The sequence below is a fragment of the Simochromis diagramma genome, unplaced genomic scaffold (assembly GCF_900408965.1).
Source record: "Simochromis diagramma unplaced genomic scaffold, fSimDia1.1 OVJJ01000208.1, whole genome shotgun sequence".
Lineage (NCBI taxonomy): Eukaryota > Metazoa > Chordata > Actinopteri > Cichliformes > Cichlidae > Simochromis > Simochromis diagramma.
In genome coordinates this window covers 1,743,179-1,884,508 of record NW_024386789.1, presented here as the reverse complement: position 1 = coordinate 1,884,508, position 141,330 = coordinate 1,743,179, and the positions used below count along the sequence as shown (strand labels likewise).

The 141,330-nt window shown below is 42.7% G+C and overlaps 8 protein-coding genes and 1 long non-coding RNA gene across 27 annotated transcripts in view; 4 read left to right on the top strand and 5 right to left on the bottom strand.

Moving 5' to 3' along the window:
• arsg (arylsulfatase G) overlaps positions 1-9,433 on the bottom strand; it is a 20,645-nt gene extending 11,212 nt beyond the window's left edge. For 2 of the 6 annotated variants that reach the window (XM_040023264.1, XM_040023269.1), the window contains exons 1-2: positions 5,389-5,555; positions 1,288-1,527 (exon numbers count right to left, since the gene is read on the bottom strand). In XM_040023264.1, the coding sequence (XP_039879198.1) occupies positions 1,288-1,514 (227 nt within the window). In that variant the 5' untranslated portion in view covers positions 1,515-1,527; positions 5,389-5,555. The other 4 variants (XM_040023266.1, XM_040023265.1, XM_040023268.1 and 1 more) reach the window with 4 other exon arrangements.
• LOC120728400 (monocarboxylate transporter 7) lies at positions 4,941-12,474 on the top strand. Of its 2 annotated transcripts, none has more exons than XM_040023262.1 (6): positions 4,941-5,440; positions 9,640-9,865; positions 9,970-10,113; positions 10,217-10,345; positions 10,569-11,570; positions 11,926-12,474. In XM_040023262.1, the coding sequence occupies exons 2-6, from the start codon at positions 9,643-9,645 to the stop codon at positions 12,114-12,116; spliced, it is 1,689 nt and encodes a 562-aa protein (XP_039879196.1). In that variant the 5' UTR covers positions 4,941-5,440; positions 9,640-9,642; the 3' UTR covers positions 12,117-12,474. The 2 variants fall into 2 exon arrangements, with proteins under 2 accessions (XP_039879196.1, XP_039879197.1); XM_040023263.1 differs by lacking the exon at positions 4,941-5,440 and adding an exon at positions 9,191-9,554.
• A 346-nt stretch (positions 12,475-12,820) lies between these two features.
• Positions 12,821-17,057, bottom strand: LOC120728404 (archaemetzincin-2). 2 transcript variants are annotated; one of them, XM_040023271.1, is made up of 7 exons: positions 16,943-17,057; positions 15,922-16,210; positions 15,451-15,624; positions 15,181-15,309; positions 14,814-14,977; positions 14,456-14,632; positions 12,821-13,737 (listed from the first exon to the last, which is right to left on the bottom strand). In XM_040023271.1, the coding sequence occupies exons 2-7, from the start codon at positions 16,208-16,210 to the stop codon at positions 13,582-13,584; spliced, it is 1,089 nt and encodes a 362-aa protein (XP_039879205.1). In that variant the 5' UTR covers positions 16,943-17,057; the 3' UTR covers positions 12,821-13,581. The 2 variants fall into 2 exon arrangements, with proteins under 2 accessions (XP_039879205.1, XP_039879206.1); XM_040023272.1 differs by having other exon boundaries at positions 16,132-16,210.
• Positions 17,058-17,507: 450 nt separating this feature from the next.
• Positions 17,508-19,836, top strand: si:dkey-21c1.1 (protein FAM104A-like). Of its 2 annotated transcripts, XM_040023274.1 has the most exons (3): positions 17,508-17,622; positions 18,003-18,108; positions 18,334-19,390. In XM_040023274.1, exons 1-3 carry the CDS (start codon positions 17,606-17,608, stop codon positions 18,589-18,591), a joined length of 381 nt encoding a protein of 126 aa, XP_039879208.1. In that variant the 5' UTR covers positions 17,508-17,605; the 3' UTR covers positions 18,592-19,390. The 2 variants fall into 2 exon arrangements, with proteins under 2 accessions (XP_039879208.1, XP_039879207.1); XM_040023273.1 differs by lacking the exon at positions 17,508-17,622 and having other exon boundaries at positions 17,629-18,108; positions 18,334-19,836.
• A 354-nt stretch (positions 19,837-20,190) lies between these two features.
• Positions 20,191-25,986, bottom strand: tepsin (TEPSIN adaptor related protein complex 4 accessory protein). 5 transcript variants are annotated; one of them, XM_040023258.1, is made up of 13 exons: positions 25,852-25,986; positions 25,483-25,561; positions 25,102-25,193; positions 24,900-24,993; positions 24,739-24,806; positions 24,550-24,631; positions 24,128-24,199; positions 23,860-24,048; positions 23,547-23,730; positions 22,981-23,094; positions 22,567-22,645; positions 22,350-22,484; positions 20,191-22,235 (listed from the first exon to the last, which is right to left on the bottom strand). In XM_040023258.1, exons 1-13 carry the CDS (start codon positions 25,888-25,890, stop codon positions 21,618-21,620), a joined length of 1,845 nt encoding a protein of 614 aa, XP_039879192.1. In that variant the 5' UTR covers positions 25,891-25,986; the 3' UTR covers positions 20,191-21,617. The 5 variants fall into 5 exon arrangements, with proteins under 5 accessions (XP_039879192.1, XP_039879193.1, XP_039879194.1 ...); XM_040023259.1 differs by having other exon boundaries at positions 23,860-24,051; positions 25,483-25,555; positions 25,852-25,985; XM_040023260.1 differs by having other exon boundaries at positions 23,860-24,051; positions 25,483-25,610; positions 25,852-25,980.
• A 115-nt stretch (positions 25,987-26,101) lies between these two features.
• Positions 26,102-27,261, top strand: ndufaf8 (NADH:ubiquinone oxidoreductase complex assembly factor 8). Its single transcript, XM_040023275.1, has 3 exons — positions 26,102-26,414; positions 26,947-27,057; positions 27,144-27,261. The coding sequence occupies exons 1-3, from the start codon at positions 26,334-26,336 to the stop codon at positions 27,162-27,164; spliced, it is 213 nt and encodes a 70-aa protein (XP_039879209.1). The 5' UTR covers positions 26,102-26,333; the 3' UTR covers positions 27,165-27,261.
• A 74-nt stretch (positions 27,262-27,335) lies between these two features.
• Positions 27,336-47,325, bottom strand: slc38a10 (solute carrier family 38 member 10). Of its 4 annotated transcripts, none has more exons than XM_040023253.1 (18): positions 47,097-47,325; positions 46,660-46,909; positions 45,391-45,508; positions 44,900-44,945; positions 44,617-44,710; positions 44,328-44,471; positions 42,118-42,242; positions 37,434-37,536; positions 36,284-36,466; positions 35,819-35,930; positions 34,576-34,682; positions 34,329-34,482; positions 32,421-32,594; positions 31,883-32,344; positions 31,705-31,791; positions 30,201-30,221; positions 29,650-29,790; positions 27,336-29,537 (listed from the first exon to the last, which is right to left on the bottom strand). In XM_040023253.1, exons 2-18 carry the CDS (start codon positions 46,747-46,749, stop codon positions 28,267-28,269), a joined length of 3,432 nt encoding a protein of 1,143 aa, XP_039879187.1. In that variant the 5' UTR covers positions 46,750-46,909; positions 47,097-47,325; the 3' UTR covers positions 27,336-28,266. The 4 variants fall into 4 exon arrangements, with proteins under 4 accessions (XP_039879187.1, XP_039879188.1, XP_039879189.1 ...); XM_040023254.1 differs by lacking the exon at positions 42,118-42,242 and adding an exon at positions 41,254-41,378; XM_040023255.1 differs by lacking the exon at positions 30,201-30,221 and having other exon boundaries at positions 47,097-47,324.
• Positions 47,326-73,330: 26,005 nt separating this feature from the next.
• On the top strand, positions 73,331-140,386 carry bahcc1b (BAH domain and coiled-coil containing 1b). Of its 4 annotated transcripts, XM_040023250.1 has the most exons (29): positions 73,331-74,686; positions 74,801-74,839; positions 85,922-86,255; positions 105,341-105,499; positions 109,578-109,688; positions 109,908-111,905; positions 112,589-112,700; positions 113,269-113,462; positions 113,588-113,728; positions 114,690-114,862; positions 115,469-115,853; positions 116,752-117,672; positions 120,505-120,686; positions 121,999-122,135; positions 122,397-122,501; positions 124,452-124,530; positions 124,689-124,863; positions 124,951-125,118; positions 126,331-126,495; positions 127,050-127,294; positions 128,919-129,081; positions 129,292-129,409; positions 129,868-129,943; positions 130,034-130,142; positions 130,232-130,348; positions 132,185-132,313; positions 132,845-134,286; positions 135,962-136,198; positions 138,305-140,386. In XM_040023250.1, exons 3-29 carry the CDS (start codon positions 86,084-86,086, stop codon positions 138,512-138,514), a joined length of 8,223 nt encoding a protein of 2,740 aa, XP_039879184.1. In that variant the 5' UTR covers positions 73,331-74,686; positions 74,801-74,839; positions 85,922-86,083; the 3' UTR covers positions 138,515-140,386. The 4 variants fall into 4 exon arrangements, with proteins under 4 accessions (XP_039879184.1, XP_039879185.1, XP_039879183.1 ...); XM_040023251.1 differs by lacking the exon at positions 74,801-74,839; XM_040023249.1 differs by lacking the exons at positions 73,331-74,686; positions 74,801-74,839 and adding an exon at positions 82,033-82,237.
• Positions 77,427-80,785, bottom strand: LOC120728397. Its single transcript, XR_005694713.1, has 2 exons — positions 80,472-80,785; positions 77,427-80,391 (listed from the first exon to the last, which is right to left on the bottom strand). It is a non-coding gene; the product is annotated as an uncharacterized LOC120728397 (long non-coding RNA).
• Positions 140,387-141,330: the final 944 nt, after the last annotated feature.

Below are 141,330 nucleotides of genomic sequence, written 5' to 3'. Positions count from 1 at the left end.
ACAAAATAACGCTGAAAACTGATAAAAACCCTGAAAACCATACATTTCACACCTGAGCCTCAACTCTCGCGGCCCGGTACCAAACGACTCACGGACCGGTACCGGTCCGAGGCCCGGGGGTTGGGGACCGCTGCTTTAGAGTGTAGGTCCTTGATTTTTAAACACAATATTGACTTTTGTCTAAAAAGAGAACATTGGGCCACTGAACAACAGTCCACTTACTTTTCCCCTGAGCTCAGATAAGATTAGACTTAATTAGAAATGCAAAGGTCACAGCTCTTTTTCAGAAGACATCAATGTGTGCTACCTCTTGATGCACTGACAAAATCCTCACTCCACTCCTTGTAATGCTCTGGAGGTTGGAACCATCCCTGTTGCTTGTACATATTTTCCTGTGACACTAATTATTAACTAATTGTGGTAGTGTGGTTAATAATAATTACTTATTGTGCAAATTCCCTGCTGACTCGGCCTCAGGATGTCTAGAGGCAAGAACCAAGCGCACCCAAATGAGCGCATCAGTGATCATGTGCGCATCACGCAGAGGGAGAGTGAGGGACGAAAAGCAGCAGCAGAGCATGGCAGTTGTATCTCAGTTTGTGTGATTCCGTGTGCGTTAATGAGACTACCACCATGCTTATAGTCACCGATACTGCACCTGCCACAATTATAAGTGCATATCTGGCTGTATCATAGTTGGATTTATCCTGGCAAGCCCTGCTGTAACCAGTTCTTCTGTGAAGCTTCATTAAAGACGGTGAACTAAACTCCTGGACTGCTGCAGTCTTTCTGACCGAAGACTTAGGCCAGACTTGTATACCCAGCACTTCCAGTATATATATATTCTACACTTATTATTAATCTCTAGCTCAGTTCCAGAGCATGCCTTCATCCTGTGTTGCTCACCTCAAACCAACCGGCCGTGACAGATGGCCGCCCCTCCATGAGCCTAGCTCTGCTAAAGGTTTCTTCCTGTTAAAAGAGAATTTTTCCGTCCCACTGTTGCCAAAGCGCTTACTTAATTGAATTGTCCCCTCCAGTCCATCTTCCATTAATATTCTTTGACACAGTACCCTGTGAACACCAAGCCTTTTTAGCCTTTATGACTGTCAAAGCAGCAGTATTCTCCATCACTGAGTTTACTAGTACTGAACTATATATGCTGGTGTACTGTGCCTCAGATAATAGTATTGAAATACTGACATCAAAAACACCCAAGGGTAGAAACATCCGTCTGATACATAATAAAATAAGAAAAGGTTCATAGATCTGAATCAAATTCTGTACCGTAGTCCTTGCAGGGCCATCAGGTTGAGGTAAGGTGTGTTGTTTGCCCTCTCTTCGAGCTGATTAGCATCCAGATCACCCCAGCCAATGTCATCTGCCAGTATGATGATGAAATTGGGTTTCTCTTTGGGTTTATCAGCTGTGGGTCCATGCTGGGACACTGTGTGGAGCAGCAGCCCGAATAGCAGCATTGCAGCAAGAGGAAGCTGGGGTGTGCCCTCCGCCATTTTGAATCAAAACCTGCAAAAGATTACTTGCAATTATAACCTTAATTCCCCAAAAAGGGATGCGTTGTAATAATAAAAACAGAAAGCAATGATCTACAAATCTAAAAGCCCATATTCTAATCACAATAGAACAAATAGAGCAAAGAAAACATATTTCACAAAGACTGTTTGTTCACTTTGAATTGTATGGCAGCAACACAGAGACTGAAAAGGAAGGAACAAGACTGAAAATCAATATGCTCGTGATAGCTCCTCCGTCATGGTCGTGGATCTTTTGACTCAGCATTTTGAGTTATGGACTAAGATTTATATTGTTTAGTGTTCTGAGTTATTAGTTCTAATTTTTTTATCCATGGATTGTAGATATCAATGGTGTGCTTCTTTGTTTTTATCCTTAGGCTGTAGTTTAGTTCTTGGTTTTAGTTTGTTTACGTTCTCTTCCTTTTTGTTACGTCTCCCTCTGCATTTCCTGTGACACCTAACACAGAGAAGTCTCCTTTTCTGCGTTCAGTGTTCTCCCATTTTAGTTACTTCCTGTTTTATTTTGGTAAACTTTATCCCAGGTGTTTAGCCTTCGGCTTTACTTTCCCAAGTCTTGTTTCCGTGATTGGTCCCAACTATGCTCCCACCTGTTTGGTGGCTCCCACCTCCTGTACAGGAGGAATGCTGACCCACATCCACCCATCCACATTAAGGGGACGGCTGTGGAGCGTGTGAGCAGCTTCAAGTTCCTGGGAGTCCACATCTCCGAGGATCTCATCTGGACGACCAACTGCTCCAAGCTGGTCAAGAAGGCTCACCAGCGCCTCTTCTTCTTGAGGACTCTGAGGAAGAACCACCTGTCCTCAGACATCCTGGTGAACTTCTATCGTTGCACCATCGAGAGCATCCTGACCAACTGTATAACAGTCTGGTACGGGAACTGCTCTGCCTCGGACCGGAAGGCGTTGCAGAGGGTCGTGAAAACTGCCCAGCGCATCGCCGGAGCACCACTTCCTGCCATAAAAGACATCTACAGGAAGCGGTGTCTGAAAAGGGCTGGGAAAATCATCAAAGACCCCAGTCACCCATCACATGGACTCCTCACCCTCCTGCCCTCTGGGAGGCGCTACAGGAGCCTCCGGACTAAGACCACCAGGTACCGGAACAGCTTCTTCCCCACAGCTGTCAGACTCCTGAACTCTGCCTCCTGACATCTGACCCACGTTAACACATGGACTGAACATACACACACCCACAATGGACAACTGTACCCTCAAACACACAATAATAACATGGACTGAACCACCACTCACAACCACTAGCACTTTATATAGCCTCTGTAGAAATTATCCACATATCTCACTTATCTTAACTGCACTACTGTATAGCTCTGTGTAAATAATCATTCTGTACATTCGATAATTTTTAATCCTACAACTGTTTACAACTTGCATAGTTCCCATTTCTGTATAGCTGTATATCTCAGATTCTGTAAAGTTATTTATTTCATATTCTGTATAGTTTTTCATATTTATATCCTGTTCATAGCCTGTACATAGCTTGTACTCACTACAGCCTGTACATACTTATAGTTATAGAATATTCACAACATACTTCATACCGTGTACATTATAACATTCCATAATAGACCCATTTCTGTAATATACTCACATATCTATATTATTGCTAATATATATTGTAATATATCTATATCACTAAAGCACTTCTGGATGGATGCAAACTGCATTTCGTTGCCCTGTACCTGTGCATGTGCAATGACAATAAAGTTGAATTCTATTCTATTCTATTCTATTCTATTCTATTCTATTCTATTCTTTCCCACTTGGTAGTGTGTTGTCCTTGTTCCACGTCCACTAGCGATTATCGGTTGTTGATTATTAGCTCAGCTTTTGATGTAAGAGTTCCATAATAAACCTGCCTCTGGAGCTTATTTTCTATCAAGAGTCCTACATTTTGGTCCACATACTTCCCACCACACTGCCAAATCGTGACAGCCTCAGGAGGAAGTGCATTAAAATCTGCATATGCAGGTTAAAGCTCTACTGTACAAAGCAGAACCAGTGTTTGCACATGATCCAGACACGCTGCTGTCTGCTCTGGGCAAAAGTGAAGTTAAAATGGACTCAGGCAAAGTGAAAAACTGTTCTTTGGTCAGACAAATCAAAATTTGAAATTATTTTTGGAAGACATGGACATCAAACAAAGGACTATCTGGCTTGTTATCAGTGCTTGGTTCAAAAACCTGCAACTCTAATGGTACGTGGATGCATCAGTTCTTATGGAATTGTCAGCTTGCACACCACAAAAAGCAGCATCACTGCTGAAGGGTATATACAAGTTTTAGAGCAACATCCAGATTACATTTTTTTCAGTGAAGTCTTTGTATATTTGAGCACGATGAAGATAAACCACGCACTGCAACGATTACAGCAGCATGACTTCATAGGAGAAGAGATCAGGTGCTGAAGTGAAGACCTTTCACCAGCTGAAAACATCTGGCACACCATGACAGGAAAAATATGACAAAAACGACCCAGTACAATGTGACCATATTTCTCTCTCAAATGTCCAGCAGCTGGTCTCCTCAGATTATGAGCTGTTGTTAAAAGAAGACTTGATGCTACAGAATGGTGAACATGCTAGACATCCCTGTGTATCAACACAGCACATCAATAATACAGCTTTATTAACTAGTATCAGGTATTGACCAGTGCTACTAGTTTTAAATCTGAGTGTTGTGACTGTTGTGCAGTCTAGGATCAGAGTATTATAAACTAGCATGGACCAAGATGCCGCTATGTTTAAGCTTCTATGGAAAATTACTAACTACATTTCAAGATTTTGCAGAGTAAGCTTACACAGAATAAAGAGATCAGTCGATCCAAATTACCTTAAATCATTTCAAAACCTGTTACATATCCTGTAATAAGAGACGCTATCTCTCTAATCATGCAGGTAGTGTTCCTGTTGCAACCCACTTTTCATCAAAGCAGCCTAGTTTGTTGAGGGCAAATCAGTTAGCCTCTGATCACGACCCGTGCTCGACTTTCTGCTTCATCACACCAGCACGTGTGATGTTTGTCTAGTTCCTAACAGTTTTAAGATGGTGTCAGCATTTGTGGTTAAGAATTAATCAACAAAAAAGCTGAAATTTTATAGGTGCATCGAAAGAGTCATCAGTAAGCCCACTGGGTCAGATGTCAGTGAGTAAAATCTTTTGGCATAGAGCAGCAGAGTTAGTGCCTTGGACAGTATGTGTTTAAGTGTTTTTTAAAGAATCCTTAAGAAAAAAACAAGTATTACATTATGTATGAATGGACAGTGTAACTGTAGAAGGATACCCTAAAAAGTGCAATCCTTAATTCGGGTAAATGGCAGTCATCACTTTTTAATCAAACAAAGTTTAGGGATTTAAAAAACAAACAAACAATAAATCTGTACTTTTCTGATTTGACAAAACGTTTTTCAAATATTCAAGCCTGAGGTTGGGCACAAACTCCCTGTCTGTCTCTCTCTCTCTCTCTGGCCAGCTATTAACTCAGAGCACCGCTCAAACAACTCAACACCCCAAGTTAAAGAACATTGTGTGTGTATGTGTGTTTAGTTTGCCGGGGTACTATGAAGAACTGGCTGCAACCAGATCTCTTTAACCCCTTCTTCCACCCCCCCACCCCGTTCTCGTTCATGAATGTCAGCTTTTATCTGATACAGCATGCTTGTACACGTGCTTACATATATGTAATATATGTGAGTGTGGGTGTCTGTGTACACGTGTGTGTCCTTGTGAAAAAAAAAAACGCCTGTGGAAATATGTGCACCATAAGTTAGCTTAAGTTTGGAAGTTCATTCACGTCGCTCGCGCGCCACTTACGGGATTAAAGCAACGAGCGAAGACAGGACCCTCTGAAAGTAGCTTCTTACAGGTGAGACAGCTCACTCCGACTTATACAGCCATGTCATACAAACGAATACGTTCGCTTTTAATTAGCTACTTCAAATAATTATCCGGCCAACACGCGACGCACAACGCGACGCACAAATACTTACAAACTATTTGTGAGCACTTATTTAGATGTTATTGCCCAAGGGTATCACGCGCCCCCGCAGACGGACCGGATTGCGTCAGTCGCACGAGAACGGACCGTTGGGGTGGGGCACCCAAAGGTTAACATTACCACTCGCATCTCTAGCTCTTAATTTAAAATTATTTCTTTACAGCTAAATATTTTTCAGTGGTCAATTTCCGGCTGTAATTAAACCGTTTATGTTATTTAATTTTATAGCACATATATATCACATTTCTCTATTAATTCGGATCCACACAAAGACGATAAAGGTTAAGTTATTTTGTTATTTACATACTAATGTAGATAACCTAATAATTATCCTTATTGCTGTTTTAGAGGAGCGGTGCTTCAAAGGATAGTTGCAGATTTTTGTCAGAATCTGCAGATTATACAGTACAAATAAAATGTTCACGTTTCTCCAACGTTGTCTTCTCAACAGTTTCACTAACATCTACACGGGATGGCCAGGAAGCGTTCGCGATGTCTTCTCGGGCGTCTGTCTTGTGTCAGTGACGTAAAAGACAGATTCAATGCGACCTGACCGTTCACACAGCAGTCGCTTTCTAAAACGTCAGACATGTATCTATGGAGTGCCAGGACTGCCATAATGCATTAATTAAATACACCATTAAATAATTAATTAAATGTGGCAATAATTAATTAAAATTGGGATTAATTAATTAAATAAATAGTTATGACACATGTAATTAATTAATTATTGACACATTTAATTAATTTTATTAGTCACATTTTAATTAATTATTGACACATTTAATTAACTATTGACACATTTAATTAATTATTTAATGATATATTTATTTATTTCATTTTGGCAGTCCTGGCGCCTATGGAGTGCCAGAACTGCCATAATGAATTAATTAAATACACCATTAAATAATTAATTAAATGTGGCAATAATTAATTAAATGTGTCAATAATTAATTAAAATGTGAAATACATAAATAATTAATTAAATGTGTCAATAATTAATTAATTAAATGTGTCAATAATTAATTAAAATGTGATTCATACCACATGTATAAAGTGTGTCATCAGATCGGATTTGAATATTAATATTCGGAGTTTGGCCTTTCAACCTGGATCATACCATGACCATCGCGATTTATCGGATTTGTGCCGTTCACACTCTCATACATGAGCGGATTGGGCGCACAGGTCCAAAACAATTGGATTTGATGCACTTTCGCCTGCAGTGTGAACGTAGCCTAAATGACGATTATATCCTTCGGGATTAGTTTCGTCATTTATCAGTACGCACCATTTGTACTGATTAAACATTAGTTAATTTGTTAGTAAATTAGTTAAATGTTGACCTTTAAAAAAACAGTTTATTAAAATCAGTTTTATTTATATATCACCAAATCACAAAAACAGCCCCCTTGAGGGGTTTTATATTGTAGTTTACCCAATATATATATAATATATATTATTACAACAATAATAGAGAGAAAATCCCAACGGTCAGACAGTGGGAAGGAAAAACTCCCTTTCAAGTCAAGTCAAGTCAAGTCAAGGAAGAAACCTCTGGCAGAACCAGGCTCAGGGAGGGCAATCCATCTGCCACAACTGGTTGAGGGTGACTCACCAGCTATTTTATTAGGTACACAAGACCAAAAACCGAAAACTATCTCCCACACCATTACACTACAACCACCACCAATCTTTTATGTTGTTTATGCAAATTCTAACTCTACCGTGTGAATCAAGACTTATCTGACCTGGCAACATTTTTCCAATCTTCTATTGTCCAGTTTGGACATGAGTGACACCCAGTGTGGTCTTCTGCTGCTTTAGCCCATCTGCTTCAAGGTTTGATGTGCTGTTCATCCATAGATGCTTATTTGCATACCTTGGCTCTAACAAGTGGTTACGTTATTGCTGCCTTCCTATCAGCTCAAAGCAGTCTGGCCAATCTAATATGACCTCTGTAAAGCCCAGAGATGATTGTGTGGGAAAATCCCTGCAGACCAGGCCATCTGGCACTAACAACCATGCCAGGTTCAAAGTCAGTTAACAAGCAGTTTATCTAATAAAGGGATGTGTAAGCATATGCATAAAATTAAAATGTTAAAGGAAGATTCACTGAACAGCTTAGTAAGTGTCACAAAATATATGTTAAAATGTTTTTTTTAATTTTATTAGTCCTTTATTTATCCAGGTAAAAAATCTCATTGAGATTAAAAATCTAATTTTTAAGAGAGACCTGGCATCATGGCAACAAAAGTCAAAATATGATCCACTTGTGTGTGTTTGCTTTTGCATGTAATAATAAATGCTTTACAGAAAAGAATACAGAGTAATTGTGTGGCTCAAGAGTTGGGAGTTCGCCTTGTAGTCGGTTCGAGCTCCGGCTTGGACAGTCTCGGTCATTGTGTCCTTGGGCAAGACACTTCACCCGTTGCCTACTGGTGGTGGTCAGAGGGCCCGGTGGCGCCAGTGTCCGGCAGCCTCGCCTCTGTCAGTGCGCCCCAGGGTGGCTGTGGCTACAATGTAGCTTGCCGTCACCAGTGTGTGAATGTGTGTGTGAATGGGTGGATGACTGGATGTGTAAAGCGCTTTGGGGTCCTTAGGGACTAGTAAAGCGCTATACAAATACAGGCCATTTAACATTTAACTGAAAATTTACAGCAGGTGTACAGAATGCCATAGTTGTTTGTTTGTTTGTTTTTCAACAATATATGACATGTAATATGAGAAGCCTGTATATCAAAAACAGGATTTACACTATGCTTAACATACCAGCACAGCTTATGAAGGCTAGGTTCAGAAATTTTACAAAATCTGGTAGGAGGGGGATACTTACACAACAGGTTTGCAGCTCTGGAGAGTTATGAGGTCAAACAAACCACGCTGGAGATTATAAATCCAAACACAGGTAGGTTGGGAGACCTGGGAATCCCATAAAAAATACTCAGATGCATGGAAAATGTATAATTCCTGCACATAATTTCACAAAGGAGCTGTATTTCTATATCACCTGGTGGTACATTTAAGGATTTAGGATTTAATCTGTCATTATTGCTTCATTTTTTCTCCCGTTCTTACAAAAATAAAAACATATTTGCTCAGCTTCATTAATAATTGATCAGGGAGAATGGAGAGACTGAACTTCAGCGGCTGTTGCCTTTCCCCCTCCTGACCATCTTTGGTTGCAGCACTGCCAGTGTTTGTAAATTAAACAGATGTCCGTAAGAATGTACAGAGAGACTTTATTTAAGAGGCAAGCAGCTAAAGAAAGACCGATATAAAAGAGGGTGTAACACTATATGAACTTCTACTGGAAAGACCAGCCAGTTATCAAGTCAGCTGATTTGAGTAATTTGACAAGGATCAGGCTTACCACCTCTTACTCAGACTGTCTGTGATCAGAAGAGGAACACTTCAAAAAGCTGTGACTCAGTCCTCACAGAGCTGAAGCTGGCTTTTGTGCGGCAAGGCAAGGCAAATTTATTTGTATAGCACAATTCAACAACAAGGTGATTCAAAGTGCTTTACAGAGACATTAGAAACCAAAACAAATAAAAAGCATGATTTAAAATTGATTAAAACAAGCAAACAAACTAACTAACTAAACACACACAGGTACCTACAGCACCACAGCAGCGCGTGCGCCCCCTGATGCTGGATCGTTTATTGCTAGAAGAAGAAAAAAGGCAACTCGCTTCTCCTTACATTTACCCCAGGCTGCCGAACCCGGAGAGCAATTTCCAGTTTAAGATGAATTTTCCCCGAATGCGTCATTAAAGTATTCCTGCCGGTTTGTGTGAGCGAAACGGAATTGTGGGTTTGATCTGTAATTACTTACAGCGAGTCCCGGCCAGTGTCCTGCGGCTATGGGCGCATTCTCGTTCCGCTCGCGTTGACGCGTCAGAGCGCCTCTACAGTAACAGTCCAGCATTTGTTGCTACCCTACTTTGTGTTTTTGTCTTAATTCGATCATCCATTCAAAGTACGCACATTTGATTTATTATTATTATTACTTTTTTTTAATTGATTACTTTGCAGTTATGCTAATCCGCTGTTTTTCTTTCCAGGGCATGGGATTGAGTGGTTTCTTGGGGCCCAATGTGTACTCGGAGGTCCCCGACGGTGGCTGGGGATGGGTGGTGGCTGTGGCATTTTTCTTGGTGGAGGTGTTCACCTATGGCACCATCAAAAGCTTTGGCATCTTCCTCCAGAACTTGATAGATGAGTTTGGAGAGACCAACAGTCGAGTCTCCTGGATTGTTTCCATTAGTGTGTTTGTCATGGCATTCAATGGTAAGCACATGTGTTGTTGCTATGTGGCTGCAGCTTTAAAAAAACTTAACATTACATGCGTACAAAAATAACATTGAAATAATGAGAATCGCTGTACCACTTAGCACCTTTTGCTTCCATGATGACCAACCGGTTTGGCTTTCAACTTGTTGTCATGACTGGAGGACTGCTTATTACTTCTGGCACCATCGCCACCATCTTTACCAGCTCCATAAACCAAATCTACATCACCTACGGATTAGTTGCAGGTATTCATTTAGTCACTTTTTCACTACTTTTCCACTTCAAAAAACTTTGCACACAATGCTGTTATTCTTTGAATTTCTTGTACATATTTATTCAACTGTGCAGGCATGGGTTACTGTCTGACCTTCCTCCCCACGGTGACCATCCTTTCTCAGTATTTCAACCATCGGCGATCTCTGGCCACTGCTGTCGCTTCTACTGGAGAGTCCCTGTCAATGTTTGCTTTGGCACCAGGTGGGATGTTTTTTATAAAGACGCTTTAAAGACAAGTGTGAGTGACAGGGGTTAGAAAAAACGTGATTAATATTCCCAAATAATATCAAGAAAAGATTACAGTTTGCAACAGTTTCAAGATCACATTTTCATTTCATAAAAGCCAGATCTTGAACATTACATACTTAATACTCGTGCAGATTTGTTTGTGGACACTCATGGAATGCCTCTTCTTCCCTCTTAGCCTTTGCAGCATTAAGGGACCATATTGGCTGGAGAAATACCATGGCAGTATTAGGAGCTTTGCAAAGCGTCATCATCATCTGTGGCGCATTGCTTCGGCCGATAATTATTAAACCCAATGAGACGCTGAAACCAGAGGCTGACACCTTAACCTTAAAAGATCTGAGCAAACATAATGACTGTACAGAGGGCACAACTTCAGGGGTCTCTGTGACAAACAAGGCATTCTCTGATCAAAATACCTTCTGCAGTTTGACTAACGAGCTAACTACAGGCTCTGTGAGCACTGCAGACTCTGGTGTTCAGTCTCTAAATGACACTGACAGTGGCAAGCAACAGGAGACATCTTTACCTCACAAAGAAGCAAAGGTGGAGATTGAACGGGAACAACTGGAAGAAAGCAAGGGAGAAATAAAAACATCTGAAAAAGAGGAAAAAACAAGCAGAGATGCAGAAAAACAAGCGATGAAAGAGGAACTAAACAATGCAGCTGACAAAAAGTTTTCTGAGAACAATTCCAAACTCTTGGACTTCTCCATCCTCAAAGAGTGCAGCTTCATTTTCTATTCTCTCTTTGGACTGTTTGCCACTCTGGGCTTTTTCGCTCCACAGCTCTACATCATCCAGCTGAGTGAGAGTCGAGGAGTTGAAAAGGACCACGCGACCTACATGCTCTCCACCATAGCCGTGGCTGAAATCTTAGGCCGATTCTCTATCGGATGGATCCTCACACGGAGGCAGTTTAGGAAGAAGAAGCTTTTGGTGCTTTTAGCATGTGTGATTACACTGACTGTGGTGCTGGTGGGATTTACTTTGGTCACAGAGTTTTACGGCCTAGCTGTGTGCTGTGCTCTCTACGGGTTCTTCCTGGGAACTGTGGTGTGCACCCACATTCCTCTGCTGGCTGAGGATGATGTGGTGGGCATAGAGAGGATGACTTCAGCTGCTGGCGTCTATGTTTTCATCCAGAGCTTTGCTGGGCTGGCAGGACCACCACTTGGAGGTACTGAGGAATGACATATTTACTGGACATAACCTCCAGGATCAACTTTACTACAGATGATACTATATCTTAAAACAATATATATTTTAGTAGTGAAAAACACACATGTTCATTTATGGGATTTATGGGAATCTTATACTTGTAGTTACAACTCATAATCTTGCAAAATACACACACACCAAAAGTATAAAGTTTGGCTGGATCATCTAGATCAGGATATTTGATTCAGTCCCTGCAGAGCATGACAAGACACAATGCAACTGCTTCCAGCCTTTGTTTAAGATGAGTACATAGACCTTTTGACAAGCTGGCTTTTTAGTTCTTACTTCTACCTCTATTCTCCTTTGCTCCTCAGGCATGCTGGTGGACATGACCCATAACTATGGATCAGCCTTCTACTCTTGTGCAGCTGGCATGGCTCTGAGTGCTTTGTTCCTGGGTTTGGTGAAGCCTGCTAAGAGAGGATTTTCCTGTATGAGGAGAAGACGCTCTGAAAGCAATGCAGCCCACAAGGAGGAGAGTGAAGAGCAAACTGAGGAGAACTAGAGATCCAAATGATTTCTCTGACTTTGACACTAAGTGATGTAGAGGGTGTTTTACCTTTTAAGCTGATGTAAAATGAGAGTAATAAAGGGTTCAAGCCATAGAACGGTAGTTAAAGGCTAATGCTGATAAACTGTAACAGCATGAATACACTGAAGAGAAAGACGCTTACTAAGTGCTTAAAATCTGCCTTTGTAGGTCTGGTTTCTGAGAGCAATCTCAAAATTTTTTAGACCACAGTATCTAAGTAATAATTGTGCCTTAATTACCTGATATACCAAACAGTGTTTTTAACAGTGTCAGTACCTTTAAATTATCTTTGAAGAAGCTTCATTTAGTCTTGCACTTAATGGATGGCAGTGACAAAGGGTACACTCAGAGTGATTAAGCGTTAAGGGAGGTGTCTTAGTTTGACAGGAGACTTTAACACTGACGCTCAATAATTACCTCAGTGATCAGTTCAATAACGATAGCCAGACAAAATGTGATGCTAATGTTGCAGCAAGAACAATCAGTTGCACAGATCTTTGTTACACTTGTTATGGGAAATACCTGAAGCTCAGGAGAATTTGATTATATGTGTCTTACTTGCAATCAAATCAAACTGTCACTAAGTTAACGGTGCACTGCTATTTAATACGGGATGTCAACCCGCAAACAATTTTTGTATCAAAAACGTGTTTGTTCGTAATAAAGCAACACTGTGAAACAGACAGGTGAACGTGGTTTATTCTCTAAAACCCAGCAGACAAACTGACAACATGTTCATTCACTGAACACATCATTTATTTGAAAACATGCAAATTAATCCCAGAATGCACAGATACACTGACAGAAAAGAAATTTGCTGGCTTAGTCTTCCAAAACCTGTAAACCTATAAATGCTAACATTATATGATAAATCTTATATACATACTACATGTTTAATTGAATTTACATTGTGCAAACACAGGTTTCCAAAGTGCTACCATCACGTCATTAAGTAAAATAGAGTTGTTTAGTGTTTTAGTCTATGATTTTAAGTGCTTTCTAAGCATCACATTGCACTGGGGGCAATATTTTTCAGATTGAAGGAGCTGACAAATAAACCACTGACCTTCTGATCAGTAGATGACCCACTCAACCACGCAAGATGCCCATTACATATGGTTTTGGGCTTTAATCAGCACAGTTCAGTAGACTTTTTACAGTGGCCAGCCAATACTTAGACTTTTGATACATAAAATCTACTTTGATAATCAAACAGCAACACAAATGTTAAGAACAGAAAAAAATTGGATGGAGGGTGTAAGAAAGCACTCTCAAGTACCTTCATCAAAACACCAAATGACGGAGGAGGTACGGCTTTCTATTACTCCAGTAGTATTAGACCTGAAGAATAAACATTTTTGGGATTGTAAAAAGTGCTTGTATGACTGAGTGGATGAATGCAATTTATAAAGTGCTCAAATAGAGTAAAAAAGAACTATTATTGATCCTTTTCCAGTATTTCCAAACACCTGCAGACCCAAAGTTTGGATGCATTAAAGGCTTCGGTGGGTTTTGTAAAGTGAGGTGTGGTATGACTGGCTGATGCCTTCACTGATGTTTCAGTCTGATCCTCATCCATCCAGTGAAGTAAGGCCTGATAAACAGTAAAAAAAAAAAAAAAAGGTTAACTGATGTTTATTATATTCTTTTACATTATTAAAATATAAATATTATAAAAATATTATAAATATTAAAAATAAATATTATTTTTTTTTTATGATTTTTATTTGATGTATTTCTGTGTATCTTTCCATTTTTTATTTTTATATGCATTTTCAATACTGTGTGGGAGATTCTTGCATTCTTGCTTTGACAGTGACTGTTACCAGCTGCTTCATAAACAACAAATAAGTGCAGTGTGATGACATTTCCACAAAATGTGGAAAACAAAATAAAGTACGAGAAAAAAATGCCAAGTTAAAAATCAAGCCGGCACTGTGAAGCAGCCTGTGTGAAATATGTTTTTTACTATCTACTTGCTCAGCACATTGGGGTCAAAATTCAGTCTGATTTAAAGGCATTTCTAGTATTTCTAGCAAAATCTATGCGCTGCACTGTGTCCTCAGCCTACAAATCTGAAATAATCAATATTTTTAACCCATGACCCCACATCAAATAAGTACTCAGATGAACTCTCACTATTCCAGCACAGAGTATACAAAGACTATATCTTTGTTAAAATAACAATGGTCTGATAAACTCCAATTAATGTCTTGCTGGTGCTGTATTTATTCAATAACCAAATAGTAAAGAGAGTAAAGGGATTAATATTGTAATTATCTCTTTGTCTTCAGCAATCAATGTGTCATTACCTTGTATCTTTCAGCTATATTGAAGCCGATTGCGAACTGCAGTTTGCGAAGGCAGATGGGACAAAAGTCCAAGGGCCTTCGATCAGACTCATCGAGGTGGTTGGAGCCTTGCATGACACAGCTCAACCACTGGCAATGTGAGATTCCAAACATGTGGCCGATCTCGTGAGTCATGGTCTGGAGCAGAAACACTAAAGTTACAATGAAGACTAAAAACAGACACAAGAGTGAAGGTTTACAAGGGTCTATGGAAATAAGTGCTTTGATAAGACGTGTTGATACAAGTGGGCAGATCATGACCACTGGCAAACCAACAATAACTAAATACATTAAGTAAACTGAGATGTTTCTTAGTAACCTTGCAGGATCGAAGCAGCAGAGAGCTAGTGATCGGTGGAGTGTAATAGCCGTCAAACACAGAATAATCCTCCTGCCTTGGCTGAAGATGCTTCTTCAGCCTTCCAGCATAACTTCTCTTATAGAAGTTGTCATCATATCTGGCAAAACTGAAAACGCCCATTCCTGTACACATTTAGGAAAAATTTGAGCACAGGAAGCTATCTCCCCTCTAATGTATTTCACTTTAGCACTATCTAGCGGCTACTCAGTCACATTGCATCACACAAAAAAAAACTAAGCATCTCCTCCCCAATGCTCATGGAACAAATTGCATCAAGACTGATTTGTGTTTGAATAACCTAGTGCTTTGCTTTTAGAAACCTCACCCTCTGTCAGAGAAGCTTGTCCAAAGACAAAGTTCCATGAATCTTTGGGGTAGAGGTCAATCATTGTGATTCCAACAATACAAAAAGCATCTTTTGGTTTCCTCTTCTTCAGAAATTGTAGCAGATCGCCTTTAGTTAAAGAGAAAAACAGTACTGACAAAGAAAATTGCACCAACCCAGATTGACACTGCAAGGAAAATGTCCAAAGTCACTAACTGATATGGAAAATTGTTAAATGTACGTTTTTTGTTTTTATTTTTAAGTCATTACCAGTAAGGATTTGAAGGTTGTAAGAGTTACTGTTGACCCTGAAAGAGCACTTTGTTTCAGACACTGCAACTGCTGGAAGCAACTTCACAGAAAGCCCGTAGAAGAAGGCTTGGCAGTAATCTCGCAGCCACTCCACATACTGGTCTGTCTGGGCAGCAACTTCTCCAAAAGAACCTACAACAAACAAAGTGCAGAATTAAGCCTAAGCAACCAAGTGGCATGCTGAATTTGGAGACCACACCCTTTTGTTGCACACACTAGACATACTTTACCCATTTGTAATGCCCAAAATTAACTGACTATAGTTTTTTCTTTCTCATTTTTTCTTCTCATGCTCTCTATGTCCACTGCTAAGGGCATCAACTGAAAGCTACTGAATCCTGTGAGAAACATTTCACAACTCCCCACACATACTCCGCTAGAACTGAGAGAAATAGAGATTCTAAGTACACGATATGCAGATATGCACACCTATGGTTTGAATATAAATAGTACTCTGGCTTTCATTTGGGGTCTTGCGATAAGGCTTTCTGTAGAAGGCCTCAAAGTCTTCGGGCTCCTCGGGGTGAGCGAGGATCCAGTCAGAGTCAGAGTGCACGGTGAGGAGTTGGAAAAGGGAACCCGGCTGCCCAGCGTGGAATCCTTCCTCCAGAAGGCGCTTTTCTTCTTTTGTGTACTTACTATAAACCTTAGTTAAATACTGAGAATTGGAGACCAAAGCTGTATGGAGTTTCTCTGGAGTGTACTGGATCACCTTCATCTGCAGGAGAAATGCATTGCATTAACTTGATTACCCTGCAGACAAGACAATGTTTTTTCCCATCTTTTATCCCCCCATCACATAAATTGATTCTTTTTACTCCTTTTACATGGATGTCTTGCTCTCTTTGGATGCATGTGGCAAGGAAAAGTTTGACATTTTGAGAAATGTATTTGTAAATGTTTTTGCTTTCTTGCCGAGAGTTAGATAGGAGGACTGATCCACTCTAGTGTTTTGTGATAAACATTAAGCCACCAAGAGATCAAAGTAAGCTAAACTAAAATTAAAAGGGAGTGACTGCACCTGGCCAAAACAATTACAATTACGGTCCGACTACTTTGGATTCTCTGAAGGGAGGTACTGTGTGTAAAATGGCTGTACTTCCTGAACAGTTATTCTAACTCTTTTGTCAAACCCCTTCAATATAAAAGCTAAATACTTATGCACTAATTGTAGGCTAATTATATCAGGTCAGTCCAGTTCTGTCAGCAGCTAAATAGCGGAGACTGGAAGAAGAGAAAACCATTATCACACATTAATAGCAGCTACATTACATTACAGTAAATATAAACTCACAAGCTAGCTTAATGCTATATGATATTTTCTAAAGAATAGTTAGCAAACGCGTTTTTGCACTTTTGTTCGACACACAATAAAAAAACACTTAAAACACTTAAAAGTACAAATAAGGCAAATGGGTCAATAGGGAAGGATACAATAATGAGAAGATACCTTAACCGACACTTCTATTTGTTCACACCGGAAGCTATATTTACGTCATGTAAACAGAGGGGCGGGGTTAAAGAAAAAAGAAAGCTCGCAGTCGCGATTGTCTTCCAAAAGACTTCGGAGTATCACGTATTGTAGTGCAGACATTAAAATCAGATTTATCGTAAACTTGCCGGTCTGGTTTCTCGTAGCGGACTGTTGCAAACTAAAGAGAACAATTCAACACGCTTATTGGCAAGTAGACGTCATACGAAAGCGGAAGAACTTTCGGTTAGTGCAGCTAAAGTTAGCTAGATAAGTGGCTACTCAAACGGTAGCAGGTAGCAGCTAGCGGGCTAGCTTGCTTCTTTGCTGTCATGACCGGGGCTCCTCGAGATTTCACAGCGTAAACGAGAATACCTAGCAACTTGCTTGTTAGCTTTTATTCGTTCGGCTAAATTTGTGGCCCCGCCGAGACGCTGGCAGAGCGGAGATTTTTTGCTTTCCTGTGGCTACCGGTGCTTCTTCAGCCGGCTGAAGATAGCTCGTTTTACACACCCTGGACTTCCCAGTGAGATGAGAGAGAGCAGCATTGCCAAAGCATTTAAATAAGACATCTTAACCCGGCTGACAAGGAGTGTCAACCTTTCTGTTTGCCAAAAATAAGCATCCGATAAGACTGGAGAAATGCTGACTGACAGCAGGTAAAGACGAGAACATACATTTTCACAATATTTCACAATTATTTATTATAGGATCATCACCATATGGAAAAATACACTGAGTTATTATGTCATTGTAATTCAATGTTATGACTAAGTCACATTTTTCAGGCATCCAAGTTCTAGTCATATAATATAGCTTCATACAGACCCCAGTAAAGCTGTGTAAGTCTGTATGGTCTCATAGTACCAGTGCCACATGCCTGTTCATATAACTGCTTCAGCCTGTGTTGCTATTTTTGGTTCCTGGTCATGTACGCTCTTTCTGATACTCTTGGCTTCCTCCGCCCAATCTGTCTCCCCCTCCCTGCATCATTTCTGTCACACAATCTCTCTGTTCCTTGCATCGCTGTTTTGTACAGGAAAAGGCACCATAGCTGCGACAGCGAGGAAGACCAACAGCTGAGGCCTCAGGCCAAGAGGTCAGGAGGGGGTCCCTCGTTGCTTGTATCAGATTTGGACTCAGAGGTGAGACACATACATAGATTGTGGATTTGCTCCTGATTGTCTATAAAAGTTGACGTCTTTTACCTTATAATGTAAATCTTGCTGCATTTTTGCAGATAGAGCACGTGTCTTGGGATCACATACAGTGCGCCGCTGTCAGAAAGAGCTTAGACCGTCTTTATTCACAGGCTGTGCATCCATCTGTGAAGCTGCTGTTCAGACTCTAACTCTGTTCTGTGTTTGCAGTCTTCCAGCAGTGACAGCAGCAATGGGATCAGCAGTCCAGAGAGAGCAATAGTGGCCACCACCAGACCATGCATACACAGCCAAAACAGCTGCAGGACCCAGGACCCCGTCAGCCCAAAGCCCGAAGTCTCTGCCAGCTCCTTGCAGCACGGTTTCCATGGTGACGGAAGAAGTGTCTCATATGACTACATCAACAGAGTCCTGAGGGAGGCGCACTTCAGCAGTCTGCAGACCAGAGGACGACCAGGGTCGACATGACCGTGACCTCCGGCCCTCGCCCGACCTTGCCTCCTGACCATTTTGTCCCTCACCCATCAGTGTCAACACTGCTGGCATGATGGTGCCTCCCAGAAAGCCTCAATAACACCATGGGGTCAGGTGTAAGGCGATGATGTGTAGGGAATAGGGTTGCAACAGTATGAGATTTTCACTCTCTGAAAATATCATGGTATTACAAAGTTCTTATCATTATTATTATTAATAACAACTTTTTTATTGATTGAAATGTACGTGGCATGATAACTTTCAGTTGTCGTACCATCGCACAGGACATATTATGAAAACAGCATACAGCTGCAACCCCACTGGGGAGGTTTATGGATCCTGGGCTCATCCCCACCTCGACATGTACCATTTGTCAAGATCATAAGCACATCCGCCTTTCCATGGCCCAGCCACTGTGGTTTTCTGTGCAGTATCGATGTGTACGTGTGGATTTGTGTGTATGTGTGTGTGTATGCATGCACCCCGTGCACTTTATGAAGAGGTCTCCTTCTCTTTACATGCGTGCGTCGATGCGTGGACATTTTCATTGGTGCTAATCACAAGAAAAGTGTGATGATGATGATGATGATCCAAAGTGCTTGCAGAACTAAATAAAGCTAAGCACTTTACTCTGTAAGTCTTTCTGTTTACTCTTGACTGGGACGGTCGGTCGCTTGTTTCCATCAGAGAAGTGGGAGTTATTGTGATCCCATATGGAGAAGGCCAATGGATTCACTCCTAAGGAGCACGATCAATACAATCCATTAAAGAATATTTTAGGCTTTATTTGTTTTCTCTAACCAAAGCTATAAAGTTAGAGCATGCTACTTTTTGCAGTCACTGGCTAAATGAATCTAAAATGTCTAGGTGTGGTTGGTCAGTGGGTTTAAGAGGATGGAACAGAGATCCTCATAGACCTTTTGGCTGAAATCCAACCTTAGATTAAACCCTGGCTAATTATAGGTCCATAAGAAGGCACTGTGGAAAGTGCAGGTCAGGCAGCACTCCGCTCGGCACAGCGCTTCTAACAAAAACAGACTCTTTAAAATAATTTAGAACCCAGTGTTTACTTGTTCCACATTTTCCACATTGTGTATCTGTGTGTCATAAGCCGGTCAGCCATACTTGTTTATGGGTGGTTTAATATGACCAGTACACTGTGTTTGGAATAAAATGAAATGTAAGTGATTCATATGTAATTTACCTGAATCATTTGAAATAAAGTGTTGCCAAAAGTGATGTGTGCAAACATGTCGGATAAAAAAAACAAAACAAATCACATCAAGACTGCGTAGTGGTTAGTGCTGTGACAAAAATACAGCATGCTTTATTGTCCTGCATGTTGAACAGCTTGGCTTGTGTTCACTGAACTGAAACACATCAGTGGCGTTCATTATAGTACAATTACGCTGAATTACGATTTAGGCGTGTAGTTTGAACTACATTCCACTGCAATAAATATGTAACTGAAACAATGAAGGCAAACCTTTGCTGAAATGAGAAATCCTTTATGACTGCTTACATATGATCAAACAGTCGAGACATTAGTTATGCACACACAATAACCCAAAAATATTAATTCCCCCAAGTTTGTTTTTTTTAAATCATGCACTCTACAAGTCTCATTTTAGTCAACAGAGCAGACATAATAAATAAATTTCTAAATTTACACTTGGAACATTTACAATGACTTAATAGCTTAGTACCAAAAATAATGGAAGACAACTCTCTTTTGATTTGAGTTCATAAGAAAAGCGACTGTAGTGCAAATTTCAAACAGAGGTTCTCCCCCTCAGAGGTTCAGGCCGTGCTGCAGAGGTGGAAGTTGTTACATAAAAGAAATCCTGAGAAAAAGCAACCACCAGTGTGCCCCGCAAAGCCAAAACACAGTAACTGCGTACTTTATTAGATTTAAATTTAGGCCTAAATCTGTCATTTTACTATTTAAACATTATGATTTCACAGAAGTGTCATTTTTAGGGAAAATGGAAAAGTAGCAGGGTGGAGCATTTTTGTTTGCAAATGATGCAGGAACTAAAGCTGGTGCTGCTGAAGACTAGCCTCGCTTAGACTTTGGTTTGGACTTTTATTTGATCAGCCTTCCAGATATTGAATAAGCCTTTTCATAAACCATGATTTTATTTTATTTTTTTAAAAGAAGTATTTATTCATTAGTTCTTTTTCCCCCTCATGCTTAACACATGTCAAGGCTGTGCTTTCCTTGCACTATGTAGAAAGGGGACCCATTATGTTTTTTATTTGCTTAAACAGATGGAAGTTTCAAATAATGAGGTCAGTGTTTGCTCAAGTAATTCTTGTAAACTAAAAGCTCAGGCTTCAGATTGATCGAAACATTTTTTTCCTACCCGTCTCTGTATGACATCAGTGAGAGAAGATACCTAATGAGACCACCTCAGGTACACAGATCTGGCCATGAGCACAGAAGAGTAAAAGACAGCTCGTTTCTGACGGTGAGGATGAACTGATGAGCTGCACTGAGGCCCAGTATGACATAAATAAATATGATATTGAACTGTAATGTCATGCAAAGCTGCACAAGAGTCTTGGATTAAAGATACGGAGGTGGAAAAACAGCTTAAGTTTTCTAAAGTAAATGTTACAAAAGATCTCTCATTTCATGTTTTCTGCAGTTATTGTCCTGTGACTTTGTAAGGCAGAGTAAAGACCTCTTATCCAAGACAACTTCAGTCATTAAATACTTTTAAAATACACTGCAGCAGACAAAGACCTGTCTTTAAGAAGACAAACCATCCATAGATGGACATGATCTGCAGGCTCTATTTATGAGTCCCAAATCTCACTCTTGGCCCAATTTGCTGTTTAAAAACAGTTTCTGAAGAGGCACACAGATAAGAAAAGAAACTGAATTAGAATCTGCTATCCACTTACAACTTAACTGGTTGGATCTTGGTTTGGAACATTAAACAGGTTTCCAAAAGGATCAACGCATGATGACATCATTGGTTTAAAGTAGAACAGCTCTAAACGGTTGCCTGCAATCAAAAGTTGAGAAAGGAGAAAGCTGATACTGACTGGCTGCAATTAGATGCAGAGGAACTGCAAACTGAGGGAACATCCTCACTGGTTTTACTGGTGATAGATGAGTTCACTGAACAATCGGACTTATGCACAGCGTCCATCTCCTTTATCCTGTCGCCTATTTTGTCCTCCACTTCTTCATGTGATGTTCCACTTTTACACAGCGGCTTTCCTTTGGTCACCAGCTCCATGCCACTGAACAGAGACAGTCTGCTCTGGGGGTGTGGCTTACTCTGAGGTTCACATGAAGCAAGGGTGCTTTTATCTTGAACAGACTCGGAATCTTCAGCATGCAGTCTCACCTCGCCTGTCCTTACTGGTTGGACCTGATCTTCTGCTAATTCGTGGCTCTGAGCCAGATCCTGAATAGGAGGGGGAGATGGGTGCTTTGGTGGTTGAGTGACACCTGCAGATGAAGTGTCCGGCTGTTGAAGTTTGAAACTGTCAAACAAGTGTGTTGGCAGTAAATTGCTGCTAGAGGTGTGAAGCTGATTCACTGTTGCCTGATGGCTGTTCACTGCATCCTGCCTGGTAGCATGCAGAGATCCGCCCATCAAAGCCTCAAACTGTCGCAAGATCTAGTCAGAGGAGATATGCAGATTTAAAAAAAAAAAAAAAAAAGCACAAATAAGTATTATTGGGTTTACTACTTGTCCTTAAGTAGTAAAGTAGTCTCCCTCTGCTTCGTTTACCTTGGTGGCTTTATTTGCCACCGGTCCTGGAGGGCCCTCGCTCAGCTGGCGAAGTCTGTGCTGTGTGGCTCCAAACATTTGTTCCAGAGAGAGGAGGTCAGAGGTCATCAGGGATGCGACAGCACACAGCGCCCGCTGCAAGAGTAGACAAACAACACTATAATCAGAGTAAAGTTGAAACAAAGAATTCTGATTTTCGATGTCTTCTCATTGTTACCATCTTAATGGTGTAGGAAGGATCTTGAAGCTTGCAAGACAGCAACTCCACCACAACCTCACAGTTAAGAATGGAGCACCTGACAGAGTTAAAAAAAAAGAAAAAGAAAAAAAAAAAAAAGAGACTGAAATCGTGCCACAAGTCCCAACAAATTACTGCATCACAGAAACCAAAACAACCAATAAAAAAAGCTTAAAATAGAATAGAGTAAAATAGTTGAATTAAATAAAAATAACACAAAAGCAGGAGGACAAAAATATATAATAAGATGAAAATAGCTCAATTATAATATTAAAAAAGGCAACTGAATATAATCAAGAGTTTACTAAAAAACTAATTAAAAATGAGAAACCAGCTTGTAGAAAAGAACCAGTCCAGGCTGTTGTGTTTTCAATGGGATTTTGGTGCACTGACTCTTTGATGAAGTGTTGGCTCTCCTCTCTGGAAAGGAAAACTTTGGAGCCTTCAGTCAGTTTATTGATGAGTGCCATCTCCTGACCACAATCCCCTAGCTGCAAGGCCTCCACCCTGGAAACCACACAAAGTATGAGAGGAAAGTAACAAACTTAAAGAAAACACAGGCTTATAATGCTCAGGAACATGCCTTACTGCATAGAAAAACTGACAATCCTGGCAAAAGGTTTATTCTTAGGGGACCAGTAAACAGTAAATTGTACAAACTGCACACAGAACATTTGGAGATTATGCTACAAGCTCCTAAATGTGACTGCACTGGAATAAAAACAGCTGGTTTAACAAACTAAAGCCCTCTTCAAACATGAACAATTTTCTGATGTTTCCTTTTCTCGTGTGTCACACAACAGGAGATTAAATGCACTGTCACTGTACAGGCATTGGGTAAAGTCCGTTTAAAATCCAGTACTTGCTCTCAGCTAATGCATTAAAAAGGAAAAAAAAAAAAAAAAAAAAAGGCTCGAGGGCATGATGTGTTAAAAAGGTTAAACTTTTTTGACACTGACCGATCTGATAGGTCCCCACTGCTCTCTCTGCTGGCCCCTGATTGGCTTCCTGTGCCAGCTGACTTGCTGCCCACCGACGCCCTGCTATTGGCAGCAATGTCCTGAGAGGAGTTGTGAGAGGAGCTGTTGCCACTGTCCGTCTCTTCCCAGCCACCTCCTACCTGCCCCGGACACCACTTAGTCACTGGTGAAGTGAAGACACATGAGGAAAACCTTAATTTATAAACATCTGTTCGCTACTAAGGCTTCAGTTGATACTTTTTCTCAATCTTGCCTCAATAAAATGCGTAATTGTGCCAGCTTCATTTCTGACCTTTCGGTCTACAAGCAGGCAGATTATAGGCACACGCTGGCACGGCCACCTCTATGGGTGCAGAAGGCGCCACCACGGCCCGGTAATGGTTGTCATGGAGACGGATCCCCTGATGCTCAGTAGGGGGAAGGACAGCGCTCGCCACCACCTCAGCTGCTTTCTGAATCTTATCCAGAAGTGAGTCGCTGCCTGCTGCAAGGCACAGGTCCAGAAATTTACACACGCAGTAAGTTTGATTTGTATTACTGTGCAGCTCGGCTTCCCTCACCTGTCCCCTGCTTTCTTGGACTGTATCCAAAACCCTGCATTCCTGATCTGTGGGAAGTGGCCGATCCCATACCTAAAGAGAATGAAACAAATTAACTATTGTACACACAATGCAATTTAATGACTACTTCTTTCATCCCATCTACAGATACCCATTCTCTTCTATTACTTGTTTATTACATGGTGCTAAAGTCAAACCTGGTAGCAAAGTGATGTACAATAGTTTGGCATACAGGACGTAGTACATATATTTGGGTCTTTAAGTCTTTAAAGCTTATATCTTTCATCAGGAAAATTATACTTTCTAATTCATTTTTGAGTTATCACTTTCACAAACTTTGGTGTCCACGTCACCCGCCCGCCTGCCCATCTTTGAAAGATGAGTGCCGTTTATGGTCATAATCAATGTGTGTTAGCACTTACCCATTGTAGGGGGGGCAAGGTTAGTTGAAGTGATACTGTTTTTGGAGGGAATGACATCTGTGAAAAGTAAGCGGGCCACTTCCTGTAAATGGATGAACGGCAAAGAAAAAAAGTTCTTATTCAAGCCACCTTCCCTTTCTGTGTAACTAACTATATTGAGATGAAAATACAAAACAACCCATGTCGTACCTGTGCTGTATTCCTCACTTTCTCATATAATGCTGTGCCATGGATGGGATCAGGAGGGCCGCTGTAAACTTATCAAATAAAAATTACCCAAAGTGAATATGTATGAACGATGGCAGCAGCAAAATAATGAAAGTTGAACGCACAAATGAGAAAAATCTAACCGGATGCTTGCTGGATGAAGGTGGAGTTCCTTCTGAGTTCTGTGAGGAAATGGTTGGACCCATGACCACAGAGGTGGACAAAGATCTTCAGCACCTGATACACCAGAAGCAAGAACAGAACCCACACTTACTCATAAACTGCAATCAGCAATGTACAGGTCCTTTAAAGAGACAGAAACAGTAGCAAAAGCAATTCTCTCACCTTCAGTTTGACATGACAGGACTCCACTTGTAGCCTCTCCAGGAGGTATTCCAACAAACACTGACCACAACCTGAAGACTCATGGGAGATTTCTACAGTGTGCTTAGAATTAAGGATATAACACTTCATCACACAGATATTACTACTCCCATGGTTTAGCTGGTATAAACATTTGACTGATAACCCACGTGAGACCTTTTCTTCACACACAAAAAAAATATCATTTTAACCTATCCTATCCTAGCCATGCTCAAGGTATGTACCCATCAGTGATTATGTAAAGTCATGGCCACAGCCTACTTATACAGCTCTAAGATGCAAAAGAGGCCAGCAGGAGTAGGAACTTTTTGCAGATCAACAGCAGAAGCAGCTAAAGGATACTTCCAATCTCCTGGAAAAGGTAGCCAGGACAGGGGTTTTCATCATCTGCTGTAGCCTTCATCAGGGTGGGCACCTTGGACAGTTAGACGAAATTGTGGTTTACCACTTCAGTTGACCGCAAACTGACCCTTAAACCAGTGTGCAGCATTAAGTTTTAACGAAACAACCTGACACGTCCAGTGAAAAACAGAAAGTAAAAAGCCAAAAGATGTTGGTTAAGGATGTTAGCTAGCAGGCTAAAAGAAAGCTATGGTTTCGCAAAAGCTAATAGATTTAAATAAGTACGTCAACGCTACGTGACATTTAACTTGTTCGTTTCGGCTTCTCTGTGTTCTTTTTTTTAAAATAACGACTGTCGATATTACTTACTTTCTGAAGAAAGGCTAATCGTTCCATAAATGTTGCCATGATTTAGCAGTCCCAGCTGCGGGTTACTCATCTTCCTTCGAGGTGTACGATGGAAAGGCGGGGCTTGAGGTGACCGCTAGCCAATAACAAAACACTAAGCAGCAATCCTCGACTCTATTGGCGTTCTGGTTAAACCAGGAGTTGAAACATGACGAATCAACCTTCAGAAATGTTTTTTTCTGACAAGGAAATGAACGAATCATAGTTCAGATTTTTTTATGGGCGTAAACAGTCGTCAACATGGCGCTGCCCAGGGTTTTCACCGGAGCTCCGTCTGTTAGTTGTATGTTAAAAATAATTTCGGTTCTTTTGAGTTGTCAGAGATTTTAAGAAACTATTTGACACGAAAATATTGCTGCTTCTTTTTTTTTTTTTTTTTTTAATCGTTGACTTAAACAATTTACCAGATATTAAAACAAATCTATTTACGCCTGAACAGCACCATGTCTGGGTCAAATGTCTGGAGTCGCACTAGGGAGAAAATGAGACTTTTCCCGGAACTTTTTGCACAGTGTGCGAACGAGGTAAGTACATGGTGGAAAAATACTGCTTGGTAGATTATCCTTTGAACGGGTTCAACTCTGGAACCTCTCTTCTTCTCATTAGATATGAATAAACTTAGCTGCCTCTTCCATCAAAGCCAGCTGCCATCTCTACAGCAGCTCCCAGTAGGGGACATCCAAAATATTTCCTCATTTAAGCTTTTAACAATATACACGTGCTGCCATATACTTTATTATCTCAAGATGTAGTTTACAAAAAGACCTACCAGTTAATTATTCTTTAAAGCACACATAAGCACTTGTTTGTATTGTATTATTATTTTTTATTACTAGATTTACCTAGTTAACATTTTAGAGCATGGTTTAGCTTCTGGTGAATTTTTGGCAATAAAGTTAATGTGCCAGTTCTTAATAAACAAAACAGTGGAAATTAAGTTAATAAAAATGGGTACATTTGTTAATAAAACATTGGTCCAAATAATTAAAGTAATGCAGTTATTTATTACATTGACAAATGTGCTTCATGTGACGTTTTAATTTGTGTGTTATTCAGGCAGCAGTGTATGGAAAGTGTGTAGCTGCTACCACAACAGGCACACAGGAGCTGAGGAAGGATCTGTGTGCCAAAGAGTTTGAAGCACTGAAGATCTGCTTTACCAATGCAGTAAGTGCCAGTGTCAGCAACTGTCACACTGAAAGTTCTGTTTAATGTTATCCATTTACCTATTTATATATTTGATTTTATTACAGGCCAAAAAAAGAGCCAGATGAATGGAAATCATCCAGGCTTATCTGGACCAATCTCAAGAAGACCAAGTTGACTGACTTTTGATGCTAAGAAGTTTTTCACGTTGGTGTGGTTGAGATAAGCCATTAAGAACTGCCGTAGTCTTTAATGTGAAAACCTGTGTGTGTCTGTGTGTAAATAAATAAAACCCTGACTTTGATGTTTCGATATATGAGCTTTATTAATTTTTATCAGCAAAATGTACAGAAATAACATGCATATAGAAAAATAGTCACAAAAATAGCCTCTTTTATAAAGCAAAGGTCCAATGTGTTGAAGTGCTAGCCAATGAAAGACAATACAGAAGTCCAAAATACCTTCCATTATTATATCTTCAAATAAGATCATTTAGTGGAAGAAAAAGACCAGATATTGAGGGGAAAAAACTGCACATTTTGTTTGAATAAAATATACGCTGTAGTATGTTAAGTGAAAGGCACTAATAAATCAACCTGGAAGAAATACTAGGAATAAAGATGGAATGATTAGAAACTACAGGTATTGATCCAGGTTGTCTGGTTCGAGCTGCTCTGTTGTCCACAGTTTATGGAAATAGTAAGGCTACTCTATATCTCAAAACTCCAGCGTGTAGTTAAATACCTCATTTTGAAAGCATGAAGCAAAAACACTATCAAGGGGCCTGAAGCCACAGTACATTAAATTTGGGGTAAACGGGTTCTATAAGAAAATACATGGATCACATTTAAAAGCATTTACAACATTTACAAAGACCAAGGAACAACTGAATAACAAAAGGAGTACATGTGACTCAAATACGAATATCGTCCTTTTCAAAAACACTCCACAGAAAGGTAATTGCATAGATGTATGTACACTTTAAACAATGACCTCTTCAAAATTTTCTCTGGAAACAAAAATAAGTTAATATTTACATTCACTTTTGCTCTTTGATAAAGACTTTGGCTTCCTGGCAGATTACACAGTATCAAGAAAAACAACACAGTCCACTTCTTAACAACTCCGAAGGCAAAAGAGAATGTAAGGCAGCAATATCACGGTCCACAGTATTAGAGGTTCTGCAGGTCTACAGTATGTGTTTGACCGCTAAATAAGAATGTGTGTGTGTTATTTAGCTTCTTCATCCTCTGAGGCCTGTTTAATCTGCCGTGTGTGTAGCCTTGCCCCAGCCAGTAGCTGCCCCTCCAGGGCTGCGTGCAGATCTTGCCCCCCCAGCTCCAGCAGGGGCTCCAACCCTGGAACCCCCCTGGACGCCTCAGTGTCCTCCAGGGGCCCTCTAGCCTCTCCGAGTGACCTACGCCTCCGCTTCAGATCTATCTCTCCCTGCTTCCTAACTTTCTCGTGGGAGCCCTGGGGGTGAACCTTGCCATCTTCCTCCCCTTCTCCGGGTTCTGGCTGAGCAGCAGCTTTCTCTTTGAGGTCTCGTCCTCCTTTCTTCAAAGCCTCACCATCATCTATCTTGCCCCCCTGTGCAGCTTTTCCAGCATTTTGAGCTTCTATGGCCTGCTGCAGCTGAAGCAGCCTCTCCTGAGCCTCCTGCAATGCCTCCTCTTTCTTTGCTTTATCAAGTATTTCATTGTCCGCTTTCTGCAGCTCCTGCTCATATCGCTCTTTTGCAGCTTTGTCGCGTGCAAGTTTCTCTTTTAATGCTTTTTCTTTCTCAAGCTCTTGCTCTCTGATCAGATTCTCTTTTATTTCCCTTTCCAGTCGTTCTTTTTCCAGCCTTTCTCGAACTTCTTTCTCTATCTTTTCCCTCTCCAACTCTTGTTTGGCCACCATTTCCTGTCTTTCCTTTTCTATCCTTTCTTCCTCTAGCCTTTCCTTTTCTTTTCTCTCCATTTCTAGCAGTTCTTTTTCTAATCGTGCCTGAACTTCTTTCTCTATCCTTTCCCTCTCTGATCTTTCCCTCTCTAACTCCTCTTCCCTGGCTAGCTTCTCCTTCATTTCCCTCTCCAGCCGTTCTTTTCCTTGTTTTGCCTGATCATCTTTGCCTACCATTTCTTTCTTAAGTTTTTCAATTGCCTTTTCTTCTGGTAACTGATCATTCTGAGCTACAGGTTCAAGTTTTTGCTTCCCCAATGGCACTCCCCTCGCCCCGACCTCACTTTCCTTATGTGATTCTCCTGCGAGTGCAACATTTGCATCCTCCTTGTAAGCTGCTGGTACGGCTACTTTTGCAGGGTTAGCTTCAGCACCTTTATCTTCAACCTGAGCTTGATTCTGGGCCAGAGCATGAGCCTCATTTCCTCCATCCTGTGGAGCTCCAGCTCCCTCCTTGGGCTGCTCCAGTCCAGACTCCTTAGGTTTTGCTGCTCCACCTTCCATCATCTCTGGTTGTCCTTGGATGCCTTTCTCACCATCGCCTTCAGCAGCACCCCCTTTAAATGCAAAAACATTACATTTAAGTTAAGGGCCACCACCTATAATGGCTGTGTTTTCTTTACAAGTTGTCATGACTACAAAAAGAAAAAAAAGAAGGTATATACACACCAGCAGGTTGTTTCTGGTGGATTTCCTTGTGTTGTTCTTCTATGACAGCCAATAGTTTTTCCTGTTGGTCCAGAAGCCTTTTCTGTTGTTCTTGTTGCTCCTTAATGACCTGCAGAAGCACCGCGTGGTCCAGCTGACCCTCTACATGGAAACAAACCATTCAAAAACATTTAATTAAAATAAGTAACGACCTGTTCAGAGAACAGGGCATTAGTTAGGAGGCTTAATAAAACTAGGGCCAGACTCTGGGGGTGAGGGGGGCAGACAGGAAACAGTTAATAATCTACTACTTCCAGTTAACACGCTCTTCTAGACTGTAGCCTTAAACAGGCAGGTGTGGACACAGATTATGTTAACAGGCAATGTGAGTGGGTGCTTTGTTTAGTTTACTAGTATTAAGTTTAAATATAAACACACACAAACATAAAACACACACAACTGTATAAGCAATAATTAAAAAAAAAAAAGATGAGCCATTTTGTAAATGTTTAAAAATTTGAGTGATAGACAGATTGAGATAACCTGAAGAAGAAGCAAGAGGGAGTTCATACCTGCAACCAGCTTTTTTATCACTGCGACAGGAGTCCAGCAGAGACAGAAAGAAAAGATGGAGAAAAAAGGAAGAGAAGGCAAAAGTAAACAACAGAATAACAGAATGAGAAAGTCAACAAAAGCCAAAAAAGAGGATCGAGCTAAGTCAAGAAGTGAGAGGAAACATCTGTACTTCTTTTTCTTTTTTAACACCATCAAACAGGGAATAATAGGCAAGAAGGGATCATTAAGATAAAACAAGCAAAGCAAGAGAAAAGAAATAGAGGAAGTGGGCTACATAGCAGTCTAAATTAGCCAATAAGAGGAATACTGCACTCTCCCACCCAGAAAACAAAGAGGTTAAATTAAGTGTTTTTTATTTATTTATTTATTTATTTATTGAGCCTTTCCTGTAACCTGACTTCATATTTGGATTTTAATGTCCAGCATTTCATTTTTAAATAAAGTCCTCATATATCACTTAGTTAAAGTTTCACAATTTTACCAGTTTGACATTTTTAATGTTCAAAAACACATTTTTTCACATGCTGATTTTCCTGCAGCAGGAACTCTGAAACAACGTTTTACCTCCAGTCTCTTCAAATCCTGCTTCTGGAAAGCTCAGTCTGCTCTGATTGGTCAGTCGATACCACATTAGCGAATCAACATTGGCTACATACATCCAGTACAGCTCTCTAAGAGCTGGAAACTGCTAAAAACAACAAATCGTCTTCTAAATATAACCAACACCAACACACCTGCTGCCTTAAACACGTCTTAACTTCAGCAAAGTGATTTTGTAAGAAAATATTTGATATTTGAAAATTAGAAGAATATAAATATAAAGATAAATGTACTGGGATTTTCCCATTAATGTTGGGACAATGTTGTGGCCATAAAGGTGATTCACTAGGTCTTCAGCTTGTCAGATGCAGTGAATGCATGGAGACTCTTGTATTGAGTCTTGCTGGAAACAAGAGAACGTCTCGTATGTGTTTCTCATAGCGGAAGCAATTTAAAGTCAGAGTTGGCGGAAGTGGCTCTAGTGGGACAATTAGGGTGCATCTGGATTCCATTCAGGCAGCAGCTCTTTCCATGCTTAGCAAGCTCTGCTACAAACTTAGTATGTCAGTGTTACACAGTGACACAGATAAGGAAAGCCTGGACCACATTTTAGCAAACTATTAATATAAAATAAAAACCCAAGTCTGTGTCTGCACAAATGTGAGGGCATTTCCCCCGACCGAGAGCAGGTCATGGTTTACAAAAAGCTGCGGCTACATTTTAGGTTTGACATCACTTTCAGCATCTCCACCTCATACAATAAATACATAATCTTTAAATTACTATGTCACATTTAGCTGCAACCCCCCCCCAAAAAATCAAGAATATGAAAAACTATCAACCACTATAAATGCGAGTGCAAATTGATTTAAGGTTTTTCACAACATGCTGAAAAAATTGGCAGCTACTAAATAAATGAATTTAACTTTGAATTTTATTGAACATGTCTACTCCACTTACCTTCCATCTTGTCATCTGCTGCATCTTTGCCTTCAGCAGCTGGAGCCTCTTCTCCAGCAGGGCGATGCTCTCCTTCAGCAGGTGGAGCTTAAAGGTCATTACATATCACAAACACTCTCTTAGAACGCCTTTTTCATCATTTTGCTTAACCAACAGTTAAACAGCTTGAAATGCTCACCTTTCTCTGCAGCATCTGCAGCTTTCCCCACTTTATGGACTTGGGCTGCTGCATCCTGATTGGCTTCTGCAGCCTGATTGGCCACTACACCTGCATTATCTGCAAGGGGCTCTTTAACAGCGTTGAGATTCTCACCCTCCTTTAATGGGGCAACTTCCAACTTTTTGCCTGCTTCTGCAACAGGCTTATCAACCAGCTCGTTCGACAAGACTTCACCTCCACCCAGATCCTCTTCTTTTGAGGGTTTTTCATCAACCTTGTCATCTTTGTTTTCCACCTTCAAAGCATTCTCGAAATCTTGCTCGTTGCCTCTTAGAGGGTTTTCTTCACCACCTTCTGCAGCAACAGGTTGTTTGTTTTCATCTTTCAGCTCTGCAATGTTCTTTCTTCTGTCTACCATCACTTTGTCATGAGGAATGGGTGGTTCATGACGATGGGCCTCTCCCTCTGGCACTGCCACACCTGGATAAATAAGAAATGGTAATCCTTACAAGTTCGACATCCAGTTAATGTTCCGATTTTGGTTCAGTTTCCTTACCCGCATCAGGACGATCCAACTGCACCTCCTCGTCCTTCTTCTCCTTCGATAGATCAACTGGTCCTTTAATCTGGGGGGGCTCACCTGGGTCCCGCTCCACAGGCTGCACCACCTCCACAGGCAGATGATTGTCAGGCTTTTCTATCTCCACTGGCTTCTTGTTTGCAGGGTTGTCTGCATGTAGGTGCAAAAAAATGGAACGTCTCATTAATGCTACTGTTCTACTGTTTCACTATGGTCAGCTAATCTAATGCCAGATATCATCCCAAGATATCCCCATATTTTCATCACAGTTTTCTGACACAAACAAGACGATAGGTAAACAAAAATTTATGCAGACAAATATATGAGGACAAAATCTGTGATCGAATGTATTGACACTTTTGTCAATGATTAAAAATGAGTTGAAAATTTTCTGGAGAGACGAGATCAAATCAGAACTAATTAAGTTGCGAATAAGGCTGGGACGAGTTTAGTGATCCAATTAGAAGTTCTCTTTTTGGAACAAGGCTAAACAAAAATTTGATCTGCCCCCAGGTAACAGTACAGGTTCTTTTGTTTATTTCCCTGATTATATTCACTTGGGAGGAAAAGAAAACACAACACATAGCCACATTTCAAAAATAAGAAAAATAAGCTGCTTTGTAAACTGTGTGGAGCAACCATCACCGGTAAAAACATGACAAACTTTACACTTTATCTTTTAGTCGACCGAATCAACTTTAGATTTTAGCCCACTATAGTCTTATGACATTTAGTTGATTAAAAGTCTAAGATTAAAACAGTTAATCTTAGACTTCATTTCTTGGTGCTATAATTCTCATACCAAATGCCATCTGAAAATATGGACATTTTTGGTTTTGGACGTGTACAGCCACTAGGGGGCAGCAAATACTGAAAATGGCAAGACTGGCATCAGTGATGTGTCGAATTAATGAGGGTGACGGGAGAGAGAAATGATATCAGAGTGTGGCAGAAAGAAAACAAGTTTTTATCCTGGCTCTTGTGAGTTTAGTGTGAAGCAAAGCTGGGAGGGAAAAACAAAAATCCACAAATGAGAGTTTCTGGATGGGAGTGAACAAGAAGGAACTGCACAGTAAGAAAAGACCACGAGAGCTGAGGATGATTAACTGTCAGGACTCCCTCCATGCTCTTCTTCTTTCACCCTAAAACTGGAAACATCAGCTCAGAAGGTTTCCTCTGGGTCTCGTCTCCATTTTTTTTCATTTATCCCCAAACCCATATCATCATCACCCCACACCCCATTTCCTTTTATACAGCCAGCGCTTGCAGGCATTTTATAGCTGCCATGTGAGATATGCGGGGAGAAAGGGGGTGTAGACAATGTATTTTGGGGGGGAAGAGGTTTGGAGGGGGGTGGCAGGAGAAATGAACAGAGGTAGAGGGGTGGAGAGAAATTGCTGGAGTTTGAAGGGCATCAATCTCGCTTCATCAGTGTCAAGCACTCAACACTGCTTTCAGATATTATCAAGAGGTTATCTCCTCACCCTGCCTGTCTGTCTACCAGTCACTCTGTCTGTCTCCATCTTTTCTTCTCCGAGAGATAAAAGAAAGCCTTTCTTCTGCCGTGGCTTTGTGCTTTTGTTTTAGTCTCACTGGCCCTTTGCTACTGGTTCACATTCTCTTTACAATGCGCCTTCAAGGTGCTGCGAGCAGTCTGTGACTTTAAAAATAAGACAAGAAACAAACATGTCTCTTGTACTGCTGGCGCATTTTAAAGGAAATAATTACATGCAACTCTACTGTCCAATCTCAGATGCTACAGACAGCTCCGGCTCTGGCCCACTGAGGTAAATGTTTCCATGGCTCATTAGTAAACCACTTTCATTTACAGCCCATCTAGTTCCTAAGTGATTGCCAGCCATTACAGAAACTCGCGATCTTTACCGTGCAGTTCAGGGATGTCTGGTAGTTCTTGCTGGCTGTTCTTGCCAGGTGCAGGAGGAGGAGGTTGGATCCTTGGACCGGGGCTACTGGCCGAAATTGAGAGAGTGGTAAAGGTGCTGATCAGCAGGATGCCAAGACCAACAAAAAGCACCAGCTACAGGACAGGAAGTGGAGAACAACAAATTGTCAGACAAAATATTTTCCCCAAATAAATATACTGGAAAAGTGCAGATTCAAAGCTTCTAACCTGAGCAATGATGCCGTTCTTTTGGATCTTTCTGTAGATGAGAGCAGGACAAATGAAGCAGATGAGGCTGCCCATGGTGGCTCCAGTCAGACCCAGAATAGTTTCCACTAAAGACAGGAAAACCGGTTTAATAAAAAATCTGCGGGCCTGTAGTGCACTAGTTCCAAAACAGAGGTGCTCACCAAATGTTAATGGATAGAGTGCTGAAAGAGTTAGCTTAAATGTCTGAAATGGTTATAACAAACTGGACAAAAGTTAGCTCAACAAGCGGTAAAACACTAACAGGAAAATGATCTGGAGATCCAAGGTGTGCCTCCCCAGATGTTGCAGTACAATGAAAACTTAATTAAACCAACCTAAACACTGTTAAATCAACATGGCACCAACGTTACCAGAGCTGAAGCGTTTCTGTCTGTTTCAGTGCACTGGTTCTGTTTCTTTGTGCCAAAAAAAGACTGGGTGAAAAAAGACTGCTAGAGTCCCAGATCTGGGCTCCTCATTACAAACTGGATTCATAACGGCCCCTCACAGACGCCATCCGTGGCACACTGCTGCTGGCAGCAGCGAGCCGTGGCCACACCCAAGTCACAACGAATGGGCCTACTGGGCGTCAAGCCCGGAAACCCATCGTTCATCTAGAGGACGGACACCATATTGTTTCCCTCAGATTTAGTGCCCATTCCCCCCAGGGTCCTTACCTCCTTTCTCCGCAGTCTATTAGCCTGATTAAATACACAAAGAGCCAATCTGACCGGCTCTGTGTGTGTCTCCGTGTTCACCCAATCAAAACTTTAACAAACAGTGGGTGGACAAAACACAAAATAATGCTAACCTTTACATCTATGCAATTTTGGAGCGTTTTGTGAGAGAGACAAGGACTTAAGGAAGCTGACGGAGAGCCAATACTGGTGTGTACTGGACGTTTGTTTGTGTGCGAGTGTGTGAGAAAGAGTCCGGGAGAATAATAGCCCTATCTTCCTGTCTGCCCATCTAAAAGGAGATAAAAGTAAGGGCCCTGATTTAAGGACTGTGTTAGAGTGTGACAGTCACTGACTCATAAAGTCACATTCACACACATCGTAAAGCTCCCCAGCTACGCCCACATAAAGGAACACATGCACCTTAAGACCTCCAGCGAGCAGCACACATACACACACCATTTTATTTTAGTCCATGCAATCCACAACCAATTTTTCTCACACACACACACACACACACACACACACACACAAAAAGGACGTACCGTTGGGGATGAGAATGCCCCCCAGCATAGTGCCAAACACAATGCACAGGGTGATCATCTTGAAGCGCAGAGGAGGCATGTAACCCCCAGCGGCAAATGTCCCATCCTTCTGCTGTAAGACAAAAACGGTAAGATAGAAAAAAAAGAAGAGAGCTAAAGAGGGGATTTAGTGATGTAACAAATCTCACATTTACAAACTGATTACAGATTCAATACATTTATGCTGCGCACAGCAGGGAAACACCTGCTGTTTGTGTTTACACGAAACACTTCTAAATGCATCTTCAAACTGCATGAAAGAAAGAATGGGAGGTCCTCTTTCACAATCAAATTTGTATCCAAATTCTCATCCCTCTACTATTAACAATTCAGTAAAGTGAGAAAACCATCAAGCAAACAAGCATTAAGACTTTCTTTTTTAAAATGTAGAGGACAAAGGGAGCGTCTGAGTATATCTGAACTCACTTGCTGCTCAAAAAGCATAGTGTTGATGGCCTGGCGGCAGGGCAGGATCATCATGGGAAATCCAACAGCTACAGACATCATAAAACCAACGCGTATCATCTCTGTCACCAGGTTGGATGGAAAGTTCATCAGCACGTTCCCTGCGATGTTCTCTGTAAAGCTGACGTATCCAAAGAAACCCACCTGGAGACAGAACCAAACGTGGTGTTTGGGGAAAAGCAAAAAGAAGGAGGAATGAATATGGGAGAACTTGTTTTTTTATTTTATTTTTCTCATTTCCTGAGTTTTCTTTTTTTTTTTTCTTTTAAATGTGAAAGTGTGTACACATGGATTAAATCTTTATAGTTTCTGATGCCAATATCAGCCATGAAGACTGTTTTAATATCAGGATAAAGACACATTTTTGCCATAATTAATATAAAATACCAGAAACTCCATCAAGAGTGTGTACTGTAGGATGCTAAGCTCAGAATACACATTGTTGGTAATAATGAGGTCATAAAATCTTGTTGTTTCATGAGTGAGACCTATGACAGACTAAATGTTGCTCTCTGATTAATCACGCTTACCAACTTACATGCAGGACAATGTCACTGCTCTTTCTCTTCATCATGTTTCCCTCACAGAAGTGACAAAACCATCATGAAAGACTGCAAAAATCTAACATGCTAGTCTTTCTCTCAGGACCAGATACAGTGCAGGTTTTGTCCATAAAGACCAGAGGCAGTATGTACAAGACTGATGTAGCCTCAGTGTCTGAAACATGAAGCCGGTGTGGAAGTGCCTCAAGACCTAATTTTTTTTGTCACATCCGGTTTTAAAAACAGCAAGAGAGCAATGGCTAAAACTCAGCGGGTCTTTGGTAACTAGTGAGTGAAGTTAAGGTGGCTGTTTGCATCTTTTATATACAGTCTATGAATAACTGACTGATTTGCAAGCTCCAGATTCAAATCAATGCCTTACACCATCCAGATTAGTCTGATATTGTGTAATCTAATCCCATTAAAAGACATTAAAAAAAGTGAACTCATGTCATTAGCTTTTTTGGCAGTGACCTGTTAAAATTTTAAGATAAGTAAACTCAGATACTCTTTAATATTACAAAATAGGAGTGGTGTGAACACAACTGAGAAAGAGTGGTTCCACTCACTGTGATGTAGAAGATGGTAACAACGTTGAGAGATGAAGTGAAAATGGTGCTCATGCGCTTAACAGACGGCTCATCGAGGCTGTCGTAGGTTGGTAGCACTTGCCTGTAAGAGATAGTAAGCCAAAAAAAAAAAAAAAAAACACCCTGTATACTGCATGGCACAACACTATTGTTGCAATGTGATCTTATACTGTCTGAATTATCAGACATACAAATTCTACAATGCAACAGTTCTAGCAGGGAGATCGAGGAACATAGTCCTACAGATGTTTCATTTGATTTTTGTCCCCCCAAACAGCTGGCAATATGACAGTCTTCACGGCCACTTACTTCAAATTTAGAAACCGCTCTGTAGCGTTCCTTTATTAAGCAGCCATATGGGGGTCCATTTGCGCTGCTCAGTAATCAAATGATGCATCTCTTCCCTCATGTCCTTGTCAATATCCAACTAACACTGGATAGTTTAATCTACACGATTTCATCTTCTTTGTTTAGCCCATTAAAAATATATGAATGCGATGCCATTATCAATAAACATTTGAAATTAATACTTCAATCTTCTACTTAGATGTAATCAAACTACTTTAAAAAGTCATTCGACTCAATCAATCATACAACATCATATAAATGAAGGTTTTTCAACAATTGGAATCTTCATATTGAGAATATGAATCTTGATTCATATTAATATCAATTCATGCTTTAAGTTTTATTTTTTTATTGCAGTCATTTCTCACGATGGCAGTAGATGAAAGTAATGTAATGGGAGTGGTAGTGATGTATGCACAAGTGTTTGTCTAGATACCACTGCGTATGTGTTTGTGTGTGTGTGTGTGTGTGTGTGAGAGACAGTATGGGTGACAGTAGTGAAGGCCGGCTGAGGCTGAAATGCTCGTCTATTAACACAGGTGTCGACCTCCTTTCATCATTTCCTGTCCTGTGCTTTAAGGCGAGTGTGGGAGTGTGGAGGGGACCATCGGCACATTAACCAGTGAATTTACAGGCTTTATATATAACTGCAAGTGGCTGGACAGGTTTTAGAGCATTATAAACTTTCCTGGCAGACTCTTTTTACTCGCCTCCTTTTTCTCTCTCCCTCCCTTTCTCTTATACATGTGAGAGGTGAAAGACAGAAGAGAGAGAGAAACCATAACTTTCACTGGCCTTTGTTCTCCCTTTGCCTGACTCTCTGTTCACACACTCGGTTTTATTAGCTAGCATGATGCCATTCCTTGTGCTTGTTTAATGTGGAAACCAGTTAATGTTATAACCAATGTTAAATAAAACGTTATACTGCAAGCGCAGTGCAAAAGCATCTAATGGTTGCTCAATAGACCTGACTCGGAGGCTAGTCCTTAAACACAATGAAATCGCAAATATGATGCAGACTGACTGTGGGAGAAGTGAGTGTGTGGAAGACAGTGTCATTAAATGGGACTGGAAAACACACCAGCAGTAGCATCATAGAAAGATGTTTCTGCCATACATGTTTTTCTTATGTCCCTCTATTATGAGCTAACTGCTCCTCGCTGTTCAGACGCTCAGCCAAAAAACAACAGGGCCAGCTCCCATCCCATCATAATGGTGATGTTAAGTAATGTTTTAACTGAAAGTAAACACATTTCATGAATGTAATAAAAATCCAATGTGCTGAGAGCTGTTTAATCAGCCTGTGAATACATCAGTGTGTCTGTGAGATGGCGGCAGTCCAATGTGTTGATTAGTGGTTTGGCTTAAGCTGCCTGCCGCCTAACGGAGCGCTTGCCTCGCTCAGCCTTACCACAGGCCAAGAAATCGCCATGCCAAATATCACTCAGCACTACTAGTGGGACGACGGAGGAAGCACACATAAACACATACAAGCTCATACTTTCTTCTTGTTGGATCACATGCACACCTCGCTTGCTAATGATCACGCCTGTCTGCCATACCATAATGTTATGTTAGCTTTGTGTGATTACATTAATTAAAAAGTCCTGTTTCACTCCCAAGGCTACAGTCGCCCACTTCTATCACTTACCTCACTCTTTCTCGCACAAAACAAAACCATACACTGCCACCACCCAAACATCTGGCCCCTGATGACCTCACCGTAACACCCTACAGCCCTCTCCAGCACCAAAGATTAACTTGCTCCTGTTAGACATTCATGTCTAACAGGATACTGGTGCAGTGAGCTGAACCACCCGCTCAGCTCACTGCACGCCCAGAGTGGGCACTGAAGCGTAGAGGACAGGACAAAAAGAGGCAGTGACAAAGCATGCAAATGAGTGAAAATGGAGACAGTAAAGAAGAAGAAGCTGTGATCAGTGAAAATAAACCAGTGAGCATTGTGAACAGCATGCAAACGCTGTGTTGGAAACCTTCCTATTATTTACTGTTAGTAAAGACTGCAGCACAGCATTCATTATATATAAGAGCCCAACCGATAGGACGCTCAAACTTTGCTAGCTCTTTTGACCTAATAAATACATTATTACCATTACATGTAGTGGTATAGCATCACAGCTGGGCACACAGCGGTCTGGAGTCAAACAGGGTCTTTACACTAACACGTTTCTTAATAAAACATTGCTGGGAAGTGAAAAGAACACCTCATTTTCCCCCATCATTTTTCACTTTCGCTAATATTAGGGTTGATATCAGATGTTCACCACATGAATATCAAGGCCAAAAGAATTCACTTTTATCCTTAACCACTTATCCAATTCCGGATCACTGGGGCTCCCCGAGTCTACTCCAGCTGTCATTTGCTAAGAGGCGGGGTACTTTATTTAAAGTGCACTTTAACTAGAGCACCAGACTGCTGTGACTTGATCAGGTGAGTAACAAACTGAAGAAACCTGCGACTTAAAGCACAATAACGGAGTCTCGTGTGGCGTTAGTGTTAGCTGACGAATGCAGAGGAGAGAGGAGGAGCAGCGGCACAAGAAGGCAACAACGCGGAAGCTAAATTAAGAATTAATTCCTCAACAGCTTAACTCTCCCTGTGTGAGCATCGCAGTTTGATTTAGTGGGATTGTTGTGGAACGTGAATCTCTCTCTGCGTGTAAGAGAGACGTTATCACAGCTACAGAAAAATTCATGGATTATTAAAGTAAGGTGACCACCTCACTTTAAAAATGCATAATATGTGTAGGCAAGAAGAAGCTAGTGATGGATTGCTCACATATATTATCAATTGCTTCTTCTGTATGTCATGATTATCATCAATAGCCATATATTTCAACACCTCTGGTGCATATTTATAGACAGCAGCTAATGCATAGTCAGCTTCAAAAATCCAACATGCCTTCCTCTCAAAAAGCATCCAGTACTTTGCAGCTTTTGCAAATCTAAACCATCCACTTGATTTTATTTTTTCTTATAAGTGTCCGCTCATCTTCTGTGTCAGATTACGTCATTTTCTGACTGAATTAGAAAACACAAAGCGAAAAGTAAGCGCAGATGGTTAAAACTAAAGAAAGCACATCTAAGCAACAAAAGCAGCTTCTTTTTACAAATAGCGATGCCTTATCAACCACCTCCACCACGAATCTGTGTTTCTCTTTACCCCAAATCCTCCACCATGGCTTTAAAAAAATGCTGTGAGTATTCATGCACCAATTGTGAAATTTTCTCTACATGCAGCGATAAAACATTTAGTTCCCTGTGTGGAAGAGCGGAAAAGCCCACGTTTTGGGAGTTACACTGCACATATTTATAAGACTAATATCGAACGTTCACTATAGGTCACTGAGCTTCCAATGTCAGAATTCTATATAGTCGTGGTTGACATTACTTTCATCATGTGATCCTGCACAGGTGGAGGAGTACTTACGACTGGCAGGCGAAGGCCATCCCACAGATGGGGAGACAGCGAAACACACCCTCCCAGCGCACCATATTGATGTGCCCTAGCCACCAGCCGCTGAGCAGCCCATGTTTGAACGAGGACAGCACCATCTGAGGGGAAGGAGGCGGGGGGAAGGGGGAGTTACAGCCCAAACCAAATGGAGAAAAGTTGGGGAAAGAGTGAAAAGAAGAATGGGAACAATACCCTCGCTTATGGCTCACAGACAGATAATGAAAGTAATAAATGGGGAGAGAAAAACCAGAGAAAATGAAGAGCTGGAAATAACAAAGAGACGTGACAGGAAATCCCACACTGAACAAAACCTGCTGTAGTGGAAAAACTGGAGTAATGAAGATGATACAAAATGAATAAAAGCAAAAATCATAAATTTGCAAGAAATAAGAGGCATATGAAAGGAATATGTAGACAAACACTAATTCATAGGTTTTCATCAGCATGTGCTCTGTCTTGCTCCTCACAGCACCTGATAAGATCCCAAAGGAAAACCTGCCACACCCACACAGACCAGGACTGAAGGTGGAGGGCAGCAAAAATGAGCCTGTCACTTCCCTATGTTCTCTGCCTTATTACTACTGCCACCAAAAACACACACACAAACACACAGAGCTCAAATGGCTCAGACCAGATGACAATCAAAGGTGAGATTGCGGATGATTGAAAGAAGGAGGAAGAAGGCTCAGGTAGGTCGGAGGAGGGAGTAAGGAGTGTCACACTGCGGGGGAAACATCGCGCTTCCTTCACTCACCCCCTCTCCGTCCCCACCGCCTTACAGTGGTATGTTATATTTTTTGGGGAGGGGGAGGGGGGTGGATTCCATGGTTTACTTACGGGTGACAGCAGAAGGTTGTGGCGATAATAGGCAGGCACTGAATGACCCCCTTGAAGCGCCACAGGTGAACTCGCTCCACCCAGGAGCCCGAGATTATGCCGTAGCGCAGAGACGACAACACTATCTACAGCACCAGAAGCAGAAACAGCAGTGGAAAAGGAGGGGGTGGGAGGGAGCAAACAAAGGGTGCGGAAAGATGAGGAGAGTGGAGTGAAAGAGTGATGGTGGGCAGAAGGACGAGAGAGACAAGACGGGAAAGAAAGAAGTAAAGTAGTACAATGGAGAGAAACGAAAGAGGGGGACAATTAATGGTAGGATGAAAAAGGGAGGGAAGCAGGTACATCACTGTTAGATGGTTAGGGGTCTGGGCCAGGCCGGGCCTGGATCTAAAGCCGGACACACACCACACCACTGTTCCACCTTATCGACATGCCACAGAGCTAGAACTCACATCACACAGAAATAGTACAAACAGCATTTTGAAGTCTGTGGAACCAGTACTGCAGGTCAGTAAAACAGAGCTACCCACACATGCACGCACCATCTGTGTGTGCATATTTAAAGAGTAAATGAGTTGAATCACATGAGCCAGAAAACTGCTGCTGGATGGTTTCTACACTCAAACTTTTCACCTCTGACCACACTTCAGACTAAATGCATCTTGTGCAGGGGGCTGTGTGCAAATGCAAATGGCAGCGTGCTCCTGCGGTTCTATCAGAACGTGCTGCATAAAGCATCATTTCTGGTCCCACCAGAGTGCATGTCTGCATACACGTTTTTGCTTGGATGGGGTGCAGAGAGGTTTTTACGGACCACACGTGCTTCCGTGTGTTGTTGTGTGGGCCAAAATAGTGGCGCGACCAACAGCGGAGGTTATCGCGAATGGGAGAAACATGAAATAACTTCAAAGATCAAAAAATAAAGTATGCAAAGCACAGTGTCTCAAATGGACACTTTTCATTGTTTTTAACAGTTTGGCTTGTTGTATGCTAGAACTTTGCTTTTCTCTGCGTCGGCCTGATAGACCAACAACAACACAAGCAAGAGTGGCCCACAGACCGGTTGCACCACATTCTCTGTTGTTAAAAGGAGAAAACGTGCATAGCTCCCTGCAGGCCAACAGGCCATCTCCGCCCTGCCAGCGGACTGTGAACGCGCTCTTCCTGCTGAACCATAAATTTCACCTTTATGGCATACAACTGCACTTCTTTTAGAAACTGTTCAAAATTCTGAAATCTGTTGCAAGAAATGTGCTCCGTGCTGCACTGACGCCTATTTAGACTGAACTTCACACGCATGACATGCAGTTCTCTACTACTGACCTGTGGCCACAAGTGAAGCTTGATTTAAACATTGGGCTTGGCCACAGAGCAAAAGTTGTAATTTATGTAACTTCACAAACTTGAAGGTTATATTTTGATTTCTTAAAGGAAACTATGTCCCAGTAGTTACTACCGCAGCCAGCTGATGTGGTGGTGCTGTCAATCAGTGCTGACTAGCTGCTCCAGAAAGATATGCACACACACTGTTTTGTCTTTAAAGAAAAAAAAAGCATTTTACATGCTGCATAAACAGCCAAAAGTTTAAGTTTGATATATGTAAAATAAATCGGACATATGTGGGAGTTTCTGTTCTACAGTTGAGTTTGATGTTTATTGCAACTGACCATTTATTCTCCACTTACTTTCCATTTACACAACTTTTAATGTCTCTTGTGGCCATTTCCAAGTAGTGCCTTCCCAGGGCAGAGCCTTTTTTCAGTCTATAACGAGCAGCGCAGCAACTGTTCTCTGTCTCAAATGATTTCATGCAGATTTTCTCTTTAAAAATAGGAGCAAGACAATATTGCATTGCACAAGGATGTCACAGCTCTGTACAATGGTGCGCGTAAGAAAGAATTAACAGGGAAGACAACAAAACGACCACTTGGCCAAATAACATTTTGAAAATCAAATAAGCAACCATGGCTAATAAGCTGTGCTGCAACTTACACATGCTTTAAATCTATTTGTACTTTACTTGCTGTACTAACAGACAGGCAACAAAAACAATCATTTTTAATCTTTTTTACTGATAATTATGCTTCAACTATTTGCTTCTCAAGATCTGCAACCAAAAAGAATTTCTGCTACAGCCTTTTCACATGCACTGTGTAAAGTTTAGGTGTGTGTGTATGTGTGTGTGTGTGTGTGTGTGTCGGTGGGCTAACCGTGAACATGAAGAGGGTGTAGAACATCAGCGCCATAGCTGAGAAGGACTGCAGAGTGGCCATCATGTTCCTCTGCAGACTCAGAGGGAGTACGATGAACAGCGACACTATAATCAGCAACAGCACGCGAAAACTGCCGGTCACCTATACACAACAGAGTGACAAAACAACACACTTGCTTAGTTTTAGTATTTTTCCTGTTTTCACAACATCTTTACAAGTGTTGGTCGCAAAAGCCTAAATTTGTGAAAAAGTAGAAGCGAGTAGCAACAAAATCATGATATCAAACCTGTAAACCCAACAGCTGAGCAAAGAAATTTGAGCCCAAATCAGCAATGACAACATAGAAGGCAATACAGGTCCCCAACATCAAACCGATCATGCTGCAGGGACACAAAAAGAGAGAGACAAGAGAAATCTTGTGAAAATGTGTTTTTAAACATGACCTACAATGCATAATCTAAATATCCATTGTAATGGATCCATTGTTTCCACTGAACATCTAAAATGTTCCGGTGATCCAACAACTGTATTACTGATAGGCAGAAACTAAAATTTGTCAATGAACTTGCCTCGTTTCCACCAGTGCTTTTCCTGGTTTCCCGTAAGCGTGGAAGGCTGCGAAGAATAAAAGTGCCATCAGTGTGAGCAACATGCAGAAAAACAGAGGGCAGTGCACTAAAAATATTCCGTCCTGATAAAACTAACAATCAAACAAGATTAAATGTGCTCATTCATCGTTTGTAACACATATGGAAGCAGCTTAAATATTGTCCTTGTGGGCAGAGATTTGTTTACTTTACTGTTATTGACACTTCTGCACTTGATGTCATCTAACATTGTTATAAGCAAATAACGTTCTGCGAACAGTTATTTGCTTATAACTGTTCCCAGAACTAGTGACAAGTAACAACTTCTTTCGCCACTTTAACCAGGAATCAGCTGTTGCTTAAAATGGGCACCATTCAGGCTTTTCCACAAACATACTGGCGACTGAAAACTTTACATAACAGAACAAAATGAATACAAGTAAATATTTCTCTCGTTTGCCACTTTAGCTCACCCAGTCCAGCATAGGTCCTTCGTTTGGTGCTGCTGGCCGTGTGGACCAGAAACATACAAGACTTGTGGGTCATCCATGAACAGAAGAACAGCAGGATAGTTCCCAGCACTATCCCACACTGTGAGAAGACAGATGGAAAGTTAGCAGGCGTGTCCTCAAGCCAATTCAAATGAGATCGTTCTTAAACTTTAAACAATATTTCTTCCTTCAAACTACTTAGAAGCACAATACGGGGGAGGAAACCTTCAGCCAGCTGGAAAACAAGTATACCCTGGAAAAGATTCTGATGCTAGGCCTACAGAAAGGAACAGCCAAAACAAATACAAGCTCCAAACATGTAGTGGTGCTAAAAAGGCATGACAAAGTTAAAAGTTTGGGAATAGCTTCGTTGACTAAAAAGAAAAATCATGTAATAAAGCACTAAATGCGATGTGAAGGCATTACATGTTCATAGAAAGTGGAGATATCCTCCAAGATAAACCTGCTAAATCTGCTCCATCCCTGCTGTCATAGGCTGAGAACCTAATATTCGAGGAAACCAGAGTACCCGGAGAGCACTGATGAAACCGAGCACCACTGTGCTCCCCAGAGGGTGAAATCCTTCACATGAAAACACCTCCTAATTTCATATAGTGATAGTGATGATATAAATTCATCTCTCTATGAAAAGTGCTGCTGATGGATGGAGATGCTGCTTACCAAGTGCTCACTGACATTCTGAGGAAGCTGGCGATTCTCACAGTCACTCATTAATATCCCGTCATGCTTATTCACTTTTATATCTCCTTTTGTTGTTATTCTTCTACTCTACTACCTTTAAGAGGCAAATAATGTACTTCTTATTCAATCACATAACCCTTTGACATTGATATATATTATATTTGTACTGGTAAAAATGAAGCTACCTGACAGTGAATAACACTGTTAATATGTTAAAATGAGTTTTCCTTTTAAAAAATTAGAAGATGAATGCAGTAACAGCAGATCTTTTTCCCAGCAGTCCCTTTCTTATGAAAGATGTATAAGTTACTAATGTTACTAATGATATTAATAAAGGCATTGTTCACTTCAGGTGCTTAGTAACACCTGTTTACCTGTTGTACCTTACTAAAACTTTGTGAAACAAGATTATGACCTAATATGACAAAAGGAGGAGAAAGGGATTTGAGCATTTCCTCTGATCCTGCAAATATTTTAACAGAGAGTGGGGGTTTTCGGAGAGACTTAAGGACAAGTCCCGCAAGGTAAGCGTCGCAGGAGCAGACTCACCTGTTTGAAGCAGAAGGGCATGGTGAGCACACTGACTCCAACGATGCTGTTCACCACGTTCATGATGAGGCCCGAGTTGGACGCCGTCATCTTTAATCTCCTAAGCGACGCTTCTTCCTCCTTCGGTAAGAAAATGTCAAGCAAAGCCGGACAGCAGCAAGCTGCAGGCGAACGGAGGTATAGGAGTGATGGCAGAAACGGCAGCGCACAGCTGGGACCAAACTCATCCGCCGATTAATGACGTGGCGCTCTGAGAGGAAACACGGAAACAACAGAGCTTAACCCGCGACACACTTCCAGCCTGTCTTCCTTTCAAATGTTACAGTAAAACCGATTCACACCGCCGAGCTCAATGTTTACAATGCGACCGGATAAAAGTATTTTAAGTCACAGGTTGACCCGTTAGTAGTGGCACCACTGTAGTCTCATCAGCTCACCTTTCTCTTCCACTTCTGTTCCTCGCCCTCCGCCTCGCTGTCCTGTTTACGTTATCATTGGTAATTTTGTGACATTAAAGGTCAACTGTCGTCTTTTTGTGTATATAACCTGCGAGTTGATTAAAAAAGGCAGTAAGTCCACCAAGGCTGTTTTTCTAAACGCGTTTCCAGGAAGTACAGATGGCAGCCGAGGAGGTGAGTGAAGACAAGTCAGCCTGCTAGTTTCAGTACTGTCGAAATGCTTGGGCGCCCACTAGTGGTCACTTTGTTATTTTATTTTTTCTTTATTATTTTCTTTAATAGATATCTATCTATCTATCTATCTATCTATCTATCTATCTATATAGAGATCATATACATATAATAGATATAGATAGATATATTATATTATAGATAGAATAGATATACAGTACTATATCTTTCTTAATATATATATATAATAGAGATACATAGACAATATATATATCGATATCTATCTATCTATCCTCTATCTATACTATATAATATATATATATATGTATATGTATGTATGTATATATATCCTATCATATAGTCTATGATACATTTTTCCAGAGTGCTTTCAATACTATTTTTGTTTTCTTTTCCCCTGAGTATTTTGGCATTGTTGTATTTGCACTTTTACTTAACTAAAGAACCTAAATAGTTCTTCCGTCACTGATGAGCTCTGTAACCACAACAGTACCAACAACAGACACGCTTGAATCCTGTTTTTCCAGAGCCCTCAGATATTCCCGTCAGGAAAGGGAAGCAAGCAACAAAAGCCTAAAAGAGAATAGACCAAACTTGAATGACGTTGGAGAAAATATTCAGCCTTGCACCTGAAACATTGCTGGCAGTATGGGCGGTTTATTTCCGTTAGCTTTAGTGCCTGCCTGGTGCCCTCTCTGATAGATGACTATTGTGTTGTATGACCAGGAAAGAGAAGAAGGAGCCCCAGGTTGGACGGGGGGAGAGGTGGGGGTTTGACCTAAGAGCGCTTCCCCCCCACTCACCAAATTCGGGTGTGCTTCCCCCCGGGGACAAGGGATTTTCAGCAGCAGGGATGTGATGAAGCTTTAAGAGGCGCAGGAGGGGAATTTTGAATTGTAGAGAGGTATGTGTGTGTGTGTGTGTGTGTGTGTGTGTGTGTGTGTGTGTGTGTGTGTGTGTGTGTGTGTGTGTGTGTGAGTGAGAGAGAGAGAGAGAGAGGAATTTCCAGCCTTTCAGTATCACCTTCATCTGAAAACACACTTTTATTTGAATATATTTCTCCATTCTCCTTTAATCGTACTTATTTGTCTATTTTTTCAGCACTTTGTATATTTCCCGTTCATTTTTTAAAATTTAGACGGTCTAATGTTTATTATGTATACATGTGCATGAGTGCGTGCTTGTGTGTTTATGTGTGTGTGTGTGTGTGTGTGTGTGTGTGTGCATATGTGTATGATCAGAGAGGTTAAGACAGGAAAACCCTGGCCATTGTGCGCCAGTGACCCCTCAAAATCAATGTGACAGACCGGCTGATTGGCTGGAGGGTCCTGTCTCTCTGCACATAATCCCTCAAGGTAGACCCTCAGCCAGGCCTCCTGCGCTTGTGTGTGCTGTGTGTGTGTGTGCTGTGCATGTGTGCGTGGCAATATCTCTGCTCGTATGTGTGTCTTTCTGCACCTAATCCCTCTAGATAGACCAAAGGCCATGGGATGGGGTATTAGTGCAGTTACAGCAGGTCGGTCCTGTGTGTGTGTGTGTGTGTGTGTGTGCGCGAGCGTGTAGGAGATAGAGAGCTTGAGTGTGGGGACTACTTCACAGTAGCCCAATTAGGCTGCAGAGTGCTTATGTATTTCAGTAGGGCGCAGTTATGTGTGGAGGCAGTAGTGGGTTTTAGAGGGAGAAGGGGGGGCAAATTTTAGGGCAGATTTGGACGGATAACCCGGTTGGGGTAAAATTAGACGCAGGCCTCTGAATTTGACCTCAGGCCCTCAGCATGACCCTAGGTCACTTAAGGGTCACGGGGCACAAAGCAGAGCACTGACCCTGCACAGGTCAAGCATGCAGGCGGCTGAAAGGACGCCTTTGTGGGGCCTGGCATGCTCACTATTTCCCATGAGCACCAGGGGGACTGTGTCTGCCCAGGAAACTGGACCAGAGAGTGAGCCAGAAAAAGGTGTGTGCGTGTGTGCATGGAAACCATAATTGATTTGTGTTTATATTTCTGCTTGTTTGCCTTACGATTATCACCAGTGAAGGTCATAGTTAATGCTGATTTCTTATGAAAAAAATTTAAAAATTATTTACCTTTGCATGCTGTGGTATGTGTTTGTTTTTGTGCATTTGTAATAACACAACTCAACTAAACTTCATGTTTTAAGTTTCAGCTGAAGGATCATTTGGTTAAAAAAAACATTTTCAGTTTCTCAGCCAATTAATCCTTTGGGCTTATTCCCTGTTAAATCCAATGGTGCTTTTCTTAGTAGCCGGATGGTTGAAATTTTAGAGTTAAGTGATATTTTACTTGTATTTGAGTTTGTGTCAGAGTGAGAGATGGCTGAGAATTTTTAGGTACGCCTGTGGTTGTTGCTCGTGTACATCTGTTAGCGCCTCCTTATTGAGCGCATGCACGCAGCCTCCAGTCCTGTGTGTGGCCCTCAGAGAGGGAGAGAGAAGCCCTCTGCTCCAGTAATCACATTTAATTACGCACCAGCATTAGACAGCCTATGAATAGGGTTTTTAGGCAGGCCTCTCACACAGAAATTGGCTGCATCCAGCTGAACATTGCCCACCTTTGTCCTGCCCGTCCTACTATATTCTATTAAGACTTTGTCATTTGACCATCATCAAAGCACCATGCTTTAGCACTAACAACTGCACGACTAATGCTACACATTAAAAAAACGGGAAGGTAAAGGGAACAATAGGCGTTTTCTTGGCTGAACGACTAGCGTCTGCCCCATTAATGAAGCAAATGGACCACACATTAGACTTCATCCACAATTACGTAGCACCTAAAATCGCAGATAAAGAACACATAGTCTCAAGAAAATTCTCCATGTCTGCTTATCTGAGGTTTAAGCAAAAATCTGTGGGTGCTTCTTTCAGACACAAGAAGTGGAATTTACTTTGTTAATCTCCAGGAGGAGGGGAGGGGTGGGGTGCGGGGGCTTCCTGCACTGTGAAATCAATTTGAAAGCAGAACAATTTTTTTTTTAAGATGATAGGGGATTTTGTGTTGCAGAGAGGAAGATGCCAAGTCACCATCTGCACCGCTCAGCTCTGTTTGCATGCGTGATGCGTGTTTATGTGTTAATATCGACTTTAATCACTGTGTTTACATGCGGTAAGAATTCTCGGTCGGCGCCTGTAAACATCACAACTCAGACAGTTTGCACCCTACATTAAACATGTTACTGTCCACTGTGTGAAGCTACTGTAGAATTAATGGACAAAGTCTGGATAGCAATGCAAATTAAATATCTACGCATTAATACTGATAAACAGCAAGTCACTGTACTTGACTTGAGTCTCGGTCTGTTGCCAGGATCTGCTCATATATGAGCACAATCGTGTTGCATCACGTTGCACTATACCTCATTACCATGCAGGTGTACAACACTGCAGCAACCTGAGGAGAGTCTCCCTCTAATTATGGGCAGCTTTGTGCTGGCACATGCAAAAAACTTATGAGAGTGTAAATGTTAGATACAGATAGTTCATTTAGTAGTACCGTGATGGTTATGTGATTGTTGGGGATGTGTGATGTGGTTTTCAGTGTTTGTGCAGGCAAGAACAATATGTTCAGACAGTAATTGGCCACCATGACCAAGACTCCTGGAGCCTCTTAATCAGAGCCAGCATTCATCCTCAGGGTGGGTAAAAGATGTTGAAAACCGATGCAAGGTTTTAAAGATTCAGATCTGCAGGATTTAAGACATTTTACAGTATGAAACCATCTATGAAGATAAAGCTGGCAGTGTTACTGCGGCCTATTATAATTTTTTACAGCAATAAACTGTTGTGGTACGGGCACATTGTAAATTAACAGTTTTATGCTGCTACTTTTACTTTACTGTAATTTCATGGGGAAACTTGTTGGTGTATGGCATTAAATCATTTTAGTGCTTCTCTTGTACTCTTTTGTTCTGATCCCCTTTTTGCTGTTTAATATGTTGTTTTTTAAGATCGAGTTACTATTTTTCCTGATTTTGCATAAATGAGAGAGCAGTTAAACAAGCATCCAGTTGCATCGTCTAATAATCCTTTTACTAAACCAGAGAAACTTCAAAATGTGATCTATATTGCAAGAAAATATAATATTCTAATAAGAGAAGGATGTAAGCACAAATGGCAAGTAAATGTATTCATATAGTCCCTTTCAAGATAGAAATAAAAACCAGAGCATTTATAAAGCAACATTAAGAAATAAACAGTAAAACGAAATGAAAGTTTCAGCTGTTTTTGAAAGAACTACACAATAAATTAAATATTGCACAAAATAATTATAGCTTTGCAACTTTTATATTTCAAAAAATCCAACACAAAACATCTCTTTACTCCTTTTTCCCCCCTCAGTGAAACACGCTGTGGTGTTGAAGTAACACGTGGCGCTGCTAATGATCTCGCCACTTTAAATGTTTATGTTGTTAAATTCACTTCTCTTGACAGCAAACGAGACAAATTCTCTACTTGAGCCCCACACACCGTCTCTGAGATAGTGCCCAAACCTGCCATAAATCCAGTGTGTTTTTAAAAGGCCAGACTCATAAAGAGAAGGGGTGACAGAGCAGCACTGATGGGTCAATATTACCCCCCACCTCGTTGCACACACACACACACACACACACACACGCTAAGATGTCACTTGCACGGTTAACGTCCACACATACAGCTTAAGTACACCCACACAGTCACATTTGCATGAAAACACCTTCAGTCAGATTCATATACGAACACTGTATATATATCCAACTAGCCCCCCACACACTCACAGTGCATAGTGAAGCGCATAATGTGCAGTATGTTCACTCCTGTATGTGTGTCTATTAACATGCACACACTGGCCCAGTGTGTTGTGAATGGTGTGTTTGACTGGAACAGAATGACTGTGGGGATTCATGCTGGGTTTCCTCTATTAAACTCTGCAATAAGGCTCACTGTGTATGAGAGTGCTGACGTCCCTGCCCACCTCAATGATCTACAGCCTGTGTGCGCATGCTAAACTCTCTACCTGTTCCCAATGATCTATGGCTCCGGGGGATTTTATATAGCATATACGAACATTTGTGTGCATTTGTGTGTGTTTAAATCAATGTTTGCGAGTGAGCGTGTCCACATGGGCGTGCAGCTGCATGCTTCACAGACTCCGTTTGCAATGGTTTGGGGTTTGGCACACAGAGGGAGGGAATTCCTTTAGATTCGGACCGAAACAGAGGAGGGTCTCACTGGTGACTCCAAACCGCTCCAAACCTCGGATAGAGGGGGGTGATAATTTACAGTCCGAGTGGGCTGCAACTAAAGGGGACTCAGTAAAGTGGTTGAAACAGGCCGGCCCGTATATCTCCCAGTAATTGACGGCATTTAAGCCGAGTGCAGAGTTCAGAGCCAGGAGAGATGGTGTTACCCCAGGTTCTCTTCAGGTTCCTCCACTCCTCCTTTCTCTCTGGCTGCTTGCGGCTTGCTCGGCAGAAACAAGCTTTTCATTTGAAACGCTCCTTTATGTGGCTCTCTGGTGCCAGCGGCATCATTAGGATTTTAGGAGGGTACTTATCACATGAGCAGCCAGGTCCTTACCCACGAATATGAGGATTATTTCTGCTTTTTTTTTTTTTTTTTTAAAGTGCTTTACTGATTTATTACGGACAGCGATAGAATAGACAGGAGTCTGAATGGCCTCAACAAATCTAGTAAACAGCCTTTATGATAGGATCCAGACTAAAAACTTGGCTTGTTAATAAATATGTATGTGAAACCACTATCAATTTAATGGTTGAAGAGTTTATCATCACTGCTTTCAACTCTGTTGACCATTTACAAATCATACAAAGGACTATTCACTGCAGAATATAGTAGGCTCACTGGGGGGTGGCAATCATGGAAAATATTCAGGGATGATTCCTTTAGAAGCTTTATTTCTGGTTTTGTTTATTTATTGTATTTCTTGCAATTTTTGCAATTTTTGCTTTTATTTCGATAAATGCAAACAATCCCAGATCCCTGATTACTCCACTAAAATTCACAACAGCAAACCCTTCCACCAAAAAGTCACCTTCTTCTTACTAGCACATGACAAGGGGGGAAAAAAAGATTAAATAAAGATTAAACTAATAATTAAATAAATACACATTAGGAATGCATCAAAAGGAATGTTTTTTAAAAGGGAATTAAAAAATTGCTGTCTCTGGGTGATTTTAAAAGTTAACCTGGAGGTAATATTTCTTGTAGGAGCAATTCATTAGGCACGTCGTTTACTTTTACTTTCATATCTAAAACTTATATAACAACAAGCTGTTCTAAATTGGATGTTAAGTGTGGTTGTTAGTCTGTTTTGGTTTGGTTTAGTTCAGATCGGTTTGGTTGTCCGTCTCTGTGCGCGTGTGTTAGCCCTGTTAATGGGACCAGTCCAGGATCTGTCCCACCTCTCACTCTATGACAGCTGGGATTGCTTCCAGCCCCTTTGCAGTTCTCCTTCTAGGGTGCTGAGGCCTTAATATGAAAAATCTGAGCAAAGATCGTAGGTCACAGTCAAACTCACAACTCCAGATATGTGTTAACATCCCCAATAACGTCACGCCAGGATGGAAAAAGAGTGACTGATGATGCAAATCTTAACTAACAGCTGCTGGGTTTGTTTTTTCTATTTTTTTGTTCTTTTCTGTCTCTTAATACTTGTGTGTTAATGGATGCGGCTCCTCGCCCTATAAACAGGAAATATCTGTTAAATCCCAGCAAATAAGACACACGCACAGCCATTCATTTGTCAGCACAAATTATGGCCCGAGTCTCACTGTTATGAATGTCATCTCAGTCTTGCCAAAGCGCACATCCAAACACCTCAAAACGCACTCACTGAGGTTCGTTTTCAGCATCATAATCTTATTTATTTAATTTTTAATTATTTCTTGCTCTATTTTCAGTATCAAGACTCGGAAGGGCCTACGCACCCTCGTTCGGTCCCCTACATACTTTTCCACATTCCTCCCATTTCTTTCTCTCTCTTGAACGATAGATATACTATCCTCCTTCCCTCTCTCCCTTTTCACATGCCTTCCCCGCCTCTACTTGTTCTCCCTTCCTCTTCCTTTCTTCTGCTCTCATCGAAATTCAGCGGTGTAATTCTCTCTCCGAGGACACCATTGATCTCTCCCTTCCCGCATGTTTGAGAAACACTGGGCGGGCAGAGCTGGGATTTTTAACGTATGAGGGGAGCAGCGGGGAAACGGTGAGAGGAGGAGGACGAACAGGAGAGGGGATGACAGAAGCGAACTAGAGAGGAACAGGAAACAGAAAGAGAAAAGGGGGGAGAGAGGAGAAGAGTGAGAGAGAGAGGAGAAAAAGCAGTGGGGGGAGAAGGGGGAGGCAGAAGAGGACTGCCAGGCCCCCCTCTCTCACTCCCTCTATAGTGACTGCAGAAGAAAAGACACGGGCTTTCCTCGTGATCACATCTTCCGCCCCTCTTTTTGAAGCACAGAGAGACAAGAGAGCAGCTATTTACTGGAGCACACACATAATGGCCACTTTTATTTACTTTCGTCCATTTAGCTTCTGCCAAGGACTCTCTAGTGTGTGGGCCAAAAACAGAAACCCGAGGTGTTTTACAAAGTACCAAAGTCCCCCTCCTTCTCCTCCCCCTCCTCCATTTTCTCCTCTATATGCATGTATTTGGGTTCCTTATTTACTTGCTTATAGCTAATTCTTAACCACCCACAAAACAAAACAAAAAATCCAAAGCAGAGGTGATATCCAACCCCTGCTCAACATGTGGCCACATTTATATATGACCTGCCTTCAAATCTCCTTCAGGCCAGGCCACATCCAGACTCACACACACACTCCCCTACTCTGACATCAGAAAGGTCACTAGTACTACCCAGGCGGTGATGGAGCTGACCCTCTGTCCCGAGGCGAGCCCGATGACCAACCAGCCTTCAGCAGCAGCAGTCGTCCTCTCTTCTAAGTTCACCGCTGACCTTTAAGAGAGTTTCATTGCTAGCAGACCTCAGACAAACTGCAGCTCATCAGGCAGAAATGCGTAATCCCCTCAGCCTCACGCAAGTCAGACTTTCTGTCTTTACACAGGTTTCGTTTTTGTGTTTGTTTCTTTTCCCCACCTTCATATGGAATTTATTTAATTCCTTTAAACTCAACATTGAGAAATAGCTACAGTTATTTATTTTTTTAGATTTTTGTAAAAGTTTGCATCTTTGTACACCAAATCTGATCATCTCCTTTTATTTTACACATATACATTTGTTTTATTTATTTATTTTATCTCTGCACATATTGTACATTTTATTCTGTATGTGTGTTATTTATTGTGATCACTGCTTGCCTTTCTTTTAGCATCAGCATGGGTGAGTACTCTAATTCTGTTGCACTATTATACAGAGAATAACAATAAAGGGGTAAATATTTAAGAAAATTCCACATTTTAAAATTTATTTTTAATATAATTTTAATATCAAATTTCTACTAGTCTGAATAGTTACAGTAAAATATTTTTGTTCAGGTCAGGAATAAATTATTTGAGCTTTTAGTTACCCTTTTTAAAAAAAAAAGGGATTTAATAACCAAGGAAGATGACACTTTTTTTATTTTAGTGCATCTACAGACTTAATATTTCAAACGTGTCGTCTTCACTGGTTGAATAATGACGCAAAATAATTTAATATTTCATTTAATTTCTCAACTGCTGAGCTGCGGTGAAGAGTTTTCTTTTAAACGTCTGCACAGCCTTCATTTATTTATTTAGAAGTGGTATAAGCGGTCTTAATACAAAGTGCTCGTTTTGCAGCCTGTAAACTGCCCTCACCAAAAATTACAGGTTTTCTGACCATATTTTCCTCTTGGTTTTGTAACTGGATCGCATCCATTTCTCACTTCTTACTTTTTCCCCACTCATTGTGCTCTTTATCACCGAAACTTCATCTGTTGTGTGACTAATCATCCCGCTCTTGTTTTCTCTTTCGCGAAAAAGAGAAGCCACTTTCTCTCAAATGAAGCTCACAAGGGGGCTGATCACAAGACGGAGCAGGTCGTGTGTCTTTCTCTCTTCCTGCCTCGTTGTTCTGTGTGTGTGTGTGTGTGTGTGTGTGTCTGCTGACAGTACAGTGACGGATGCCCCTCTTGCCCTGTGCTTGATGCCTTTACTTAGGGGCCTCTGAGCCTCCTGCATTCAAAAACAAATAAGCTGCCACATAAAGATCATCCCTCATTTCTTCTCAAGTCACTCAGAGCCTCGTCCCCCGACACAAACACACACAAAGATGTACCAATCACTAACGTACCAACTTCCTTTTCAAAAGTATCCCGCGTTCACTGCATTGCATTTGTGAACCAGGCACACACGGCTCAACCCACACACACACACGCACGCATACACACAAGCACACACCAGGGGCTAACATCTGTAAGGGATTTGTACAGTGAGATGATACTCAATAATAAATAATGTGAACATTTGAAACTCATTTCAGTCCCCCTCTGTGCGACCCCAAACAAGGTCAGAGAAAAATGTGTGTGTGTGTTTTGCAGGAGAAAGGCAGAGAGAGAGAGAGAGACCCCCGCAAGCACGTTTACGCTATATCTGAGTATTATTCATGCATGTCTGCGATATGACGACTCCCAGAATCCCACAGGTGTTCCCAATTCCCAGTTACAGCAGTGACCTCGCCTCGGTGTCCCCACTCTCACCTTTCACCATTTCCTCTCAAAGAACTGGGGGGAAAAGTCATGTATCATGTTTTCTATCAAATCTCACCTCCTCTGCTAACTTTTAATCTTACGGATCCTTTAATTGGTTTACTTAACGAGGTTCAGATGATTCAGGATCAGACCCCTAGCCCCCTTCCCCCCTCACTGTGTGCTTTGGTATGTGGCCAGTAGGGGAGGCTGTGGTCCATCCTATAAGGCTCCACAGAGCACAAAAGCAGCTGATGTTGCTGGTCAGAGGTCAGCAGACAGCCTCTGAGAAGCACCAGGCGTTCCAGTTGAGCTGACTCAGAATTTAACAGGCCAAAGAAACCTGAAGAAAGGCAGAGAAGGGGTGTGAAGTCACTTTACACTAAGAGAGAGGAAAGGACTCCTCATCTGTCCTCCACCTACTCCTCCAGCCTTTGACCTCCTTGTCCTCCCTCCCTTCTTCTTCTTCTTCTTAAAGGACGGCCGCTTGCGTATTTTGTTGTGGCCGTGGAAGCTGGAGGTCTGCTTAAAACTGTGACGAGATCACCTGTTGTGTCATCTGACCCCACTCTGAAAACACTCAAGTCTAATGTGATGTCATCTACAACAAGACCTCACCAGCATCCACCACCCTTAAAATGAAGCTCCGATTCAACGTGAGCGTTCATGTGTTTGTTGCACATGTGCGTGTGTGATTGCATCCTATAGAGGAATGCAGAAAGGCAGGAACTGAATGTGTGTCTGTGTCCAGTTTCTGGTAGGTGCAGGAGAGGTGGGAGATGACGTGTATGTCAGCTAGGGGTGAAGGAAGATGGAGTAAATCTGACTCTGACACACCTCACCACGTAAACACACAAGGGTAAATGCACACACACCTTCACATCTGGTGTGGTCATCGGTCCACTTCTCAGTGGATGTGCCCCTCCTCCAACACACACACACGCATTAATTCCCCCTGTAGTGCTGCTCCTCACCCCTTTCTCTATCACTGGCAAAGTAAACCCACCATGTGAGAATGATGAATGGGCTATTCTGCACCGGAAGCACACGTTGGAAACCTCCTGCCACCCCTGCCCTGCTTCTCTCTCTCTCTCTCACACACACACACCTGCACACACACATGCTCCCCCACTTGCTTTCTCTTACCCTCTCGAGTCTGTTATCGTCTCTCCTCCTCTTTCTCCCCTGGTGACCTCACAGGCCTCCTTCCTTCCTGGTCGCCACATCTCTCTGCACACACAAGATCCTGATGTCTGTCTGTGTGTGTGTGTGTGTGTGTGTGTGTGTGAGAGAGAGAGAGAGACTAATACAGAGAGCGTAGTGTCTTGCAGACGGTGTCCAGTGTTGCACACACACCTGCAGGTCATGTGCTTGTTTATTGAGCACTTTGTGCAATTAGATGTCCAAAAAAAAAAAAGAGTTAAAACATACGTTTGCTTTTTAAAATCTTTATTTGAAAACGTTAGCATGACTTATAAATTATTGCAGATAAAACGGAAAATAACAGCATGCAATCCGCGAAACACTATATGAATTTTTGAATTGCAGATTACCCCCCACCCCCCCTTTTCATCTGTCTTTTCTTCAGCCATAGACGTCACATTGGTGTGAGGGAGTCTGAAATCAGCCAGGGGAAATGTTGAAACTCCAGGTGGTCGGCAACCAATTAAATAAAGCGTCACTGTGCTTCTTCTTCTTCTTTTTTTTTGAATTGCACACACACTCCTTTTGATGCAGAGACAAAAAGTAAAAAAAAAAAAGTCAATGTAAAACACACATGTATGTATGTGTGTGTGTGTGTGTGTGTGTGTGTGTGTGTGTATATATATATATATATATATGTGTATATATATATATATATATATATATATATATATATATATATATATATATATATATATATATAAATTTCCTTCTACAAAACCTCGACCCAATGTGGAGGAAAAAGGGGGGAAAGAAACAAGTTTCATTTGCTGTCGAAACATTTGTAGTGGAATTAAACATATGGATGCCACAGGCAAACTGAGGGCTGGAATATATTAGAGCCGCACAATGTTACACTAACCCTCCAGTATCTTACACCGCTCTGAGAGATTAATGGAATAAAGAGGAGAGAGGAGGTGGGGAGGTAAGGGTGTGGGGGTGGAGAATTGGGGGGAGAAAGAAAAAGAGTGAGTGAGTGTTCGTCTGTCTTTCTCAGGCTACTGCAAAATCAATATTTTGCCATGATACACAGCTCTCTCCTCGCAGCTTTTTGGCTGAATACATCCAGATCTGCCCATCTAAACCTAAATATTAGGTATCCCGTGCCGCAGTCAGACTTCAAAGGCAATTACGCACATCTGTTTGAAATTGTAGTATTTGATTTGTTTATGAATCTGTTCATTTGAGGTTTTCCTTCTTTTTTTTTTTTTTTAACAAAATAAAACAGAGGAAAACATACAAATAAAAAATAAATCCCGAGTCACATTGTCTCTGTGCAGCTTTTCCACACGCTCCCGCAAAGTGTAAGTGGGTCATCATTCCTCACTTTACAGATAATATTTCGCATCCTGTTCCAACACGTTGGGTCTCATCATGCCAGCATGTTGGTGTCTGTGAAGAAGAAACCCAAGGAGCAAAACGCTGGAGTGATTTTATTTTATTTTTTCCTATTGTTAAATTAGTGATTTTCAGCACAGCAAGGTAATTGAAGGGAAAGGCTTGTATGAAAAAATGTCACAGAGAAGAGGAGGAGGAGGAGAAAAAAGGAGGAATGTGCAGATTTGTTCACAAATGAATAGTGTGCTTGTTGTTCTTTATACCCCGAGTAAGGAGAGAATTGAACTGTCTCAAGGGGAGCAGAGCCGGATGTGAAGAGCAGCTCAAATCTCGGGTTTAAAAAGTTTGCGTCATGAATTTAGGTAGGACAAAAAGTGTGACGTTTAAAGAAAGAAGAAACAAAAAGAAGTCATTATGGTTTTCACTTCTTCTTCTACTACTACTATAAGCTCCTGTATTTGACAACAGGGAGATCCCACTTGCTGTGATATGAACTATGAATATGAGTCAGACACCGAGTGTTGTGGTTTGACCTCAATGTATTTACACGCTCGCTCGGAGAATCTGACTAATATCTATCACAGTTCATGCGGGTAGTTTCATAAACTGCTGTGAAATGAAAGTTCACCTATAATATGATACGTATTATATTTTAACATGTGATCTTTTTTGTGGTATTTTCTTCATATTCTGATTAACAGAAGGCTGTGAGGCTGCAGAGGAAGTGCTGAAATTTGAATTTCAGTTTTTATCTGATGGCGAAAACAGCTGATTGAAGGGAAACGTGGTGTGGAATTTTACACAACAGCTGGTCAGGGATCAGTCCACACAATAATTCATCGTTTATTCATCACAGCTGATTTATATAAATGGCCCTTTAAATTGTTTGATCAAAATTAGTCTCTTATTTTATAGTTTAATTTACAGCGTAATTAGAAAAAAGGGGCCACACGTTCCTGCTCACATTTGGTTTCAGTAATAACTGACACACACCTTTTAGAAGATTTCAGTGCCATCTCATAATTATTAACAATCGACCTCGTTCCCGAATAGATAGTCATTCTTTCTATTTCTAGTTCTCCCCGCTGATCCTAAAACTTACCGCACAGTTTGCAGATTTCACGCGAAGGACAGTGAATGCGCCTAAAGAATATTTTTAAATGAGTTCACGTGGTTCACACACAATCCACCTTCCATTCCCCTCTGACTGGGCTCTCCCTGCATTCGTAATTATTGTTTACATCGTTTACTGCTTTTTTTTTTTTTTTGCCATGTACTAATTTCACGCTAGACAGCTGCAAAATTATTCAGCATTCTCACAATATGCAAAAGACGTAAATAAATACATTTTTATTTCCTCTCTCGCTCTCTGGGTAACAATGTGCCAGTTCTGGCCCCCATGTAGCAGTTTGACCTTAAACACGCGCTTTTAGGCACAGACCTGGCTATTGGAGCAGGAATTCCCGGACAAAAGGCGCAGACGGCCTTGCCGCCCCCTCCTGGACTAAATTTGGTAAACCTAGTCCCTGCGCATATTTTACACAACCATCCCACCTATTACCGCAGCTCGTCCAGATCCTACAGTGTGAGAACGACCCGCCAATTTATCATTCATTGCGGCAAATCATGGCGGAGACTGCGTTTAATTGAGTTTGCATTGTATTTCGTTGCTGGGTGCCTTTCTCTGGGTGTGTGTGTGTGTGGAGCAAGGGGGTGAGGGGGGATTCTGTCTCAGGCCGTCCCAGTGCAACTGTGGTGGGAGGAGGAGGTGGTGTGGAGAGGAGAAGAGAAGAGAGGGCAACCTTACCCTCCCCCCCTCTTCCTCCAAGAACCCCCCCCCCCCCTCACTCCTTTCCTCCCGCACCTCACCCCCTCCTCCTCTCAGCTCCGCCTCTGTCTTACAAAACAATCAACTGGTAGTGAATAATGTGCATTGCTCATGTAAAGCGGAGCAACAGCTGCATATTGACGTATCTAAAATAGATTTTATAAATGTAAAAGCACTTACTGATAATCGCAGTGATCGAAAGAAGACGGTTAACAACTGTAAACAAACAAGGCTGAAAAGTTGCCTCCGCGTGTGTCTGATTTCTCCAAAGCAAAGCTGACCATGTAGTGGGATTTTTTTCTTTCTTTCCTCCCAGATGATCAGTTGTTAACATTTCACGTGCTGCCCATTTGACTCAGTTGTAGGCTACTCCACTTCACGGGCCCACCACTTTGTTAATTTGCCTCTTAATTGTCTGCGATGCAATTACGGCGATACGGATGGGCTGCGTGACGCCCATCAGTGCCGCAGGAGGACCGCGCAGGGCCGCTAAATCAGCTCCTTGACACCCAGAACGTCTCCGGGTTATGCCGACAAAACTTGCTGTTTTTGGACCTCGACCGGCTGCTAAAAAGCACCTCAGCGGGCACACACCCCAGCATGCCCCGCTGCTGCTGTTTGCTGCTTGCTCCTTGTGGACCCATCCCACCCTACAAACCCTCCACCCGACTGATAGTGGAGTCTAAAAGAAGAAAAACGGACATTTGCACTACATTCAGTTGAAGCCATCTGGTGCAGACTTCTTTCATTGCATATATTCAAACACACAGTCACGCAAACACACACACAAAGCTGTGACGTTTGTCTTGCAATTTTTTTTATTATTATTATTATTTTTAATAATTCAGATAGACCCGACCGGGCTACAACAACTACAGTCACACGCACACACACACAAGCATCGCTTTAAGGCACCCAGACTGCGGCTGACAATGTAACCCCCGCCCCCCTCGTTTTAATTACTTTATGAATATTCATTGTGACTCAAAGACAGGAACTGAACGACAAAATAAAAATGATAAAACGCTTAAGTCTTGGAGTTAGTCAGCTGTTTTTTTTCGAATAAACGTCAAATCTGCTCGGGCTGTTTCGTGTTCATTCTAGTTTTCTGTTTATTTGTTTGTTTCTGTGAGTTTTTATGCGAGAGAGGAGAAATACAAAAAAAGAAAAGCAGTGATGTGCTGTATGCAGCCCAAGCAAATTTCCCCATAGCAGAGCAGAACGGGTATTAAGATACACGTTACAGCTTCGTGTAATGTAAGTACTGTAACTTTAAAAGAATAAAAATAGAACCAAAACAAGAGCAGAAAAAAATGACCATATTAAAAAAAAAATTGTAACCTCAAGGTACACACACACACACACACACACACACACACACACACACACACACACACACACACACACAGAGAAAACTTCAGCTCACAACAATAAACAGCCTCAAATCTCGGCTCTGATACAGTAAATTGTTCTTCTTTTTTTGGTCAAGTTTTTTAAATTTATTAATAAAAAGAAATTAAATTAATTTAAAAAGTAAATAAACGTTATACTGGCTTGACTGTAAGCGTGTTACATTGACGTACTTTTACAGCTGCTTCATTTTATGTATTTTTTTAAAATATCAACTATTATTATTTTTTCTTTTTATTATATATCTTTACTGTGTTTTTTAAATTCATATTATTAATGCAGGATTTTATTATTATATTTTGTATTATGAATTTAATTAATAATTTAAATGAAAATGGTCAACTATACGCTTTTAATTGAATGATATAGGTAACTAGGCAAAAGAAAAACATTCACAGTAAATGCTATTATTATTATTTTTATAACAATAATAATAATAATAATGATTATTATTATTAGTAATAGCAGTGGTTTAGTTTTACTGGGATTTTGATCACTGTGAGGTCCACTTATCAAACACACTGTGAGGAAAAATGAAAATTATATATATATATATATATATATATGTTTTAAAGTCACCCTTCCACGACTGCTTGCTGTCTGTAATGTTTCCCTCAGTCCCCTTATTTCCCCCCTTCTCCGTGTTGTGTAATAGTTGTTATTGCTATTATCGCCTCATCGTGCTGCCACAGAAGAGCTGCCTGTCCTGCTGCAGTCACTTTGAATTAACTTCACCAACACGGAAACTCCTCACAGCCACAGAAACGCGCAGGTTACTCTTTTTTTCTTGGTGCAAACTGACTGAATGTCAGCCAAAATCAGCTTAATGCGGATACGTGTTTAAAGGCGTTTTTCATTAGAAGAGACTCCTCAGCCAAACTCTCGGCGCTCGCGTGTGTTGACGGCGAAACAAACGATCGGAGAAGTGCAAACAAAACGCCGCCTTTTGTCAAAAATATTCAAACCCAACTGTAAAAAGTGCGAATAAGATAATAAGGATAATATCGGCGCATTTTAATGAGCGGCTGTTGCACGCGCTCTGATGATTAGGAGAACTAAAAGCGTGTTCTTCAAAGTGAGCAGACCGGTCCACCGTATGTAATTATGTAAAACGGGCTTACTCCTGCAGCCAGCTTGTAATTTTAGATTTTTTTCTTGCTTTTTCTGAGGACTGTAGGCTTTAATAAAAAGATACAACGTGAGATCAGAAGAAGCAGGGCGAGAGGAGAATTCCCTAAAATTAAATCTTTCAACGTGGAAAACAGACACACACACACACACACACACCAACTCTCTCTCACACACACACACGATGAAATCATCATTGTTTTGGGTGGGAAAATATTACTCTCTCACTGGTGTCAGATTTGGTGAAGGTTGTTGTGCGAGTCCTGCTCTGTTTGATACAACTAATATCTTAATTCTTTCCTTTTATTTAGTTTGTTTTTGTATTTATACATTTAAAAGCATTATTAATGTATTTAACATGTTTATATTTTTGAGTTAACAGAAAGGTTAGACGCACTCACACACACACACTCTCTCTCTCACACACACAAAGGATCTCAACATGGCGAATAAACCTCGGCTACAATGATCGATTTATTTGCCGGGTGGGTGAGGGGGTTGTGCCTCATAGTACTTAGTGAAACGGTAATATATTTAATTTAAATTCAGTCATATTTTATATATATTTATAAAGAAAAATGACCGCAAAATTACAGGTTAAATAGACTATAACCGATATAAATATAAAAATATTGAAATATTTTAAAGTCTGCAATAATATTCTATAGCTTTAAACGAGCTCAGGATTTTTTTTTATAAGTTTAAAAAGAGTTATTTTTTTCCATCTATAGCTTATACAGTTAAAGTCTGCTTAGCTTTTTGTTTGTTTGTTTACGTCAGAAACGAACTGTATGGAAAAGTCAAATTCCACCTAACTCCAGCGCTGATATCACGGCCTTGCTGATTTGCGGCTGCTTGTTGTAAATAACCCCCCTCCCTCCCCAGAATGAAATCTTAAAGCTCCTCACCTTTTGCAAGAATAAAAACAAACAAACAGAGAAAGTGAAAAGAGTAATAGATGGCGTGGTGGAGATTCCGTCCACATTCCTTTGTTTTCTTCAGTCCGTGCTCTCCTTCGTCAGATAAGTGTGTAACATGAGAAGGCAGGACGGGCTGCAGCCCTCCTGCAGCAAAACACACACCTCGTAGGCAAAAGCAGGCTTTTGAAAATGGCGCCCCAGCAAACGCCTCCACCTCCCCTCCCGCCTCCCCTCCCGTCTCCTCTCAGTGTGGAGCGGGGAGGAGGCGAGAGGGGGGCGTGCCATGTGTGCCGTGTTGCGCGCAACGGGGCTGTAGCCTCTGCTCCCGTGTCGGTTATAGAATCTGGATATAAAAAACCGTCCCCGGTAGGCTGTTCGCCCGGCACGGCCGCATACGTTGAGCCCCCCCTCCTCCTCCTTCTTCACGTCGACAGCGAGTCGTCGGAGCAATCAGGGAGGGAGACGCGTCGTGTCATTACGCACCGAATAAAAGCGCACTTTCGGGCATCCGTGGATTTCCAAGCCTTTCCCCACCCCCAACAGCCTACCCTCCCAACCCCTCCTCTCTCCCTCGCTCTCTTTTGAAAATCACAGAGAGGTTTCCCGTTTTCGTCCGCGGCTTTCGTGCGCACACGGGCTTTTCTTCGTCTCCTTCGTCTGTCCGATTAGATCCGTGGCCGCTTTGGCGTGAAAACGAGCCGTCCGCACGCCGCCATTCCTGTTCGCAGGCAAGCTGCTTGTGTAACCGCGCGGTCTAGCCAGCAGCTGAGGCTTCCAGGGGAGAGTTGTGAAGTGGGGATCTCTCTCTCTCTCTGGCTCTCTCTTTCTCTCCCTCCTTCCCTCAACGGCGGAGCAGCAGCGAGGGAGAAGAGAGAGAGAGAAAGGAGGAGGAGGAGAAGGAGGGGGAAGCCCACGCTGATAGCTGGAGGGAGCCCCAGCGCGTTGATCCTCTGTGTGTGCGTGTGTGTTGTGTGCGAGTGCATTATAGTCGTTGCTAGGAAATCCTTTCTGTTAGTGTGTGAGGGAGGACCTGCAAGCAGGATCAGAAGGCAGCTGCAGAAAAAATGAAATCTTTTGCAAAATGAAATAAACTTTCAGTGCTTTTAAATATAGATTTTGGGATTGTTTATGTATTTATTTTAAAAAGCATAAAATCTGGATCTGTTCAGGAATGAGTAGGAGCACATGCAGTGCACGTATGTATTTATAAGAGCAAGCGCGCAGCTTTGTGCGATACACAAACTGATACACGGTGGTGATGAAACAGACGGCTTCATCTATAGTGAAGGAATTGATTCAGGACATTGTTATAAGTGTGTAACAATGCGTGTATGTGTGTATGTGGTAGTGGTGGTATTTTCAGATAAATCACTCTTGGCTTGCAGAACAGTCAGTCCTCACCTATGTAAACGCACCCCTGAGGGTAACAGATTTATCTGCAAGAGGACCATCCTCCTCCCTCTTTTACCCCCCCACCCCCACCACACACACACACACACACAAAGACACAGGCACACATACCCTCCCCTTCACCTCTTTCCCTGTCTTTACCCCTTCTCCCCCCCACAGCATGGAGATGGATGGCCCATGTCCCCTTTGTCTAGATGCAAATGGACTTTAACCCCGAATTAATTGATAACTCCCCAAAAAGGCCTAATAGTGCTCTGCTCACATGATGTGCACACACGCTCACTGGCAGCCACTACCAGCCTTGTTAGACATGTTGAGTCAGTCTCCAGAACATTTACACTAAATACATCAAGTTTTTTTTCTTTTTCTTTTTACAAGCGGGGACTTGATGTAACTTGACGCAAAATGCACACTAACTACCATTAATTGCCAAACTTGTGTTTTTTTTGTTTTTCTCCACTGGGATCGCTTTCAAATTTAAACCAAGCCCACCTGGGAGGAGGAGGAAGTAGGGGTGTGGGGTGGTGTGGGAGGGGGGAGTTCAGAAACCACACAACCACTGTGACCAACCTTTTCTCCACTAAAGAAATCCTGCAACCGTGCTCACCGGCAGGTCTCCCCCCCTCACCATCCCAACCTTCCTGCAAGACAGAAATATCACATTGTTGTAAATCTATTTTTACTTTATGTGCAGACATCTGAACTTTCAGGCCTGTTATATCCTGTTCAGATTGCACAAGATGAAGTTGCTTGGGTTAAACATGTAGCTCGGTTTGGGAATGTGGGACCTACACATGATCCCCACTCTCTCCCTATTAACTGTGATGCCACGCTGCTCTGCGACATTACCACGGCACTAAAAAATTTATTCCAGCGCCTTGCTTTCTCAGGTCGATCAAGAAAAAGTGTGCGTGTTGGGGGTGGGGTGTCAAAAGTGGATGTTTTGTGTATTTAAGAATGAGTGCATGTACAACCACTTCTTAAAATCTTGTGTACAGTAAACCTGCTTGGTGTTTGTATACCTATCAATCCTGAGCACAGGGAACAGTCTGCTTCATGTCAGGAACAGACTGCATTACCACGGATGTAAAAAATCATCTGGGGAAGAGGCCACTTGTTGCTGGAGATGACGATTGTCGGCTGAGAGAAGGGGATTGGGGGGTGATGAGAGAAGGAGAATAATTTCATCCGAGGAAGATGGATGGTTTAATGCATCTGCTTCGTGTACTTTCCTCAACAAGCCACATAAAAATATGTGATTTCATTCACTCGTCATCACAGAGGTCACTTCAGTATCCCTCCAACTGATACTGCTATTACATTACTTGTTTCTATTGCATAGGTCAACAATTTTTTTTAACCTTTTTGTTGTATATTTGAGAAATGGACAAATGCATGTTGAAACAAAGAGCAAATCGCTTTTCCCCCCTCGTTTTTCTTAGAAGCGTATTTGGTTGAAATACAAGCAAATACAGAACATTCATAATTGCAGCAACCAGAACACATAAACGATCCAGTTTTTCCAAATGTTGCTCTCTTGCCTCTCACCAGCACACTCATCATCTGAACTTTTCACTCATTCAGCCTCTGGTTTTGCCACATTGGTTCAGTCTCATGATTGGTGGAGGGTGTATACACACATGCAGCTGTTACGGAGAATGATCGCTGCAGTACACGGAGGAGCTTTGTCACGGGCTTTACTTGTGCTTCCTGATACAGCGGAGTAGCATTAAGTTACAGTTGCATTGCAGCAGCACAAAAATGCTAAAATACGCAGATTTGTGTTGCTTGTGGTGACCTGAGATTTAACTACCAGGGGATTTGGCGTTTGTGCTTTAAGCTGCAGATGTATGGTATGAACAAAGTCATGTGTTGTCTCAGTGAGTTCCAGTTTTGGAACATCTTAAACTTTAGGACTGGTTCCCATATCTTTTTCATCTGATGTACCCCCGCTGGCCTGTCAGAGTCACTCAGGAATCCCTTTGTCGACATCACATCTAACTTTCAAATGGGTTCATGTGACCCCAGTTGAAACTGGATCTAAGTTACTGTCAGCTTGGCATTTACGCTTATGGATTTCACTCAGTTTACCAGTTATCAATTATGCCAAGTGAACTGTCTCAACCACCACTGGCTTATTATTTCAATTGTCTATCCATAACTTTTAGCTATTTGAACTTCATTTAACAGCTGTTCATCAAAATCACCAGTTTACACACTCACTGGCCCCTTTGTTAAGTACACATGTTCTACTGCATGTAACACAAATATCTAATCAGCCAGTCAAGTGGTAGTAAGACTTGCAGCACTTAAAAAAAGTGTTTTAAATGACTTTGAATGTAGCATATTTGTTGGTGCCATACAGGCTGATCTGAGTATTTCAGAAACTGATCTACTGGGATTTTCTCACACATCCATCTCCAGGGTTTATAGAGAATGTTAAAAAACATAAGAGAGCAAATATCCAGTGAGCGGCAGCTCTTTTAGAGAAAATGCCTTGTTAATGCCAGAGATCACAGAAGAATGGCTAGACTGCTATGAGCTGATAGAAGGACAACAGACACTCAAATAACCACTTGTTACAACCAAGGGATGCAGAGTATAAGAGCATCTCTGCAGGAGCAGAAGACCACATAAAGTCTGACGATCCCATTCGCATGTGCTCACCAAAACTGGAGAATAAAAGATTGGAAAAGCATCACTTGGTTTGTTGAATCTTGATTTTTGCTGTGACATTCGAATGATTTCAGGAGCTCAGGCTGCTGCTGATGGTGGAATAGTGTAGGGGATATTTCACTGGCAAACTTTGAGCTCTTTAGTACCAACTGAGCATCAATTAAATGCCAAAGCCCACCTGAATATTGTTGCTGACCATGTCCATCCCTTTATGACTACGATGTATCCATTTTCTGCTTCTCGCAGGATAACACAGCATGTCACAAAGCTCAGATTATCTCAAACTGGTTTTGAACATGACAATGAGTTCACTGTCCTCAAATGGTCTCAGCGTCACCACATCTGATCTTGTGGATGTCCATTCAACAAATCTACAGGATTTGTGTGATACAATCATGACAGTATGTACCAAAATCTCTGAGGAATGTTTCCAGTACCTTGTTGAATCTGGGCCACAAAGAATTATAGCGTTTCTGAGAACAACCAAGACGTAGCATGGTTTAGCTACTAAAGTGACCACTGAGCATACATTCACTCAACTAACAATTTCCTCATGCTGTTGGCAAACAATTTCAGCTGTTAGCTAGCTTTTAGTTAAAAATTTCAACTGCCAGCAAGACTGCTAACTAATCATTTCACTTCATTTAACTTTTCTCCTAATGGTAGTTAGCTTTTTAACTGTTTATGCATACTATTAGCAAATGATTTAACTCTTAATCCTAACTCTTAATTTAACTCACTGCTTTAATTCTTTGTCTTCTCTTTTGGTGATTTATGTTTGTTTGCTTTGTTTAGTTTTTCTTACATTCCACATATCCATAATTTTTAGTTAACTGTTACAGGTCCACTCATTTTTGTAATTCAGCTGTATTCTTTCTTTTTCAGATTAGTTGAAGTAACCTGTCTGTGTACTCCTGGGGATACTTACCCGAGACTGGGAACATCAGCTCGAGGAAAAAATGCACATGAGAAGTCTACATGACGTGTCTATCTGTTAACGTCCAGCTCCGGGACATGTTTGGCTGAAGTCTCTCATATTCTGTTGATGTTTGGTTTTGCTAGCCACATCTGTGCATCTTTAATCAAAGTCACGGTCAGTCTTTGAAGAGAGATATTTAGCTCAGACCGGAGGCCAAAAAGCTACAAACAAATGAAAGATAAGTATTAACGACAGTGAAAAGAGGGGTAAGATAGCTCAAGCTACAAAAGGGCCGACTCACTTTTACTCTGATTACATCAGAGTTGAAATGACCTGTGACCTTCCAGCTGGACCAAAAATGGATTTTGACACAAACTTGCCTTTTCTTCTCCCAGGCAACAGCCACCCCGGAGATCACATGACTCTCGAGGCCGGCCACGCCAGGCCGCGTGATGCTGCTGCAGATGTGAAGAAGAAGGAGGGGGGGGGGGGGGGATTATAAAAGGAAGAAAAGAAGTTTTTAGTGAAAGATTGGAAGGGGAACAAGGGCTAGGGGATGACATGGAGAACAAGCGAACACGTCAGCAGACAGTGAGGAGGGGGTAGGGGGTCACAAAGCTAGCTTTGTTTCTGCTCTGGCTGCTACATTAGCAGCTGCAATAAAAAAAGCTTAGAGAGATGAGGATGGATGGACGATGGCATGGAGGGGTGAATGGCCTGGCATGACATTTAAGAGATGTCTCTGTTTGTCACTTCAGCACACTGTGCTTTAATGCTGGAGCATAGAATATGCATACAGGCCAAACTCGTATAAAGACACGGAGACCTTCGTGGCAAATTCAAGAGAAAGGGACCACTGTGTGCCCAGTGATGTAACACACTTTTATGACTGATATGCATTACAATATGAGAACAGAGATGAAAGAATTTAGTGCTTTGGCAAGAAGTCATGTCCCAGGATGCTTTGCTCTCTTAGCTCACCCGTTTGCAGCCATCCCGGTTATCCAGTTGGCCTCGCCTATGGGGTCACTAGGCCTCTATAAACTTGGGGGCTTCCTTTGCAGTCCTGTGTGTGTGTGTGTGTGTGTGTGTGTGTGTGTGTGTGTGTGTGTGTGTGTGTGTGTGTGTGTGTGTGTGTGTGTGTGTGTGTGTGAGCCTCTGGGGCAAACAATCTCCGTTCTCCAAACATCACATGACCATGTAAGCTGTTGAAACCGGCACCGTCTTCAGGTCCGGTGGCACCTTGAAGTGTTTTTCATTTGCCAGAGAGGAGCTGGCCTCAAATGGGAACCAGAGACAGGTTTAATGTCTGATTCTTAACCTACTGCAGCTGTGTCTCGCACACATACAAACACACACACACACACACACAAATATCAGGGGTCCACACACACACGCAGGCGAGCTGTCTCAGAACAGGGTTAAGAATGAGCAACTGTATTACACCAGAACAAATGAGAAGCATCACATCAACAGAGGAAATCTCAAACATTTGTCCACGTTTATCAATACTGCCATATGCGTGCAGCATCATGATCGGCTTAAAAGCTTCTTGCAAACACGCGCCAAAAAGCTCCAAAGGGCAACTATTGTCTCCTCTGCAGCTGCTGTATTTTGTAACAAGCATTACAGATGTTTCCCGTGTAAATATGTTTACTGCATAATGACACGCGGTGTGGCTTTTTTAATATATATATATATATATATATATATATATATATATATATATATATATATATATATATATATATATATATATAAATAAAGTACAGCACGAAACCATAGAAAGATGTTTTTTGGGTTTTTTTGCACTTTCCTTGCAAAGGAACAGAGGCATGTCACTGCCCGAAGAAATAACTTTGTTCCAGCAGGTGCTAATGTATGTGAAGGAATTCATGAGTGAAAGCCACCTGACACCTCTGATAGTATCTTATTAAGGTGTGTTTACCCAACATGAGCAGAGTGTGGAGCAGTGAGAGGGGGTAGAACTAGTTGCAAACTGGCTTTGTTTGTGATTGTTTTAATGAGGAAGAGGGGTTTGCGTTTCAGGCTGTAGCCGTTGGTTGAAATATTCTTCTTGTTTTTTTCTGTCAGAGATGACATGGTTGGGAGATATTTAACTGGTTAGTCCGAGTTCAGTTTGTGCATGCACTGCTGGGGCGGCTGAAACGGTGCAATTCGCAACTGTGACAGGAAACAAACAAATGAGTTTCTGTGATGTCTTGTGGAAGAATTGAAGAAGCTGATGTGTGAGATAAAAACACAGACACAATCATTTGAAGTGGCAGAAGTAGAGTGAAAGCACTTTCTTTTCTTTGATGATACAGATATAGGCTTTAGGGTGTAATGCCGTGCAGAAGGAAAGAGAAAAGTTGTGTAAATGTCAGGAACACCTAAATTAAAATAGGATGTAGTTTAGACGAGCTTGTGTTGACTTCTATGCAAATGTAAAATGGAATGAGAATAACTTTCTCCAAACTGCATGACCCACAATGCAACAGCGGGCCATTGACAAATGAAGGTCATGTTCCTCAGTGGGTGGGGTATGCTGTGACCTACCCACTTCCCCTTCCCATAAATCCTTTCAGAGGCAGAGCCAAAACCATACTGGAAGGATTTATGTATGTATTGTGTTGCTTTTGGTCTTGAGAATAGTTTATATTTTTCAACACTGTGATGAGGGCAGCAGCGGTTTGGAAGAGTCATAATAGAATTACTTAGCTTGAACTCTGAGTTTGTCTAAGTGCATTTGCCTGCTGGGGCTGGTAAAGCATATTTCTTGCTGTTGGGATGGAAACGTCTGATGTCACATTGTCAAAGCGTTTCATTACTTAGACGAGTCCACCAACACCCCCAAAAAATCTAACCAAGAGTTGTCATGTAAATCTTTTTTTTCTTTCTGCTTTGAGCATGTTCATGTCTTCGCTCACTATTTTTAGCCTCTCGACTGCAATACTTCACTTTTTGTTCGTTGTGTAACCATTTATATGGCTTGGGTACTTCACGGTTGACGAGATTTAAAATTTCGTAATTGTTGAAAATTCACAACCGTTACTAAAAAGAAAGAAAGAAAAAAAGACAGAGAAAAATGAGCGAATGGAGACTAATTACCGCAGATATTCTGAACTGTAGTTGGGTGAATTGAAATAAATTAAAAGAAACCTGTTCCTCATTTCTGCTGGAGACACTCAGGACCCGCCCTTCGGGGCGCTTGGAGGTCCTCGGCACCCTAGTTTTTGAGGATCCCCTCCTCCCTCCTTCTGTACAAGCCCACGGGGTTCTTGGCCCTGCTTGCGGACGCGGTGATGCAGGGGTTAACGTGGTGACGTGGTGCTCCTGAAGCGGTGACCCGCGGGGCAGCCAGTGTGGTGGATGAGTGAGGTGTGGTGGTGGGGGCTGCTGCACTGGAGGGGGAGAAGAGGAGAAAGCCGTGGCTGAGGTGCTGTCCGTGAAGGACAGGCGACTCCCAACAAACAAGCGGCACAAACATTAGTTTGCGATCACTTCCAAGCTTCTTCTCCATCCTGCGTCTCACTGGTTTTATGCACGTAGGTGTCCGCTTTATCAGCGAAGCGCCTTTCCTAAAGGGAGCACGGTCTTCGCGTGCGATTTCATTTGAAATCACGTCTCTGTTTCTTTTTTTTCCAGTCCACAGCAGACGCAGCGAAGCAGGCTCGACTTCCTTCCCGTGGAGATAAATTCACTTTTACGCGCAAACTTGTCTGGACCGTTCGGACTTGATCAAAGGCGGCGGAGGCGAACGCGCAGAAATACCGCGGACTCTTTAACGCCCGCGCTAAACGTTTATAGCGCTTTACAATTGAAGCCGTGTGTGTATGGCGGTGTTTTTTTTGTTGTTGTTTTGTTTGGGTGTTTTTGTTTTTGTTTGTTTTGCTTATCTTCAGAAATAAACCTCCCCTCAAAAAAATAAAAAATTAGAAACTCTGGAAAGCGTCTACATACAGAGCAGGCAGTGATGCACCCAGTGGTGAATTTAAAAAAAGAAAAGAAAAAGAAGAAAGGTGGGTAAACTGTGACCTCCAGGCGGTAATTAGGCCTACCATTTGCCAAATAACCGCCACTATAAACAAATGGGCCTATCAATTAGATTTCCAGAAAGGACTGATTGCTCCTTTTCATGCCAGACTTGAACTATTCCGCAAATAAAAACAAGGAGTTTGGTGTGGTCTGCCTTCCATTACAGCGCCGTGATAGGCCAAAACATGGTACGCAGATGAACGGTAGACCTAGTTTAGTAGTCTGATCAAACTTGTGGAGTGAGGAGGAAGCACAGGGAGGCCAGTTTGGTGAAAAAACAAAACAAACCCCCTCTTAAAGCTAAATATCAGAAAGTTGCATGTGTGACTGGCCTGCTCTCCTCCTCCTGCTCCACCTTCACGCATAGATCCGGTTCAGCACAATCACAAATGAAAACAAACAGTAGTGGTGAGAAAAAGGTGTGTGTGTGTCAGTGTGTGAGTAAATGTGTGTGAGCTCAAGCTACACCTTTGTTGGTGGGAATGGGAGTGGGAGTATTCCTGGTGCACGACTCATATAAGCATGCCTGATGATGTCCCTTTGCCCCCTCCCCTGGAAAAAAAAAAACAGAATGCAAGAAAGCTTCTAGTCTCCTGCAGGAGACGAGAGTGCATGGGAAAGAGAGGGAGAGGGAGCAAGGGAGAGTTTCTCCATCAATTTTCTATTTAATGTCAGCGCTTTAGCTCCATTGTGGGAGCGAGAGGACGCGTCATCCGGGCATAAATTTGCTATTATACAAGCTTCACGGAGACTCACATCCAGAAGATCCTGCCGCTTGTAGACGGGAGAAATCCCTCGGTGGGTAAATTCGGCAAAAAAGAGTTAACATGTAAGTAAATGGGAGGACTGTTTAAGGCTACACAGTTGAATGCGCGTTAAGCTCGATTATTTTTAAGTTTTGGGGAGGAAGAAAGACTCTCATTTGATTTTCTTTCCTTTTTAGTTTAAAGCTGGGCGCTTTGGGGGAACATCTGTTTATTAGGTAGGTGGTATTTTGTTTTGTGTTTGACGTTATTCAAGGAGTGCTTTCTTAAAAAATATATATCTATATATCGATCGCTGTGTTTTTTTGTATTTTCAATGCCATTTTTTAAAAACTAGCCTAAACATTTCTATAAGCGTTTTTTGAGCCGTGGCCCCACAGTCCAGTAGCGTATGCGTACATGAAATTATTTATTTATGTATATGTTTGATTGTACAGCTGTGATTATTTATTTAGATCTAAAAACGCACAAAACGTTGCAGAATCGCTTTTGTAGGCTGAACGATTCCAACAACGGTTTGTCCTAAAACGTGTGATATCTGTCATCAGACACAGATGGATACTTTTAAGAGTATGAAGTTAATGCGAGAAGGTCTGTCAGTTGGGGCCTCACACACACACACACACACACACACACACACACACACACACACACACACACACACACACACACACACACACACACACACACACACTTCTTCGAGCGACACCCTTTAGCTGGGTGTTATAATTTATCAGGTTTTCTCCTGTTATACTAAGTTACGCGGCAAAACTGTGCACTTACACTGAGCTCTTGTTTATCTGCTTGTCTCACTCTGTCTCTGTTCACACAGCAACACACACACGCACACACACAATAACACACACAGTAACACACACACGGGCAAAACGTTGGCAGGCAGTTCGTCTGATTTCTGCCTTAGTTTGATAAAGTGGCAGCAAGGGGGGGGGGGGGGGGGGTAGTTTTGACTGATCCTGGATTTGGAGACTGATGCAGGGATTTCTCTTTCCAGCCCCCCCACACCCACCACCACAAAGTTTCCACTGCATTATTGCTTTGTACTTGTGCTTTATTTATTTAAAAATAAACGTTCAAAGACGCATCCATTGTTTAGATAATTAACGAAAGATTGTGGCCGACGTGATTACGTGAAGTCAAATACAGTGTTCACGCCCGCGTGCACAGTTCCCAGAGTTCTCAAGCAGAGCCAACACACCGACGCTTTATAGGAAAAGAAAATAAACTTCAGTTTGCAGACACGGGAAGTCTGAACGAAACACTCCCTTTAATTCTGATCGTTTAGACACACACATCTGGAGTTTGTCCTAAAAACTAAAATAAAAACTAGTAATTTAGTATTTTATTTTACTAGGATTTTATTTTATTTCATGTCCCAAAATCATCTAAAATTATACAGCAAATTTTTTAGCAGGTGGAATAAAGCTTGCTCCAATTATAATGTAGCTTTTAATTAGTGTTCATTTTGTATGGACCAAAAAAAAACCATTATATATATATATATATATATATATATATATATATATATATATATATATATATATATATATTTTTTTTTTTTTAAATACCTTTATTATAGTTAAAGTTATCTTCACATTTTTCACATTTTGTTGAACTTAATGTGACACTGAAAGTTGTTTAAAGCTCAGTCTCTGAACACATATGAGCACACTTCCAAATCTAATTATTGTTGGATGGGTTTTAGATGATCCACAATCTCGTGATTTGTGTAATTTTTATCAAATACATTCAAAATGAGTCTTCCATTATGGTTTGAGCAACAGACTCCAGGACGTCCTGAGGATTGTATGTTCAAAACTATTCAAAACATCTTCCTCAGAGTTGAAAGATTTCTGAAAGTCTTGTTTCTTCAGTCAGATTGCTGCTGGTGCGTCACCGTGATGGAGTCACGCAAAGTCCTGTGTTGCAAAAGAAGTCCGGTTAAAGGAATCAGTGGCGTTTCTTGAAATGCTGTGTGGCTAGTTGCAGAAAGTGGGTGACCTCTTGACCCCACTGTCCCTCGTGGAGATACTCTGTATTATATGAACATTTTTTGTGAGCAACCAGAGAAATACAAAGGCGTCTTTCATTTTCAACGTCCCGCGAGTGTGTGAGTGCATGTACACGTCTCTGCGGTGGAGGAAGTGCTGTCGACGTCTTAAAAGACAAATACACAAATTAAGAAGGTACCAGGCTGAAGTGGCCCCGCTGCACATCAGACACGGGTTATATTTAATCCACTTATTTGTGTGTATAATAGCAACATCTCCCAAAGTTGCTTACTCCCCCACCTCTCTCTCTCCTCACCCTTTGCTGAGTACAAACTTACAGCGCAAACAGCGCAAAGTCACACACGATATGGCTGTTTATGTTCGTATGGTAATGATAATTAAAGCCTCCACCTGCGTGTTTTGATGGGCCATAAATAGATGCCGGTGTTTTCATCTCATCCGTACAGGCCTGGCGGTGGTCACAGCCGGATATATGGCTCTGTGACAGGCACTAATTTGGTTCCCAAGCCATTCCCTCTGTCACCATCATCACCACCACCATCATTACCATCATCATCATCTTGATGGTACATCACAGTGTCTCGATCTAAAGGTGTCAGTAGACATACGGCTTTACAGTGTTTCCGTGGAGGAGTGCAACTTTTTTATTTATTTATTTATTTCGCATTTCCTGACTCGTTATAGCAGGATCTGTCCGGCACACAGGAGAGAAAAGGTCACGTTGTTTGCGTGTGTCCAGTCAACTTGTGTTTTCACCACGTTTCCTCTGTTGTTTTTGTTGTTGTTGTTTGTTTGTTTTTGTGATCAGGTTGATGTCTTAAAATGCGTTGGGAACCAAAAGAGAGAGAGAGAGCAGCTATAAGCTCGGGGAAAAGGAACAGCCCTTTTCTTCTTCTTCTTCCTTTATTTTATAACACAGTCCTAAAGCTTGGCAGCGCTTCTCTTCTTTTCTCCTCTCATATGATTCTATTGTCTCACGGGGGTTGCACCACCTTGGATTGTCGGGGCGTCTCCCTGGCGAATGACCCCGTTTGGAAATTCTCATCATTAAAGGCCTATCGGAAATATCTGGTGAGAATAAGAAGGGCTGCCCTGAACGATGGGCCTCCCGTGGAGACTGCTCTCCATTTGGACACATGTAAAAACCAACCAGTTCAATGTGTTTCCCGTTGGCTCTTGGGTTATGCTTTTAAAAAATAATGCTTCCCATTTAGCAGTTCAGACGTTTATTCGGTTTTGTAGGATGGGGGAGAATGCAACTTAAACGCCCTTTAGCTATCTACTTTTAATGTGAGGAAAATTCCTCCTTATGGTGATGTGACTCGTCGCGAGATAGCTAAAGTTGATATATTCAGACAGAGCTAATCTGAAGTGAACTGACAGAGTTGCACAGTCTGGAAGCAACCCCCCCTCCCCACAAAAGTAGAAAAATAAAGTTAAAAAATCAAATAAAATGCTGGGTTGTTAGATGTGACATCCGAGCTTTCGAGCAGAAAAGTGCCTCTGCTGGCCGGGGCTGGACGTCAGGAAAAAGCGGCCGAGCTCGTGCGGTCTCGCCCACTGCTCCCAGTGTGCAAGGGGAGAAAGGGGAGGGCGAGAGAAGGAAAGAAGCAGTGGAAAAGAGGAAGCGAAGAAGGGTAGGTGGAAAGTGTCAGTCAGGAACGCTTCATTGCTCGAGGACAATCCGCGCGCAGGACCGGTCTGTTTCAAGAGCAATCAGTCAATCCGCATTAATTACCCCCCACCCCCCTCCATTCCTCTCCCCCCTCCTTCTAGGGTAGCACACACTGGCACACGGACCAGAGGAGGCTTGGGTGTGCGTGTGTGCGTATTGTGCTTTCTCGTCTCTGTCTCCACACACGCACGCACCGACCCGCACACCCAGCCCCCCACTTCTTTTTAAGTGAAAGAGAACCAATAAAAATCAAGCAGTAAAAGGCTTTTCCTTGTCACTAAATAAATTAAATGCAGATTTCTGTTTTAAGTGGCGGAGCCCTTTTTTGTGAGCTGCGGAGCAGGAGTCTTTATTATTGTCCCTCTTGTCATTAGCGCACAGGACAACACCTTCAGGAGACTGAGCGGGGACATGAAGTCAGTTAATAGTAATAATAATATTAATTATTACTGGTCAGGTATAGTCAGTATAGTCTGCTGCACACGCATTGCCCAGCACGCTGTGTAGTAGGGTTGGATGTAGTACTCGTTTTCCTTCTAATTTTCCTTAAAAAAAACAACAACAACAAAAACACCCCCTCCCCCCCAAAAAAGCTCTTGGAGTCAGGAAAAGCGTCAACATTGATTTTAATCATTTACTGTAATGGTTAATTAAGATCCAAATTTACGCTGTATTCCACAGGAGTTTTTGTTGTTTGGCGTGAGATAAAGTAAAACATATTTGGTCTACCTGGTCTTTTAATATATTTCTTCATGCAAGTAATAGAACCCCCTTATTAGAAAAATAATTATTCATTAAAAATAAATATATAAAAAAATCTATTTCTTCACACTGAGGCCCGGTGAGTAAATACACAGCCTGCATATTTTGATGGACCAACAGCACCAGCTTTCACAATGCTAATTTGTACCTTAATGGACTCTAATGCGTTATAATTTAGAGGCGTCTTACTGGCCTCAAAGCACATTTGGGCTATTAAAATAGTCACTTTGAACAACAGTGCGAGTCTTCATAAAATCCAGCTTTGTGCATCTTTTTGTGTGTGTGTGTCTGTGAATGTGGTGGCTGAAGCCTTTTGGAGAGCGCAGGGCTCGGACACGCAGGCTGCTGGGTAAATGGGAAAAGACGGTAACGATTATCTAATTACGGCCGCGATAAATCTGCGCGCTTTGGCGTTATTTGATTTGAATTTTATATGTATCAATTAATTCCTCTCACACGAAAGTGTCGAGATCTCCCCCCCCTTCCTCGCTCCGTGCGAGTACAGTTTTATAAGCTATCTATCGGCTGCAGACCAGCTTGGCTCACCCCAACCCCCCCTTTTCCACTCCCCCCACCAATGTTTTGTTTGGGACTGGACCAAAGCAAAGGGAGAGAGTCTCTGTTTTAATGTAAAGGGACATCAGTTGGAACAGCCTGGATATACTTTATAAAGTGCGTGCTCAGTGGTGCCGGTGGTGGAAAAGTTCAGCTAAAAAGCACACAGGCTGGCTGCAAGGATTTGTCTGCAGAATGAAACATGACCCTTTTTTGTGTGTTTTTGTAATAGGACTCGAACATTTAGCCAAAGTAATGACACATATTTAAATATTCTAATTAAAAATGTTTCCATATTTTATGGAATATTTTATATATAATATTTTATGGAATATTTGAAAACAAAAACCCTCCGACACCCTTTCACAAACAATTTAAAGACCAACTTATTATCGTCACGGACCTACCGTTTATACTCCCGCGTGAACCCGGAAATGTCCACTTAGTTATTGATTAGTTGGCAATAAAAAAAGAAAAAGTTTTTGGTCAAAACACCGCGTGCGTGCCGCCCAAAATCAAAGCTCGGTTCCGACTATACAGTGGTGTCACCGTTTTAACGTTTAGATGAGAAAATGCTTTTATTCTGTTTATTAAAACTCAAAAGAAAAACCCCCCACATTCGGCCGTCTTTCCGCTGTCTCCTTTGTAGACAAAACTTTTCTTCCACCATAAAAGAAAGAAGAAGAGCTCCCTCTCGGCAGAGAAATAGTTGCTTTCCGGTTCTTGTTGCCGTCCTCGCCTCCATTTTCTAAAAAAAACAAGTTGTTATTGCACCATTCCGCGAATCTATCCCCTACATTTATTACAACGTGTAATTTGCCCCCCTACCTTTTTGTTGTTGTTGTTTTTAACCGTATTCCCTTTGATTTAGTCACTCTTGACTCTCCTTTTGCTCTGGGGCCAACGGGGTTCGCCGTGGGGGGCGCCTTGAAACCGCCCCTCCTTATCTCCTTTCATCGTTCAGCACGGGGCCGCCTTGAAACCGCAAGGGCAGTAATTGCTTTTTTCAGGCAGCCCAGTGCGGACTGGCCAGCAGCCAATCAGAGCCTTGTTTACACTCGGTGATTGACAGTGCTCTGGCAACCTGCCAGCCAATCGGGAGCTCCGCAGCGCCGAAGCACCCGAGTTTTAACCCTTTGCCTCCACGTATAAACAAACCCGCGCGGCAATATTAGCCTATAGCAGCTCATATATTTCGACATGGAAACACACAAGCCCCCATATCCTTCCACTTTTAATTGGCTAAATTAGTGAACCGTGTGCAGGGCCAACCCCAAGGACAGTAATGCTTTCAAATTATGCAGTGATTCAATTTGCCTGTGTGTGTGTGTGTGTAGCTTATATATATATATATATATATATATATATATATATATATATATATATATATATATATATATATATATATATATATAAATAGATATAGGTAATATACAGTATGCCGTAGCCTATCTTGTGTGTTTACAGCAATCATAATTTTTCCCTAAAACAGATGCAATATTTTTAATCCCCCGCCATATTAACTAAAAGGTGTAAACCTATAACACATTCCTTTATACAGAGCCTGAATTATCCTGCAGTGACCATTAAGGACTCCAATAGCATTTATTTCCCCCTTTTAAGCAGACTTTTATTATAATATAGCAAATCTGCACTCTACACTGAATCTTCAGGCCTGCTAATGTAGGTCTCGTTGTGACTTTAGTTGCACACACATGCAAAACAGAGCAGGCTTGTTCACTAAAGTACATTCAAATTCTAATAAGGATTTATTTAGCAGATGATCAAAAAAGGAGAGCATAAAAGGGAGATTTCCCTAAAGGAGCGCCAACAACACTACCACGCCATCGCTGTCAGTCAAAATAACAATAATAATAAAACAGCGTTGCAGTCAGACAGACAGCACAGAGGGCTGCAACGGGATCACACGGCATAAAAGGCTAGACGCTGTTTGCTCTCCACCAGCGATCAGAAAGCGCAGGCAGAGCCGGCTCCTTTCCTCTCCGTGCCGCCTGTCTCCTCCGCGCAGTGCGCCGAGGGCTGCAAATCAAACGCCCGCCGTTTTGCTCCGCGGATCCTCCGGCTTCCTCATTGGCTCCGAACGGCAACCAATGGCAGGGCGCATTTACTGTAGAAAGGGGTGTGTGTGTGTGTGTGGTGTGTGTGTGTGTGTGTGTGTGTGTGCGGCGTAGAGGGGGGTGTATAGAAAAGGGTAGGTGGGGGCGGTGGTGGGGGAGCGCCTCACGGGCACGCTTTCACATTGTCGTTCTCAAACCAATAGGCCTGCGAGTCCACCCCTCCCCGCGCACACACCCCTTCAACCTCTCCCTCCTCCTCCTCCCTCCCTCCCTCCCTCCTCCCGGCGTGTCTGAGTCTCCGGCTGCATGAACGAGCCTCGATTCACTACAAGCCTGAACTTCTACGATGCGTCTCTCCCATACCTCAACTGACTGCACACCACAGTCTGCAGCAGCATAGGATGTAATCAATCCCACATGTTTCATCTCTGCGACTCCGGGATTTTCACTTTGAATATTTTTCGTACTTTTTCTTTCATTATAAGCCACTCGCCGCACGGTGGATGTAACTTGCCAGTGAGTAGGAAATTATTTTACAGTTCTGTTTTTGTCATTTTTGTTTTGTTTTGTTTTGTGTGTGTGTTGTGTGTGTGATTGTAGCCGTTTGAATGCCGTTTTTTCATGTTCATTTTTTTCAAGTAAGAGAGAATTTTAGTTTACACATTTATTATTATTTTGTCTTTTTTAATCTTTTTTTATTTACATGGAGGTATACCTTGGCTGTTCTCTGAGCGCACCGCTATCCGCTGTCATTCCATTAGAGGCAATAAAACGCGAGATGGTCTGATGTTCTGTGCAGAATATTAATCTGTAGGCATCTCTCATTTGCTAAATACATTAAAGGAGCAGATCTCACGATTCTACTGTAATCTACAGGAGGGAGGGGAAGGGGGGGATTTATTTCACGTAGCTTTATTTCCACCGTTTCCTGTCCAGTGTGCAGTGCTGAGCTGTGGGCGATATGTGTCACTTCTTGATTTGACCTCTCCTCACAGCCGAGCGTGTGTTTCTAATTCATTCGGGGTGCTGCTCCACACCTTTCTGCTCTTTCAGTGAGCCCATTTTCACAAATTTTAAATTGTAGATTATTTCTTTGTTAGTTCTCCATTGTGCAAGTGTGTGTGTGTTTGTGTGTCTATCTCTGTGTGTGGGAGAGAGCGAGAGAGAGGTAGAGGTTTTTTTTATTGCAAGCTGCAGTGCTCCCTCGGTGTGAAGGCTGTGTAGACGCCGAGCTGTCTTCGGCTCAGCCGGGCTTGTCTCTCCCGTTTAGCCGGCCTCTGAATATCCGGATTTAGTGCGCCGGTTATGCTTTGTGACTTTACTTTATTGCTAAATTGTTGAGGGAAACCAGTTGCCCTCTGGACCCGGACCACTTCAAAAGGAAATGCCTTTTTAAATTTCTTTTATTTTTTCATTTTTATCCAAAGATTCACGCATTTATGATATAGTAGATTTATGCTCAAACAGCACACACACACACACACGCACACGCACACACGCACAGATAAATAGGCGCATTTTTTTCTCTCTCCTTTTCTTCTTTTTATGCTCGAAGCCTCAATTGCATTAGTTCTGACAAACGCAATTCTTTGCGGATTTGCTGGCTTTTGTGCGAAGTTCATGTGATGTCGTCTTGACCAGCAGTGGTTACTTTTGTAAGGGAAGGGGGGGGATTTTCTTCTGACGACAGTTTGACCCTTTTCGGGGCACTGCTTAGTGGATGTGTGCTTGTGTGTGTGTGTGCTTGTGGAGGTGTGTGTAGAAGGTTTAGGAGGTCTGGGTAGAGTGGAAGGAAGTCTGAACGCCTTTCACGTATGTGGGCTACACACACACACACACACACACACACACACACACACACACACACACACACACACACACACACACACACACACACACGCTACTGCAGATTCAAATGATGATTTTTTTCCCTTCTTCCCAAAACTGTTACGCGCGATCTGCTCACGCCGCTTGTTTGCGTGGAGTGTGATAACACGGGATTTAGACTCAGGTTGTTAAATGTAGTCTGAGTGGCTCTCTGTTGACGTGTAATGTAAATATCCAGGACGTGTGTTTATGGACAGAAAATGTAAAAATGTATAGACAAATGTCAGACGATAGTAGTTTATGATTGATGTCCCGTGGAGAAGGGCCATTGTTTCTCACTGCCTAGGGGACAGGAGAGTCCATTTTGCCTTCCCAGTGAGCTTGCAGCAGCAACAGCAGCAGCAGAAACAGCAGCAGCCTCCGTTTCTCCCCCCATTTATTTTTCTTTTACCCTTATTTTCCCCTGTTACTGTTGACTACATGTGGTCAGAAAAAAATAACATCCTGCAGCAAACAAAAAGGAAATTAAATTATTTACATGCCCTCGCACTTTGCGCAAAAATATCCTTATAGGAAGCGTTACGGGGAATGTTTGGACGTATAACACACACACACACACACACACACACACATTTTCACGATTCACGATCACATTTGCTGGGTTTATCAGAACTGCGAAACTTTAGGGAGCTAGGGTGAAAATCCCCTCTAAAAATACAATTCCTGAAAGTTGAGTCCTTGAGCAGCGTGTGTGTGTGTGTGTGTGTGTGTGTGTGTGTGTGTGTGTGTGTGTGTGTGTGTGTGTGTGTGTGTGTGTGACTTAAAGAAGACTTGAATATCCGAGCTTATGAAGGCTGTTCTTATGCACTTCATAAAGCCCCTGGTCCACCAGAGCATTTGGTATTTTCTTTGTTCCTCTATCTTGGTTCCTGGGAGGTGCTATCAGCATCTACAGAGCACTAGATGGACGTGCCACGCATTGAAAGGCCTAATAGATGGACTGCTGAGGTGTGTTTGTGTGTGTGTGTGTGTGTGTGTGGGGGGGGGGGGGGGTGTACATGGAAGCACCCAGAGCTCCCTATGAGCATCGCAGGGAGTCCTATTTAAATAAATGACCTAGGCTATGAGGTATACATATAAACGCGATGATTTCCTAGTCTATTTCACTGTTTATTGCCCACCTCACAACTCTGGCGATGAAGCATAGAGGTGATTTGATTTGTGTTTGTGATTACACTGTATCCTATATATACAGTACGTGTAGCAGAAATGCATGGCTATTGTCAGAAGGCGAGGGCCACTGCGGCTGACTCCGTATGAGTTGATAGAAATGGCTGTTTCAACGCCAGTTTTCCTCAATAAACAACACAACGGATAATAATCCCGATTTCAACGGTGCAAACTATCAAAAGTCAAACAGCGATGGTGAAGCAACTTTGGTAAACACGTGTATATAAAAAAACAGAGAACGGTAAAGGCGCTCTTGGTTTATAAAACCTATATGAGAAATGTCGATCCAAGTCAGAAATCAACATTTCCTCCACATATGAACCGGATCAGATTCGAATTAAAATCTCAATTTACACCAAAAGATAAACGTATTGACGGTATCCGTCTGAAACCAAAGAGTGATAGGCTATTTGAGTCACCCGAAGGAGAAAAAAAAGAATATGTTTTTTTACGCATTCTATACTTGGTGCAGATGGTTTCCTTAACGTTTTAGCGCAAGTGCCCCAAGGTCCAGCCTGTTTATGACCGGCGCTTGTTGAGCCTCAAGACTCAACAACTCCTTCACCGGGAGAGGCTTTATACCGCCGTGAACTCTTGTACTGTATATGCTTCATTTGTTCGTCATTTGCTCCATTCTTTTTTCATTTTTTTCTTTTTTGCGCTGCTAAAGGAAGCTCCCGTGTTCAGGATTTGCATTGTGTTTGGTCGCGAGGAGGAGGAGGGGGGGCTCCTCTGTTGGGGCCAACGATGTAGTGCGGGGTAAATCCACGTAAACTCACTTCACCCACATTTTCATCCACAGTGCAGACTTCACCCACCTTTCCGAGCTGGCGCATATCGGCGTTAGAAAGTTAGTGTGCAGCGCAGAACCAAAGTTGGTCAGTAAATGTGGGGATTTTATTTTATTTTAGGACGTTTGTTGTGTGTGACAGTTGAATAGCTTCTTATTCCTCCTTTTTTCTTCTCTCTCTCTCTCTCTCTCTCTCTCTCTCTCTCTCTCTCTCTCTCTCTTTGTAAACCGTGCTTGTTTGTCTAAACACGAGCAGCGACTGTCTCTCAGTCAAGCCTTTTCTTCAGCGCCACATCCCTGGCTGGCTCGTCATTGTCAGCGCTTTGACTCGTCTCCTGCTCTCTCTTTTGTAGGACATGACGGGGACTCCGTTTCGACCCTGCAAAGCCAAAACCGCGCTCAATGCGAGGCGAGCACGAAGTTCATAAAAAGGGATTATTTGCATCTGGGTGCCTGAAACCTTCGGTGCCTCCGGATTTTACTTTGGGATTTGGGATTTATCGCTTCTCATCGGGATGGAAAGCCGAGATTTCGCTCCTCCGCACCACCTCCTGACGGAGCGGAGCGCCTTGGTTCACAGCGCCGCGTCTCGGATGGCGCCAGGCGGACACGGATCCGTGCAGCACCCCGCTCACTTCCAGCCCGGGAAATATTACTCATCCCACCTTTCCATGGGTCCGCACTCAGGTCAGTTTTGGAAGCAAGGTGTCCCCCCCCCGTGTAACTACAGAGAAGTGTGGATTAAAAAAACAAAACAAGCAAGCAAACAAAAAACCCAAAGAAAATATATACTCTGTATTTCTCTCTTTCTCTGTCTCTCTTGTCTGAAGCATATGTTCCCCATATTGCAAAATAAAACCTTGGAGCTCTTCAGGGACGAGTTAGAATTTAACGCTGATGGAAAGTGCTCCGACTTTCGGGGGGTGGGGGGAATTTAGGAATTATCTTTTTTAACTTTATTTAATCAACTGTTTATGGCTGTTTGCCGAAATGCAAGAATTTAAAAAACTGTATATAAAATCACATAAAAGAAAAAGGGTAATGTGTCTTCTTTTTGCAGATAGAATTAACTCTAAATTTACAACTCAGTCCAAGCTCACCTTTGTTGTTGGTGTTGTTGTTTTAAAACTTTAATTCCAGGGTTATTTGGTTTTATTTCTTTTCTTTTCTTTTCATATCAAGCTGGGATTATTAGTGGCATAATCTTGTCATAGATTTATTTGGATTCATCAATTAGCGAAGTACTAATCGTTGCCAGTTGATGTAATTAATTAGAATTGGGTTATTCCACCGCTTATATTTCCCATTAAACAATAAATTAAAGCTATTAGCCGAGCCAGTTTCTGCGCAGCGCCTCCTCCTCCTTCACGTGTGTGTGTTTTTGAAATTATTTTTTGGTGGTTTTGGTTTATGCTGGGCGCAAACTGGGGGTCGCAGTTGCCGGGTGGAGAGCAGAGGGGGGACTGAGTGAGTGAAGGGGAGCTCTGGCTAATAGAGGTGAGGGTAATACCAGAAAATCCGGTTTCTATATTGAGCGAAGACGTGACGGGGTGCGAATGGGTTGACAGTGCATGCATTAGATTTAACAAGTAGCTTTGGTATCCTGTCTCAATAGGGGAGGGGGGGGGGGGGGGGGGGGGGCGTATGTGTGCGTGCAAAGAGAGAAAGAAAAGACTGTCCGAAATCATACTGCGTTTATACCCACGCGCTGGATGAATGTATACGTGTTACATGAGAAATCTCATTAGTTACCATGTGTGTCAAGAGTGGCCATCCACGTCTCGCGTGTATTTGCTTGTTTTCATGTGTAAAAGGGAAAAAAATGAGGCAAACCGGGTTTTCATTTTTATTTAGTTGCTAAAATACATTTCACATTTCAGGTCAACACGCGTGGATTTTTCCAGAAATCCTACCGTGAATTACTTTTGATATTTCGTGCTCCACCTCCTGGTTCTGTGGTTCTGGTTTCTTCACATGAGAGGAATTTTTTTTCAATTATTATTATTTTTTTAATTTAAAATGCAATTTTACGTCAGCTTGGTTTGTTTAATATACTTTTTATTGCACGTGAGCATTTAGGTTTGTAAACTTGGGCTCTTCCTCTGCATTTTAAAAAAATATTCATATATAAATATATTAATTATATAAACTGACTTAAGGCTGTAAAGTGTACGTTTCTTAAAACTTGAACTGATACTGTACGTTATTTATTTATTATTTTAAAAAATATTTTAGTAAAAAAAGTCTAAATGTCAACACATTTTATTGACAACACGTCTAAAAACACGTGTTGTTGCACAAAAGTTATTAAGCTTTGCTTTATTCTCTCATACGTACATTCTTTTCAGTATAATAGTTATTAAACAATTCACATAAATATTGATCAACACTTTACCACATTTAAATATATTATAAATGATTCAGTCTCCATGCATTAACTTATATTGATAAAATATTTTCTATATTTTATGACACGCTGAGCTGCCTGCCTGTTTCTGATTTCCACACACACCATTCGAGCAAAAACACGCCCAGCTCATTTTCAAAGCTAATATATCAAATACAAATGTAACCTGCATTGCAGTTTAAATAGCACCTTGACTGATTTTGCTGTGCGCTGACATGCATAATGGCCCAGTGTAAAAATGTTTCTTTAATGTTGAATAAAGGGGGTATAAGCATAGTAATGCAGGGTGATAATGCTATTGAAATATATTCAAGAGGGCCTCTCACTGGGTCTCAAGGTGCATGACACTGTATTGAGATTCCAGATATCCAGACTCTCCATGCATGTCCCTTATGGGGTTTTGACAGACATGATGGGCATAGAGGATTGTTGTTTAGAGATGGGGGGTTGGTGTATGTATGTGTGTTTGCTTGGAGGTTAGGATGCGGGTTACCTTTGTCCTTGCCCCCCTTAGAGATCCAGAAAGCTGTATGCCTGGCCCTAGGCCTCAGCACAGGGGGTAGATGTGATGTGGAGCTGGCCATAGCAGGGACAGGAGGGTGGAGGGGGAGCTTTTGACAAGGGTTTGTTTCAGATCTTTGTGAAGACACCCTCACTATTTCTTTATATGTATATATATATATATATATATATATATATATATATATATATATATATATATATATATATATATATATACACACAGTCTCGCAGTATCAAACTGAGTATATCACTTAAAAAAATCCAAAATGAAAAAAAAAAGACTCCCCTCATTCTCCCCTGCTTCTTCATATCCTGGAAAACCTGCAATCCATCAATTTGCTGAAGCCTCTTATTTAGATCAGCATGGTGTCTGCTTGAATATGGTCGCGCTTGACAAGGTGATGGAATGACAGACGCATACCAACGCCATAAGACTCAGCCCACATTTGATAAAACCCCACAATGATATTACACAGGCGTTTAGATTACTGATAGGAGCAGTGGGAAAGCCTTTGTCTCTGTCTGTCTGTCTTGCTCTCTTCCCCTCCCATTTTCACTGCTTTGCTTTTTATTCCAGTCCCCCCTTCTCTTTCTCTTTCTTCCCCTTTCTCTGATGTTAGCCCCTGGGCAGTAGTTGTGCAAGTGTATATGTGTGTATGTGTGCGTGTGTGTACATGTGTGTGTTTGCGTGTGCGATTAGGGTTAGGTTTAGCCCGCAGAAGCACAGGTGTGCAGTATTATGGAGGGCGTGGCTGCTCTTGTCATTGAACAGGTGTGTTACTTCCCAGACAGCAGACGGTTTTTGTTTACATGATTGTGTACGTGAACGAGTGTGCATTTGTGTGACTAAGTAATGCAGGCGGAAGGAGTTGACATTCATGTTGTGTGTGCACACATGCAGCTGCACAAACGCACAAACACATATACACTTTGAAGAACGTTAGTCTTAAGCTGCTTGTTTTTTGTGCTTTAAAACAGCAATAAACCATAACCATAATGTCATAGACTAGATTATCTCTCTGCCACTTCTCACTTTCTTTTCTCTCGGTCGCTCTCGGTCTTTGCTCTCTTGAGCTCTTTCTTCAGCTTATGCCCCCTTTTCATCCCAGCATTTTCCCTTTCCTTCTCCCCATGTTCGGTGTTGTTAGTGAAACACAAGACCCTGTAGTTAAATTCTGCATATCTCTACTACAAATGCCTGTAGCTGTGCGTGTGTGTGTGTGCACAACCATCCAGTCCATTCATCAGGAGGCTGTCAGTTATATCTCTCTCTTCCCTTGGAAGTTTTTTGTCATAGGCTTTGAACGTTGCGGCAGCACAGATGAGGCACACCCCTTCACCTTACTACCTGCACACACCTTGGCGCACAAACAACCTGCACGGCGATGGAAGGAGACGGCGCGTTTGTGCGCGTACGCATGGGTTTGGTTTCTGTCCATGCTTGTGGAATTAAAGGCCTGTAGTTACTATAGAGTAGTGTGTGTGTGTCTAGGGTACTCATTATGTTTAAAGGCAAAGGGAAGCCCCGTAGATAGATAAAGAAAGAAAGGCATGTGAAAAAAATAAGGGAAGAAATGATAGATGGATGGAGCCAGGGAGGAGTAAGGAAGAGGAGGAGGAGGAAGGGGGAGGGTAAGGGTGTGAGGGGGGTAGATAGGCTGAATGTTTCCACCTGGTTGGTAATCCAGTCAGATTACCACCGCCTGACAGCACCCACTGGCCGTCACCCCCACCGACTCCCCAGCCTGGCGTCTCCTCTGCTTCTCAAGAGTGTGAGTGAATGAAAGCGATAGAGAGGAGATGCTAGCCTGTCCCTGCGAGTGTATGTGTCTGTGTGTAGGATGAGTCAGCAGTGAGCGAGCCCAATCACCCCTTTCCAACACCACCCACCAATCTCCAATCCAACCAATGCAACCCGGGGTGTACAGGGGGCACATCTAGGGTGCAGTGTGCAAGACGGCCCCCTGTGTGGAGGAGACAGCTGGTCTAGGCTGCGGCCAGCCGAGCTGCGACTGGATTTGGTGAGGAAGGAGACGAGTGTAAACTGTCAATTCAGTTCAATTAAAATAAAAAATAAAAAAACTGACTGACCCACTTTGTGTCATCAGCACTACGCTACACCGAGTGACCGTAAGTGCATAAGTGAGTAGGAAACCACTAGGGAAATTTTTCTAAATATATGTATTTTTGTTGGATAATGTACAATTATTTTCCTTTTTATAAATTTCACAACAGAAAATATATTATATGTGTTAAATAAAATCAAAATAAATTTGTGGCGATTTCAGTGCAAACTGGGTGAAAATCTACAATATTTGACTTTGAGTAGAAAAATAAATTCAAGTGTAAAAAAACCATTGATTCCAGTTAAAGCTCACTCAGCATTGCATTTAAACACACTGGACTGGGCTCTGGAGTAATTTTAGTGTGTGTCATCATAACACAGACACACACACGCTACACACACGCTCACCATTTTCTTTTCAAAATTGCATTTTACATACATGATTTTTGGTCTGCCTCAAAATATAGCAAATCCGATTCCCCACCCACATCAGCGCTGTGCACTTATCAAGGCGTGAGATTAAAATATGCAGCAGGGCCAAAGAAATCACTTAAACAAGCCTGACTTTTTGGAAATTTGTTGACACATTAAAAGCATTAAGTCATTAAGTAAGGGCCGGTAAAGTCATTAAAGGCATTTCCATTACAAATGAGACTCTTGTGTATGCTTTGATATTTCAAGCAAACCGTGGCGCGTCATTTAAATATATTCCACAATAAGGTCAAATTGACCTCGGAGTAACTGTGGCTGAGATTTAAGGCGTCTAAAAGGTCACATCAGTAGAAAGGGGAACTGAATTAAACAAATTAAGGAAAAATCTTTTGATGTTTGAGTTTGGAGTGAAGCTTGCATTTGTTCTGAAGTTGCACTTGCCACTGTGACAGGAAGACTTTTGTCTCATCTCCAACTCTCCTCCAACACGAGAACAGCTGCTTATTGTCGGTAGCAGTGATTTGAAGGGTGTGGGGTGCGTTTGGTTGCGACATCTCCGGGGTGTGAACACACACCACCATCTGATGATTTGATGTGTCATGAAGTGAATGGAAAGCGCCAGACTTCCTGTGTCCATGCGCTCTTTTTTTCCTCTTTCTCTGTCACTTGCTCCTCTTTCCTCTTTCTCCTTCTTCTTCTTCTGTTTCTCACTGGCCAGGCCTTTTGCCCCCCCCCCCCCCGGTCTTCCTCACCCCTCTTTAATCGCACGCCCGCCCTCCCCTCTTCCTCCTTCTGCTTTCCTCTTTCACTTCCCCTTCACTATTGCATTTGCTCCTCTCAGCTTCTCGAGTGGTGCTCCAGCCCTCCTTCCTCCTCCTCCTCACAGCCATGGCCCCCTTCACCCCCCCCCCTTTTCTCTCTCTCTCTCTCTCTCTCTCCTCTCTTTTCAATCGATCCCCCCACCTCTTATATCCATCTCCCGTCTCTGTCTAACTCCCCACACGCCCATCGCCTCCTCACGTTGTTAGCAGACCTTCTCTCAGCAGTCCTCCTATTTCTGTCTCAATTTCAGCCTGCTTCCTCTCCCTTTTCCACATTGTCTCATTTGTTTCTCCCTTCTCTTCTCTTCCCTTTTCCTTTCCTTCCTCCTCACCTCCTCTCCCCCACCACTCGGACAGTTGTTAACGGGCCCGTCCCGGTGCTACTCGGCCCGTGGCCAACTCACTAAATCAGAAACGTTTGGAGGATTTGGCAAGAGGGAGTGAGAGCTCAGTGAGGCGCCTTTGAAGTCAGAGAAACGAGAGAAAAATGACATTTTAAACAGCCCGCAAAACACAAGGCTAAAACAGCTTCTTACTCTGTACAGGAAGACGGGGGCTTTGTATGTGTGAGTGAGTGTGTGTGTGTGTGTGTGTGCACGTGCATAAAAAACAATATAAGTTGTTCGCCGTTGTGGCTCTTATTCATGACATGACTGCATGAAAAAAGTCACCACATATGTGCAAAGAAAGTGTGCAGATGCTGTAATTCCCAGCTATTTTATGGCCTCTCTCCTCTTCAGAGGGGTCAAGGCAGTTCCCTATTTACGCAACATGACAGGGAGGTGACATCACTTAGCAGGGGGACAGACATGATGTCACAGTCTCGGTGGATCCACAGGTCTGCACCCCCTGAAAAAGCAGTGTTGCAAGCACCACGGCAAGGTAACCCTTATCAGAACGGCTACGGACACCTGAGACAGGCCTCTGCTTTTACCCTGTCTCGGGGTCACATTTTGCCTGACTCATCGTCACTTGAGCTGACTCGTTTGACTCAGCCCGGGCCCTTTTCTCAGCTGTTGTGTTTTGCTTCTCCACTCGATTCATTTCAGCTCTGTTTGGCTCATTCATATTGTAATGGCCTCCATTCAGGCGGGTCTATGTCCAGTTTGTTTTGCTGTCAGGGCTTTAGATGGATGGCGGTGGCCCGAGGTTCATCTGGAGGTGAGGTTAAAGGAGGCAGAGTGGTCGGCCTGCCGCCTGAATGCAGGACCCTTCAGTGTTTTTCAAGAGTCAAACTGCTGCTGTCATACAGATTGAGCAGATTTAGTATTTGGTGTGAAATACAGCTAATGTGCTCCTAAACAGGAAATAGGTACATATTTGTGTGTGTGTGTGTGTGTGTGTGCATGATTGTGAAGGAGGAAGAGAGTAAGAAAAAGAGAGAAGCAGCTGTGTGGAACAGCATGGATCGTTACACAGTGACACACATGAAAGCATTAAGTATATTCAGGAGCCTTTGTTGAATATACATGGAGCTGTGTGCAGCTTTGTGTGTGTGTGTGTGTGTGTGTGTGTGCGTGTCTGTGTGTGATGGGAGAGGGAGTATCCTCTCCCATGCTCTTGCCCGAGCTGAGAGTAGTGAGAAAGAAAACAAGAGTGAGAGAGAGCAAGGAGGAGGGGGAAAAAAAAGCAAAGATCCGTCATCAGTCATTCATGGCTAATCAGTCTCGTGGGACGTGCACAGTACACACACACACACACACACACACACACACACACTCTCACACACTCACACACACAGTGCCAAGGCCCTAATCCTACAGGGACTGCTCGTGCCTCTGTGTGTGCCTGTCTAAATTTTGGATCCAGGCTGATTAAAAGCAAGCTCTCCCTTTTTTTCCCCCTTTTCTTCCCTTTTTTGCACGTTTCTCTCTACCTCCACTTCCCTCTCCTTCTCTTCCTGTCTCCTCTCCTCTGCATCTTTGATTGCCGGTAAAGTGTCTCTTCTCTTTCTCTCTGTTTTTCTCTCTTGTCTCTTTAATAACCACCTACTGTCTTTTCCGGTTGTTTTGATGTGTGTTTTTGTAATGTTTGGAAGCATGCATGCACGCATAATACAAGGACTTCTTTGTGTGCGGATGCTCACATACGTATGGCTTTTTTTCTCTTTTTTTGCTTTTTTGCTCTCCATGTGTACACGTCTGTATGAATGTGTTGCTTTCTCAGAAGCTCCCAGTGCTGGCCTCGCTGTGTTTTATCATTTTGCTTAACTTGTGCAGGCTCTGTCTTTTTTCAAATCAAATAAACGTTAGTGGAACAGATATTAACGTTGCATCCAAAGCTAGACTACAAAATACTCAATACAATTCTGTTCAGAAGGGCAGAAAAGAAAAATTAGAAATAAGACATATATCTTAAATAGTATAATCCTACATATTTCTATATATTGTTATATATATAAAAGAAAGCATGAGAACAAAGAAGCAGCCCTGTGTTTTCTTTTCAGTTGTGGCATACTGATTTATTTTGCTGCTCAGAAGGCTGCAGTTATGCCAGGATGTTTACCTTTTTTTCTGATAGGGGATTTCTCAACATGCAATGTGACGTTGAGTTTGGTGTGAAAATTCTTCTTTTAAGTCTGTGCAGTTTTGGGCATTCAGGGAAATAGTGAAGTGCTGAAGACACGACATGGCTTATAGCCTGGATTTATCTTTTTCTTTTTTTATTGTGATGTGAGAAATTATTCAGTGTTTTCTTGCAAAGAGGATTTTTTTTTTGCACCATCTTAAAAACAATTTAGCAAAATGAGCATTTTTTTTTATTATTATTATTCTTTTTAAAAACAGCATTGTTCATTTGGTTTCCTTTTACTAAAGCGTTATAGGCATTTCTGTCAAAACAAGGTAACATCAATTCATCACCTTAACACTATGCACAGTGATGCTCTGTCATTCTCAAAGGTCCAGTCTGGTCTAGGAAAAAACCCAAGTATTGCTAAAAAAAACCCTCAAAATTCCATATATAACAGCTAAGAAATAATTAATTGGAGCGATCCAATAGCCGAGTGCTCAGGGGACATCCCAACTGAACATGCACCCCCCTGAGCATTGGATTTCTGGTTAATAATCCCAGTGGGATGACTATTTCCTGGATGTCATACCTGTGCTCTCTCTTCTGCATATTCAGTTTTTTCTTAAAACAAACAAGCAAATCATAAAAAAAGATTTTTATTATTCACAGATTTGTTGCAAATTATACCTGAACAAAACTGCATTATTTGGGTGAACAGCAATAGGCATGTCTACATTATCCCAGAACAATAAATAAAAGTATTGTTTCAGATCTAACTATCAGTTTCATTGTTGATTCTCAGAAAAATCCATGGTAGTCTAAAACCTTAAGGTATGTCATTTAAGATCAGGTAAGACAGAATAAAGTCCAAATTTAGGATGACATGTAACCTAATAAATTTGACATTTTTGCTTTACAATTAACAAATTAGGACTTGAACTCTTTCAGCTCTGTGTTTCATTAAAATGTTGATGATTGATGGGCAGATGTTATTCATTTAATCTGCACATCTGCGAGTTATTATTTGCTGTTGTGGAGAGACACATTTAAAAAGTGCACTTTAAATCTGTGTACATTTTAATCTCATAACATTTCAAGCGTGTTTTTCCTGACGTTGGGGATCTTTATTGGTTATTGTTATTTTTAGAGATTTGTCTGTGATACGTTCATAAATAACGTATGAAAGCTGAAGTGATTGGACTCTTTTGATAAGGATTTTTCGTTTTTAAATATCTGAATCGTTTTTAAGCAAATGCCAAATATTGGCACGTAAGGATTTTCTGCTTCTTTTTGCATTACCAATTAAATTTGAAGCTTGAAGGTTTTGGCTGCTGGTTGGAGAAAGCAAACAAAACAGTTTTCCCACAGTACGAGACAAATCAAGAAAATCTGGCAACCTAATTGATGACAATAATAATCAATAGACTCTCTAATCTGAGGTTTCTTCCCTTTGGTTTTTTTCTACCTTCATGAGTGTCTTCATCTTTCCTTATGTTTATATTTCCCCCCTCCCCCTCTTCCTCTTCATTTCTTCTCTGTGGATCGCTCTAATAATCTTTTATTCCTGTGTAAATATTACAGCAATGAGGGAATATAAAGAATGGAAAAGCCGTGCTGAAATAAGGTCAGACTGGGTTATTCTCACCTGCTTTCTCTCTCTCTCTCTCTGTGTCGCTCACTCTCTCCCTCGCAGACTCCCACCCTTCTCGCTCGCCCCATCCTCTCCTCTTCCTCCCTTGTTGTCTCTCTCTCTCCCTCTCTCTCCCTCGCATTTGCCGTCTGCTGATCCCGCTCCTCTCTCGGCATTCAGTCTCCTCTCTCCCTCTCTCACACACAAACACACACTGACTTTCTGACGCCCACACACACACATGCGTGCATTCATTCAGTATACTTTGCAGACACGAGCGTACGCACATGCACATATACACACAATGACACCTGCACGTCGAGTCGTTGAGGGTCTAATTTAAGTAAAGTGCTTCTCTAGGAACCACAACCCCTCAACTCATGATGATGGAGGGTGATACGGCACACCAGAGTCGAACACACACACACACACACACACACACACACACACACACACACACACACACACACACACACACACACACACACACACATAGTTGCGCAGACACATTTCCTCCAGTGATACTGGGATATGAGTCTCAGTGGTGTAGGACTGAGGAGAGCTCTGCAGATGGCTTGCAAGTAGCATATTTCAAAAAATAATGTGATACTTGATCCCTGCTGGGAAATTCACCTTTTTCTGGGCTGCTGGCAAGATCTGACTTTAGGGTCAGTCGAAGCACTGGCGGTAGCAGGTAGGGATTCAGTGTCTCGCCAAAGGACACTTCAGTAGGGTGGATGCTTGCTGACATGGATGTGGTTAAATCTGGGTCTGCTGGTTAAAGGATGCTGTCTTCCCCTCTGCAGCCGTCCTCCTGCTTCGCTTCTGCTGCGTAGGTGTGTTTGTTTCCACTGGAGTCTGTGCTAACTTTAGATGAAGCGGGATTGTGCTGCACTCCTGCTACAAATCTCGGGCTGCGATCTGTAACCTTCATAGTAACATAAATAGATTCAAGTCTTAACTCCAGCCTAAGATAAAAGGAAGAGTATTTGACATGGCTTACATTTATTTCTACATCACTTAAAATAACTAGAAGCTTTTCCTTCTCTTAAGTATTTTTTTTCCACATTTAAAACCAGCTGTATACTTTGAAGTAAGATTTTGTTACCGATTTTAGATCACACTTGCTAGTATTTCCTGTAAATTAGAAATTTCTTTTTTTGATTGGGGACAGAGCTGTGGTATATTATCAATTCTTTAATGATCACAAGCAAGTGTAGATACCACAGTCATGGTTATTTACACATCCTCTGGAAGATATTAAGCAATAAAAGCTTGCACGTGGAGTCATGTGTGTATCTGGCTTCCTAAAAATGTTAAGTTGATAAACTAAATATATATATAAATATATTTTTCTGCAAAAGAAATGCTCTGCTCTCATCAGCAGCTCATTATTTGTCCTTATATATAAATAAAGGTATACTAAACAGCCAAAACAATAAGCGCAAAGAGGCTAAAAGGGGAGTTTTGAGCCTCCCCTTTCATCTACAAGCCGCATAGGATGCATTGTTAATGTACAATACTGAGTGCTTCAGAGGATCTAATACAATCTAAATACTGACCTGTTGCCTCGCACAGCTTTGACACATTGTTTACTTAAGGTTGGATTTCAATCATATTTGTAATCATAAATTACTGTTGATAAGTAACAGGGCTGCGGCACCAAACCACAAGTGTTTATTAAGGGCAGCGTCTTAATGTGTTATATAAGGAGTGAGTATAAAGCGCTAGGTGTCAGAATTTAATTGTGTCTTAACTTCAGCAGATCGCATGATTGGATATGACTTGATACGAAGAAACACACTCTGCTCTCAGCTCACGGTGCTGTGTTTTCTGTTAGACTCACTCTTCCTGGCGTCTTGACCCCCAGGTGTATTTAATCCGCACACAGGTCCATGCAGCTTCGAATCATTATAGCCTGTGTATGTGAATGTGTGTGTGTGTTTGCTGTAGCTGGAGGCTGAATGGACCACAGAGGCGTGGCACGGACATGTCAGACTGGATGACGACCAAATCTTCCAGAACAGGCTTCTTCACTCTATACCAGAGCTGCAAAACCACTGTGGTGGTAACTGTGGGGAGTTGGGGGTGGGTTGGTGCTACATACACATCCCTGTACACACGCGCGCACGCACACATGCGGAATTGCATTATTGACCCTCACCGCGGGCTTTCCTGAAATATCAGCAACCTTATGCTTTTGATTAGTGTATGTCTGCATGTGCCTGCACATACCATTTGTGTTTCATTCCGACCCAGGCAGCAGACCAGTCTCATATGACCCCTGTTCTCCAAATTCCCATGTTTTCCTTAGTAAAACCTGGAAAAACTTACTCTGACAGCCCCGCCGCCAAACCCTCCCCATCCACCCTGCTTCCTAAGAATCTCTCCCGTTGTGAGTTCCTGTTCTTCGAAGCCATATATGGTCCTTCCTGCAGCCGCGGGTGGGTGGGTGTGTGGCGTCCAGAAAGTCTGTGGTCAAAAGCAGGAACATTTTCCTCTTTTCTCAAAGTTTAGCGGTGCGTTTGTGGACTATGTTCGCCAGTGGAAAAATCGGAACAACTCCAGAGGGTGTGCATGTGTGTGTATGTGCGTGTGTGGGGGCTCGAGCCGGGGTGGGGTAGGCAAGGTGCAACGTTTTCTTCTCATTGTTCATTTAATTCTTCCAGCTTTTGATTTCATTTAATCTTCATGGAGCAACAGCCAGCAGATTCGGTGCTTTTTCTTTTAGGATACTTGCTGTTGTTGGATGTTTAAATACACACGTGTAGGTGCTGTGAGATAGGAATGTTGCTACAGCAGTGAATGTTCAAAGATGGTAGCAGAGAGAACGTGTGTGTATCCACGTGTGTGTGTGTGTGTCTGTGCGTGCGTGTGCGTGGATGGCGAGGCTCTAGTCCGCAGCCTGGGAGTCAGGCTTTGAGCAGTGCTGTTCATAGTCTGCTGATTTATGCGCCTCACAGGGAAATCTCTCATTTGTAGCTCTTTCATCTCATTTTTCCCCTCCACTCTTTCTCTCTCTCTTTCCCTTTCTCTTCCTCTGTCCTTTCTCTTCTTCCCTACGTAATGTGATTCAGTGCAGCTGCTCGTCCCAGGCGACATGCCATGCTTTGCTTGCACACCCTACTCTCTCTAACATGAATGAGTCAAGAGGAATCGTTGATGAATAATAAGATAGAGCAGAAGGAAAATGCTATCTGGATCTAGTCGAGCAAAAGAACTCCTTTTCTCCCCTGAACATATTCTTTGTAAGCACCGCTTGGGCGCTTACTCACACATTGAATGTGTTTGTGTCCCCAGTGCCATAATGCTTTTATGGACCTGCGTGCGTGTGTGCGTGTATGTGTGTGTGTGTGTGTCTAAGCGCCTTCCACGAATGCCTTGTTTGAGTAGCCCTGTCACTTGTGCAATTCCGTGGTGTCAAAACAGATCAAAAAGGTCTGGCTTGACTCCTGGCCCTAAACACACAGACACACACACACTTAGATATACACACACATGCACATGCACACACACAGACTGAAGGCTCAGTGCCAGGGCCCTTGGTGGTTGGAGGCTTATGAAAGGGTCGGACTGACGAGAGGTTGCCAAGTGTACGGCAATAAGCGTAACAGCCAAGCTAACGAGAGTCAGAACCTCTGACACACGCGCGCACACACACACAAACAGACACACACAGAGTGCAGTTTCAGGCTCTCGAGTTCTTTCTGCGAGTGACAGTATGTGTGTGTGTAGATGTGCATGTAGGAAAGAGTTCAGTATATCAGGGGGAGCACAGAGGCTTTTGTTAATTGGCAAATGTGACGATACAACACAAGAGGCTATTGATCTTCCATCGGATGGAGATTGATTTAACTCATCATCCTTCCAGGTGTGTGTGTGTATGTATCGATCACCAGCAGTCCATTCAGTGAGATGCAACAAAGAATATACCTCCATCACTTTATCTGTGTTTGCTTCTTTTACCACAGGACTTTTTTTTCTTAACCACTTGCAACAAATCTACCTTCCTCTTCCCCTCTCTCGCTTCTCTTCTTCATCTCCCTCTTCTTCCTCTTTCGAAGAGTGAGAAACCTTGGAATGTTCTGTCCTGTTTCATGCTTTTGTTTTTGTTTTTTTCACAGTAAACTTCATCAAGCGCTCTTCAGTAGCTGCCGAAGCACACAAAAGAGGCTGCAGAGTTATATCTTTTCTCACTTTTAAGCATTTTCGTCTGAATTGACGCATTATATTGCATATAGTGTAACTTAATTGGTTTAACAAATGCCAAAGCAGATCTTTTTATAACGTAAAAAAGAGAAAATAACCTTGATGTTTTGGCCGCATTCCTTCATCAGACACTTGCCTTGGAATTCTCCATGAAAGGGTCTATGATGTTATTGTTTCTAAACATGACTGCCAAGGTTTTTAAGTAGGCCTGATTGGTTGATCCTTGATTAAAGCAGTCACGAGTTCACCTTTTTTTTTTTCCGAAAAAAAAGGGCATTTTCATTGTATGGTTTGAGTCAACATTCCTCTTGGTAGCGTTTAAAGGTTCCCCCCCTTAAATAGGCCCATACGATCACTCTCACTAGCAACTGTGTTCTCATTTTTAAGTTCCTTTTCTGTCATTCTTTATGTTTATATATATATATATATATATACATTTTTCCTTCTGGAGAGACAGCAGTGTAGTGGTGACTGTGACCATAAACGATGGTGTGTAATCCTGACATTTATCCTGCTGAATTGTCTTGCTGGAAATAAAACAACATATATATATATATATATATATATATATATATACATATATATATATATATATATATATATATATATATATTATATATATATATATATATTATATATATATATATATATATATATATATATATATATATATATATATATATATATATATATATATATATATATATATATATATATATATATGTAATTTTATTTTTTGGGCCCCATGTTATCCACGAGAATACCAGAAATATGCCAAGCCACAAAAACCTGCCCAGAAAAGTAAGGCACATATCCAGCCCCTTTTTTTCTAAAACAGTGTTTAAGTGTTTTTGAGTGGATTTTCCCCTCAGCAAATCACATTACAGTCAATCATGAATAAACTAAAGCAGATTTTGCTCACTGTAAGTACAGCTGCCTGTATTACTGTGAATCGAAGCTGATTTTTATTACTTTGGATTGTCAACATCGGAGGATTCGCTGGCTGTGTGTTTATACACTTTTCCAAGTTACAATGCCAACTCGGAAAAAAATGGGAGGGATATGAATATGTTTTCTACTTTAATTACTGCCATGGAGACTTCATGTAGCTATCTACTTGGTTGGGAACTTCTATATGTGGCAAATAACACATGCAAACACAGAGATAGGTGGTATACAATCCTAGTATCACTGGGGGTCACAATGAATATTTGAATAAATGGATATTTGCAGCTGATCAGAAGATTAAAAGCACTGATGAGTAGCGTCTACGCTCCTTCATCGACTGAGGCTAATTCAGCATATTTGCATTTGTCTATTGGTGTTTCTGCTGAGAAAAAAGGGGAAACTCCAAGTGGATGCAGCGGTGACAGATGGAAAGGGAATGTGTGGATCAGGATAAAACAAAGGCGGAAACGCAGGCCAGGAGGAGAGGAAGAAGGGGAGGAGAAAAGAAAAACAGGGACAGAAATGAGGTTTATGTTAGTGGCTGGCCTCTGAGATGATTTTCCATATCAGCAGGCCAGAGAGACAGAGTGGGCAAATATGATTTTCTCCTCAACTCAACCAACAGAAAACAGACATAGAGGGTCAGGAGTCAGGTGACAGGAAAAGGGAATAAGGGGGGGAAAAGAGGAGAAAAATGAAAGTAATGAGTAAATGGAAAAAAGATGGAGAGATGGGGGAAGGGCAGAGATCTGATAGGGGTTAGAGATTAAAGAACAGCTGTGGGAAGAAAGTCAGGAAGGAATGCAAAGTATTTACATTGCTAAACTTAAATCACAGCACTACTATTTGAAATAGTCGCCTAAGCTTCTTTTTCATTCAATACAATTTTATTTTGTGGCCAAGATTTGTGTTTCTTTTTAAAAAGCCCATTGCTCATGTGAAAGTTGTCTTTCTTTTCTATCGTCTGTTGCACTAGACTTGATACAGGTAGCGTTATGTGTGCATCAGTGTGTATTTGACGTGTCAGTGTCAGTATATGTCTGTGCGAGAGTCTGCATTGCCAGGGGCCTTGAGAGCAGCCTTACACGAGCTGTGTTTTATTATGACTGGCTGAAAAGGCCGCTGATCTACATTTGTACAAGAGAGGATTTGGAGGGAGGGGGGGGGAGAAAAAGAAAACACTGCAACGATCTGCTGTGAGAGAGGAGAGCGTGCGCGAGAGGAGGGAGGAAGAGAATAGGGGAAGATGGAAAATGAAAGTCTCGAGTGTCTTTTTCGTTTCCTACAAATTTATTATGACTACAGAGGCTGCGGATATCAAAAGCAAAAGATGGAAAGATTTCGACTTTTAAATATTCTGGCTTGTGTGTGTGTTTGTCTTGATCACTGTGTGTGTGTGCGTGTGTGTTCTGATGCTTGGGATCCAGCTGTATAAATAGACACACACACACACACACACACACACACAGATTTGTCTTTTAATACTCGCTGCTACCCCATCTTGCTCTTGACTTATCCCAATACCCTCCCTCTTGCATGTGTGTGTGTGTGTCAGAGACAGATTGGCAGACAGCTAAAGGCACTTGTGGTTGTGGTTGTTAGGGCATCGGGACGTCGTTGAGGTGAAGGTACTGTACGCGTGTGTTCCTGTGTGTGTGTGTGACTCAGATGTGGACTGTTGTGGTTGTGGTAATTGCCTCTGATGCGACGCAGCGTTTATGAGTAACGACCCAACCCACCACCTCTCTCTCTCCCTCTCTTTTTCTCTCTCTCTCAATCCCGTGACTAATTACCTGATTCCCTGTGGATTTGTTTCCTCCTTCCCCTACAACTGTTCAGTTTGTTCCACTAAATGAGAGCATGCTGATGAGCCAAACTGAACTGAGTCTTCTTGCTCAGTTTGCCGAAACTGTTACAGCATGAGATTAGACTTGCACTCAGTTCCGTGTCAGAGCTGAACTTGGTTGTGACCCCGTGTGATGGTTTATGAATGATCAAATCTTTTGAAGGTGCAGAGCAGGCCCAGCCAACCAAATATGTGACCGCAAGAGCAGACTTGTGCTAAGACATGAGATCGAGTTCTATAAATACTGTACCTCTGGTTTGTCTCTTGTTGATTCGTTTACTAGTGTAGGAAACTTGAGTTGAGGAATCTCTTGGGAAGTTGGGTTTGCATCTTTGTTCGATTTTTCTGCGAGGAGTTGCAGTGAGTCGGCGACATGTCATTTCAGCAGTTTTTGCAAACCGGTGTTTTACTTGTAACTACCTAATGACTTCTATCCCGCCACTTTATCCCTTTAACGCTGATTCTATGCTGGACTCGTTGCCAACCGTCGACTTACAGCTCAGTACATGATAACGGGATTCTCACATTACGTCAGCAGTGAACACACGTGGCAAAGATGGAATTATGCCTTAGCTTGTAGGCAGCTATTCAACAGGGGAAGGCTCAGGTAATTGCGAGGTTAATTTGTTTATGCTAGCACATATAACACCACCTCACGATGATTCGAGTCAGCTAACCAGTTTTTTTAAATGTTATATCTTAAAATTCTCGTTCATGTTTGTACTTGGATGGTGCTTGTTCTGATCACAAGTGGTGAATGTAGCTTAGCTAAAAATTTAAGCTAAGCTACAAGCTAACCTAAGTGCCTCAAACTAGCTTGCTTCTAATGGCCACCAGGAGTTGACTGTATAGAAGTTCATGAGAATATGAATTTGCCGCTCACGTGATCTCTTAACTTAATACACACTTTGTGGATGAGTTTATGATCTTGGTTGCTAGTTTTAAGTTTTACTGAATACAACGCAATGTGCGGTTTGTAAATTATGTCCCCTCTTAGAGTCAGAAAGGAGGATAAAGCAGCATGTGCTTTAGGGTGGCTGTCTTATGCTTGAGCTGTCTTTATGCAATGAACGTGCAACGTCCTTTGGTTTCTCAGTCGCATCCCACCTCGTTTGTCAGATCTGATCTCAGAAGAACAAGAGAATGCTTCAATATTTCTCACTGTACTTCACTCACCAGCTATGTCCACTTTCTATTTGCAGCCTATGGTTCTGATTCACACAGGAACAACCAGTGGAAACGCTACATTACCACATCTTCTATGTTGACCACGTGATGCACATCTACACCAAAAAAAGCTTTGGCATAATAGGAACAGGCGTAAATAAATTAATACATTCACACAGTTGTGTGATTATTTTACCCCAATCATACGTGGTGAGATAAGAAGTCAGACCGCACTACAAGCCATGGTTATTGTGGTGCCTTTATTTGCATATTTTGTAGAGACTTTAGCATGTATGTTCGTGTTCGTGTTGTAATTAAATGTATATATTTAGCACTTTAGGCTAAAAAATATTAGAAGTAATATTAACACAGTTTGCAGGGCTCAACTCTCGGGGTTTGTGTTTGAGTAAAAGATTTAGGGGGTAAGAAAATGTTTAGGTGTCACATCAGGGGGCTGGTTTTTCATGCAAGGTCAGCTTAAATTCAGTAAGTGGGGCTTTCACAGTCACTTGTGTTAGGCGTTAACGCTTTTTAAAAATTCTCTCCACCAGTGGGAATTAGGCACAACACCACTTCAACCTTGCAATCTTTTATTTTATATCTCGTCTTTCACTCTGCTACATGATAGCTATTTGAAGAATAACAGCTAAAATTGCCTCCCGGTGGCCCGAGTCGTTCAGCTGTCTCAGTTTGTCATTTGATGCTAATTCTGGCTAAGACCTGGCATCAAAGTAATGAAAATCATCTAAGGTTAAAGGTATCATCTTTGATTAAAAAAAATAGTTTAATGTCACATTCATGCCTGAGACCCCCATTCTATACTCATGAAGATCAAAATGGAATTCCTGAAGGTTTTTAGTGATTGTAGTTTTAAAGAAAAAAAAAAGATCTGTGTGTCACATGGTAAGAGGAAAAAAATAATCAAAATTGGAGGACTTCCATCTGCAGTGCGAATGTAGCCTGAGGGGATTAATTTCTCCTGGGCAGGTCAAAAATGAGTGTTATTATTATTTTTCTCAGCAGTAGTCAGTAATATTAATATGTCTGCAACAAACTACATCTCTTTCTTGGCACAAGGTAAAATCAAAGGCGTTCTCAAGTGATTTACAGTCGTGTGTGCTCATTGGCACCATAGCAGAGTCCCCATGACTCCCCTTCCCCCATTTATTCCCCTATCATTTCTCTAACCTCCAGGCCCTCTCTGTGTCCCTCAGGTGCCTCCTTCATGGGTTCATTCCTGGCTAGCAGCCTCGGGTCCCCGTCCTCCCACCCCACTCACCCCTCAGGACCTGCTGCCTCCCCTTCTTCCCCCTCCTACAGGTCTGGACCCCATTCAAGCGCTTCCCCTATCTGGTACCCACATTCGCATGAAGGTAAGTTTCACACACACACACACACACACACACACACACACACACACACACACACACACACACACACACACACACACACACACACACACACACAGGAAGCAGCGCAGAGAGCTTGGGTCTCTGGTTAATCCAGGGTCTTGGTTTGGGATTAGATTGTGATGGAGCCATTAAGTGGTTTAACCAACACTGAGCCGAGGCCAAACACGTGCAGCAGTGATGCCTTAGATCATAGGTGTCAAACTCTGGCCCGCGGGCCAAATTTGGCCATACCAAATTACTATTAGAGCTGGCCTACTGGTATTACACAGCTAATATATATATTGTTTAGTATTAAGCTTTGCTTGTTCGATATTCAGTTTTTCAGCAAAACGTGTTTGAGTCCATAAGAAAAGATTCATTCTTATATCTGGAGGAATAAATATGTTTCAATAAATATTAATGTTAGCCCGCGACTTTGTTCCAGTTTTGAATTTTGGCCCACTGTGTATTTGAGTTTGACACCCCTCTCTTAGATGATGCTACTTACGGAAACACACACACACACACACACTTCTTGTTCTGTTTGTTAGCAAGCATGCGGTTTTGTGTTTGTGGCTGCTTTCTAGTTCACCATGTTCAAGCACCGTGTCAAAAACTGATGAGCAACCAAACTATTTCCCTTCTCTCTGGCCCCAACCCATAAAACAGGCCACACATGCACACTCAAACCTCAACACAGCGTAAAAATAATGTTACAATCAGAAATTATTTAAGAAAATTCTTCAGGCTTTCACCCCTCCTCTCTTTTAGGAGGGTGACCCACCCCCGGTAAACACACATAATCACACACTGAAACTCACCCCCATTTCCAGCATCCTCTCCCTTTCCACAACCCCTCCCCCTTCTGACCGCAGCCCCACCCTCAGGGCCCCTTCTGGGCTAACCGACCTCCAACGGCCCCCTTCCTGATCAGACACACACACACAAAATGTGCGCATCCACACGCATCATGTCCTCTTTTCGACTGTTAACCGTTTGTGGTGAAAGACTGAGCTTGACTTAGTTATCTGTCCCTTTCAGGTATGTGTATGCATGCTGTGTGTGTGTGTGTGTGTGTGTGTGTGTGTGTGTGTGTGTGTGTGTGTGTGTGTGTGTGTGTGTGTGTGTGTGTGTGTGTGTGTGAGAGAGAGAGAGACAGAGAGAGAAAACGAGACAGAAAGAGAGAGGATTTCTCTTTTTGACAGTGAGATGGGTCAAAGAGATAACTTCAACAGAAAGACAGTTTCCGCCACAGGCTGCGTTTCTTAACTGACTGAAAACGGCCAGAATCAGGATTTCACGTTTCACTACCTTTTCACTAACTGATCGCTGGTAAACAGTAACACACACAGTGATGTCCCCTCAAACCACTGCAGATGAATTAAACAAACAGCCAGTGCTGATGTCGATATCATAAAAAGCAGTGACCTTTAACCAGCTATCTGACACATGCAATTATAATTTTTTCACTGCATTTGAACACTTTTAGCACGTGCATTTAATGAAAACAATAGACTGTGTACCATTCGGGTATGGTTGTTCTACTATCCTGATCTTGTCCTTGCTGACTCATGGATTTCAAAGCCCATTGTGTATGTAGTACACCTGCACTATTCCTGCCAAGACAAGCCAAAACGCCTACTGTAAAAAAAAAAAAAAAAAAAGGCCTCCTCTGACTCACTTTACCTGCCAGTGATGCCACTAACTACTTGAGCAAACAATAGCAAGCTCATACATTTGTCACTTTAATTGCCTCTAACCCTTACCTTTAATCACTCTGAACCAGGAGAGTAAAGAAAGCAAGCTCGGCAAAGCAAAAAACATCCCCTTCCCTTCCTTCTCACACCCTGCTGGCGACCAAGTGTACAAACACCGAAATTTAATTTGGACAAACATGCCGCCTGTCACTCACGCTGGCGGTACACTTCTCCACTCTGCCCCGAGTTTATGTTTTAAACACTAGACAAACTCGCAAGAGCTGGGTTTTTACCTTAAGGAACTTCTCCCGGTGCCTCTAAAGACTTTTGTCTGTAACCACTGCCTCACTCTCAGCTCGTCTAGCTGCGAAAGGACTGCAGTTGAGCCCTAAAAGTGAGCCCCGTGTGAGCTTCTGTCTTAGTTCAGATTCATAGAAAGAGTCAGAGGCAGGACCTGAACGGAGCAGCAGTGAAAGGAGGCTAAGAATGTGTGTGCGTATCAGACGTATTTTGTGTGTGTGTGTGGCTCAGCTTTGATGTTTGAGCACACACACTTACGCAGGAGTGCACGCACCCACATGCACGCGCACACACACTACAAATGATTGTTTTTAAGAATTCAAGCCAGGGAGCTCCGGTAGGCAGTCTGCCAGCTGGCCGGAGTCCAGAGAGTGGAGTGTAGCCAGCACGGAGAGAAGAAACCTGGCCGATATATACACACACACACACACACACACACAAACTGACACACATAAAGTCACAGATGAGACATATTACCTCACACCCACACCAATACACACAGACACTATTATAGCCCCTTGTGCGCTTGTTTTCTCCTCTCCACATCTATCCTTGTTTTTTTCTGTCATTTCTCACAAGCTCATCTCCTTACTTCCCCTTCCCCGTCCTCTCATCTTCACCATCTATAAGTCCTCCACTTCCCTTTGACCCCCCCCCCCCCCCCCCCCCCCCCACACACACACACACATTCCCCTCTCCTCTCACCATACGCCTCACAGCAGCACCAGATTGGGGGGCTTTTCATATCGACAGCTCTGTTTGTCTGGTGTCTTTTTTTGGTCTCCCTGTTCATTCAGTTGCTCACCTTTCCTCCCTCCCTTTTTTCCTTTCCTCTTGCTTTTTATTCCTCATCTAATTTTTTGCCACTCTGCCCCTCTGCTGTCTTTATTCCCTTCGCTCTTGTTTCTCATCCCCCCCACCCCTCCTGAGTTTTATCACTCGTCATTACCCGGGGGATTGCCCTTAGATGGCTGATAGAGCCTTTTGGCTAATTGTTGCCATTTAGATTCACTGGTTGTTAACCAGTCAGAGTAATCACACACACACAAACACACACACACAGGCACACACATACACACACGGGTATGACACATTTGTGCATTTACACTGCAGCGTGAACACAGAAAGCCCCCTCCTCCTGACACACACACACACACACACACATGCTGGATGCAGTGAGGGGGTGTTGGTGGTTTTGCAGTGTGACTGTGGAATGCGTAGGATGAGTTTTTATGGAGTGCTGTTTACTTTGGCCACCGCCGTTAAACTTTTAACGGCTGCCAATTAACAGGCCGGCAAGGACACTCTGTGGGGCATGAAACCAGCTGCTGGAGAACACACACGCATACGCAAACAATCCCAAGCCATTTTTCTCTCCACAGTGCTGAGACATGCACCTCTTGTATGGTGTGTATGCGCGCGTTCATGTACCTATATGGGATTGTGGTTATTTTTGTGCATTTTCTTTTGTTTCTCCCATCCAATAACACCCTTCCCCAACCATATACACACACCCACAGTGCTGTTCACCCATCAATGCATCCAGCCACCCCCCCCCCCCCCCCCCATCAACACAACCTCCAAGACCTCCTCTATCCCACGATGCAGTTCAACGTCCTTGAAGACGAGGAACAGAGTGAAACGACCATTTACCTCCCAGTGACCTCATGGGAGGACCCCGTGTGTGTGTGTATCTGTGTGCGAGTGTGTGTTTTAATGAGGGGGTGGGCTGTTCAAATGCTTCATAATGTTTGTCTTGGGTTTGGGAGAAAGAGCAAATTCCATTCAGTAAAATGCTGCAAACACTTGGCAGTAGCTGTCGGCTGTGGTTTTTGTCACCACTTTGTCCACTGTAAATAATGTCAACTCATCTGGCATGTTTGTGCGAAAGTGCATTTATGGTGAAAGTAGCACTAACCGGACATGTTTTTTTTTTCCTGCATTTTCCAAAATGGCCCCGTTCCATGATAGATTGTAGAGATAAACTGTTTGTTTAGAGGGCTGCTGAATGTCAACGCTGCAAAGAAACATCAATTCTTTCGTGCTCTGCCTCCCACTGACAGGGTACCCCAGCTATTCAGGAAGTCTAGCGTCTCCTTTTCTCCCCATGAGTCCCCTGGATCACCATAGCAACAGCCTCTATGGACAGCACCGCTTCTATGAAACTCAAAAAGGTAGGTGTGTGTGTGTGTGTTCATGAAAAAAATAGCTTTTTATATACAGGGCATCCCTAAAATGCTTAATCAGCATCACCACATGAATAAGACCACCTAGACACTCAGAGTCCAGTTATTCAACATGGCAGTTTCTTGTCTCTTTTATGCAGAAATCATTGTAGGAACACATTTTCAACCCTAAAGATCTATTTTATCCTCTATATCTTGTCCTTTTAGATCACTTCTACCTGAGAGGCCTTCCTCCTCAGCCACCTCTTCTCTCCACCAGTCACAGCCTTCCTCCGTTGTCCAGGACCGCTCCAGGACACCCACTTGGCTCTTGCAGCCGGGAGACAGACAGCGGGGGAGTTGGTGGCAAGAGCACCAAGGATATTGGCGAGAAAAGCATTTCGTCTGTGTCAAAGGAAAAGGAGCGATCGAGCAGCAAGGAGAGGCACCAGGAGAGCAAAGACAAACTTAGTCATCACCATCTTCATCAAATGAGCCCTGCTACCACTCCGTCTGGCCACCACCAACAAGCTTTCCCCCACCCCGCCCTTCTTCCTCACCTCAACCTCCAGGGAAGGGAGGAAGACCACAGACATGCTGCAGAGCGGTATAAAGAGTACAGAGACAGTGACTCGGGCAGTCAGGGAGTGAAACATATGAGTGCTTGCAAATTGTCCGTTGGCTCGGGGGCAGAGGCTGGCTCTCGAGGAAAGGCGGGAGCACTAAGTAGCTGCGGTGGTGGTGTGGGTAGACCTCTATCTGGAGGCAGCAGAAGGTGCTCAAAAGATGGACCTATAAATGGGGAGATGAGGATCAGCGAATCCTCGACTTCCTCATCTGAATGTATGAGACGGGGGACGGCTGCAGCGACAGCAATCTTGGCACCTCCAACTCCCCACTCAGTGGCTTCCTACTCTATGCCTCCCCCTCCTCCGCCGCCACCACCTCCTCATGCCTTGCATATGGGATCCACGGTTGCGGGAGGGTGGTTACACCATGCCCATCATCATCCTCATCCTGAGTTTTACTGCTCTCCCGCTCCCCTCACACTTACGCCCTCCAAAGACCCAGTATCCACACCTGGCAGGGAGGCAAAGGTCATTGGCCCGACTTATGTGCCCTCAGTGGGGCCATTGGGGGACCTGGGCGCTCCAGACTGTCGTGGAGCAGGAGGAGGCGGGAGAAAGGCAGATGATAAAAGTGGAGAAGGATCTCATGAAAGTCTCTCTCATCACCTTAGTCAACTTAGTAGCTGCCAGAAGAAGGACAAATCGCAGCAACACCAGCAGCAGCTGGGATACGGCAAGGCTGACAAACCTCCTGACTGGAGTATGCAGACGCAACACTTCCACAAACAAGGCTCCAACGTCAATTCTCAGTCAGAACTGAGGTCTTGCAGCCTTGAAACTTCTTCGTCCTTCAGAGATGTCGAGGTTGTGGACGACGTTTACCGACCCTCGCTTCCGGCAGATGCCCAGGAGAAAAAGTCAGGTGAACAGGGCTTATCAAAGAATTGCCCCGATGCTAGCACTTCTCCCTTGGGGGACTGTTCCCACTCAGTTTCTGATGGGAAGATTGGACCGGGAGCAACACCTTCAAGGGAGGGACAAAAGGTTGCAAGGATAAGGCACCAGCAGCACAGTAGCCACGGAGCGTGTGCAGAAGACAGGGGGAAAGACGGAACTCAGACAGCACTTTCATGGGGGGCACGAGGGGACCACCAAGAGGACCAGAGAAAAGGTTCGGTTGGTAAAGGTGAAGTAAAAGGGCTGAGCAACAAAGCTCCACACAATGATCCCAACCAGCCACATTCGCAACTGCCTCCACCTCTGTCCTCCTCATCTGCCGACAGTGAAGGCAGTGCCATGAAGAACCTAATGAACTACAGCTCCCAGCAGCCTTTGCTTCTGCCACAGAGGAGCCCTTTTGGAGGTCTAGGCTGCCTCGAGCAGGGTGGAGACAGATCAGAGAAGGGAGACAGAGGAGGAGCTAAAAGCAGCACCTCCCAGCAGGACCCTCCCAAACAGTCACTCCCTCCTCGCCGAAGCTCCGCTAACGAGGGGCAGAAAAGTGACAGAGGTGGAAAGGAGGCAGGGGAAGCAGGAGAGGGGGAAGTTCGACAGCCTCCAGTGGGTATTGCAGTCGCAGTAGCCAGGCCCCCCCATCGTTCCCCAGACAGCACCCCTGGCCACAGCAGGCAAGGCAGGGTACTGCACAGCATGAAAGGTCAGACATCATTTGTGCTCTGTGCACTGAAAATTTCAACATGAGCCTACATTAATGGAGAATATCAACAATTAAACACACAAGAACAGCTGATGGTGTTCTTGATTCACTTTGACATCTGATATCTTTAGAATGACTCCAAAACCCTTCCACACTACTTATCATTTAGCACGTTCAAGAAGAAATTTATTACAAAATAATTTCAGGCAGCAGTCCCCAATCCCCGGGCCACGGACCGGTACCGGTCCATGAGTCGTTTGGTACTGGGACGCGAGAGTTGAGGCTCGGGTGTGAAATTGATGGTTTTCAGGATTTTTTTCAGTTTTTAGCGTTAACTCGGTTTCCCTAGGTCTTTTCCCGTGTGTTATGAATAAATCTTCTTCTTTTTTGGTACCGGTAATGGTTTTATTTTGTTGTATTTATCCACGACACTTTAAAGGCCGGACATAAACCAGTCCGTGGCGCAAATAAGGCTGGGGACCGCTGCTTTAAGATATATTTTGACATAGAATATATGGGATACATTAAAAGTTAGCAAATTCCATGTAATCTATGTAGACCATGTACTGTCTTTTGCTGTGCATTTATTTCCTATATCTGGTTGGAAATTGTTTACATCATTTGATTGTACATAAAAGTGCCGATAAGTTATATGTTTCTTGTGCTGTATTTGTGTAATTCAGGGGTGTCACGCCCTGTGTATCCTCTTGGTCGGGAGGCTGAGGAGAGGAAGAGGATCAATGAGGATCAGATCGGTCTTCATCACCTGGACAGAGACAGAGAAATGATCATCAGGTACTCTTAAACACATATTAACACACACACACACGCATGCACACACAAACACGTACGCACACGTTCACACACTAGCATCTGTTCATTTTTGCTCTTATCTGATAAGCTGTAGTTCTTTTATTCTCGGCTTCTCTCTTCCAGTCTGAAGCTGCGCATCTCTTCTCTCTCATCCCCTCACTCCATTTACTCTTCTCACCCTTTGATGTGGTATTTCTGTACACCCTCACTCTCTCGCTCTCTCTCACTTCTCTTCTCTCTCTTTCTACCTAAGATGAGATGTGGTGCATTAATGTTACGGGGACTAATATGGATGTCTCTGAAGTATCGGGCTCTTATTATGTAGTCATATCAAGGGAAGAAAACATATAATGAGAACTCATAGACCAGGCACAAGGTGATGGCTGTTCCTGTTGCCGTCACATTTCCTTTTTCTCGATGATTATAATGGCGGTAGTGGTAATGAAGATGACAAGGATGAAGATAATGATCATAATGACAGTGATGATGGTGACAATAAGAGGGATAATCAAGATAATGACAAAGTTCATACCGCCTACTGCCACGACAGGGAAAACAAGGATTGCATGGAGTTCGCCAGGATCCACCCTTCCAGCAGCTGCCACGGGGATCTGACCTCTCACCTCTTGGTCCCCGGAGGAGCGAGCCAGTTGGGGGCTGATCCCGCTGCACATGCTCACCCAGCTCACCGCCACTGGATGCAGAGAACAGGAAGTCCATCCCTCTGGATGGGGCATTCATACAGTGAGTAGAGATCTAACTTTATACCTTCAGCTTGTTCTGTTCTTTTGATGCCCTCCAATAGACGGCATAAAGTTATTTCTTTATTTTTTGTTGCAATTCCAAGTTGCTATATTTTTACATTATAGGTCTGAGTCACGTGGGAATGACTCCAGGGTTTCCTCCAGGTCTTCCCAGCACTCTGCAGCCTGTCTTGGGGTCGCTTACCCAAGACCCTAACTCCCCACTAATGGTTCTTCCAACAGAACCAGGGCCTCATCACCACCTTGGTATGCTAAGCATCCTCATACACACATACTCCTCCTCCCCCTTTTCATTTGTATCATCAAAGCCTCTGCCATTTCTCTCCCAGAGTTTTAGTATCATTGGCTAATCATAATATAATGCTCAACTAAGTCCTTCTGTCAGTGGGACCATGTTTTATAGCTTCGTTAATGGGAGCAGCTATTCTGCTGCCCCCCCTCTGCGTGTGCCCGGCATTATGCAAACCATTTTAACTGGCGTTTCATCTCTCTTGTGGTGGAGCACTGATGTGTTTGGACTGGACTTTGTGCTTTCTGTGTGTGTGTGTATGTGTGTGTGTTTAAAGTTGTGTTCACGTCTGAAACAATACGATATGTGAAGGGTTTTATTGGGCACCTCAGCCATTGCTGGAGAGACAAAAGTGTTTGTCTTTGTGTGTGTGTGGTGAGTGTGTGTGTCAGCGCTGCTTTGCAAACAGGCTGTGAAATTTAATTATCTCCCGCCTCCCTTGCCTCGCTCCGTGAGAGTTCCTGTGGAGAGGGGAAGTGCATCCACTGAACCCTTCCCCTGGGAAACATTAGCCCACTCAGGCTAATCTCACAGAACAAAGGTTCCCAGCGACAAGGCAGCCAAGGAGGGATGTGTGTATGTGTGTATGTGTGTGTGTGTGTGTATGTATACTCATATGTGTGTATTCACATTCATATGTGCTAAGGGAGAGGATGTGATGAAACTATGTGTTTCCCTGTAAAGAAAACCTGCATAGAAAGCGTTAAAAGTGGTGATTACAGGTTGTTAAGCATGCATTCACTATTCAGTGATTGTGTCTGAGGCCAAAACACAGCTCATTCGGGCTACAAATGGTCTATTTTCAGTCTTGCAACAACATCCATCAATGTCTTTCTTCATACTTTTTACATTTTTTTTTTTTCTTTAAATCAAAAGAAAACACTCAGCCGTTTCTCTCATTTACAATATCTACTCTAGATGTTCTGGAGCCCTCGGGTCTGTGGCCTCCTGTTTATGGAGGCAGAGGCCCCCCTCCTCACCTGCAGCATCACCCAGTTTACTCCCGCCCCTCCTTTCTACGGCAACAGGAGCTGTACGCCCTGCAGCAGCAGCGAGCCATGGAGCATATCCAACGCCAATCTTTAGGACAAGTAAGACCAGTATAAACCAGAAACCTATGACAATGAGTTATTATTGTGAAACTGTGGACAAATGAGAATTAGGAAATACGCTGAAGTTGCGCAATGGCACTTCTTCCTCGTTTCAGCTGTTATGACTACAATACGCGACCACTACTGAATTGTTTGAAGATCTCTCAGTGCAGATATCCTGACTTCTTAACACTGAAAGAAAAACATATGCAAAAATCACACTCAGCAATATTTATTTAAGCCAATGACTTCCTCTTTTGTTGGAGAATGGTTTTACTGATAAAGACACATTGATGTGTTGCTTTTACGCTTTCACATTTGCCAGATCATTTGGCAATCAAGCGGTGTGGTCATTTCTACAGTTCTTCTCCCCCCCCCCCCCTGCTTTTCTGTCATGTTTTTTTTTTTTTTTTTCAGAATTAATGTTTGTGTTTAGATGCAATTTGGCTTGTCTTATACAACTGCATTTCCTGCTGTCATACAGTCGTAACTGGCCATGAAGATCAAAGTGTTAAATTAGCATCGTGTAACACATTTAAAATGTATTCATCCAATCATTGTAAGGATTACTTCTCAATCGCTTGTTCTCCGTTTCTTCTCTCATAGAGAAAACATGATGATAGCACCATCACCCTGGAAGATTCAACTCATCAATCTCCACCATCCAGGACTCCCTCTTCTTCTTCTTCATCCACGTCCACTGCCTCCTCCCATGCAGCCAAACCCTTCTCTCACACCCCACCTCCACCCAAGACATCCACACCATCTCCGGGAATGTGCCCCACTAGCCGTCAGTCACCCTGCTACCACTCCCCATCCACGCTTCCGCACCCGCCAAATCCTCTGACTCCTGCACCGAGCCCTGCTGCAGCAGCTCCCCGCTCCCCAGCCCTCAGCCCTGCTCCTTCACACCTCTCTAAAGGACTGGAGAGGGGCAGTGACAGAGGAGAGGGACAGCCACCTCAGGACTACCCACAATCCCTCGAGCCAGGTTTGTGTGTGCAGAAGCTCCCGTAGGCTCGTTAATGAATCCACTGTCTGAACTGAAAAATCTGTGCCAGCAGGCTGGACCATCAGATAGCATAAAGATGGCGAAACAGGACACAGAGACAGACAGAGCATAAGAGAAAAAGAAAGAGGGAGAGTGATGGAGGCCGCTGCTGCTGAAATGCAGCACTGGGCTTTGAAGTGTGGTATTCTTTTGATTTTGCAGAAATTGTTTGAAGCATGGCTGGTCCCTTACTCAGTGTGTCCTTGAGTGTATGTGTGCACTTTTTTTTTCTGTGCGAGCCAAAGAGGGACAGCGGGCAGGCAAGCCATTAAGGTCAGAAAAAAGCATATGGGCACTCTGTCCATGTATGTGTGTGTGTGACCTGCCAGTGTGCATATGTGTGTCAGTGAAGGTCAGTGAAATCTTCAGATAGAGCCTCCTTATCCTTCAGGGGTCCTTGAGAAGAACACGCGGAAGGATACGCATTCATCTGGCTGCGTTGTCAGGGGGGCGGAGGGATATCATCAATAATAAGAGAGCAGGGGTGACAGGGCTGGCGCTGCAATCACAGGAAAACGGCAGGGTGTCATCAATATCCCACCTAGATCTATATACTTACACTTCTACACCCACACACACACATGCTGTATAATACACACCACTGTGGGCACATTGTGTTTTCAGCACCTTGCTGTTAATGTATTATGCCAACTGTAATCACTGGCTTCATCCTATCTACCTGAACGGAATTGCAATGAATTTAAAGAACAAGAAACTACAAATATTTTCTATTTGTTGCAGATAAATACATTTTGTTTCCCCCTATTTCAGGCTGATTTACAGGCTTTAATGCTAAAGAAACTATTTGACCAGTGCGCTCTCTCCCTTTCTCCCCCAGACTTGCCACCTGTTTATACTTACCCTCCGATCACCATGGGTTACAAGGCCGGGCCCTCGCCTCCAGAGGCTCGACTGGCTGAGCAACCTATGTTGGAGGATGAGCCGGCAGAGCCTGACACTAAGTCCCTCCCACACCAGTGCCACATCAAGCCTCTCACTGTTGAAGTTGAAGAGCTGGGGAAGGAAGACAATGAGAGGGTCTGTGAAGTGGTGGAATCCCAGTGTGCACTTACAGAGGAGGCGAAGCAGGAAACAAAAGGCTGCTCGGTCTCTCAGCCTCAAAGTGAGATTTCTGGATTGCCGCCATGCCCTTTCCCAGCTCCAGTCCCAGATCCAGCCTGCCCAGCCACAGCCACAGGCAAAACCCTAAAAGTAGAGCTCTCCCTGGGTTGCCCGGGCCAGCAGGCTGGCCTGGAGGAGCCCCAGCTACCCGAAGAGCAGGAGAATGATAGGGAGGATGGAAAAGAGGACATCGAGGGGGATGAGGGAGAGAAAATTCATCCCAAACCAACAGAATGTACAGTCTCTGTGCCTGAAGAGCCTGGAAAAGTCGAGGCAGAGGAGGATGGGCACAAAGAAGGAGAGAATGTAGAGGTAGTGGAGGATGAGGAGGATGATGAGGGGGATGAGAGAAGACCAAGTGAGGGCTTGGTGAAATTAACGTGTAGCTCTCCCGCTCCTACCACATCCGCCGACCCGATCGTCCCTCCAACGGCAAGTACAGCAGCTCAGCTCCAAGGGGCCTACATGTGGAGCCTGGAGCTCCTAATCGCCGCAGCTCTGTGTGCCACCAGAGATGCCTTGTACCCACCTGTACCTGTTGACCAGGCCCCGTGCCCTTCACCCAACCACGGCATGGAGATGCTGGGGGAACTGGCCGAGCTTGAGATCCAGCAGAGGAGCAGGGCGAGCAAAGCAGGTGAGAAGAAATTCATTTGAGAATGCATCGTCTGTCTGTGTGGTCTAATCTGCTTACACATCTACAGACATTGGTCCAATTCGAAACCTATGAAATGAAACCAAAATAGTTCTAAACAGCCCCAATAATTAGGTCTGCCTTTCTTACATTATCTTCTTATAGTAAAAAAAAGACCTAAAAAAAGACTAAAATGCCCTTGAAATTGAGATCAAGGAAAAAGAAAAGAAAAAAACTGTCACCATGCTTTTCTTCTTGCTATACAATCACACACACTTACAGTGAACACATGAGAGAGCTTTGGGAGATGTGTGCAATCCAGATGTGTCTCATGTCACACACACCAACACACATGCACAGACACAAAAAATTTCCCACTAACTATCCTGCTTCCTTCCTCAGCTCTGTTTCTCCGCTCCTGCCTATAGACCAAATTTTTTCCCTCTGGGAAGGATGCTTATGTGTATATGCCAGTGTGTGTGCATGCACGTGAAAGTATGTGTGCATTTTGAGGGGACCCAGAGACGGACAAGCTAAGCTTTAGAAACAAGCCAGGACGCACACACACACACACACACACACACACACATACTCTGCCCAGTGTGTCCCCCAGGCTCTGGCGTCTTGCTTTGCTAATTAGACCCTTTCCTTTAAAACACTTCTCCTGTAAGCGCTCCTATTTTCCTCTCGTCCCTCTGAGAGAAAGTGTTTTTATTTATGCCAGCATCTGTGTGTGTGTGCGATTTGTACGTGGCGTGCACGCGGCTGTGTGTGTGTGTGTGTAAGCTGTTAAGTAATCCCAGATGAATCCCTGCTCTCCTCCATCAGAGTCTACGTGTCTCTCCACCAGGCTGCTTGCTCCCTGCCTGCGCCTCCTCCCGCCTCTCCTCCCTCTTTGTTACCCCCCCAACACACGTCTCCTTTTTCTTTTTTCTTTCTTTCTTTTTTTTTTTTTATTAAACCAATGTAATCTTGTGTGTAAATCCTGCCTCTGCAAGCCTTGTTGACGGAATTAATAAGTGTAAAAATCATAAGTCGCTCAGCTGCTGTCTGTGCATGTGTGTGTGTCAGAGATACAGCGCGACTGTGCATTTGTTTACATGTGCATGCACGTGGTTAGCATGTGTAATAGGTGTGAAATCAATAAGCCCTGTTGTGGCGTGGAAAACGTTCTTCAAGTTGCAACACATTTATTTAACCCCCCCCCCTCCCGCTCTGACCTCATCGCCGAGAATGTTATTAATACCGCTGATGGCGTTTTTGTCATTGTGAATGCGTTGGGGGAGATGAAACCGATCCCAGACAGATGCGTTTATGGCGTTCCTTGATGCAGAAGGATATCTCAGCTGTTCACTGGAGATCACAATTACAGATTAAGGAATCAAGAGATGTGCCCCCCACCCCTTCTCTTCTTCATGAATTATCGCCATTACTTCTATTTACACGTAGACAGAGGAGGTATTTGTGTAATTTATTCCTTCGCATTTCCTTTATTTTGAAATTTCACACCAATAAATTCCTTAATGGTCTCTAATGATGACTAGGTCCACAGCAGCTGTAATGGTTTTTAATTTTCCTCTACTGTTTTTGTTTTTCCCCTTGAAATCCCCTGTGCCGCCTCTTATTACACCCTTCACCCCCGTTAGAGACACGGTATGGTATTATTACTGTGCAAAGATGAGTGTGTGCGTGCGTGCATATGTGTGTCTGTGCGCTGTAGGCGGAAGGTATCTATCGATTGTGGCCATCCTCCAGGATACTAAACTAGGTGTGGTGATGTCAGTAGTGATGTCATCCTGTCAGGGTAATCGGAGCATGCCATTGGCTCAGAGGTCTGACAGATGAGATGGCATTGACCTCTGCGAGCCGGGACAGGACAAAGCCGCATCTCTCAGCTCCTTCCCGCTTGCTCTGTCGCTCTCCGAGGAGTTACCTGTCAATCTCACATCCGTTTGTTCACGCACGCTCTCGTTTCTCTCTTCACAGACAAAGACTTCCCTCCTTTCTTTCGTCGCTATTTGCCGTGTTTTTCTGTCTCCATCTTCCACTCACTCACACACATACACACACTCACACAGGTCTTAATGATGTCAGGTGTCAGTGAATGGGCCTTGCGGCTCCAGTACACAGTGGGAGTGAATGAGGAAGACCTCTCCTCACCTGGCTCTCTTCTCCTTTCCTCGTCTCCTTCTTTTCTCTCCTCGTCTTCTTCTCTAAGGGGAAATTGGATTCTGTCCATGTCCATAATGAGGAGATGTAGGAGAATAAATAGATAGCTCAATAAACACTTTGCCTCTTATTGCTTCTCCTCCCCTTTACTCCCCATCCCTCCCTCCCTTTTTCTCACCGCATCCCACAGTCCTTCTTCTCCTCCTTCTCTTACCATCTCTCCAATTCTCCCTCACATAGCCTCACGCAGTTTGCCCATGTCTGCGTAGCTCAGCGAAAATGCTGTAGGGTGCCTGTGTGTATTCTAAATGAGTGTATTTTATTTGCATGTGTGTGTGTGTGTGTGAATGTGTGTGGACCGTCTCATGAATATTCCGTTTCATCTGCCGCTGCCGTGACAATGACAGAGTTAATGACAGTGACAGATGTAGAGATCGTTCCCCACAACCCCCCCTCCCATGCGTGTGTGTCTGTGTGTACGATTAGGCATGAACACCAGTATACATCAAATAAACTACACAGCTAATATCATAAATATCACCACTTTTCAAGACGCCGTTTCATCGCCCGAGAAATAAATCCTTTCAGCACACGGCGTGTTTTATAACCAGGTGTCAGCCGCTGCGGATGTACCAATCTAAATCGAAACAATCTGTCTCCGTGCAGGTGAGGAGAACGTGCCGACCTTTGACCTCCACAGTCTGGCGACTCTGGTGGCCGCCCGTGCCCTGGAAGTCGGAGGGGGACGGGTAGATGTGGATGCGGATGGTGCCGTGGACCAGCAGTGTCCAATCAGGAAGAGGGTGAACCTGCGCAGGAAGTGCAGCTGGACGCCTCGGCACGAGCCGGTGAGGCACGGGTGTATTTTGTGTTTGTGCATGAGGACGTAAATCAGTGAGGATTCAAAACGTGGCTCAATGGAGTGCTGAACAGTTTGAACACAAATGAATTGTTTTATACTTGTTGTAAATAAAACCAAAACATTTTATTTATTTTTTTAAATCTAATTTCTGAACTGAACAGCTAAGAAATCATAAAGGAAAAAGCCTGTTGGTTATTATCAGGGATACAAATGAGAAATAGACTAATTTCTAAGAGTTTAAATACTAAGATTAAAGCAAACATGCCAGTAAATTCAACATAAAACATGTAAAATGAACATTTTTACTACATCATGACTTAATGTGTTTTATTTGGCTCTTTTCCCCCCCAGTTTTCCACCATGTAGGTGCCCAGTATTTCTTAAATTATTTACAGCATAATTTATTTACACTCTCCTAAAAGAAATTCCCTTTTATTCTCTTATTTCCCCATATCTACTTTTAAGCACTGGTGGGAATCGATGAGTGTTTTGCATGCACTGATCCATACAATAAAATGACACCATAAATTCAGTGGAATCACACGATAAATGTTGGAAAATCACACTATAAAATGAATGCATTGTGTAGTGTAGCAAACGAACACTAAAACACGGGTGCAATAAATATAATCTATCATAAGAAACAAAAAGCAGTGTGGATTAAAAACAATACACTGTGTGTTCACTGAATAACTGAGCAAAACATGTTAGTGATCAAATAAAATGGATGGATGAAATTTAGAAAAAAAACTCTTTTAGTTTGATCTGTGTTGAAATTAAAAATAAAACATTTTCATATTTTTTTGTAATGTTCAAGTAAAGATGACACAAGTGCTTCCTGTGCGGTGGAGCTTTACATTTCTTATTAAATTCAAAAAACTTCAAAGCAAGATCCAGCTTCACCAATGCTATCAGGTGTTTGATTTTAAGACTTCAATAAGCGCACATTTATCCTACAGATTATTAGATAACTACTTGGTGAAACCTTTTTAACGTTTACATATTGATTTTACTTATGCTAATATTTGTTTTCTGCGACAGAAAGTGCCTAGGGAACTACATCAGCCTATTAGAAATCTGCCAGTAAGAGCAGAAGTTGTTGATTTGCTAAAATTAACTGCTTCACACAAACGTGTGAGCGTTTGGTTACAGGAAAGTCCTCAGCAAGCTGGCCAAACACAAGCTGGCTACATATCCAATGACTGCTGTGCTGAAGTTGGTGTTCAGCATTTAAATTCCTCTGCTCTGTGTGTGTGTGTGTGTGTGTGTGTGTGTGTCCTTGTTTGTGTGTGTGTCAGGTGTGCCCAGTGAAGGGCTCCATGGAGACCATGGGAGGGGAGGAGCTGGCCATGCGTGTCCAGCTGGCTGAGCTACAGCGCCGCTACAAAGAAAAACAGAGAGAACTGGCCAAACTACAGAGGAAACACGACCACCAGTGAGCAGAGACAACACACACACACACACACACACACACTTATTTTGTCTAGTCTGAATTCTGCATTCCAATATTCACTCTTCTGCTTTCATGCTGCATCCTCCTGATTTATCAGGACTTGCTGCCTGCTCATATTTAATGCAGTTTGACCTGTAGCCGATACAAGCTTCTTCCTGATTTCTCCCGCTGTCCGGATTGCATCTTTAATCTCCCTCTCCGTACCACTCCACCTCCTCTTCCTCCTCCTTCCTCTCTCTGCAGGAAAGAGGAGACATCTCGAAGCCCTGCTCGCCGGGGGCCCGGCCGCCCCCGTAAGCGCAAGTCCACCCCCGGCCCAGCTGCTGCAGAGAGCTCCAAAAGACTCAGGTCAGTCCTCTGATATTGCGTTGGTATAATCAGTGTGATTGGCAAGCCCAGCTCATTCATCCTGATTTCTGTTTGTGTTTTTAGTGAAAGGCATGGTTGATTTTCAAGAAGTTCTTCTTCAGCTGAATTGATTCGAATGCTCTCTAGCTGATGATTTGCTTGATTGGGCACTGGAAGGAGCTGCTCACACACACACACACACTGATGCACACACAGACACACACACTCACATACACAGTGGGGGTTATGTGATGGGAGCTGTAAGCTGGGTGTGATTTTTAATGAGAGATGGTAATGGAGATGAGGGCTTCATTAATCACCATTAATCACTTTTAATCATATTTATCACTTGTATTGATTATGTCCTGATTCCATGCGAACCTCCAGCATATATTAATACAGCTGGACAAAGTTCTGATGTACAGTTATTACAGTGATAAATGACTCCACGCCACCCCCACCAGCTGCAACACGCAACCACACATTATTTAACACCTCACACATGCAAACCTCCACACTGACTCACATTCACGGACACACGCACGTGTGCTAGTGTGTGCAAGCAGCCGGGATTCAGCAGTGATAAATGTGTTTTCTCATGATGCCCCACCTCTGTTAGCATGTGCACCCCTCGCCTTGATAAAATGATTAGAGAAACTCGAGGTTTGTCACGGTTACCATGATTAGAAAGCGCTAATGAAAATGACAATGAAAGCCTTTAGTCATACATGCCAGTGCACTACACACACACACGCAGAGAACTTGTTTAATTAGTAGAGCTGGGTGCTCCGTGCCTGAGCAGCATTTCTGTTGTTATTAACAAGCAATGTATCATTTGTTTATGCTTTCATCTTCTAATGAGAGTCGGGGTGTGGGTGAAATAAAGCTGAAAGAAAGCGAGATGAAGAGGAATGGTAGCTCTTCTAAAGTCTGCTGACTAGTTCTCTTGATATCTGGAATATGAAGCATATATGGTGAAAGGTGTGCGGATAGCCAGCTTGGATTTTATAGGTGAACCTAGCTTATCGTCTCACCTCTTGCCAGTTGCTCTTGAAGTGATTGGGCTTTTATATAAAAGTTATATAAAAAATTGTTAAAAGCACTTTAAAGAACCTAGCAACCACCTTGCTGTTTTGTGCCGTGTACTCCCAAACACTAATTTGACTGAATCTCGGGTTAAACGTCAGTCATTCAGGGGAATGAAACAGACAAAGGTGATCTGGATAGTTAGAATCTTCCTCTCCTCTGCTCTGCTCTCCTGGGAGCAGAGATGCTGAGAGCCAAACCTTCCCTCTCTGGGAATATAGGATTCACCTGCCTCAGACACCAGCTGCTAACTGTTGTGTGCCTATGTGTGTGTATATGAATGTTAATGTGTGTGTGTGTGTGTGTGGACTGCCTGTGGTGCGAGAGAGCATGCGGGCAATGAAGGAAGGACAGAAAGAGGGAGAGAGAGGGAGGAAGGGAGGAGTAGTGTTCAATAGAGGTTAGTGTTTATCGATTGAGCCCTGAAGCTCCGGTCAACGGACAGACTCCCCCGAGACTGCTTCATTTCTCTCTCTCTGTCTCTTTCCCTCCCCCCTCAACCATTCTCCTCCACCCACTGTCTCTCTCTATCTCTCCCTCTTCTCGGCTCTCTTCACGACAGATAATTTCTTACCCTTTTTTAGTCTCGCGATCCGAATATTCCCGTGTTTGCCGTCAGACTGCGCCGAGGCTGTCTCTTACCTCATCAAAGTTACGAGACAGACAAGATGAGTGGGAAGAGAGCGAGACAATGAGTGAGCTTCAACACAGATAGAAGGGACGCTAAGAAGAAGAAAGCAAAAAAAAAAGGGAAATGCGGAGTTGCAGTGAATAAAGACGTGTGATTAAGCTGATTCTTTGTTTTCACATAGGATAAATTCTCATTCAGCTGCGTCCCTGCTGTGTTTTTATGGTTTTTTTCAGGGCTGGACTGAATGTACTGGAGGAAAAAGCCAGGAATTCAATGTCCAATCACAACTTCAAAAGCCTCAGCACTGCACAGGTCAGCCACTCGCTGCTTCTCATGGTTCATCCGCACACACAAACACACACGCTGAGAACTATTTCCTCCTGCTCCTGTTTTTGGGTTTTTTTTCTTTTTCTAGATATTTCAATTAGCAGAAAGGAATGAGTCAATAATTAGTTGTTCCCTGACTGCAGATGAAAGCTCGTTGTAAGCACAGAGGTCGACCCAGCGCCCTGAGCTCCAGGCTGGCCAGGCGGGTGACCCAGCTGAAGCAGAAGGCTGCAGCCCAGCGTGGTTCACAGTCAGCAGACATGCTGCACAGCAGCGAGAAAGACGCGTCCAAGAGTCACTGCAGACAAGGCGGAAAAGGTGGGGGAGAGAGAGGGTGCATAAAAACACTTGTTCACTAGGCAGCACCTCAAAACTCAGCTCACCCCTTTTCTGCTTATCTCTCAGACCTGCAGCAATCCCACTGCGCCGCTCAAACCGGGAAGAGGAAGAGAGGTCGAAAGCCCAAAGTTCCCTTGGACATCAACCCTAACAGACCTCACCACAAGGACAGCCGAGTTATTGAGAAGCATGAAATAGATGATGAGAAGAGTGACAGCGAGAGCTCAGAGCATGGTGAGGTTTTTTTTCTTGATATACAGTCTGGTTGTGTCGCCTTGCCAATTAACCAAAAAAGGATCACGCAGTTGATGCTTTGGCCGTAAAATTTTACAGCCTTTTTTGGTCAATGGAATGCACACATTTTGCTGATAAGAGCTTTATGACAAAACTACAGTTTCAGAAATTTGGAAAAACTCACTGACAGTTTCACATGCGAGTCAAGCGGCGCTTATTTGGTGTGTGGGTCAAAGGACACCAACCAGATCTTGTGAGATTTTGCTGTGAGATTGTGTGTGTGTGTGTGTGTGTGCATGTGGAGCATCTGAGAGTGAGATGTCTGCCGTCATCAGGGGTGTCCTCTCACTTCCCAGCTCGTCTGTCACACTGTTAAAACAGTTAACGACTTGCCACGGGCATGCGACACGGCCCTCCGCCCTCATCGGCATATGGTAATGTGAGCCTGCCCTGGCCTCCCCGTTCAGAATGTCACACCCAGCTCCTCCCATCTCTCCTTAACCTCTCCAACCTTGTGAAAATGGCCACACTGAAGTGCCTCGACTTGAGGATACACAATGACACCCGTCCTGACTTTTAACGGCTCGCCAGAGAGATGGGTGCGCCATGAAACCAACATAACATGGAGGAAAACACTAGAATTTCACTGACCCCGTGGCCTTATTGGCATGAAGAATTTGTGGTTCAGTTAAGTGTGTGTGTGTCTGTGTGTGTGTCTATCTGTGCGTGTGTGTGTGTTTGCCAGTGTTTGTATGTGTGTCAGGGAAAGCGTTGAAGAGAATGCCATGTAAGTGACAAGTGTGTCAGATGTGTCAACACCCGACGCGACCCCTGCAGCCAGCGAGACACAGCTGCCATTAACAATCTGTGTATGTGTGTGTGTTGTGTGTGTGTGTGTGTCAACATTTGCTCCCTGTCACAGCAGTTAAGTAACAAGCAGGGCATTATTGTTTAGCCATTAAAGAAGGTTTGCTCATTGAGAGTTAATTTGTGACGAAATGCCCGACTTTTATAGACCCTCATAGAAATTTGACTTGCTTGGCATTTGAACATGCGTGCATTTAGCAGCAGGCCCAAAATGTTAAGGAATCTCGAAAGCTCGCTGTCGATGCATCTCATCGAGTGAGTCCTTGGCTGTTAACAGAGTTTACATATAAATGACTTGAAGCGCTCTGACTCTCATACTGATGTCGTGATTTCACAATTTCACAGAGGAAGATGCCAGCTATGACAGCGAAGACGGAGCCGGTGACATCAAGATTAGCTCATCCTCTAAAGAAGCTCCTGCAAACCCTGCTGGGGGCATATCTTTTTCATCACAGTCCTCCAAGCTGCAAACAAACCAGAAAGCCAGAAGTAGGAGACCAGGACCTCTTGGTGAGATGTTTATACATATCTTTAGATTTCCAGGAGACAGATTTCCTTTCTTCCGTTTTTCTGGACTGGTTGTGTTTATTTTCTGAATGGACACTTTTCCATAAGGAAAATTCCATGAATAGAGACTGGGTACACCAGGCATTTACATATCATGTTATCTGTTTGAACTGCACACTGTTGCGTTAATGAAAAGGCATGCACAAGGATTATAACATGTTGTGTCAGTAACAGGAATAACTGACAGAAACTTTCCTCTCATAAGTCAACAGGTTTGAATGGCAACGTTCACTTGAGTAGTTTTTGGCTATTAACGGTCATGCAAATTGTGATGTTGCTCCCATATTCAGAGGAAAACATTATTTTCTCTTCAGATGTCGAGCGAAGCTGAAGAGTTACAATCTATTTTGCATGTCGTCTCCTCCTCTTTTCCCTTCACATGCATGTTTCTAAAATGTATCTTTTTTCACAAAGAACCATAACCCGATCATATCAACTTGATATCAGTTTTAACACGCTATCTTTAATTTACATCATGCTTTCGTCTCCATCCTCAGGCATGGGGATCTTACCCACCACAGACCAAAGGAGAGCACCCCTCAGGCCAGGCCTCGCCAACACAGAGAGGAGTCGTGCAGATCACCTGCCGACCAACAGAGCATCTCCCCTCAGCTGGGGCGTGTTGCCAGTGGGCTGCAGTTTTGGCGACAGCCATGAAAACCACAGAGCTCTGACTGAGGCGAAGAGGATCAGCAAGGAAGATGAGAGGAAGACCTCTGCAGGACAGAGCTTTCGTGGAAAGGTGGGACATTGGATAGCGACGTGTAAACTGACATTCAAACCTCGGATCCCCCCACTCAACTGCCACACCTGTGCATCTCTGTGGCAATGATCAGAGGAAAGAGAGGGCACTGATAAAAAGCAGCACTTCTGAAATTTTTTTTACAACTTACTTTGCATGACCGCTGCTGATAACGTTTGTTATTTGCTCCCTTGCACGGAATAGGAACTGTACTTTGAAAGAAATCATGCAATATTTGTAATTAATATGATGCGCTGAGGACAGTGCAAATAAATGCTCTCCCAAAGTTTATTTATTTAAGGGAGAGAGAGTTTATGTGCTCTACAACTATTTGTTTCCCCTGATCACTACACAAAGTAGTAGGATTCGAGAACGGAAAGGTGAGATACAATAGCCACATTTAGAAGCTTGGTGGAAAGGTTTTATAGTGAGCATTGAGCTGTTACAGAGTGCTAAACAAGGCAGAAATAAAACATGATTTTTGAGTAACAAAGCAGAAGGGGAACTTCTGAGGGCAGGTGACTCAGAGGGTTACTCCCTTTGGCTACTGCATGCAAAGTAAAGCTGAGAAAGAGAGAAGAAGAATTAGGAAAAGCCCTCGCCGCAAGTTCACTCCTTGCTTGTTTAGGTGTGAGCCACACCCTGCCAGGAAGTCTTGAAAATCCCGTAGATTAACACTGACAGCGCCTACCAATAACTCCTGCTCCCATACGGGCAGATGCTTAACATCAGCTATAAATCAGTCACTGTGGCAAATGCATCGTTTGCTGTCGTTATAGGTGCATGTTTGCAGGCGCGCCGGCTGTGCTAACAGACCGCTGGCCTCATTTTATCTGTGCGAGCAGCGGTTGGCGAGACACTCGCATTTCGCTTTAATGTGAGATGCCCTCAGGTTGCTTTAGTCTTTGAGTCATTGCAAGGGAATGTCCAAAAACACATAACTCCAAACCAAACAGAGGAATATAAAGATAATCATTGGCCTTAATGCTTCACACACCCATGCGTGCTGGCACACAAACACACACATATCAGCGGCGTTAAAAGGAAATAGTCACCCATGCCCTCTGGTGACGAAACTTCTATTAATGATCTCTTGATGTGGAAAACCTAACACACACGTCAAATATTATGAACGCTCTTCTTCGGAAAGCCTAAATACAAGCAGAAACCTGTTGGGCGAGCTTACTTACTTCGTCAGTCATCTGTCATCTTTGGATAAACTAGCTGAAACCGGTCTGGAGATGGGTAGTATCTGGTGTGCGTTTATGTTCGTACGCGATGGTGAGAACATCAACCTCAGGTCAAGAGTCCTCCAGCAATAAGGTGGATGTGCAATATGTGCCGCCTGTGCACAAACAATGGCAAGTGTAAAAACTAAAAATTTTAATAAAAATAAACCAAGAAAAACAAAACAAAACAACTTCCTTGAGGCTTTAATGAAGTATCACATTACAAAAGACATTGACGCCTGGGGTTACTTTCCAATGATGCATTAACCACATCAGTTACATCAGACTGAATCGACTCTTTTAGTTGTCTGCAGGTCCTGTGTACTGATAATTAGTTTGTGTACTACCACATCCTGCTTTCTGACCACTGATGTAATGTCCGGTTTCTCTTTTAGGAAAAGGGTTATGCCGTGAGCAGACTTCTGCAAAGCTTCGCAGCTGATGATGGCTTTCGCTTGGATGAAGAGAGCAGCTTCTCTGAGGGAGAGGAGGATGAAGAGGAGGAGGCCAAAAAGCTGCTGGTCCATCTTCCTCCCAACATGCCTTCCAGAATACCTGGTAAGTATAAACGCTGACATATAACTTAGTATTACACAGAATCACAGGCTTGCTTTACCACACAGAAATGCTCCGCGTCTGCTCCTGCGTCCATCTCCTCACATTGCACCGAAACTGACGAGCTCACTCAGTGCATGCTCAAATTTTGTATATCTCAGCTTTTTTCTTCTGCATCAATCCATCTTTTTACTTTTTCTACTCCCTCCGTAGCTCTGCCAAACTGTGTGTTAAGTAAAGAGATGTTGGTAGATGGACTGAAGATCCTCATCTCCAAGGAGGACGAGCTGCTGTATGCCGCCTGTGTCCAAACTTTGGACCTGCCTGACATGTAAGACCCCATTTTCCTGTTAGTAGTGCATAAGGCATTTCCACTTTCTGTTTTTTTGTTTTTATCACAAATGTGCTTGTCAATGCAACAATGTGACATATCAATCCCTCAAATACAGGTATCTTTATTTGAGGGATTGATAAATTGTTTATTAATCATGAGATCTGGAGTGTTTTTCGAGAGGCGAAAACTGTGGAATTTATCACCAAGAAGGCATTTAGCAGCAAGACTGTTGTGTGATTTTCAAAACACTCGAAAACCGAGTATATTTAAATGCCTGGCAGCTGTGAGAATCCTGACAAACAAGTTGCTGAGATAATTACAAAGCCTTAGGACAAAACCCCTTTTCTTGGTTCCCAGAAGACTGCTTTGAAATGTAACAATAAAAACTGCTAAAAATTGGAACTCATAAATTAAAATGACAGTTTTTTTTTCAATGTTTTAATTTTTTTTTTTAGATTTAGTGTTGTAATTGAAGGGGAACGAGGAAATCGCCCCAGGATATACTCGCTGGAGCAACTGCTACAGGAAGCAGTAAGTGAGACCCCTTAGCCTGTATAACGTTTGCAGGTTTGTGATGACCTTCATCTGAAAAGTTTTGCAATTTTTTTCTCTCTTTTCCAGGTGCTGGATGTGAGGCCACAGACCGAGGCCATCCTGACTGCAGGGACGCGAGTGTGTGCCTACTGGAGTGAGCGCTCCCGTTGCCTCTACCCTGGCTACGTCCACCGAGGTGAGTTACACATGCCAATCGCCTCACGCTGCACGCAATAACAAATCTTCCCAGCAACCCATGTTCTCCCTACTGTGTTGGGCAATTAGGAGGTCCAGGTGAGGAGGAGAAGGACGGCAGTGTGATGGTGGAGTTTGATGATGGTGACAGAGGAAGGATCTCCCTTGTGAACATCAGGCTTCTGCCCCCCGGATACCAAATTCGCTGTGAGTATGGCTTTGACTATAGGAGTTATTGAAAAAAGAAGCAGTGCAGAAGTGTATTACATATATATATATATATATATATATATATATATATATATATACATATTAGGGGTGCAACGATACACAAAATTCACGGTTCGGTTCGGTTCGATACTTTGGTGTCACGGTTCGATATTTTTTCGATACAAAAAAATGTTCATGCCTTTTTAATTTGTCATTTATTAAAATTATAAATATATATTTTAACTCAAAAGTACAGTTTTTAAATTTAACCCTAACCCTTGTGCGTGTTTTTTTTATTTTGACAGCGAATGCGCACCTGCGGACCACTTATGTGCAGCCCTGGTTATTTAGCTCGTCATATTGCAGCCACAGAAATTATTTTGTCCATGAAACCATAAAGCTGCACTTTCTTTTTGCCTTATAGTCTGATTTGTCATAACTTCTCCGTTTTGTGGTAAGCTTTTCTTTGGCTGTCACTTCTTCACCCTGACCTGTCTTATTTGGCTCAGCAGAACTAAAATATATATCGTGCTGCTTTTACACACGCACTCACATAAGCTCAGCGATTCTCTGCGCGATCAACCTCTCACATGTTTAAGCTGCGGGAGATTTCACTTGTCATGTTTGCGTAGTAAGCTAACGATTAATAAGACGATGTCAGAGGAATTGGTGCACAAATTATCATCACTCACAGATCAGTGCTGTCGCTCTCTATACACAGTTCGCACGATTGCAAAGTGAAAGCAAAAAAACAAGCGCAAATTCAAACGCGATTTCAATATGTCACATATTGACAGTGGCTCACCAATGCCAATGACATAATTACCCAGCTACATTTCTGAAAGAATACAAAAGCATTGACATATATTTTTCCTTCCTACAATAGCCCGACGGGCAGGGCAGAGATAGATTTTGGTAGCCCGACTGAAAAAAATCGCTAGCTCCAGGACGTTGGGCTAGCGATCTTGCAAGCCCTGTATCTGATTGAGGAATCACTCATCTTTGGAAAAGAGTTTATTACAGAGAAATGTCTCTTTCCAAAATAAAAGCTATACTATCCGCTTCTTCTGGGCTATATTCTCAGCAGCATAAGGAGAATCATGTGCTAACAGCTGTCTAAATGACTCGGCTAAAGTTAGTAGCATGCTTATTGTTTTTGTCTTTGCACTAGGATGATGTCAGCGTAAATGTGCAGTCATATTCGTTGTGTTCCCACTAGTGCTTTCAGGTTGATCTCGTTGAAATGACCTTAACGCCACAACACAGCAAATCTCCGTTAATGAGCTACCCCTGATCGCCCCGTGCATGGGGCTAGACGGCCAACACGTTAACAAGCTAACTGCGCTAACACACTAGTTCCCACCCATGTAATTGAGTATTGCATGGCACATCCAACATACTGTTTTACTTTAGTCCATGACTCGCTTACCTTCAGGGTCATACGTCACATGAAAACCAAAATAATTCCAAACGCCAGATCTGAATGTTGCAAGGAGAGCTTAACTTCTGTCTTGCTAGCTTGCCCTGCGCTCTTCCTTCTGACTATGCTGTCTGTGTTGAGCGCTCAGTGGATCTGCGCTCGACAGTGCAGCCTAGGCGGAGTAGTCGAACGCAGATTCACTGAACGCTCAACACAGACAGCATCGTCAGAAGGAAAGTTGATAAAATAAATTACAAATGTTGTATTGTTCGATACATATGCGTACCGAACCGAAAGCACTGTATCGAACGGTTCAATATCGATACGAATATCGTTGCACCCCTAATATATATATATATATATATATATATATATATATATATATAAATCACTTATCAACCCTTTTCTGTCAGGTGCTGAACCCTCTCCAGCGCTTCTGATCTCTCCTGGACGACGAGGTCGACGAAGCTCCACCCAGGAGAAGAAAGACACAGAAAAACCACCCAATGAGTCAGAAGGAAGGCCTCAGGAAAAAAGACCAGGTAGGAGAGAAGGAACGACGGCTTAGATGAATCTGTAGGGACTGAATATCTCTTAGGTTTTAACATATATACTGCCTGAGAAGTGCAGATCCACATGCATACATGCGAAGCAAAGCCTCTTACTGTTCCAACTATCAGCTAATAATCAGGAGCTCAGAGTGCAGGTTCAATACCCAAAGACTCATAAATTTACATTCCTAGTTAGCCACCTGTCATTTTGTCTAAGTGTAGACTACCTACATAAATCATGATTTCATCAAATGTCGTCGGTGTCCTTTGTGAAGTTAAGCAACAAACAAGTAACTGATCTCAAAGTAAGAGTGACAATAAAACTGGGAGGAGAGACAGGTTTACCAGGTTTGTTGTAGTTTGAGTAATGGATATGTTGAAACTTAGGCAGGTGAAGATGAAGGAGATAAAGATATTAAGTTTCACTAAAGCCCTTACTTCCACAATTAATCATAGTTTGTTCGTTAGACCTGACATTTTCTACTGATATTAACTTCCCTCTGGTGCTGGCTCCTTTTACAGTTGGTAGACCGAAGAAAATACATTCGGTGCCTAAGACTACCAGCACACCGACATCAGTGACTGACACCATAACAAAAGGCAGCTCTTCCATGCTGAACTGGTGCGTTCCCAGGAAGAGACCGCCAGTGGATTTCTTCCTTTTCAATGGGACGTCCCGTAAGACCCAGAAAAAGATCAGAGAGCGAGACTTGGGGTTATTTCATCGGCCTTCCTCCCACTCTTTGGCTCCACCAACCCCTATCAAAGGCATCTTTGGCTCTCCTTTTGAAGTTGACTCATTCAGTAGTATTGCTAATGGGTACTCTACCTTTGGAAGTGGTGGAAACTCTGGATCTGGGAGACCAGTTAACGCAGTAGCCTCCATGGGGCTCCGGGACTCCTCGTCTTCTTCTTGCTCCTCGTCTGTCACCATGGGTATGACAGCTGGGAGCCGGAAGCCAGCGAGTGAACGTGACAGGAAACACTTTCTTGTGAAGTTAGACCACGAAGGAGTGACCTCTCCTAAAACAAAGAATGGCAAAGCCTTGCTTCGACTAGGGGGGGCTGCAGTGAGAATAGGGAAGAGCCACGCCTCCACAGGGGCACCGCTGCGATACATCCAACCCTCCCTCCTGGTGAAAGATGGCAAGAAGGGAGGAGGGGAAAGAGACAGTGGCGGGGCCCGCTCTAAGGCTCCTGTAAAAGGCGTTCCACATCTGAGAAAGGATCTTCTATCGGCTGGTCTCGGAGTTCAAGGCGGAGATTACAGTTTGGACTACCCGAGTGACTGTCCAAGCTCTTACTCGGAGCTGGATGAGGATGATGAGGATGACGGTCAAGACCCTGACACACGAAGAAGAACTGTCTCGTCCCATCGGGGTGGTCGTTTTCTGTCTCGTCACGCCATCTGTTTCTCATCATCTTCCTCCTCCTCTTCCTCTTCCGGCTCCATCTCCTCTTCATCCCTCTGTTCCTCCGACAATGACTCCTCCTACTCCTCTGATGAAGAGTCCTCCTCTGTGCTGCTGCGCCGTGCACTGCTCCAACAGGACAAACAAAAGCACAGACAGAGCATGAACTCTGATCTCCTGAGCCCTGATCTTGCCACCTCCAACTCCTCTCCATCTTCTTCATCTCCAGCTCATGGCTATGTGACAAAAGCCAACATGGCCATGAGCTCAAAGATGAGAGCCGACAGAGTAGAAGACAGAAAGGACTACGTATCAAAAGGAAGTATGATGGGTAACAGCAGCAGCACAGCTAAGAACCAGTTAAAGAGGAAGGATGGTCCCAATACCCACCATCACAGTCAAAGCAGTGCTGGCCGCCAGCAGCTGAAACCTGTCTCTAAGGACCCGGCAACAGCTAAGAAGCAGAGGATGTCTTCACCCGAGCCCCTGCCCAACATGGCTCCTCTACTGCCTGGACGCCAGCTCTGGAAATGGTCCGGCAACCCCACACAGGTAAGAAGATTTGTGTAGTATTTGACTACTTTTTTATCAGTGTTTAACAAGGCTTAAGAGATGGCTATTTGTGAGTAATCAGTGTTTATTGATTAGTCTATTGTGTTCCCAGACTGTTTTTTGGCACTGTTTCAGCTTTTTTGTCATTGTGAGAATTTCCGAGCAGCTTTGATTTCTAATTACGTTCTCATAACTAAGTCATTTGTTTCATAATGCAAATATATTATTTTGCTTTTATTGCTTTTACAAAATCAGCTGATCTAAACCTGCTGGCTCAGTCCATATGTGTCTGTGAGTCCTGCTGGCAAATCGTATACGGTGCTATTTAACCTGCATAAGGCTCATACATTTGTTCTGCAAGTAGCTTGGCAACCGACCTCTAGCCGAGCTCCTCTATTTCACGATGTTCTTGGTGTTTCTGACTTCAGCTTTGTCTGTTGTCACTGATGCTTGCTCAGTTCTGCTGCTTTTCCAGCATTTTGACCTTCCATATAAGCAAATGAAAGGCCAGAGTCACACCACCAAAATAAACCTCATCAGTCAACCATATATTGACTAAAGGGGTCTTGCCAGACTTGTCGAGTATCAGTATCCTACTTAAGTCCTCCGATCTAAGTAGGTTACTGATTGTTGCTCCAGTTTCTGCCGTGTCATACCTTGATTACACACAGTAAATGCGATGATCAAATATGGTCTATCTCAGATTGCGTATTCTGCTTCAGACTTTGTACACATTAGCAATCTAGCTTAGTTGGTGTGCTTAATCTGTGAAATTGTTATCCAGTTTATTAAGTTGCAGTCCCGAGATAACAGAACAAAACCTTTTGAACAACCGCTGCCATTCTCTTCTTTCATCCTATCACGCTGTTTGCTTAGTAAACACCACTACATCTGTCGTCTGAGACGTGCAGCTCAAAAAGAAACTGACCCTTCGGTCAGTAAATCAAAAGGTGCAGCACAAATATAAGTACATTACTCAACTTGTGCATAAGATTCAGTATTATTGCTTTATCAGAGAGGATTACTGGTGTTATTGTAAATGTTAGGTGCTGGAAATCATCCACTAAAAGTATGTTAGATGAATACATTATGGTGGCCCTGAGAAAAACACACACTAGTAAATAGAAAATGTAAAAAAAAACCCAAAAAAAAAAACCCACAAAAGCTTACAAAAACCTTAAAAATGTGGAGTTGACCGAGCATAGAATTAATTCAAGTTGAGCTCAATGGTTTGAATGGTGCATTTCATTTGCTTTTGTCTGTTTGCAGCTGGTGTGCATCTGCAAGCCACCTTGCAACCCATCTGTATCCTAGCTTTTCCTTTCGTGTTGTATTTGACTTTATCATTGTTGTCACTGATGTCATTCATTCTTCTTTTTCTTACTGCCACTTTTCCCACATCCAGCTTCGGATGGTCCCAAAACAAAGTCACGTTGCCAAATATAGATTATTGAAGATAGAAATATCCATACCTTAAGATTATACTAAAAAAAAGGAAGCTGACTGGGCTGGGTTTTTTTCTCTTTTCTTTTTTTTTTCTTTTTTTCTTTTGTGTTGGACAGATTTTGTTGGATTGGTAAATTATACTGAACCTTGCCCTAGTCTACTCTGGTGATGAAACAAACTGTAGAAACTGTCTAAATCAACTGAGTGCTGTTTTCTCTTTCCTTCACAGAGGAGAGGTCTGAAGGGTAAAGCCCGCAAGCTTTTCTACAAGGCCATTGTGCGGGGCAAAGAAACAGTGCGTGTCGGGGACTGCGCTGTGTTCTTGTCACCCGGCCGGCCCCAGCTGCCCTATGTGGGCAGAGTGGAGAGCCTCTGGGAGTCATGGAGCTCCAGTATGGTGGTCAGGGTCAAGTGGTTCTACCACCCAGAGGAGACTCGCCTGGGGAAGCGACACCGTGACGGCAAGGTAAAAAGTGGGAAGTGCATGCAGAATTTCTGGAAGGGAAATGGCCAAATTAACAAGACTGTGAAGTTTTCATGAGCATATATTACTTCTTTTTATTCCGTACCCCCAGATGATTGAACTTCCACTTAGATCATAAAGCTATTAATATTTGCAGATCTCTAAAAACTAAGCGTACGGTGACTCAAGATTAATCTAAGCTTTACATAGTCATGCATTTTATATTTCTGGAAATGAAATGGTTTATTTGGAATAAAGAAGAATAAGCAAGATGTTTAGACTGAGCAGGAGCATATATTGTACAGGGAGTGCAGAATTATTAGGCAAGTTGTATTTTTGAGGAATAATTTTATTATTGAACAACAACCATGTTCTCAATGAACCCAAAAAACTCATTAATACCAAAGCTGAATGTTTTTGGAAGGAGTTTTTAGTTTGTTTTTAGTTTTAGCTATTTTAGGGGGGATATCTGTGTGTGCAGGTGACTATTACTGTGCATAATTATTAGGCAACTTAACAAAAAACAAATATATACCCATTTCAATTATTTATTTTTTACCAGTGAAACCAATATAACATCTCCACATTCACAAATATACATTTCTGACATTCAAAAACAAAACAAAAACAAATCAGCGACCAATATGGCCACCTTTCTTTGCAAGGACACTCAAAAGCCTGCCATCAATGGATTCTGTCAGTGTTTTGATCTGTTCACCATCAACATTGCGTGCAGCAGCAACCACAGCCTCCCAGACACTGTTCAGAGAGGTGTACTGTTTTCCCTCCTTGTAAATCTCACATTTGATGATGGACCACAGGTTCTCAATGGGGTTCAGATCAGGTGAACAAGGAGGCCATGTCATTAGTTTTTCTTCTTTTATACCCTTTCTTGCCAGCCACGCTGTGGAGTACTTGGACGCGTGTGATGGAGCATTGTCCTGCATGAAAATCATGTTTTTCTTGAAGGATGCAGACTTCTTCCTGTACCACTGCTTGAAGAAGGTGTCTTCCAGAAACTGGCAGTAGGACTGGGAGTTGAGCTTGACTCCATCCTCAACCCGAAAAGGCCCCACAAGCTCATCTTTGATGATACCAGCCCAAACCAGTACTCCACCTCCACCTTGCTGGCGTCTGAGCTGGAGCTCTCTGCCCTTTACCAATCCAGCCACGGGCCCATCCATCTGGCCCATCAAGACTCACTCTCATTTCATCAGTCCATAAAACCTTAGAAAAACCAGTCTTGAGATATTTCTTGGCCCAGTCTTGACGTTTCAGCTTGTGTGTCGTGTTCAGTGGTGGTCGTCTTTCAGCCTTTCTTACCTTGGCCATGTCTCTGAGTATTCCACACCTTGTGCTTTTGGGCACTCCAGTGATGTTGCAGCTCTGAAATATGGCCAAACTGGTGGCAAGTGGCATCTTGGCAGCTGCACGCTTGACTTTTCTCAGTTCATGGGCAGTTATTTTGCGCCTTGGTTTTTCCACATGCTTCTTGCGACCCTGTTGACTATTTAGAATGAAAAGCTTGATTGTTCGATGATCACGCTTCAGAAGCTTTGCAATTTTGAGACTGCTGCATCCCTCTGCAAGATGTCTCACTATTTTTGACTCTTCTGAGCCTGTCAAGTCCTTCTTTTGACCCATTTTGCCAAAGGAAAGGACGTTGCCTAATAATTATGCACACCTGATATAGGGTGTTGATGTCATTAGACCACACCCCTTCTCATTACAGAGATGCACATCACCTAATATGCTTAACTGGTAGTAGGCTTTCGAGCCTATACAGCTTGGAGTAAGACAACATGCATGAAGAGGATGATGTGGACAAAATACTCATTTGCCTAATAATTCTGCACTCCCTGTATGAGCAAAGACAAAAGTACCATGAACACTTTCAAAACCTCAAATTTTCTCATTGAAAACCCCACAATCAAAAAGGTTTTTGTATACTCCGTAGTGTTTTCACTCCTACAAATACCTTTTTGATTGTGGGGTTTTCAATGAGAAAATTTGAGGTTTTGAAAGTGTTCATGGTACTTTTGTCTTTGCTCATTAGCGATCTGTTTAAATATGACATTTATTCTATTCTTCCAATTGTCTCTCTTCCAGAATGCCTTGTATCAGTCGAGCCATGAGGATGAGAACGATGTGCAGACAATTTCCCATCGGTGTCAGGTGGTCAGTAAGGCTGAGTATGATCACCTGATGCGCGAACACAAGCCGGGTACCACGGCTAATGACCTCTTCTATCTGGCCGGAACTTATGAACCAACTACAGGCCAGCTGGTCAGTGCAGATGGCATGGCTATTGTGTCCTAGCACCACCAGCTAGGAAAAAATCAGAAAACTGACCTTGTCTCCGGAGTTTCTAGGATGGTTCTTCAGAAGACAACAGGGGGACAAAGGCAAATCAGGACAAAGAACGGAGGGCTTTGGTTACTGATTTACACGAGAAAAGGCGCTAGCCCGCCAGATAAAGCCTGGCAACACTGGCACTTAAGAGGAGACTGGTTTGTTCCGAGGAAAATCTGATCGACGTCAAATTTAACCACTTTATCAGAGCATCTTGTAATTGTGGCGAGATCGCTGCAAAACAAGTAGAGAAACCAAGGACATGAGCACTTTGGAGTGTAGTATTTCTGGAGGCATAACGGAGACTTGGCTTCCTGAAACAAAGAGAGCAGCAGAGAGCGTCTGCTAAGGAGAGACATGCTGTAAACCACACTGGTTTGGATGGTTTTAATGGTCTTATACTGGTAGTGTAACTACAACGCGGAGATTGAAAGATATCCAACAGGACCAATAAACACTGTAGTTTGGACTGTGTGTTTAAATGTGCGTATTTGTGTTTGCAGAGTGGCTGCGATGACCCTGTTTGACATATAATTAGCTCTAAGTAAATAGTGCTTTAGCGTGTGTTTATACTGTACGTGTGTGTGCGTGTGCGTGCGTATGTGTGTGTGTGTGTGGTCATGGACGGGTGTGCTCATACAGCAAAGATGTCGACGTCATGGCACACCGGTGGGCATGCCTCTGAATATTAATCAGCCCAGTACTATTAAACGTGCAGTTTTCAGTCTTTGCGACTGAAACACAACATTAAATTTTTTGCTCTTTTCAAGCCATACACATCAATACCTCTCTCTCTCGCATGCCCCTGCTCGGGTGCGGAGACACATGTACAGGTAGTTGGATTGTTTATTTGAACTGTGCGTGCATGTTGGGTGTGCGTTCATATGTGTGCGTGGGAGCGCGCCTGCGCTTTGTACAGCATTATGGGAAGGATTACATGATGTAAATAGTATATATTTGTTCTTATTTCTTGTTTTTCTTTTTGCAGAGAAGATTATTTTATTTAGATTTTTTTAGGGTGTGTGGGTGAGTCTGGGGTGGGCGGGGGGTGGGGAGGGATGTCAGCCTCTAGCAGAGGTTTCTTCGCTCTCGATGCACTGAACAGTATCAGATGTTTGGATTGGACATCAGACTGTATGACTGATGTGATGACTTTGTGGTTGTAGCCTCTGCTTTAGGCAAAGGGTAAATATGTAGAAAGGGTATTTGGGAAATGTTTTTTATAATGTAATCAGACAAAAAAGCTCTTTTTACTTGTGTCCAGTTCTTTCTTTCTTTTTTCTCTTTATATTTTACTCCGTTAGGTTAAGAATGTGCATTTCCTTGTTTTGTTTTGTTTTTTCATTTTTATTTAATTTTTTTTTTTTTTACAAATACTGGAAAAAGCAAGCTGACTTTCTGCTGTTCTGCGATCCTGAAAGAATCTTCTGTATCTATTCTAGCCTGTATTATAAAATGTAGATATTTATCCGGCAGCAAAAAGAAACATACCAAAGCACCTGTGAGTTTACGCTTCACCACATTAGAAGAAGGAGGAAAAAAGGAAGAAAGAAACAATTTTATGAAAGACGCTCAATCAAATCTGAATCTGGGACCTCTGCAATCACCGAGGTATTCGACAGAGTTCCCTCTTGTTGTCCGCTCGCGTACATCCGGCGTTGCTATGACGGCCCCTGTTGCAGCAACATTGTCTGCACACCGCCCGGCTGATGCACTTGAGGTCTCAATGGCAACCAGAAATGGCGTCACGTGACTGTGAAGGACAATCAGAGCCAATCAATCGGACAATGCCGAGGGACAAAAAAAACAAAAAAAACAAGGATCAAATCATGACTTATGCTTCTTGTCACTTTTATTCCTGCTTTGCCAAAAAATGTCTATGTGTGTGTGGGTGTGTGTTGTCTTTTGTTTTTTGTTTTTTTATGTTTGTTTGTTTTCGTCATTTACCATTCTGTTCTTGTTTATGCAAGCCTGTGCTGGCTGTCTGTGTGTCGGATGTAAAGGGGGAAGAACATGAATGCAACCCCCCCTCCCCCCCCCTTTTTTTAACTGACTTTTAACAACATTGTTCCTGTTACACTGCAAAGCAAAAGCTTTAAATGGAAACTAATGTGAAACTCAGTTTGGAAATATTACTTTTATGGGTCTTTAATTTAAAAAAAATGAAAAAAGAGAGATTTAAAGCTTTTCTTTAAGAAACACTGGATTCAGTTCTAAACATCACATTTTGACAGAAGCAACTTTTGTTTTTGTTCTTTCTTTTTATAGACCCACTGGAACCTGTTTTGTATGGTTGAGATTGCCTACTAAAATATATTATGTGATTTCAGTCATGCTATGGAAATATAACTTAAATATTTCCTCATGTACAAAAAGAAAAAAAAATATTTATCTTAATTTTATTGCCTTTTTTGTGTTTCATTAAAAAAAGAAGACGAATTCTTACAAAATAAAAGCATGTCAGTTGTTTCTTTCCCCGCTCCACGCCCTCCCTCCACCTTACTGTTGGCTGTGAGCTCGTTGAATACCTCCCAGTGATCATCAATGCCGATCATTTGTCTGCTGTAAGAAAATGGACCGCAGAAGAAAGCAAGAATGAGGAGGCGAGTAGGTGGGGGAACACGAGAGGAGGAAGCAATTTGAAACTATAGCTGTAGCCGATAGAGGAGGAAGAATGGGGAGAGAAAGGGCAACTGTATCTTAGGGTGTTTCATGAGAGACGACGGGATAAAGTCTCTGCAGGCTCTACAGGTGGGTCAGGTATTCAGAATAATACAAAAACA

Coding starts and splice junctions, on each gene's coding strand:
- LOC120728400 (XM_040023262.1), top strand. CDS start 9,643: ATGGGATTGAGTGGTTTCTTGGGGCCCAATGTGTACTCGGAGGTCCCC. Junction 10,114..10,216: donor CACCTACGGATTAGTTGCAG/GTATTCATTTAG, acceptor TCAACTGTGCAG/GCATGGGTTACTGTCTGACC. Junction 10,346..10,568: donor AATGTTTGCTTTGGCACCAG/GTGGGATGTTTT, acceptor CTTCCCTCTTAG/CCTTTGCAGCATTAAGGGAC.
- LOC120728404 (XM_040023271.1), bottom strand. CDS start 16,210: ATGAAGGTGATCCAGTACACTCCAGAGAAACTCCATACAGCTTTGGTC. Junction 14,978..15,180: donor ACAAGCTTCTCTGACAGAGG/GTGAGGTTTCTA, acceptor AAATGTGTACAG/GAATGGGCGTTTTCAGTTTT. Junction 14,633..14,813: donor TGCTGCTTCGATCCTGCAAG/GTTACTAAGAAA, acceptor TTTCTGCTCCAG/ACCATGACTCACGAGATCGG.
- si:dkey-21c1.1 (XM_040023273.1), top strand. CDS start 17,893: ATGTACGCTCTTTCTGATACTCTTGGCTTCCTCCGCCCAATCTGTCTC. Junction 18,109..18,333: donor TATCAGATTTGGACTCAGAG/GTGAGACACATA, acceptor CTGTGTTTGCAG/TCTTCCAGCAGTGACAGCAG.
- tepsin (XM_040023257.1), bottom strand. CDS start 25,890: ATGGCAACATTTATGGAACGATTAGCCTTTCTTCAGAAA. Junction 24,052..24,127: donor TCCAAGAAAGCAGGGGACAG/GTGAGGGAAGCC, acceptor TGTGCCTTGCAG/CAGGCAGCGACTCACTTCTG. Junction 22,236..22,349: donor TGGCAAATAAAGCCACCAAG/GTAAACGAAGCA, acceptor TCCTCTGACTAG/ATCTTGCGACAGTTTGAGGC.
- ndufaf8 (XM_040023275.1), top strand. CDS start 26,334: ATGTCTGGGTCAAATGTCTGGAGTCGCACTAGGGAGAAAATGAGACTT. Junction 26,415..26,946: donor TTGCACAGTGTGCGAACGAG/GTAAGTACATGG, acceptor TGTGTTATTCAG/GCAGCAGTGTATGGAAAGTG. Junction 27,058..27,143: donor AGATCTGCTTTACCAATGCA/GTAAGTGCCAGT, acceptor ATTTTATTACAG/GCCAAAAAAAGAGCCAGATG.
- slc38a10 (XM_040023253.1), bottom strand. CDS start 46,749: ATGACGGCGTCCAACTCGGGCCTCATCATGAACGTGGTGAACAGCATC. Junction 35,931..36,283: donor CTATGCTTTTTGAGCAGCAA/GTGAGTTCAGAT, acceptor TTTGTCTTACAG/CAGAAGGATGGGACATTTGC. Junction 30,222..31,704: donor AGCAGATGACAAGATGGAAG/GTAAGTGGAGTA, acceptor CTCCTGTCGCAG/TGATAAAAAAGCTGGTTGCA.
- bahcc1b (XM_040023251.1), top strand. CDS start 86,084: ATGGAAAGCCGAGATTTCGCTCCTCCGCACCACCTCCTGACGGAGCGG. Junction 130,349..132,184: donor CCCCGGATACCAAATTCGCT/GTGAGTATGGCT, acceptor CTTTTCTGTCAG/GTGCTGAACCCTCTCCAGCG. Junction 134,287..135,961: donor GGTCCGGCAACCCCACACAG/GTAAGAAGATTT, acceptor TTTCCTTCACAG/AGGAGAGGTCTGAAGGGTAA.